At 42.7% G+C, this 144,179-nt stretch overlaps 6 protein-coding genes across 9 annotated transcripts; 1 reads left to right on the top strand and 5 right to left on the bottom strand.

The window, feature by feature from the left end:
• Positions 1–22,886: 22,886 nt before the first annotated feature.
• efnb1 (ephrin-B1) lies at positions 22,887–82,550 on the bottom strand. Its single transcript, XM_029442271.1, has 5 exons — positions 81,542–82,550; positions 57,676–57,953; positions 33,317–33,409; positions 27,434–27,550; positions 22,887–25,069 (listed from the first exon to the last, which is right to left on the bottom strand). The coding sequence occupies exons 1-5, from the start codon at positions 81,655–81,657 to the stop codon at positions 24,675–24,677; spliced, it is 999 nt and encodes a 332-aa protein (XP_029298131.1). The 5' UTR covers positions 81,658–82,550; the 3' UTR covers positions 22,887–24,674.
• Positions 82,551–94,686: 12,136 nt separating this feature from the next.
• Positions 94,687–117,947, bottom strand: stag2b (STAG2 cohesin complex component b). Of its 3 annotated transcripts, none has more exons than XM_029441288.1 (34): positions 117,855–117,947; positions 115,513–115,643; positions 115,340–115,421; positions 114,399–114,542; positions 114,149–114,245; positions 113,908–113,984; positions 113,523–113,727; positions 112,239–112,390; positions 110,858–110,931; positions 110,628–110,751; positions 110,015–110,113; positions 109,744–109,823; positions 109,491–109,598; positions 108,574–108,685; positions 108,363–108,480; positions 108,133–108,236; positions 107,080–107,172; positions 106,884–106,973; positions 106,552–106,755; positions 105,947–106,017; positions 105,714–105,801; positions 105,514–105,594; positions 105,318–105,410; positions 104,705–104,879; positions 104,407–104,546; positions 104,181–104,282; positions 103,936–104,084; positions 102,799–102,927; positions 102,370–102,596; positions 100,674–100,893; positions 99,677–99,784; positions 99,449–99,575; positions 97,795–97,872; positions 94,687–96,574 (listed from the first exon to the last, which is right to left on the bottom strand). In XM_029441288.1, the coding sequence occupies exons 2-34, from the start codon at positions 115,557–115,559 to the stop codon at positions 96,551–96,553; spliced, it is 3,822 nt and encodes a 1,273-aa protein (XP_029297148.1). In that variant the 5' UTR covers positions 115,560–115,643; positions 117,855–117,947; the 3' UTR covers positions 94,687–96,550. The 3 variants fall into 3 exon arrangements, with proteins under 3 accessions (XP_029297148.1, XP_029297147.1, XP_029297149.1); XM_029441287.1 differs by having other exon boundaries at positions 117,722–117,920; XM_029441289.1 differs by lacking the exon at positions 117,855–117,947 and adding an exon at positions 117,366–117,509.
• Positions 117,948–118,375: 428 nt separating this feature from the next.
• xiap (X-linked inhibitor of apoptosis) lies at positions 118,376–123,673 on the bottom strand. Its single transcript, XM_029440960.1, has 8 exons — positions 123,493–123,673; positions 121,729–122,013; positions 121,086–121,650; positions 120,895–120,994; positions 120,680–120,758; positions 119,667–119,706; positions 119,365–119,544; positions 118,376–119,227 (listed from the first exon to the last, which is right to left on the bottom strand). Exons 2-8 carry the CDS (start codon positions 121,966–121,968, stop codon positions 119,034–119,036), a joined length of 1,398 nt encoding a protein of 465 aa, XP_029296820.1. The 5' UTR covers positions 121,969–122,013; positions 123,493–123,673; the 3' UTR covers positions 118,376–119,033.
• Positions 123,674–126,727: 3,054 nt separating this feature from the next.
• psmd10 (proteasome 26S subunit, non-ATPase 10) lies at positions 126,728–130,682 on the bottom strand. Its single transcript, XM_029440958.1, has 5 exons — positions 130,473–130,682; positions 130,293–130,391; positions 129,699–129,845; positions 127,571–127,737; positions 126,728–127,237 (listed from the first exon to the last, which is right to left on the bottom strand). Exons 1-5 carry the CDS (start codon positions 130,584–130,586, stop codon positions 127,084–127,086), a joined length of 681 nt encoding a protein of 226 aa, XP_029296818.1. The 5' UTR covers positions 130,587–130,682; the 3' UTR covers positions 126,728–127,083.
• Positions 130,683–130,846: 164 nt separating this feature from the next.
• Positions 130,847–132,376, top strand: nxt2 (nuclear transport factor 2-like export factor 2). The gene is made up of 4 exons (XM_029440959.1): positions 130,847–131,084; positions 131,253–131,339; positions 131,742–131,886; positions 132,088–132,376. The coding sequence occupies exons 1-4, from the start codon at positions 131,067–131,069 to the stop codon at positions 132,270–132,272; spliced, it is 435 nt and encodes a 144-aa protein (XP_029296819.1). The 5' UTR covers positions 130,847–131,066; the 3' UTR covers positions 132,273–132,376.
• Positions 132,377–143,463, bottom strand: acsl4a (acyl-CoA synthetase long chain family member 4a). 2 transcript variants are annotated; one of them, XM_029440956.1, is made up of 15 exons: positions 143,332–143,463; positions 140,447–141,013; positions 140,159–140,336; positions 139,920–140,029; positions 139,091–139,229; positions 138,832–138,982; positions 137,651–137,774; positions 137,140–137,211; positions 136,820–136,959; positions 136,561–136,733; positions 136,400–136,474; positions 136,118–136,306; positions 135,824–135,938; positions 134,116–134,273; positions 132,377–133,673 (listed from the first exon to the last, which is right to left on the bottom strand). In XM_029440956.1, exons 2-15 carry the CDS (start codon positions 140,801–140,803, stop codon positions 133,516–133,518), a joined length of 2,139 nt encoding a protein of 712 aa, XP_029296816.1. In that variant the 5' UTR covers positions 140,804–141,013; positions 143,332–143,463; the 3' UTR covers positions 132,377–133,515. The 2 variants fall into 2 exon arrangements, with proteins under 2 accessions (XP_029296816.1, XP_029296817.1); XM_029440957.1 differs by lacking the exon at positions 143,332–143,463 and adding an exon at positions 141,629–142,172.
• Positions 143,464–144,179: the final 716 nt, after the last annotated feature.

The following is a 144,179-nucleotide window of genomic DNA, read 5'->3' as shown; positions in this document are numbered from 1 at the left end:
AAAAACAATTTTTAAAAATCCTTATAAGCAGGGCTGTAGCTGCCATTGAGGACAATGAGGTGCTGTTGATGTATTCTCTGCAAGTTTGGGAATCCTGGTGAAACTCTCTCTCTCTCTCTCTCTCTCTCTCTCTGTATGTATATATATATATATATATATATATATATATATATATATATATATATATATATATATATATCATATCATATTATTGGGCATTTAACTACACAAGCACAAGACATAGACATTTTAAAAGTTTAAAAGTTATTTTTGATATTTTGGTTTCCTTTTAATTTAATTTTCTTTTGTCTCAATAAGATTAAAATATATTTTTAGAGAGGCCAAGAAACATTCACAAGAACACCAAAACAGAAACAACACAACTACCCAACAACAAGAATCATAAAAAACATCAGATAATAAAGCTTTAAAATCTCCCAGCGGACTGCACCGCTTTAGTTCGCTGCCGTTTGCAGCTCATTGCATTTAAAAGGTACAAAGTAATTCCTGAAACCAGTTGTTCCAACATTAGTGCGTACCTGCGGGATATCTAAAGTTAAGTAGTAACTGGATCGTTTATTGTAGTTACTAGATTTAAATGTGAGAACAGATGTGAGGTAGAAATAAATAACATATGTTGTGCATGTGTTGAAGTTGTTGTGCTTATTGCCTGCATACATCATACACATTGACACACACAAGCACACACACACACACACACACACACACACACACACACACATATACAGCAGCTTAAAACAGATGTGACTGTTGAGATAATAGAGCACCACCGCCCCATACTGCTTTTCGGAACGAGACAAATGCTTATGAAAGCTGTCCCTGCGTGAAGCTATTGCATGACCACTGCTCTGGCAGTTTTGATTGAATCCCAATCTGACTGAGTTTGACTTGGTCCATCTGTGCGACTGTCCTTGGCCTCGGTTTAGGGTCTGGGGTAGAGGGGGCCGCCGAGTTATCACACAGAGAGGCTGTTAGGGTCATTACAACCCTCTGCTTCGATATTTCCACTTTTTTTGATGGGAGCCAAATGTTGTGCTGGAATCCCTGTGTCTGTCTGTCTTTGTTCCCGTCTCTCACCATCCTGTCCAGGCCTATGCCAGCACAGCTGTGAGCGGCAGCGTGTAATAAAAGTCTAATGCGAGCAGCTGCTGGGGGTTTAAACTGTAATGAGATGGTGTGTGAGATTACCACACTTCGCTAGTCGCTGAGAGAAAGCTTGGCACCCCTACAACACTGTCCCCGCTCCCCACCCCAATGGTACAATTACACTTTAGATATGGCTAATAGAATATCCACACAATGCCTGTAAGCAAGAAGCATAATGAGCTTTAGCTTAGCGTCTTCCTTTCTCTTTTCCTCTGTCTCTCCATCTCTCACATGCCCACAGCTGCACGGAGCGTCCACCCCAAGGAGTTGCTGTAAACGGCGAGGAGCTGATGTAGGAAACAGAGACAGTGTTTCTGAAATCAAAGGCATGCCTAGTCAGAAGATTCCCACAGAGGGGGACAGCTTCTTTTTCTTTTCTTTTTTCTGTTCGCTGGAAACACAGTTTGCCTGCTTACATCAACCCAACAAATAATTCAGGTCTCAAGTCATGAATAGTTGAAAGCCCTGTGTCAACTTCATTAGTCATCATGGAGGCGTTTGTGGTACAGGATGTATGCATACCCACATGGTGCACATACACTCAATGGTGGCGTTACAATGGAAAGAAGGCTTGCAATGGAGTTGCTTTAGGCCTGCTGTGGAGCTTTTGTAATGCGCTACTTTATCATGCAAAATCTTTCTTTTTTCTCTCCTCCCCTTTCCTATTGTCTTGCTTATTTCCCATTATCATCTCTTTTTGTGTTTGAGTTTCATTTGTTATATCACTTCTTCTACTTCTTTTCTTCCTCGCCTCTCTTTCTGTCTATTATCAGAGCTCTATCCCAGGCTTGATGGGATGGATGTAGGAACATAAAAGTCCTTGTTATGATTCTGGCTCCTCCACAGAGGTGCTCTGTAATGAAAGTTCAGGGTCTTCAGGGTTTGAAGCGTCTGTACCTGTCATAGCAGTGGTGGGATAATAGGCCCAAAGGTGCCACTGGCTCATCAGAGAGAGAGGGGGAGTTATTCTGAATGCGTACGGCTCTTCATTACCTCATGCAGAAGACTAAACTCTAGTTTCACAGCTCTGTGGAAGCAGGATATTGTGAATGTGACCCCAGGGAGCTAGGCAGTGGAATTTCAATACGCCACCCGGGTCAGTATTATTCCACACCTGAATGCAGAGCCTTCCAGACAATTAGTGGAGAATTATAGAAGGCGAGGCGTTTGGGTAATTTCCAGAGTCCTTCTCGCTTCAGCCCTAGCCTTGGCCTTGTCAGCCAGCAGGGATATTTCTCATTCTCACAGCAGGGGGGGTGTGATGCCGCTGGCATGAAGAAAAGAAAATGGGAGCAAACTCAATTTCTTCAGGTATTTAAGGACGATGACGAGTGAGGCAGCTCGGGCCATTCAATTTTTAAACGTTATTGCTGAGTGTCTTCGTGTCAGGCTGATGTCTGCCTCTGTGGCGGCTGTATTTGCAGTGCGTCTGTGTTTCGGTGCAGGTACAGCCGTGAGATTTTATGTTTAGCAAATGGCCTGTCACTGTTAGACAGTGTAACAGTTTTATCAACCCACCGCAGACAAGCCCCCATCCCATTATACATGCAGGGGATGATCAAGTCATTAAAGCAATATTTGAGTCTGGACTGAGCAGCTTTATCAGCGTGCTCCACCATCCTTTCATTAGCCCACCTCGTCTTGTTATCATCATCTGCAGCAGATATAGTCTGGTGCAGATAACAGTTGTCATTTAACTACACCACCACAGCCCTTGATTAAAGTGCTCTATTAAGAGACTCAGATCCACCGCTTCATCTGGACAGAAGTTTTCGTGATTATGAGATGACATAAAAGTTGAGCAGATTTTTTCGATCATGGATAGGAGTTAATAACATCAAATTACAAAACACCAAAACAAGTACTTCCGCTAATGCATCAGTCAGCTCGCTCCTTTTTCCCTGTCATCTGCTTGTCATGCGACGCCACGGCGCCGCAGCTAACTGCTCAACGTGGAATGCTTATTGCCACATGAGATCTTCGTCGTATCCCGGCTCTCTCCCTCAGAAACGTGTGTTCCAGCTGTTACCACTCTGTGGAGTTGTGAGGTTATAATGAGCATGGAAGCAGCTGCTTCCTCCTACAGTAGAGGGCCCCAGCCTCTCTAATCCTGATCATTAAGAAAGGGAAGGGTGTGGGGACAGACTTGTGGGCCTCAGCACCCCAGGACACGCTGCAGAGACTTGGGTTACCGGACCGTTTTATTAGTTGGACCAGTAGGTATAGAACCTTATTGATCTGCCTGAAGTGGTAAAAAAAAAGATTAACTTATGCAAGACAGCTGGAGCAGACTACAAAGAAGTGCAGCGGTTACCATTTTTAATCCCTCATTGTTCAAACTCTGGTCTGAGGTTGGACATTCAGCAAAAAATTTGCCGCCGATTTTCCTTTGCCATCAGAGTGTGATCTTGCTTAGCTAAGATAAAGACAGCAGCCTGATATTTCCATACTCTCACAGCCTAACCGTCACCGTGCATAAACTCAATCTTACACGGAAAATATCAGATTATTAAATATTTATGTTCTGACCTTTCGCAGTAATGATTTCATGATTTAATTTTCTCCAGCTTTACCTTAAAGTGCTGAACGAATACAAAGCAGATCCCAAGCACCATGAGTCACGAGGGGGGGGGGGGAAAGATGATCTATGAGAGGATGACATTTGCATTCAGCTTGTAAATATCAACAACACTCAGGCAGATTATTCATAGGTCTTGGCTTGCCCGTTCCACTACTGTCTCTCAAAAAGCCCTCAGACATTAGCAGAGACACCTCTCTTTCAATTTCACATTTTAATACTTTGAGCCGAAACATTTGAGTGAGTGAAGTTTAAAATGGACTGATATCCAATACAAAGAGTCGTAACTCACAGACCATGAACGCTGCGTCATTTAAACGGAATATATGCAAGCATATACCATGGAATGTTACCAGTGTAAAGTTAATAGCGTTACATTTAGAATAACAAGCCCGCTCAACCTTGTCACGGTTTAGTCGACGTGGAACTGCACCTAGAGCTGCGACTCTAACAAGACTATGTCTTTGAAGCAATTTTATGCAGATTAGTAATATGCTAATTTGAAGCATGACCTCGCTGTTTGCCAGAGAAAATCTGTCTCCTTTTTGATCTGCATATTAATGCCCAAAGAATAGATGGAAGTTGAGACATGAAAAGGTTTAATAAAATCAGCAGGTAAAAGGCAGCCTCATAATTAATCCGGCAAAGAGGAAGGCTTCCGCAGACAATGGCCACACCTCAAATTCATAATTGGGCCCTTTATTGATATTCCACAGCCTCTCCAGCGCATCTCCTGAAACAGTCATTAATCTTTTGCAGTAAAAAGAAAAAAGAAAAAAGAGAGAAGAAAAAAAGGTGAGAGGTGTTTAACTTCCTCCTGTACCTCTGGCACGACTCAGCCAATCCCAGCCCAGAGTTATCTCAGCCAGAATCATCACCCCAGGTGATAAATACACAAACTAGCTAAATTACTAAGCAAAACTCTTTTTTCAACAAGAAACACAAATGTAGGTGCAGTTCAGTGGACAGGCCGTGTCTTTATGTGTGATGGTCTGTCATTGCGTTTGCTCTACCTAACCTCTCCTGACACCTGGAGTCAGGGACCCCCCTCTAAATGTGTAATATTCAATCTTCCTGACAGCTCTGCTAATGACCAGGAGGAACCAAAACAGAGGTAATAGGTGAGCCTTAAAATTGCTTTCAAATTATCCCTGATAATGATTCCCTTCCAAGTAATAAAGTCTGTGGTGTGTGTGTGTGGTTTTGTGCGCGTGTGAGTGGCGGTGTGTTTACGTCGGGTGAATGTAGAATGGCAGGGCTAATTATCAGCACTATTAAAGGTAAGTACATCCAGCTGCATCCCGGACCAGTCCTAATGAAGGACAGCAGACAGGCTGGACTCTTTCATCTGTCGTCTGTTGTTGGTCAATATCCACACCTCGAGACGGCTGCTCTGGTTCTGCTCCGAACTGGCTTTGAGGAGAACGTGAAATATGTCACACATTATGTTATTATTCCTCATGCGGTGCGAGTAAACCCACCAAAACTTTCTATGCCCACCTTTTCATTTGTGGGAACAAACTTGCCTCAGGTTAATATGATGAACTTTCCCACTGGAAAAATGTTTTTTAGAATGATTAAATCGTTAAAAAAAACATCTTGTCCAAGATGAATAATCTTGTCAAGCACCATTTGCAGTGAATTATTAACATACTGTAACACAACCAGTCTTAATTTGTCTTAGTAAAGTATTCAATCTATTTTTTCAGCCAGAGCTGTCAGGAAACAAGTCTGAAAAAGTTTCTTTGCATGGTTGTCACACTCACGCCCCACACATTTGTTACTGTAAGAGAAAACTAGATGGCTTTGCCTCATTTAGTTTATATAATCCACATTTTCTCTCAGATATGTACCACCATTAATTATACTCCAGAGGCAGTCTTATGCAGGAATATGTCCCTTCTTTTGAAAAGAGTGATTTATATTCGGTCATTATTATAAACTCATAACATATGTAAACTTCCTGAAATTATAGAGCATACATTATCATACCACATTTCCATAATGTGTTTCATAACGTGAGTTTTTTTTTAGTATTGTTGGTGTGGATTTGTGTGGTGTTGACTTTTTAACTTGTCCTACAACCTCAATGGCCGAACCGTTCTTGATGGGTGTTTTCTGATTTTATTTTCCCCTCATCGACATTGTCAGTGCCTTTCAAAACCGTTACAAATGACTGTAACACAAATGGGTGTTTCCTGATTTGTCACCTTCACGGTGGAGATTTGTTTAGGTTTCGGCACAAAAACGATCAGGTTATGTCTGAGGGACCGTTTCAATTTTTAAAGGACACTGACATTGACTGCTGGTGTGACAAAGGAAATGGCATCTTCAAGCGAAACCTAAGATTCACGCCATTTTACACTTTTGCTTTTGGGAGAGAACAGTCATTATTCACATGCAGGAAGTCGCCTGTCAGGAAAAATATAAGCGTAGGTCTTTTTTTTTTGCATTTAAATAAATGACCAATGGGGGAGTTTTCTGACATTTTATTCAACAAATGGAAAATCCAAAAGGACGGCACCCTGCCATCTCTGAGGAGTGACCCCCAATGTCATGGTGCCGTACCAAAGGAAGGAAAAACAAGTCAGAAACTGATTGTGGGTCACTTTGTGTAATATTGTAAGTAGTTTCAGGAAACCTTACTAAGTCATTTATTTTGCATTGCTGCAGATTATTCCATGGCTTCTTTGTAGAAGGACATTTAGCAGCACATTCGATGGCCATTATGTCTATAATGCATTATAAACATACTTATAATCTGCTAATAGCACTGTATAATTATAGTTAAAAGCACTCCTAAATATTCATAATGCTTTATGAAAATAATATCATAGCACATTATAAATAATTTCAAAATGACTGTTAAGGTCAACTATCATATTACTTCATCATTTCTGGTCAATCACAGAAATTTCAGATTCAATCATTTTTTTTCTCTTTGCTGAAAGCAAACAATGACCTTATAGTGACTTATAACCATCTTATAATGTATTATATCATTACATCACTTAATAATAATAATAATAATAATAATAATAATAATAATAATAATACATTTAATTTATATAGTGCTTTTATAAATGCTCAAAGACAGTTAAAACACCCAATGACCACTTAGAATAATCATAATGCATTAATTATGCATTACGTTATAATGCATTATAACGTATTACAACGTTGGGAATTATAATACACTATGATCTCTGCTAAATAAATATGTCAATGATACTTTGAAAGTCATTAAGATTATTGTTATAAAGCATAATGAATATTTAAAGTGCTTATAACTATATTGTATTATAATTATGTTTATTATGCATTATAGACGTCACAGAGTGGTACCAGATAGTTTGTATAGGAAGTCAATATTTGACACATAATTGTAATGTACCTCCGCTGCAGATCCTTTTACTGGATCTTCTTATCCAGAATGTTTAATGCCAAAAACGGCAGAAAGTGCCTAAATTAATAGAGGCCACACTCCTGTATAACAGTTCAATGTATTTCAACACTTCAGTACTCTGTGCTGTATGCCAACGTGCAATATATCAGTCTCTATTTCTCCTCTAATGCATGTACCACAGCCATTTGTACATTTCTAATCAGTGCTGCTTAAATACATCACTGTCGCTGTGCAGAACACCACCAACTTCTTTCTTCTCTCAAATTACAACCATTATAAGTGCTCTTAATTTTCCAAAGCTGGTGAATTATGAATGATATAAAATATTTAAAAACCGGCATAGAGCAACAGTAGAGAGAGTTTCATAATCAGGCTAAGTACGTGGTGCTTCGTACTTAACTAAATGAGACCAGAGCTGTGCACTGCGAAACTGTTTGACCTCAACGCGGCACATTCATTTTTCAAACATATGTTGGCTATTTCAGCAGCTCTGGACTGTGAAACTGAGACAGGAGGAGAGGGGTCTGTCGAACATGTGAGCATGATCTAACTGGCTGTGAATACGGGGGAAGGACCAGCGGTTAGTGGTGGTGGAGGGGGGGGGAGTCAACAAACTGAATGACATGTTTGTGTGATCTGATGCAGATTTTTCTGAGGCGCTCTGAAGGAATGACCCGAGGCCTTCAGGCTATGAACTTCAAATAATTTCCAAACATGCATGAGCACACACACATAGACATACAGAACCATTGGCAATTATGCCACCAAACCCCACCAGCATAAACATTGGTAGGGTACAGCTGTTCCAGTGTGTCTGATATTAAGTGACAAGGTGACTTGGTGTCCTGTAGGCCACCTGAGAGGTAGACCTCCGCAAAGGGACACAGCAATCTATTCTCCTCAGTGCTGAGGGGAACTTATTCAAGCAGAGCCGCAGTTATTTCCCCACTCTGCTCTGCTCCATGCAGCCCCCAACTTCCCCCCCACCCTGTGTGCCTTCAAGTCTGCACCAGTTAGTAGTTCCTTGTGTGTCTGCGTGCGACTGTGAGTCTGCGAGACTGTACGGCAGGCTAATTTCCACCGCGATGCACTGCAGTGTGCTACGAGCGTTCTCCGGGATATTGATGTGCTGCGTATTAGGCAGCAGAGTGAATCAGCTCTGTGTGCTGTAAATATTCTATTGTCACTTTAATGCCTCTGTCAATGGCTTTGTCCAGGCCAGGGTAATTCAGTCCGCTGGTGTTTCTGTCCCCCGTAGCTTTCACTAGCGAAGCTTCTCACACACATGTGCACACACTTCATGAACACACATTCAGATACAGGGAGACTGAAACAGAGAAAATGAGAGGAGAGTGGAGAGAAAGACAGCGAGGACACACACACACGCACACATACACTTTGCCTCAGGTTTTTTTTTGCCGTCACAGACGATCAGGCCCAGTTTTGGCTTTAGCTCAGCTCTGACCAACCCCTGGTCCTGGAGCCAAACTGTTAAAAGACATTAAGTCAGCACAGAGACGCGCCACTGCCTCCTCTCTCTGCTAACCACAGGACACTATAAGTGTGTGTGTGCACGCATGCATGTGTGTGTGTGCGATGGAAACAGGGTGACTGTGGGTTAAGATCTGCACACATGTGTATCCTAATGAGTCTTTGCATGTACTGGCGCATGTGTAGCCTTCTCCTTGGTGAGGTCAGAGAGAGAGAGAGGGCAGAATATTTGGAGCAGCCTTCCGGCCTCTCTGGGCGCACCACATGCCTGTCGCAGCTCAGTGAGCAGACTGTGAAAAGCTTATGTAAATGACGAGCCGCTCAGATGTGAAATCAGCCCTGTATTAAATTGTTTTGTTCCACTTGTCAGAGCTGATTAGTCCAAAAGCTCTCCAAAAGCTGCACAGGTATTGTGTTGATTGTATTCATATAGAAAAAAAAAATTCCATAGATCACCTCGGGAAAGAGCATCTGTGTAGGTAGCGGGGTGCAATTGCTTTCTGAAGTGTTATCATTAGTCAGTTATCCCATGACAGATTAGTCTGGAGGTTTTTTGAAGATGCTGGATGGCTCTTCACAAATCCACACTGATTGCCATCCTCCCACATATATGTACCCAGAATCTCTCCACCTGTCTCTTCAAAGAGGCCGTTCTCTCTCCATTACAAAAACCAGATCCCAGGTCTTATTAGTTTAACCTTAGGACGAGTTCATACCAGCTTTGTTTAGTCCAATTGAACCGAACCCTGAATGTTTACCCCCTTGGTGCGGCTGTTTTCCCACCAGTTACGTGTCATTTCATTGGTTATAAAAACCCTTTCTATTCCTGTTTTGGTGACGAGTGAACTAGTAGCCCATTGCCCACACATACACCTCTGGGACGCAGCACAGGTGGCATGTTATCTCCACTTCTGTGCTGGGATAGTGGAGGAATTAGAATGGAGAAGAGAGGGATATGAAAGACAAGGGGAAGGGGGGGATGAAAAAGAGAAAGCAAGGATGCAAGTTTGTGTGGGCAGAGAGAAAGAGATAGAGAGAAAGAAGGAGAGAGAGAGAGAGAGAGAGAGAGAGAGAGAGAGAGAGAGAGAGAGAGAGAGAGAGAGAGAGAGAGGCAGTGAGGAGATTGCAGCACGACGGCTGGAGGGCTCCCAGCATAAAGCAGGTCTTTGAAAAGGGCAGACAAAGAGAAAAGGTCTCGGCCAAATACCTGAAAGAATGTTGAGAGGAAAGAGGAGCGCGGCCAGAGGGAGATAAGGCAGTTAGCCGCACACTGAGGCAGCTCCTGTGTCATTGGATCAGGTTACTTCTGCTTGCATGTGTGTGTGTGTGTGTGTGTGTGTGTGTGTGTGTGTGTGTGTGTGTTTGCATGTGCACATCTGCGCGCTAGTCCATTCGAGCGCCAAGGTCGATACCAGGCCTCTGCCGACATTCCGGAGTGGTCTGTCTGCGTTCATGGTCCAGTGAGGTCGCTGACAAAGCCGTGATGGGTGAGGCTGCGTGTGGCGCCACGAGGGTAAGTCCAGGTTGGTGTGACAAGACCTGAACTGCAGCATCAGGCTAGACTACAGCATAAAAGAGTTATAAAAAAGTCTCAATATTCCTGTTAGACTCAAGAGAATTCTGGTTCCCATACGTCGCTTTTTCAAGCTCTTCTTCTCGGCTTCAAAGCATCTTAAGAGGAGAGGCTTTGAAAGTGATTTTCAAGTCTTGGCTTTATCTGTGTGTGGGAAATCACCCTTGAGCTATTTTGTAAGCTTAGCTACCTTTGAATAGAGTAACAGAGCCTTAGGATAAAGGAGATCTACTGAGCTACCGTAGCAACAAACCAAAATGAGGTGCAAACCAGCTTCCCCCTGTGTTGGTGTGGAAACGACAACAACTCTGTCAGGATATTAGAAGTGGATAATGTGAGTATCGAAACAAATCTAAGCAGTTATTAGTTGTGATTGAAGGTCTGATAGCAATTAGTCCCGCTCCGGCTCACAGACTGACTCCTGTCTAATGATGTCATTGACCTTGTCACCCCCCAGGAGGTCAAAGTGTCCATGTTAAACCATGCGTAATGGTTCCGTGTTTAGACTACAAGGGCCTGTCCGGCTAAATGGTGATGGATCGCTTCTTTTTGCTGCTGCTGGTGTGTGTTGCATCAGATGATACGGGTCTCAACATGATACGCAGTTGATTAAATCAATACTCCAAGGAAATGTGCGGTGGTGGTCTCCATTTCAATCCAATAACACAGAGGCTTAAGTTGTGCGTGTGTGTGTGTGTGTGTGTGTGCACGTGCCCACACATGTATGAGCGTTGTACCCTTGAGGAGCAATTGCACGGCGCACAAAATCAAAGGACAAGGACATTGTGTTTGTTTGCAATATGCTTTTGAATCGAGGTCATCAACAGCAAACGTGCGCCTTTAAAGAGGCATCATGATCATCTGAAACATATGAAAGCAGAAATCTCTTCCCTATCAGCGATGACAAACTATATGATAGTGGTCATTTACTGCCCCAGGTTCCTAAATCATAAGGGAGGGATAGAAAATGACAGCCCAGCAGGCTCATGCAACAACTGAGGGACATCTTTTTCGATTTCCCCTGGCTTGCCTATTAGATTTATTCGTCAAGAAGACGCCAGCTGCTTCTAAGGCAGAACGCAGAATGCGGCTTGTGGAGAAACGATGGATCTGGATGCAGAATAGTGGATATGAAAGAATTACCAGCCATATGGCCACTGCTTTCCGAGTTATGTCAGGGATTGTTAGCAGGGCAGGTGCTGCCCCTAGGCTGTGCGCATTAACAAATGCATGCACGCTGTTCATCACACTGTTTGGCACGCTAACACAAACACAGCACAGCAACACAGAGCTCAGGACAAGGGATATCATTTGTGCTATTTTACTGCCTACCTGCTTTCCTTCCTTCGCCCTCTTTTTCTCCCTTTCTTTCTTTTTGTCTCACCCCAGCAATGACCCGTAGCAACCCCCAGTCTAATGACTGCCGCAGTTTGACACTCATTAAACGTGGACAATTAACCGGAGGGGCCCAGAGTCACTTTCATTAGGGGACTTGTAAAGGTCTATTTTAGTCTGGCTTTAAACAAAAGGGGGGGAAGACAGGACGGGTGGGTACCTGGTTGTAGTTGTAGGCACTGGGGGAGGTTTTAAAAACCTGCAAGAGGAAAAGAAAGAACCTCTGGAGAGTAATTTGTTTTGTTTGTTATTTGTTTTGTTGAACTGGATTCTGTTGGTGTTTTATGGAAACAAACTCTGATGGTGAAAAACAGTGAAATTGCTGAACAGAGTACAGAAAATTAGATCTCATGAGAGGAAAGATGAAAAACAGCCATCTGCTCTGAGGGCTGGCTCTCTAAAGACGATCTGGTCTCATTTCAATCCTTTGTATCACTCTTTTACAGTAAATCAAGGGAGGGATTTATTGTGTGCGTGTGTGTGTGTGTGTGTGTGTGTCTGTGTGTGTGTGTGTGTGTGTGTGTGTGTGTGTGTGTGTGTGTGTGTGTGTGTGGGTGTAGGTGTGTGTGTGTGTGTATACTTAAAGCTGCATGTCCATGTATGCAAATATAGTTGTGAGTGTACCGATGGGGAATGTTTTTCCCATTGTGCACGCTTCCTGCTGTAAGATATCTTAGTGTGTCTGTATCTGGTTTTAGGCACAAAGCGTCTCCCCGGTCCCAGGCCTCTGGAGTCATCAGCCTGTGAAGGTCAAGTCTGATTCAGAAAGAGACAAGGCAGATTGGCATGGAAATGGAATCTGCTGTCTCTGTGCCAAACGTCCAGACTGACTGACTGCCCTCAGCCTCTCATCACATCCAAGTCTATCCTCTCATCGCACCGTCCACTCCTCCTCCTCCTCCTCCTCCTCCTCCTCCTCCTCCTCCTCTCGTCGCCGCCGCCTCTGCATACCAATATCAGAATAACACAGTGGAGGAGCAGCACTGAAATGGGCCTGTTTAATAATCACGATGTCAAACTATGTCTGCATGAACGAGAAACACGAATCCAGCTGTTAGTTGCAGCTAGGAACCATCTGTTTAAAGCAGAGCTGTCTCTTCTCGTTGCTTCTTTTTTTGTTTGGCATATGGCAGATGTAGCCTTAAGACATTTCTAAGCAGTTATTTCATAATGAAACAAGAAATGCACTTATTGAGGGAGTGGATTCATAAGCAGCCGCTCCTAAGAGATACTGCTTAAATGTTTATTATATCTTTATGAGAGAGGTCGAGTCAGATGAGTTGTATGAGGCCTAGTGTGTGTATGCGTGTGTGAGTGTGTGTGTGTGTGTGTGTGTGTGTGTGTGTGTGTGTGTGTGTGTGTGTGTGTGTGTGTGTGTGTGTATGTATGTGTGTGTGTGTGTGTGTGTGTGTGTGTGTGTGTGTATGTTCTGCTGTTGTATGTAATGAGCATGCGCTTTTGATATGAATGAGTGCAGTGAGGCGTGAGATGAGTATGTGCCTGCTGGTATGGAACAAGTCCTTGCACTACTTGTGTGTATATGATTTTGTGACTGGACTGTGTGTGTGTGTGTGTGTGTGTGTGTGTGTGTGTGTGTGTGTGTGTGTGTGTGTGTGTGTGTGTGTGTGTGTGTGTGTGTAAGAGCGAGAGAGAGAGAGAGAGAGAGAGAGAGAGAGAGAGAGGAAGAGGGGGAAAGAGGGAGGGAGTGTTCATTGGGCTGAAATGGGTTCCCGCCCTTCATGAATATTCAGTTACCCCCCGAGTTCCACTGATGTCTCACTGATGTCAGCTTGCGTGTGGGAAAAGTAGTTGCCCCAGTAACAATACTCGCCAAAAGCTGTTCCAACTGCTGCGAAAAAACCAAAATGGGATTCGTACTGTAGTTCATCCCTAAATGCAAAGCAATCTTGTCTGGAGCCAGTAATAAAATACAGCTGAGTAAATCTTCTTGATCTCATGTGGCACCCTGAAAACTAGGGCAGCACTTAGGTCACATGTTTAGGTCAGTCACCCTTCACTGGGGTATTCTTTAATGCATCCTGTCAACCGCTGTGCCGCCACAGCATCGCAGAGAACACAAAGGCTTGTCTGCACCCTCTCATGATGCCTCCTGACTGCTCCTCTCAGTTTTAATTTCTCAGCTGGGTATTTGCTGTGAATTTGTCTGTTAAGCTGAAAAGCTTCGATATAAAAGATCTGTTTTGCTCTCTTCAAGGCGAGTGACATTGAGAGATCCTTCACTGCCGCACTGAATGAGAGATATTATTATTCTGACTATGTCATTGTCAAACAGACAGACCCACAGGCATGCGCACTCACTCACTTTCTCACACACACACACACACACACACACACACACACACACACACACACACACACACACACACACACACACTCTGTCCGTCAGCATCCACCATCTCTGCCCCCACAGATGTTGCCTTAGTATTTAGGTCAGTTAGTTTGCAGATGGGTGGTCAGCAACGCTTGTATTAGGTTGGGTTTCCAGGAATTGATACAATAGGCCAGTCAGCTCTCAGCGGCCACCCCAGAGAAGCCGGAAGTACAGCTCTTTGTAATCATAACGGACAGTGTTCGCTTACGGATACCAAACAGAATTAAAGTCCCACTAATGACTGTAGCTACAAGATTACAAGTGCTGTGAAAATCCATTGTACTGATGAATGCTGCTACTGTAGCCATGGAGATACGATTTCTCATATGACTATGTAGTACTTACTGTATGGTACTAGCACTACTGCCGCTGAAAACATTATCGTCAAACACTTTTCCCATTAAAGTAGCTGTGCACATAAAAATACACGCACTGGCCAATAAGTATTTCATCAATATTTAAAGGCTCTTTTTTAGGTTGATACTTTCTACTAGAACATGTTTACAGGCTTCAGAACACACATTGTTTTTCTCATACTGTGTGTCTGAATATACCTGTGTTCACCCTCTGACTGAAACGCTCCATATCAGCGTCTGTCTCTTTAAGCCCCCCCCTCCCGGGAAATAGCCCAGTCTGCTCTGATTGGATTGCGAGCAAAATTGCGAAGGTAGTTCTAAAGCCCTGGGTGGAGATACTCAGATGGGGGATGGTATATTCTAATGACCCTGCATGTGACATGGGAAGGGGAGCCAAATCTAAATGTCTTGTTGAATCCCATGTTTTCTGACCGAGGCAACTGACTGGGTTGTCTTATTTCACAGTTTATGGGTTGGTATGCACTCAAGATAAACACATGTATAAGTGCACAAGCAATACAAAATGTTTCATGATGTGTCCCCTTTAAGATTACAGAGTGCTGCTGCAGAGAAGTTAGCTTTGCACTGGTTCCCTCGACGAAAAGCAAAATTAGATTTGTTCATTGGATTTCAGTTTATTGCAGAAAAGAAGCTCTGTGGTAAAAGGAAGTTTGTAATACTTACATGTTTTGTTCAGCAAGTTGACAAATGAACACCACTTCATGATTTTTGAAAGGTAAATTTAATCACCAGAAGTAAAGAGCTAACGTTAGGCTTTAATTGATTATTGATGTATTTTATGCCGTCAAACCAAACATGCTTGTGTTTACCACAGACCTTTTTTCAGGCATCAAATCAGATGTTACAAAACTGACGAGTAAGACAACAGGCTCCTTTTTTTTTAGACCAGTCGAGTCGAGTCGGTCAAAAGGTCTGAAAAGGGCCAAGTTCAATATCAATACGTGGAGTATTTTTGTGGTTTATGTATGACTAGAGAACAAGTGGGTACTTTTACATTCCTTTGCTAGCTTGTGGCTGTTTTGTATTATACTGTATGTTGTTAGAATTTGGTTTTAAGTAGGTATAGTTAACTAAACTATATTTCTCCCTATGGGAGCTTTGCTGTAGTTCAACTTCTTCCAGTTTGAAGTAACTAGTAGCATGCAAAGCTATGCTTACAAAGTAGCTTCCTCAACACTGCCAACTAAACATTAAAAAACCCAGTGACTTGGAGGGAACCAGAAGTACAAAAATGCATTTCCTTTTTTAGGACTCATTCCTGTAGCGATCTATTGAATGTCAGCAGTAGGATATACTGCAGGCTAAATCTGTACATGGCAGAAAACAAAGATGGACCAGCATAATGTCCTCATCATATTTATATTTGTTATTCAAGGATGTCAAGTTTTTATTAAATGTTCTTAGATATTTTGTCAGGTTAAATGCGTCTAATGAAATAGTCTCAGTTTAAAAGAAATATATGTTACAATTGTAAGCCAATAATTTCATCTTTTCATTAAAAATGTCCTTGTTCTGATTCAATAGTCTTCGGTATTAATTTCACATTCTAAAGTTTTCATTCAATATTCTCGAAACTTTCATCCCAGGATTTTCTTCAATATTTTCTTTCCATTCAATACCCTCAGGTTTTCTTTATATCATTATAAAGTTTTCATTTTATATTTTCAGGTTTTCAGTCAATGCTCATAGTAAATGTTTTTATGTAAAACTTTTCAGATTTTCAGTGAGTGATGCTACAGCTCATTTAATTGAATTTTTAAAATTTTACGAATTATTTACTTCTTGGGCTTTACCTTGCGAGTTTCTCGTCCTTCACCCACCTGTCAGTCAACCGAGGCCAGGACACAAATCCTTGATGGTTATCTTAAAAACAGGTTGAAAATAAAGTTTCATAAACATCAATAATACATGAAGACAACAGAGGCCATTACTCTAATGTATAAATGTGTGTCAGTGTTTGTCGGGGTGACTCCTTTTGCAGTGCTAAACATCAAGAGCAGTTTGAGTGAAAGGGGGGAAATGAGAGAGACAGAAGGAACTAAAGCTTCAAGGCATAATACTGTAATTGGAAAATTGTGCAAATGCGTTTTGGAGTCATGTTATATAAATGGCCAGCAGAGATAATGCCTGAGATTCGAGGCATAGCCTAATTGAGAGTAGGAGATGGAGGAGGAGAGGGGTGGCCATGCTGAGGGGGCGAATGAAGTGTGGGTTTTAAATTGGGTGAAGGAAATGTGGATGGAAATGGGATGTTTTCAAAGATGTGGGAGGGAGGCAGGGAGGGTGAGCTGTTTCTCTTTAAAGGGGAGGAGGGAAAGAAAGAAAGGGAATAATTCCCACTTTCTTCCTTGGGCTCCACACCTGTGACCCAGCAGCCAGCCGCAACAGCTATTTCTCCCACGCGTGTGTGTCCGTTTTTCATGTGTGTAAGTCTCTTAGGTTCCCTCCTTCTCTGTATGATTGATGAGTCTCGGTCAGACCTGGATCCCAGCCATAGCCCGGGTCTGATCAGGCATGTTCTGGTCATAACAATGCCATCAATATGTGGCTGACGGCTGTGTGTGTGTGTGTGTGTGTGTGTGTGTGTGTGTGTGTGTGTGTGTGTGTAATGAAACGTAAAAATGAAGCATACCATAACCCAAGAAAACCAAGACCTTATTTCCTGCCCATCTGAGGGATTAAAGAGGAACTTTGTTTAGATATAGTTCCCTGCTATTGATTACAATTTGAATCACATTAATTAGCCCTTTGATCAGTGATCCTATGTAACTGTTTGACTAATGAACTCTCCTTTCATGGATTTTCTTCCCTCAATTTCCGCTTCTTTGTGTCGTCTCAGGTTTCGTCCGTAGTTCTAAGACTGACCAAAAATCTGCTTGATATTTGATGAGCAGCATTTGATGAAAGGCATTAGTGGGCCTGCATTATTTATGACTGGCGAGTGATGCATTAACTCATTAAATATGTATATGTGCATTACATGAGAAAGAACATGTCCCATAGCATGTCATATTGATTCTTTTGAGTCACGAGTCTCCTGCACGATCCATATGAACAAAAAAAACATTAAGAGATGGCTCACCAAATCACTAAAGAGCTACATAGACCCCCCCCCTCCCCTCCCCTCCCCTCCCCCCTCCCCAAAGCATTGTCACAGTTGAGAAGTTGCAGAGTTTGCTTCAACAGATCAAGGGTAGTGTCTGCACATACAGCAGATTTTGTGTGGGAGCGGTGTGTGTGAAATAACGTGAGGGGGAAACTGAGATGTGGTGCCAACTTACACCATTAAAGGAATCGTACCAGTGTTATTGAATTCTTTCCCTCATCTGGTTAGCTATCACTTTACATCTCCCGCTGACAACTTTATTTTCCATCCAAGGCTTCTTTACGAGCTCCACCGGCCACGTGGCCTCATCAGAATTGAAAGAGACTCGTCTTGCAGGCAGTGATGTAGTAGCAAACAAAATGATAAAAACTATGCTAATGCATGTTGGCGATCATCTGAGGCAAACAAAAAAAAACCCAGTGCATTCTAAAATGAATTACTCAGCTCAAAAGAGAATTAATCTATGCTTCCTCACCTTAAAAGGCCCTGTGCTCATTTAGTTGACATCAGTTTGATAGTAATTACTATGGTGCCCATACGCTATGAATTTATATTATGCCATTTTTTCTCCGCCTAAGAAGAATTTCACACATAATAAATGCAGGTTTGTTCTGCTTGTAGGTCTCAATGCCTCAAAGGTGACTCTATTTGAATCTCCAGTGATTTACTTCTTTTCCACATTACAAACTGTTAGAAAAACTGAACTTGGAAAAAAAGCTTCCTTGGAAGTTTTTTTTCCCCAATTAGTATTCATGGTCATGGATGAAAATGAGTGTAAGTTAAATTGTTCCCAAGCCACCTCAAACTGCTGGCAGCTGTTGATTTCCCAGGTTTCATCTATAAAGACATGGAGCCACCATGTTACACAATCAAAAAAAACAACAATGTGGGGAATTACAAATGCTCCCATCAAGTGAGAACTCACAAGGGTGTTTTAGCTACAGTTTAAAAATGCACTGGGGTTAAATATGCAAATGAAGTGGAGTCTAACTGCGTAAATGCTAAAACACTGACAGTTAAAGCAACATTATGTAACTATTTTACTTTTAAACAGCTCCGAAATCTCCACTGACTGGAGAATTGCGTCTCTGTCGGTACCACTCAGCGCCCTAAACGTCTGTTCTTGCACTATGTTACTTATGGTGCGGTAAAACTGGATCATATTATATGGAGAAAATGTTTTCTGGTTTTCCTTCTGATGTCCTCCGGCGGCTCTCAGTGATTTATTGAGTTTCCTGATACAGAAAGTACTGAAGGCTTTACTTTTTGCTAACTAACTAGTTAGCCGTTAGCTCAGTTAGCTGTGCGAGTGTTTGCACCACTAGCACAAGAGCTTTCGACCACTGGGAGGAAGTGGTTCTCAGGCCTGGGACAGGGGTGGTTGGATACTGGTGGGGAACGGTGCCGGTGTCGTGTCAGAACCGGAGCTGGGTGGGCGGGCACGTTAGTAATATCAGCTGGCTAGATGTTTAGTCCAGAATGCAGCAGCCCATCTGGTCTATAATCTACCCAAGTTCTCCCACACTACACCGCTCCTCCGCTCCCTTCACTGGCTTCCAGTGGCGGCCCAAATCTGCTTCAAGACTCTGGTGCTGGCCTACCGTGCTGTGAATGGATCAGCTCTTCCTACATCCAGGCCAAGGTCGAACCATACACCCCAGCACGTTCACTTCGCTCTGCATCGGCCAATCGGCTTGTTACTCCCTCACTGCGAGTGGGACTCAGATTCCCCTCTAACAAAACCCACCTGTTTGCTATCCTGTCTCCAAAATAGTGGAAGGACCTCCCCATTGATGTCAGGTCAGCAGACAGTCTTCACACCTTCCGTCGCAGACTGAAAACTCACCTGTTTCGACTGCACCTCGACGAATGAAGAAAATAAATAAATAAATTCTGTTGTATGTTGCACGTACATTTATTTGGTCTATTTGAAGCTATTGTTCTGCATTTAAAGGATTGTACCTATCTGAAGCTATTGTACTTGCAAGATTCTTGCTGTTCGGAGTTGTATCCTCATGATTGTTTGCACTTATTGTAAGTCGCTTTGGACAAAAGCGTCAGCTAAATGAACTGTAATGTAATGTTATGTAATTGTGTCAGAAAAGTTGTCGACTAGCTAGTTTTTGGTCATGAGTAATGCAATCACAACAAATACATGTGTAAAGCTGTCCGTACTTAAGACAGCGGTATAAGGGAATTGCTGATTACTACATGTTGCTTTAAAGAGACACCCTTTGAAAAACATTGTAAGCAATAAAATAAGATGTTGCAGCAATATGTATACAGTATTTAATGTCTAGAATTTAAAATACCCCTCAACTGTTGAATCCACAGGACAATTAAAAATAAAATAATGAGTAAAAATGCTGCAGTGCATGCTGTAACAGTAATATTTCCTTATTTTTGGGATGTTGACTCTGTTGTAGAACAACAGAAGAGCCCTTTGGCGAATGAAGAGACACAGAAACAGGCTCTCACACACACACACACACACACACACACACACACACACACACGCAGTCACACACAGTAGCTCAGTGGGGGGAAGGTTTTAATAAACCCACAGTAACGTGGATCTATGGGGGCGTCTCGGGACCGAGCCAGGAAACCAGATGAACGTACCTGCCCCGGGGCACAGGGAGAGAAACAGCGAGGATGGGGGTGTGAGTGAGGGAGGGGGGAGACAGTGAAGCCACGGGCACATTATGTCTCTCATTGCCCTGACTTTTTCTCTCTCCTGCCATCAGTCTCCTCACTCGCCCACTCCGTCTCCGCTCACATCATCAGCCACACGAAAGGCATACCCACAAACACTGATGTGTTTGTCAAGAGAAAATGCCCGATCACTTTAATAACATTTCATGCCATCTCTGCTTTCACCAAGGACTTGGAGTTTGTTTCTCAGTCGGCTAAATGCAGACTGTAATTTCAGACAAACGCAATGGAAATGCAGAGTGCAGCCAATCAGATTTAATCATGTATGAAGAAATGTAATTTTGGAGGACACCAGGGCAGAGCGGGTTGATATGGGTATTAGTTACTATGCAAAAAGGCGTGTCCACACTCCCCGAATATGAATTTATGAAGCCTGCTTGTGATTTCAATCTGACTAATGTATCAGAACAAACCCATCTGTGCAGCACTGACCCCTGAGGTGAGGGCTTGGGGGGGGGGGGGGGGGGGGGGGGGGCTGAGAGGGAAGTGCAGTGAGCGTGGGCGGCTGGTTTATGCTCCCACCATGAACCAAGGTGGTCAGTGAGATGCCAAATGAAATCTTTTACCCACATTTGTAATGCTTGAAGGAAAGAAACAAAGATGGAAGAAAGAAAAAACATCTCTCCAGAACAAGTTCCATGGGAAAAATTTTATTTATCAATATGCGGTAGTTTCCAAACTGGTGGAACATTATTTCCATTGTAGCTGGTGCCAATAGGTTACGCTGAGAAGCGGCGAAAGAAGTGAATGGCAAAAAAAATGAAATAACAAAACTTGACAGTTATGATTCAAACAAAGGGAAACAAATTCAACAGGTTTTGCTTACACATGCACATTGAAAAATAATACTGTGGCTTTGAACAATAGCAGAAATCAACCTACAGTGAGAGGCTCATACCATGAGCGACCAACTTCTTTGTACTAAATTAGGAAAGGAGGGAGAGAGCCACTTTAAAACAAAGGACCGCCTGGGAGATAATGAGTGGTGTAAACCGGATGATTTATGGTGAGCGCAGAACGGTCACACTCTCATACGTGGCCCCTTTTCTCCTTCCTCTCTCCCTCTCGCTCTACGTCTCTCTCCGTCTAGCCCGATAGACTTATTAAAACTGAGAAAAGATTAATCTTTGTGGACCAAAATGTTTTGTTACATCTAATAATGGAGTGGAAGGTGTAGGGAACTCAAAGGCAGTGGAATTACACAGTCTTCATATGCAGAGTTAAGTGCTGTCTCCAACCAACAGGGAAGGGGCCTTATCATTCATAGTTTCAATGACCTATCCATTTCAAAGCTGCTCGATGACAAAGCTTTAGTCCTGAACAGTTTCCCTACAGCAACTAGAATCCTGTTGAATGGGCATGTAATAACTCTGAACCCCAGTTTTTTTTTTTTCTTTAACACGTGTGGTAACAAATAATTCTTTTGACAATACTGGACGCTGCAAAAAAAAAAAAGACAGCTCATGTGTCCGTTGCAATATTCAGTTTAACTCTAAAATAAAATAAAAACATATTGCAAACAGAGACAAAAATGCAAGGATTCATACAAAACACACTTTAAAAAGACAGCTATTTACAAACATCCTCCATTACAAAAATCTAATCTTAAATTCTTCTTATGAGCAGTGTTCAGGTGAAATTACATCTTAAATTGGGCTCTATCCATATATTTACATTTCTCTGTTATGTCATTTTATTTTTATTTTTTCTCCCCAAAGAAAATTGAATAACATTAAGTGGTCACCAGGATGAATAAAAATGAGATATGGTGGTAATTTGGTAATGACTCCCTTGGCTGGTGTAGGTGAATAGATGCGCACCGATCCGAAACAAAAATATTTGATTTAAATGTGTTTCACAGAGGGCCTCTGAGGGCTGCATGCTGAGTTAAAACACAGGACCACAAAAGCACGAGCAGCTGTTTAAGTTGTTAACTCCGAGGTTAACGGCACGCAAAAGCCACTGGAGTCTTCCCGAGTCTTCAAGCTGGGCTGCCTTTTAACTCAGCAGTGTATATCCGTGGATGGCAACAGTATGTGGCAGCGGATGATTGGTGTCTCTGCCGGTGAATAAACATTCACCAGGCAGTCTGACCGTTTGACTGGAGATAAACTTGGACCTGTCATTCTCGGCGTGTCTGTGCGTGTGTTTGCACATTGTGCGTCAAACGTCAGCTGGTGTCTGCGTGCTGAGGAATAGCTGTCCTTATCTGCTCCCCTCTCCTCTCACACATCATTAACTGGGACTGCGGCGCTCCGTACTTTGGCAGCCACACTGTTTAGAGCACCTAGTTCCAGTCCCCAAAAACAAGTCTGCTCAGCTACTCAACCACGAAAGCATTCATACACACACATGCAGAAAAACTGCAAATATAAGCAGAAATAAGCACTCACACATAGAAAGCACCTACATGTGCACACAGACAGGTTCCACCGCCACCTAAAAGCGAGCTTTGGTGTGCACACATCCAGCTGCAGTAAATCCTGTCTCGGTGCCGCTGCCCTGGGCTGTGTGATAGCTGAGCTGCAGTGTCCTCGCTGGCTGAACACCTTGACTGAGGAATATTCTGCACAGCATTTTTATTCATAGCACAACTGGGGAGAGAATGGAAAGATTAATGCTAAAATACCTCCACCCAACCCCCCCACCACCTCACCTATCACCCCCCCCCCCCTCTCTCATCCCCATCTGCACTGCCATCTTCCTCTCAGGTTAAAGCCAAGTCACAGGAACATTTTCTCCTCCTCTACCCGCCGCTCTCGCTCTCCCCGGCTGGTGAGTGTGGGCACGGAGATGGCACATAGATTAGTCACACGCTGGCGACACCACTGACTGTGCACTCCACTGACTCATCTACAGATGGCAGCCAATTGGCATCGCACAGTACTGTATCCCAATGTTCAGCCGTAGCTCGCCATCCAACTTATATATAGGGCGTCCTACCTATGTAGGCCAGCCAATCAGTTGCGACCACACAACCTATGCCCACCTCGCCCAGGCAGCAGCAGCAGGCACCAAACTAATCGTTTGATGCTTACATCGGAGCACCAGAAGCCAGAACAAACAAATATCAACCTGCCTGCTGTCTTAAAAACCATCTCCCCAAAAGCTCATCAGAGACAATAAAACCTTAAATCAGCGCCAACTGGAGCACTGGCAAGGTTTTGTCTGTCTGTCGGCACGTCAGTCAGTCAGTCAGTCAGTGAGTCAGTCAGTCAGTCTTGTTTTTGAACGATACAGTAACTTAGTGTTCTACCCCTAAGCCAGTAAGTCTGCCCAGATACAAGACTGGTCCGGACATGCCCAGATACACACACACACACACACACACACACACACACAGACACACACACACACACAGACACAGACACAGACACACTCACACGCACAGACACAGACACACACACACAGACACAGACACACTCACACGCACAGGCACAGACACAGACACAGACACACAGACACTCACACACACGCACAGACACACGCACACAGAGAGGACACACCTTTAAATACACACAAGTAGGTCATAAATACCAGAGTAATGGTAAAGCTCATATCAGATCAGCGGAGAAGGGAGTTTTCCAGGAAACACACACACACACACATACACACCTCGACATCAACAGTCCAGGTCAAGGTGCTTTCTCGGGGAAAAAGAGCGAACGCGATGGATGACGTGGGTGGTGGTGAAGAGATGGAGTAATAACGATGATCTATTCAACTCTATACATTGTGCACTTGTAGGAAAAGTCTAACAAAATACAACTGCTTTGTGAACTGAATCAGGGTTTCAAGGAAATCCTCCATCAAAAATAGTAAGTAAGGCAAACATCAGAGGTACGAAGGGAGAGGAAACACATTATTTCACACACTGTGTCTGATACCTGAGCTATCTGGAGAGTTTTCTTGGCCCAGCACGGAGCCCTGACTAACACACACACGTTTTATGCTTGCATACAAACGGCAGGCTGAGTGGCGTCCGGGGCCTGTGTCTGCCTGTTCCTGGCTAGTGTGCTGCGATAGTGTGTTTAATTGGGTGTAGCAGAGACTGTACTTCAGGGAACTGAGATAAGTTATATCCTGCCCGTTAAAGGGGACAGCGAACCAGGAAGCTGGAGTTCCATCTGTTGGTTCGTTCCAGCCCCGCCCCCCCTCGTTGAAGCACAGTGGGGAGATATAGAAGGTAGGGAGGTGTGGGGGGGAGGAGGAGGAGGAGGAGGAGGAGGAGGAGGAGGGGCGGGTGGGGATTGTCAGACAACCCAAACAAACGGAATAAACCTTTCTCAGCAGTCAGCATACAACCCCGTGTCAGTGCGTGTCTCTCCAGATTTGTGCAGCAGGTGGTAGAAATAACAGGGGCTTGAAGATGCATCAAGTCCCCAAAATGCAAAGGAAAGTGTTCTTCCCAAGAACATAAATCAAGCGCTCCTCTCATTCTCTCTCCTGACTGTCGCTGGCTGTGCGGAGCGCGTCAGACTTTGTAGTAGATGTTGGCGGGGCTCTGCGGCGGCATCTCCTGGACAATGTAGACGGGGTGGCCATAGTCGCCGCTCACCTTCTCATAGTGAGGGCAGTAGTTGTTCTCTGTCCGCAGCGGAATGATGATGTCACTGGGCTCCGTGCCGGCCGTGCCCCCGGGCATCTTGGGATTGGACAGCGTGCTGAGTGACAGCGCCGAGGGGCGGGGCTGCGAGTGGGCGTTTTTCCTGGAGCGCTTGCGCATCTTGATGAGCAGGATGACGAGGAGGAGGATGAGCAGGAGGAAGATGATGCAGCCGACCCCAATGGTGGAGAACAAGGCCACTTTGGAGTTGAGGAAGCCGTCCGAGTTTGACGAGGAACCGGACTGGTCCTGATTCATGGTGTCTAGAGAGAGACATAAAAAGAGAGCGGGGGTCAGGAGAGGCGAAGGGTATTGTAATTTGATTTTTGCTGAAGGTTGGCTACCCTCTAACTTCTTTTGGGGAACAAAGGAAGGTTATTTTTCTTTCATCCCATATTTATGACCTCCACCAAGGAGGTTATATTTTCGGTTCTGTTTATTGGTTTGTTTGTTTGTAAGCAATGTTACAGAAAGACTACGGCCCCGATTTTCATAAAACATGGTGGACCGGTGTAGCATGGGCCAAGTAAGAACCCATTACATTTTGAAACAGATCCGTATCACGGGCTGGAGACGCACATTATTTTTCACTTATGGAAACAGCCTCGGTGGAAGTCTGCGATCTCTGAGTGCCCTTTATGTTATATTTGTAAGATTTATTATATATAAAAACAGACCAAATAGGCTCATCAAAAAGATGACTTCCATGTGAGCCATAAAGGTGCATTTGGACATATGCAGAGGCCATGGGGCGGGGGGGGGAAATATGGCAGTGCACAGGCCCCTCGGCACGGAGCTGATGCGTGTTTCTGGCTCATACATTGGGAGGCAATAAAAACTGTTTATTTAGCAGCTCATTATTCAAAAATACAGAGTGGCTGTGTTTTCACAATTTTGTTAAGTTTGCAATAAATATATTATTTTGAGATATTGCAGTTTCTTTCTAACAGAAGGAGGAGGGAATAAGAGTCAGCGCCCCTCCCCACCTAGTAGAGTAATATCATTTAGAGTAAGCCAGTTCTATCATTTGCAGATCTTACTGTTCTGTGCCTAAATCAACTGTGATCACATCCCTGCTATTTGCTCTACATGACATTGATGTAATCTAATTAAATTACGCGATTCAAAATAGACTCCTAATGAAATCTGTAGACATCGTTCAATATGACAAAGATCTCTGCTCTGATAAGATCAAGGCTTGGCAACTTGTATGACAGGCCACATTTGTATGGCAAAAGCCAAGTGAGATATGAGAAAAATTGAGAAGGGCATATCTTAACATCTGCTTTTATTTTATCCTTTTGTCTAAGGGGTTCAGGATGGGGGAGAGGGCGGGGAGAGGGCGGGCTGTGACCGGCTCCTCTAGTGACTGAAATCTGAGAAGAACCAAATCTGTTTTCCATGTATGCATGCAGCTGCTGCCAGGGAGCAGCACTCACCTCCCTCCCACCACCTCTTTACTGTCCATGACCCACAAAAGCCTCGTACTGTCCAGGCACACAAGCCTCATACCTCCAGAGACTGCCATCCCCACTAATGTCTCCGCACTTGGCTGACCACTCCGCACTTAACCATTTATTGAGGAGGGAATAACTGCGTCTTATCACTACTAAATGACATCACAGAGAGCTACCGATTTCACCCTTATCGGTGAAATCAGAGGCGCGAGGAATTTCGTACATTCTGGGCGCTGCACAGAGAGAGATGGAGCGAGGCTGTCAGACATTTCATTCCTGAAATATCAGCCCCTCAAACCGCACTGACACGTCCTTCATTCCACCCTCCACTTCTTTACTTGACATAATCCCTGATCTAACAATGGTAGACAGGTAAAAGTCCGGGTAAAGGGAAAAAAATGACATTAGGAAATCTTTTTATAGAGCAACTAATGTCAAATAAGCAATTATTAAATGAGGGCAGCTTATCACATCGGGACAGGCTGAACGGTGTGTACTTGGGGGAAGTTTGTGCCATGCAAAGTTGTGGAGTAAGTCAAAAAGTTAAGAAGTGGTCCCTTCTGTGGAAGGAAGTTATGAAAGGGGTCGGTGAAAACAGGAAACAAGGACGGCCCAGAGCCTCCGACGAGGCTCGAGTGACTCCTCCAATTATCTCTGCTTTTAATCTTCGTTTATCTGCAATTCTAATGAGGTTTAAGAAGATATACAATAAAGAGGTATGTCTTTGAGTCTCCTTGGGCGCAGCACGCGCTTTGTGTACAGTGTGAATAAGAAAGTGACTGCGGGTGAGCAGTATTTGCTTTGGGTGTGGTTTCTTATTGTTTCAATGCAAGCTGCATTTTGTCTGGTATTATTTCATTCTGTATTACATTGGTTTTACATCTTTTTTTTCATGTTGACCCCCAGATATCAAAGGAATGCCTACGGCATGAAAAAGCCTTATGAGAGAATGCTTACTTTGGGAGACTCAACTGTGATTTTTATTTTCTCTTTTCAGGCTAAATGTGATTAATTATTAGAAGAAGCCTTGAGGTTGTGAATATTCTCTTTTTTACACTTCAAAAACTTTATTTTGCTAAAATATTTGCACTCTGGAAACTAGAAAGCATTCTGCAAAAGAGTCTGAAGCTGCAGTTCGTGGGTTTAATGTTGGTCTGTCAATCTGCTCACCAGGGTTTCCTGGCATCTCGGGTCCAATACGATCCTGGTCCGGCGGACTGAGACTGGACTCTGGTATGGCGTTGTCTTCTGGAGCCTCCGGCGCCATGGGGTTCGCTGCGTTTGGGACTGTGGGAAACAAAAAAACACACAGAAACTCAGCCTTGGCGAGCTGCATGCTCAGAATTACAATGATTTGTCCCTCTGTATCGGCAAGGATTGTTTTTTATTTGTCTTTCGATATATCGCTCATACACAGAGAAGGCTGTTTTTGCATGTGTTGAAAGTGCCTCAGAAGTGAAGATGAAAGCAGAATAAGGAAGGACAAGTCAGCGAACGTCTGCAGAACACGGCAGTATCCCTGTCCTGTCGTAAAAATGAGCTCACATCTACATCAGCAGCTCCTTCAGCAAACACTCAGACAGGCATTTCCAACACTGACACATTCACGGCAGCGTAGAACACACGCACACGAGTGCGCACACATAAGCCCACACATATACTTACAATACACTTAGGCATGGCAGAATGAGGGTAAAGTAGTTATATATTAACTTTTTATTGTTTTACATTATTCATCACGTTAAAAGGCCATAATATGTCTTATTTATTGCTCTGGGTTTAACTCTGCCTAGAAGAAGCACACTTTCGAAAAGGAGGACGGGAAGAGTTAGTGGAGAGACCAGGAGAAGAGGAGAAGAGGGGGTTGTATAAGCTCTGAGGGAAATGCAAAGGAAACAGACAGTTTATCTGTCTGTCTGTTGTGATTTCAGCACACGCACTTTGAAGTCTTTGTGCGGTAAACACCGGTGGGTCCGCAGCGCGGCTTTTACGAGAGCAGGACCGACAGACAGGGGACAGTTATAAACTATGACTGAAGCCGGTTGGATGGATTCCACAGAACCCTGTCAGATGCTTCTCCTCTATCAGGCCTTATCTGCATCTGCCCGAAGGCCTGCTCGAAGGGGTGTGTGTGAGAAATAGAGAGGAGGGCGTGTGGGGAGGCAATTTACATTTAAGTCCCTCGTGGCAAGTTTGTGTGGCCGTGCATGAGTGTGTGTGAGAGAGAAAAGGGCCCGACAGTCTAGCAGTCTATTTTCACCTCAGTGTGGCTCGGGTAAGGAAATGATTCTGTGTGAGATGTCTGAAAGATATGAAAAAGGATATGGAAATAAGAAAGACAAAGAAGGACATACATTTAGGGGGAAATATCTTTCTTTTGGCGAACATAATCTCACTATTTACAAATTGACCTCCTCTCCTCCTCTATCTTCTCCATGTCAAGACCACCGCATTGCTCCATACCAATTGCAGCAGTGGTGAACCTAGCTGTGAGCTGTTGTGCTCCGTCAATAATTAATGAGAAGAGGCAGGAGTGAGAAGTGGGAACATTCACGTATGGCAGTGGATACACAGTGATCTGATTCCCTCATAGAGCCCCAACACCATGTGTCAAGCATCCACTGAGCATGTGCAGAAAGTGTTCTAATGTTCTGACCCATTTTTCTGTGTGTACTGCTGACATTTCCCTTAGCTATGCAGACAGCAACTACCTCAGAACTGCCAACCCGCCAGAAGGAGGGAGAATTCAGGGGGGAGGAGGGGGAGGAGTGAGAGTTAGAGCGAGGGAGACAATGATCGAGCAACAGTAGAGAGAGAGAGACACACAATTTCGGGAGTGAAAACGAGAGGGGGGGGGGATGCGTGCGAGGCGGTGAGTCAACATATTTCTAATGAGCCCGGTGACATGATGTGGTGGAGGAGAAAGAGAGTGCTGAACAGAGAGCGATGTATAAAATATGGGCTCCCCTGTATTTCCCCTGCAATCAATTTCACTTCCTTTTCAATTCACATTTTTTATAAAGACAAAAGACGGAACACGAGCCGCTTAAAGTACATCTAGATATCGATGTGTCAGGGCGCATCATTTCCCACAAACCGATGATTCAACGTGATTAAGCACGGGGAGTGTCGCCACAAGAAGATACAATAAAAAAAGAATGTGCACATATTGCACAATGGGATGAGTCACCAAAATATAATCCATAGAGCAGAGTGCAAAGGTGTACGAGCGGAGTCATCAGTAGGAGAAGATCTCTCTGATTTGGCTGCAGGAAGTGTTGGCATTCAGCTGCAGAGGCGGAGGAAATGTGGCTTAAACACAATAGCATCTGAGGTCAGGGGCAAACACAGCCCCATTTTCGTTTTGTTAAGTGAAACAACATCTAGCGTGGCTGCAGAAGTGTGTAGAGTCTCTAGGGCTGCAAATAATGATTGTTTCTTTATCTTCAAATTACCGGGTTAGTCTGACCAACAGTCCACAAGACAAATTGATTAAATAGTTTTGAATAAATGAAACAGAGAAAAGCAGCAGATCTCCACGTGTCAGATGCTCGATAAATTATTCAAACGTATAAAATATAGTCAAAGAATTGTGTTTATGGATTCTCTGTCAAACCTTTCGTCAGTTAATCAACAAATCCTTTCAGCAATAACAGAGTCAGTCAGAAAATATCACTTTGCAAAGACAGCCCATCGCTGAAAATGATTAGTTGGCTAATTATGAATTACATGTGATGGAAAACTGAATATTATTAAATGGTCGGATAGCACTGGAGGAAGTATCTAAATCCAATACTTAAGCAAAAGTAGCAATACTACACTGTAATAATACTTAATTACAAGTAAAAGACCTGAAAGTTAAAAAGTATAAAGTATATTACCAGCTAAATGTACTTAAAGTATCAAAAGTAAATGTAAGTAAATTTAGTAATAACTATAGCTGTAAGGAAATACTCAAGTGCTGTACAAGTACTTCAAAATGCTACTGAAGTACAGCACTTGAGTAAATGTACATTCCAGCTTTGTTGTATAACAAGCAGTTTAAATACGTCATCTTGGGCTCTGAGAAATGACATTGAGCATTTTTCAGTATTTTAAATCCATCGTTTAGTTAATAAAACAATCAGCAGGTTGATCAATAATTAAATGGATTGTTGGTTAAAGCCCTGATGGTGACTTGTTCCCTTTCTCGCCTAAAATTGTTCGCAGCAGCTAAATCAAAGTTCTTGTCGACGCTCTAATTTCTCACGGCCCTTCCTCTAATAGTTACTGGGCTGGATGTTCACATTAGGCAACGAAAATTCTGCTCTTAGAAATAGATTTAAAAGTAGTAGCAGCTGGGCCAACAGCTTCTTTTTCTAACAGGGTTTTTAGGACACATCAATTGTGAGTGACAGCTCGCTTCGGACCGTTTTGGGAAATGAGCGCATGGCTCTGGCCAAGTTGAGGAACAGCCGGCTGCCGCAGAAACACACTCGAGCCGAGAGGAACTTTCCTAGAACTTTCCTTGAATAAGACATTCCCTTTCAACTTTCATTAATGCGAGTTCAGGGATTTATTTTTCCCCCAGTTAATAGTTTAGTGCGAAAGCCGGTGTTGCCTGCATTCATGCAGGCGTGTTGTCATTTGGCGATGCTGTTGCAATCCGGGGCTGTCGGATGCTCAAATTGACCTACATGGAAAGATAATGCACTGCCTGTCTGTTTTCCAAGACGGTCGTGGATATTATTTTACTGTTTCTGCTGAATTTGTTCTGACTCAGACCTTGCTAGCATCAGCAGCTTGTTAGCTTCTCTTCTCCCACCGACTGCCAGGATGCACTGCTGTCATCCAACTAGCCAACATTCAAATATCTGCACACACATTTGCAGACACAAAGATTTCTCAGCAAGTCTTAGTTTATTTTTGTACATGTTGAGAACCGGCTTTTAATCTGGAATCAGATCATCGTGGCGGGCAGATGTTCCTCTCTGATGGCGGTTAGTGTCTGTTTCGGTCAAAACAACCACACTGAAGATGGGGGAAATGTTTAGAGAGTAACACATCTGTGTACTGTACCCTGTCAAATTCGGGATATAGACGTCCACATATTGAGTAAAACTGCGTCTAAAAGTGGAATGTATGATGCAAACCAAATGTTGTGTCCAAGGATATCTAAACAAAGCCTGCTTGTTTACTTCCAGCATTTTTAGACTTAGACTTACCCCGACCATGCACTTACATACCAATTTCAAACACATTGTCACTCTATGATTACTTTGAAACAATATGCTTGAATAACAGCTGAGTATCAGACGCTTTTTTACAATTTCAAGAGGAGTCATTTCTGACTTCGTTGCTATGTCTGTGTATAAAACTATTTACTCAGAACTACTGTACATGACAAATAGAGACGGGCAATATGGATACGATCATATGTAATGTTAAAGCATAATATATATACTGTATTATGATCTTTACTGGTCATAGACAAAGTAACCAGATGGCAGACTTATACTTAACCAAATACGCAAGTAATCAGGGAACTTCATCACATTGAAGCAAAAATCCTGTAAATCCGATACTGCAGTCCATCAAGCTGTCCTGCTTATTGATTTGCAGCATTGACTTCAATGTCCAAATATAAGCATGAGATATCTTAGGAATAGTTACCTCAGTGTAATATAGGGAAACATTTTGCATTGTCTTACGGTATATGTAATCATATCACTTATTAAGGACTAACTAAATAACTGCTGGTTTGAAAGAGATTTAAAACTGGAATATAATTTAATAATTCATTTTAGCCCCATGTTTAGCATTTATACACAGTATAATAACAATAATACATTATAATAATAATGTAAAGCACCTGTAGCTGGTGTTTAGACAACTAATGAATGACTAACAATATAATCATATCAAATGTCCTTATATTATATGATATTATATAATTGTGAAATATTAACTATTTGTTTATTATATTATTTGTATGATATAATGCATTTGGGTAAAAACATATATGTATTTTATTCATATATCTTCATGTCCATGAAAGCCTTGAGATGTAGGCATGTTTATAGGCCTGTAATCATATATAATTAAATATGATTGCAGATTCGTTATTCTGTGTTATCAATCATTCATCAACTATTCATGAACCAATTATGGATGGCGTGTAGGGGAGGTTATAATTGTTTTAAATCACTTGTAATGTCCTTAAATGTCCTTACAACTACATTCCAGTGTATTAAAAACTATTAAGTAAGTATTTTATGGTTATACCGCTTATTCATGCGTCATAGTAAAGTGTTGAGTAATACCATTTATTTAATAAAGAAGCAAAGTACAACATTATTTTTATTAGATGTATCTCTAGCGACCTGTAGTGTATGCACTATATTTTTTAAATGGTTGCTAATGGTAGGGAGGGTAATGTGACCAACAGTCAATCTTAACCAACAGAAATATGTTTTATTTCAATATATATATATATATATATATATATATATATATATATATATATATATATATATATATATATATATATATATATATATATAATATATATATTATATATATATATATATATATATATATTTATTATATATATATATATATATCAAATGCAATTGTACGAAAAATCCCATATTAAAACGATAAAACTGACATTAAATAAAATAAACTGTATTACATTGTTATGCGTTTCATCTAACAATTAAAAACAAATTAATTGAATTACATTTATCTTGGAATCGTTCATTTGGACACCTGAATCTGATGAGATCATCACGATGCGCCACGACAAAAAATAGTCATATTGAATTATAACCAAGCCCGAGGTAATGACACTAAAGAAATCATATAAAAAATGAAAACTTTAACACTGGTGGCCATTTCCTTTCATAACACAATGTTGCAGTTTTTGAGAGCAGATCGTGTCGGAGGCCGGTGGCAGACAAAGTCACGCTAGGCACACATAGCGATAAATGAAAATGTCACACCAAAGTGAAACATGGCTTTAAGGCAGCAGCGCTGTATTGTGTTCTACATGTGAGGTGAGCACACATTTACCTTGCCCGACTTTCATGATGACTTTCATGGCTCGGCTCTTGCACACGCCTCCCTCCCGGTTCTCCAGGCCATCTACTGTACCGTTGGAGGTTGCTGGAAAACAGAAAGCGATGAGGAGAAAGAAGAGGAAAAGGGAGTGAAGGCGACAAGGAGAGGGTGTGGGGGGGGGGGTGTGATGGAGGGTAAAAGAGAAGAAAAGCCGGAGAAGAAGGGGAGAAAGAGGAGAGAAGATGACACACTGGTTAATGAGCACGTCCATAACGTACAGAACTAATCAATATTTACGACAAGCACTGATTAGCTGTTCCAGTGATTAGCCGTTCTCACCCTCAATCAACCGCCCGCTCCTCTCACCGGTATCTCTCATTAACACAATAAAGTGAAGTCAAATGAATGGAACAACATTAGAGTCTACTGAGGGAGGGTGGGCGCTGAGGTGGGGAGGAGGAACATGGTCCGACCTGTGTGTGTGTGTGTGTGTGTGTGTGTGTGTGTGTGTGTGTGTGTGTGTGTTTTCTGTCTATGCATACTTTAGCAGTGAGACATGCCAGCAAGAGTTCCAGCTGCTTGCCAAGTTCTCCAGCAGCTTACTCCCTCTCAGCCACATGTGTCATTACTTGCTGGTAGTGCTGAGAGCTAAATGCCTCCCTTAATGTTTGTGCGCGCATGCGTGTGTGTCCATTTATATATTAGAGCGTGTGTGTGTGTGTCTTTTTCAGTGTGTGCACCTACATGTAGGTACCTGGAGAGATTACTAACCCACAAATAATGAAATAAAAAAACCCCAGTCAGTTTTCTGTGGGCTGCCTCGATCAGAGAACATGGGATTTGACGAGCCGTTCAGATTTGGCTCCCCTCCCTATGTCACGTGCAGGCTCGTTAGAATATACCGCTTCCCTTGCACCTCGGTTGCTCACCTGGTAGAGCGAGCACCCGTGTACTTAAATTATCTTTAAAAAACAATGAGGCAAAAAGCCAAAGAAATGTATCACAAGCCAATCAGAGCAGACTGGACTTTTTCCCAGGAGGGGGGCTTAAAGAGACAGAGGCTAAAACGGAGCGTATCAGACAGAGAGTGAATACAGGTATATTCAGACACACAGTATGAGAAAGATAAAGTGTTTTTTTTAATTAGCATTAAAGCATGTAAACATGTTCTAGCAGAAACCCAAAATACAACTATGAACCTGAAAATGAGCATGATGTGTCCCCTTTAAAGTTTGTGTTCTGCTCAGACTTGAGCAAGGAGCTCAGGGTTGAGGTTGTTTATTCAATGTCACATTCACTTCAGACACTGTGACACAATTGGCTGTCTATTTTAAGGCCCATGATAATGACCTAGGGAGACAGAGTGTGACTCTGACCTTAACACTGAGCAGCTAGCACAAAGCGAGTTGTATATAAACGTGTGTGTGTGTGTGTGTGTGTGTGTGTGTGAGTGTGTGTGTGTGTGTGTGAGAGTGTGTGTGAGTGTGTGTGTGTGTGTGTGTGTTTGTGGCCGTGCGTCTGTGTGGGCGTATGAGATGGCAGCTCTAATTTTGGAATTCCCCAAATGATCTCCATCTCCGCTTAGTCTGCTGTTGTAACTTACTCCCTTCCTCTGAAATGCTTTTGTTTCTCTTCCTCACATTATCCGTCTTGGTCTCTCTCCCTCTCTCTGTTTTTCTGCTCACTTCATTTAGTTTTTTATCTGCGCTATCTGACTCTACCCCTCCCCTTCCCTCCCTCTTAACTCAATGACCATCTCCCTGGGTGATTGCTTCAGATGGCACCCTCATTATGATGAGATAGTCTGGGAGAGGGTGCTTATCTGATGATGACACAACGAGAGGCAAACTCAGCTCTCGGGGTTACAATTGTCAACATACATACCCTCCCTGGCATGATTGTGTGATTGTTCCTACATGCATTTCTGCTATAAACTGTTGTTGTATCAAGCAGTGTTGAAATGTGGCTGTGGTGCTTTGGAAAAGCTCATCTGGTTGATTCATGCCTTGTCATTCCTAAGTATTATTAATGTTGACATTCTGTTGCCCTCTGGGATTTCAGCTTTGTGCTCCGGCGAAATTGAAGAAAACTAAATAATGAATTGCGCTAATATTATGTTACATTATCAGATCGTACTCGGGCTCTAAATTACAAGGAGAACCACAACATTTTGTTAGTGAGGCCGGAGTACGTGATAATTTGCGAGAATGATTGTGATAACATTGTGACAGGAGCTCTCTGGCAAATTCCCCCTGCTTGTAGACTCAACACGGCTCGAGTGAACCGGACACTGAAATATATACGAGGGGCCAAGCTGAGCCGAGCGCAGCGCAGCAACAAAAAGATTTAAAATTTACGTTGGACGTTAATGTGAATGAACACTCAGGGCTAAGTGAGTCTTATGATTTATGTAAAGTCTATGCAAGGAGCATGTCTCTTCTAAAGGGAACATTCAAAGACAGTGAGGTGAACAGGCCTGCTTCCAGTCTTAAAGGCGCAACATCTCGCAGCTCTGAATGGCCCAGACGCTGCCACAATTACTAACCTCATCCTGCCATTTTCTGCCCAATTTCTCCTCTTCTTTCAGTTTTTTAGATTTCCTGGGTAAGGTTATACAAAAATGAGCTCTTTGAAGATCGAGCTCAAAGCGCCTTGAATAATCTGACTAAGAGTGAGCGTCATGCTATGAATTTTATATCCACTCAGGGAGAGCAAATCTTCCGAGTGTTAACTTACTTCTGTCATCTAAATGAACTATTCTTTAAGGCCGTCTGAAGAGGCGGCATTACTGATGTGTCATGTCGAGGCTTCTGTTGAGACAAACAACTGAGAGAGCTGGATTTATAAAGAGATGATCACTTTATACGTTGTTTGTATTCAGGCCATTTAAAACAAATTCAAATAATTCAAGGCTTTTTACTGCACCGATGGAAATTCATAATCCGATTAACCATGTCCAATTTTAACCACATTTCCTTATGTGAATCCATCTTTTAAGCACTTTTCAAGATGGCGATCGACTCCAGAAACAACTGTTGAGTCCATTTAAAAAATGTGCGGTGAATCTTTAGGAAAAAAAAAAGAAAGAATCGTGCAGAGTGTTCAGCAGCACACACTCCTGTGTTTGTCCTTTTATCCCTTGTGTGATATCACTGTATTTACATTTATCGTGTCAGCGTTCACTCAAAAAAAAAAGATGACTGCCAGCCACGTTTCTCAAGCTCCCTAACCCTTCTCCACAACAAGGACACGCTGCCAGCTTTTTTATTTAATCTGAAAGCTTCTCACTCACTCTATCTCCTCTTTCTCTCACTCAATTCTCCCTCCCTCTCTCTCGCCTCATCCCTGCATACTGACGTTAATCCAAATCTGGATTTCTAGATATTAAAAGGCCGACGGTCATGCCGTGTTTTGGAAAGAGGAAACTGGGGAATTGGGTCTTCCTGTGTGTCTCGGCGGGGATCAAAACACAAGGGGATAAAGCATCGACAGGACAAAGAACAAAGAAACTCCCATTCTGCTGCTAATGATTTAGTGGAACAAACCGGTTCAACGTTAGAAGTCCAGAATACCGAAAGAACTGGTCATTGCATGAAGGAATGTTGCTTTTTTTTTTAATAAAGCGGTCAGGCTCCAAAGCTGTTTTTTTGTGATGATTTAAGGCGCTCTTTGTGGGTGTGGATCATTGGCCGCAGAGTGACTAGTGGGAGAACAAAAGATCTACAGCTGCTGAAGTCATAAGAGAAACCAGGTGCCAAATGTTGATGTTGGGAAATATCTACAGTACAAATGTATCAGCCAAGAGAAAGCCTCACGGGGGGAAAATCTGGCCTGCAACAAAGGCTCCTGTTCCAATACCTCACATATACCACTAACACATTAACATGCATATATGATTGCACATACTTGCATACATACAGATTTCACAAGGACATTGGGGGTAGAGTGGAAGGACTGCTCCCCAAGGTGCTCCGTGGAGAAGAGTGGGAGATGTGTGAGAGATGCAGAGCAGACTGGTCGAGACGACGCAAGCGGAGGCTAAAGTGCGACGCGGCGGTCTATATTTATTCTCAGGTCTGCTAAATGAGGTCACTCAGGTGGTCCTGCTGAATACATTCCCCATCTCCATCATGAATCATCTGCTGCTTATTATTCCTGTCCTGCCCGGGGGTGGTGGTGGTGGGGGGGTTGCTTTCATACAGCGCAACAGGCTGTGTGTGTGTGCATGTGAGCCCCGTGTCTATGCCCACGCGTGCATGCTCTCGTGCGCAACATCTGCCCAAAAGCGCCGAACGAGGGGGGATAGATACAGCCCATGTGACAGACAGAGAGCAGGTTGTTTAATGAGAAAGTGGATGAGAGGTGACATTCATTGGCTACCTTTCACACACACACCCCCCCACTCGTTCTCCACTGCATTCATACTTCCACTTAGACGAGCCGAGCAGGGACCGGGTAGTCACAGTAACCACCAGTAATAATGTCTACATTTACAAAAAAAACAAAAAATGCTAAATACATAAACAGACACAACCACGATATGATCACTCACACTTAGCATCAAGGAAAAAACACCAGCACACAGAGCGTATTTCATCCAAAGCATGGAGCCTGACACTGTCAGGCTTCTGTATCAAACAGTGTCACAACAGAAATGACTACTTCTCATATCTGTGATATTCCTATCTCGGTTTTTGTTTACATTAGCACACCCGAGTCGAAGTAGGGCGAAGGAAAGGAGAGCATATTTGCACAAAATATTTCACTCCTGAATGAGCACAGAGAGGGTTAGATTAGGTTTATAGGCCTGATTCCAGAGATAACCCTCCCCAGCAGATCTGGCATGCACGCAAGCATGCACATGCACATGCACGTGCACACACACACTCACAACAACGCAGAGAGTAAGGTTGGCAGACTGGAATAATACTGGGGGATCTAGATGTTTGCACTTTGAACCTTTCTAATCCTGAGTATTAGGCCATGGCTAAAGCCTGATTATGGCAGAATGAAATGGATCTAAATAGATGTCCAGGCCCATCAACCCTCCATTTCTTTGTCCTAGAAATAGTAATGTAAATCAGCAATCAACCCCCAACCCCTCACTCGCCGCCTCTCCCAAGTAGACCCCATGCGCAGGTTTAGCATCAGCAAAGAAAATTAATTCAGACATTTCATATCATCTCAGATGAATTAGACGTGCTCGGCTCTGCCAGCGGTTTCTTTTCAATAATAAAACCTGGCAGACAATATAAAATAGTCATATCTTTGACGTTAGTGCTGCACAATTCTCAAGCTATTTTGCAAATCCAATATTGAATTTAAGTTTAGAATAAATGTGGTTTTGGAGTAATGTGCGTGGACACAGCTGATTTTCTCATCTGCATATTCAACCACAGTGGCTTTTTTTTCCGTTTAGGTTTTGCAAATCATCGTCATGTAGCAGCTCTAACATCACCACCGCGTGCTGCCTGTTCCCCGGAGCCGCTTTGCTGCACGTACAGCAAGCAGGTAGTAGCATTAGTGTCAAGGTTTAAGGTGGTTAGTGGCCCAGTGCACACAACTGTTGCTCAGCTCACTGCTTCAGTATACAGCCAGAGGGGGAGCTCCTCTCCTGCGTCCTGATTAGACTGCACACACACACACACCCAAAAAAGCAAAAGCATGCACGGTTGCACACACACAAATGCAACCGCAGTTGAAATGGTTGCGAAAAAAAATATACAGACATGTAAGCACTTGGCCCCACGGAAGCGAAACACACTGAAGCACACACAGACATGTGCATATTCACACACTCACACACACACACACACACACACACACACTGGGTGCCTGTGTAGCCAGGAGATCAGGCAGGACTTAAGAGCTCCTCCGGCACCAAAATTATAGGGTACCTCTAAATCCTTCCAGCAGAGAGCACTATGGGATGGTTGCTGGTTGGGGGGGGAGCGAGGGGTGAGGAAGGGAGGTGAAGTGTGTATGTATGGGGGTGAGGTGTTTAGAGAGGGTATGGAAAGAGGAGAGCAGGGTGAGGAAGGGCAGGAGAGGAAGCGGGAGATTCCTTTTTTTTTTTGAACACGAGCGAGTGTGCGAGGCAGGGAGGAGTGAGACTTGATCTGTCTGAAGTGTGTTTGCATGGGAGTGTGTGTGTGTGTGTGTGTGTGTGTGTGTGTGTGTGTGTGTTGGTGGACAGGGGGTGTCTGTGCGTGCGTACATATGCCAGTGAGGGAAAATGGAAGGAGGTGATGAAGTGAGGAGTTGAGAGCTCAGTTTGGAAAGAAGAAGAAGTGGGAGGTGATCTCTCTCTATGAAGCAGAGGAAGGTGTGTGTGTGTGTGTGTGTGTGTGTGTGTGTGTGTGTGTGTGTGTGTGTGTGTGTGTGTGTGTGTGTGTGTGGAGGGGGGTGGGGGTGGGGGTAGGGGGGGGTTTGCTAGCCTGCTTCTCTCTTACTCACACTCACCATTTCTCATATGCTCTCCCCTGAGTCTCTCGTGTGTGTTTTGGCCTCTGTGCAATTGTGTGCAAACATATATGTACACTTATGTGTATATAAGTGTGTGTGAGTGCTTGGACAGATATGTGCATGAGTTTGAATTTAAGTAGACAAATGTTTGGGAATTCGCTTGGTGATTTTGGTGATTTCTTTATTGTGTGTTTGCGTGTGTGTGGTCCCTGTACATCAGTCAAGACAGTCCCAGATTACCAAGCCAAAGGTCGGGCATTATGGACTTCCATGGGGCAGCACCACTGGGCTAGTGCTTCAACACTACTCATGACAGCTTTTAACCTCTGCAGAGGACCTGTCAGCAACTCCCAAAGTGTCTGTTTGTGTGTGTGTGTGTGTGTGTGTGTGTGTGTGTGTGTGTGTGTGTGTGTGTGTGTGTGTGTGTGTGTGTCTGTACAAGTCTAACAGCCTGCAGACACAGAGAGCTTCTGCATCATTTAGCTCCGGGTGTCTGTGTGTCACCTCTCCGGTGAATGCAGCGGGGCAGAGCTTTTACGCCACTGCACTTTCCAATCTCCATTTCCCAACTCAGCATGATGCAAAACAACCCAGTGCGCCCGTACTCGGCACGAAACTTCCCCGCATATTCGCCGCACACAAAGACAGGGGATGACATTGTTCTGCGTGCACGAGCAGAAAAGGAAAAGGGCGCTCATGTGGAATTTTCCCGTACACGCACAAACAAACAGAGGTACGCACATGGTGCAGGCCGTCTGTCGGATCAGTAGGATATAAAGGACGCAGAATAACAGGAGGACCTTGGGGAGCAGAGCAAGTCATCTGTCTCAAACACAAACAGACTGTGCACACTCTAACATGACAGATGTAGACACACTCATCTTTGAGTAATCCTGAAACTCTTGCCTGCACTACTGCCCCCCCAATCTTCCCTTCACATACACAAAAAGAGGGAGGCCTGCTCAAAATGTGCACGCACGCTTCTAAACTGAAATAATCTGACAGGTGTGCACCGGGGGACTTCAGATCATACAATTTTGAATGCGGTCGATTGGCACAATAAAACAGTGTAACCTGAGGGAGGTGGACTTACAGCTTATAATACTATAAGCTGTTGCATAGAGTATTAAAGTTATGAGAAGCAACGACAGCAGCCGGAGCATCCAATAGTAATTTCATAACAATACTGACTGCAAAGTTCGAGCCTCTGCTGTTCCTAATATGGAACATTTTTAGATATTAGCTATTTCAGCTATAATGCATTCTGTTGTGTGGAGAAGTTGCCAGTAGCCCACACAACCCTCCCTAATGACAGAGTAACTAATTGGCCGTAATGGCTCTTTTCACCGATATCATCGAGCTGCAGCCGCGGAAAACCTCAGCAGTTTTACACAAATCATGTGCAGAGTAAAGAAAAAAGGGGGAAAAACAGCCTGGAGAAAAAGTGGCCAGCAGAAGCTCATTTCGCTTCGGATGACTAGCAGTTGTATACATCTAAAAACAGAGACTCGGCCATGAAAGGAAAAAATTTAATTTCAGGCGGTTGTGGGTTTTTTTTTCTTTGTTTGCAGTGAACGTCGCTCCCGATCAATTAGACGATTATTTTTAAAAACTGGCACAGCTCTCGTAGGCACACACACATTATCACCCCTGAATACACAACACTAGCAGGTGAACAAACAGGCCCTGAGAGCTACACACAAACACTCAGCCCACACACACACTTGCCTCTGAACTACAGTCTCAGACTCCGCATCATGTCACTAATAGCAGCTGAAATGTTGCGTGTTCAGAGAAATAAGCAGAGGGGAAACTGGGTCAGATAGAAAAAAACTGGCATTTCACCTTCCTATTGGTCAGAGCTAAAGGTTAGAAGAGATGCAACACACACTGATTCCCACGTACACGCACGCTCAAAAGCTAAAGGTTAATAATGTTCATGTGGGAGTGCCGAGTTACTGTTTATCTCTAACCAATGTGTTGGTGTGTGCACAAGGCTTGTGCGCTCGTGTGTGTAGCTAACAATGAGTACCCAGAGTTTATTCCTTGTTCAAGACAGAGGGAAGTTCCACATTAGTGTTTCATTAATCCTATCGTGGGCCCAGTGTTTCCCTTACCACAGATATTAGTGGGCTCTCTTCTCAACCAACTGCCCACATCAACAGTCGGTCCACATCACATCTCTTCATTTAATAGCGTATGAGCCGTCATCATGTTCTGGAGCTTCTGTTAAGCCGCCTTATCACTTCCTGCTGCTATTTCAAATTAAAAAGGTGCACACCAAAGCCATGTGCTTTTGGTCATGTCCTGGATTTAGAACATTACGGGAAGTTCTACATAAAGAAACGGAGCATATTATTCAATTGTCACTCGCTATTAAGGAGTGGAGTGCGAGAGAATGTCAAGAGAAATGGTGGACAAAAGAGACAAGCATGTTGACAAGCATGTTGACAACACTAAGAGAAACTGCTCGTGAATTATGCACAATTACGCTGCACAAAATATGTCCATACATATGGAAATGGAGAGAAATAATGAGTACAATTCACTGGATGGGATGGATAACATATACTTGAAGGGCACTCAGCGAGCACAGACCTCCGCCAGCGGCATGCCCTATCTTGTAATGAAAGTGAAAAATAATTTGTTTAACTGCCCCGTTATTCCGATCAGCTACACAGTTTAAAGGGCTCTTCCGTTGCCCATGCTACACCCCCTCCACCAAGTTTCATTAAAATCAAGACGGTAGTTTTTCCATCAACCTGCTGACAACAAACCGAATCAAAAAATAACCTGAGAGGCAAAGAAATGATTGAATTATCTCCAACTCTTCTTATCATCTAATGTTTCTTACATGTGTGTTAGGCCAGTAACAAAAATGTATGTGTTTGACTTGACGATAAGTATAATATAAATTATATCCAATTATCCCATTATTGTGTGCCCTTGAATTAATCGCATTGCCTATTATAACTCCCAGCAGGTATTTCCTCAAAACACCCAGTAACCTGTATATTAGTGGGTGGTAATGGTATTGCCAGGTTACATGTGTGTAATCAGCTGATCAGAAAAATTACAATAATCTGGAGTTATGAGTCTCCAAATTCTTCTAAAATTGACAGTACCGTTACCTTTTCAATTCAGTTTTATTTTTGTTGAGGTAAAAGTAACATTACAGCACACACACAAGGTCTTGTGAGCTTGTTCCTCAGCAGGAGGCTCATTGAAGTTTTCGTCTTGCTTCATTTAAACTGATAATCACACGAGGTGAACCACGGATCACTCGCTAAATCCCAACAGATGATAGAAGTGATCCTCTCCGGCTAGTCTCTGGCCTTTGTGGTCGTCTACAAAGGTGATGTGGGACTCTGGACTCCGGAGAGAAGTCGCCCTCCTCGATCTAAAGGGCCAAGAGTCACAAATCAGCCGCCTGCGCTGCCTGATAAAAGAAGCGCTGGGATGGATCGGAATGTGGTGGGTGATAGTAGTGGCATGTCAAAGGCCATGAGACTCCAAAAAAATCTAGACTGACTAAAGAGCTAATCTGTGAGCAAACTCCCCCCTGAGAGAAACCAGAGCTGGAACAAGTTAACGAACGCCAACGGACAGACGACCAAATCTCCTCGGAGAACTTGGCGCCTTGTGTTTCTGTGTGCATTTATGCAAATACACTTAGATGTCTAAGCGTGTGTACATGTAAGTAAGGCTGGTCTGTGTGTATGTGTGTGTGTGTGTGTGTGTGTGTGTGTGTGTGTGTGTGTGTGTGTGTGTGTGTGTGTGTGTGTGTGTGTGTGTGTGTGTGTGTGTGTGTGTGTGTGCGTGTGGAGCTCCTACACTGTGTCCATTCATCCTTTGTGGACTGAGAGAGGAGCTTCATTTTACTGACCTTTTCAATCTGGCCTCCAGAAGAGTTATGACAACTGAGCCAGCCCTGTGGTCCTCGGTACAATAACACTCATCAAAGATGGGACACAAACAAACAAACAAACAATAGCTCCTACCGCAGGCTCAGGCACTTCCAGTCACAAACAGGCAATGCAAAACAAACCCAATGAGGTATTCTAAGTAAGAGGGAATGGCACATTGATGCAATGTGCGAGGAGCAACGACAGTGCTATGGATCAGGTGAGAAAATTGGCCTCGGGGTAATAAGGCTGCCTGTAGATTATTTCTTCCAATTTGTGGATTCATTTTTTAGCCCGTAACAAGGAAGGAAGGAAAACCCCATTTCTGTTTTAAAATATATATACACAAATTATTATTTTTTGATAATGGACACTTGTTAAAATCAGCAGAATTAATGACGGAAATAAAAGCGCTGGAAGCGATAGCACCTTCTAAAAACCTCCACTGAAGGTCGGCAGTCCACATTTTGAGGGGAGGTTTATATAAAATCCTCCACTGTGGACCCGGTCCGCTTTCTCCACCAAGTCTGTTGCTCCACACAGTGGAGGGTCTTCTGCACAGGCCTTTTCTGTTGATGCCTTCAACACAGTTAGTATAGAACATTTTTTTGTCAGCTCTGTGCAGCGACAGTTTTTCTGGATTAATGACCTTGAGCAGGGGGCTGGTCAGTTCTCCCAGCCCTGGGTTCAGGAAGACTGTGGGAAAGGGGTCCGCTGGATCTGGATCAGCCTCTCCCTGGCTGTATTTGGTAAGGGAAGCTACTCTCTTCTACAGTGAGCCTCTGGCTCCAGAGCTGCAGGAACCTCTGATCCACCCGGACAGAGTTCCGACCCAGCAGAGAGCCCAGGGCCCTGGCATTATTCAGCGCCGGCCCCACTGCATCCACCAGCTGCTGCACGGACAGGGTCTTAACTAAAAGCCCTCCCTCCCCTCGATAAAATGCTCGATTTTACTCCAGTGAGACTGGAGTAAAATCATATACTTGTGCTCTTTTTAAAACTCTGGCTCCATTCACCTTTAAAACACCCACTCTAAAAGTATCCATAGCAAGATGATAAAAAACAAAAATAAAAACAAATAAATTAAATAAGATAGACATCATCAACGTTTGCTTGTTTTTTTACTTTTAGCACAAGTTTCTTTAATCTAAAAACCTCCTGGTCAGTGAGGCCAGACTCCTCTCTTTGGCTCATATGGAGTCTGGCTGAGGTATTAAAAATGGCCAAATCTGGAAAGTATTCCTCCACTTTTACCCCATGTCGATTTTTTGTTTGCTGGAGAAACGCTTTGAAACTTTTAGCCGTATAAAAAAAATGTCTTGGCTGCTACTTAAATTAAAACCAGGGATGTCACTGCTATCTGAAACACACCTATATTCACTCAGACTTTCATCCACCAGCCCCTGCTTTCTTAAAGTCTGCCCCTCATCCCCAACTTTGCATTTTTTTTTTCTCACTTGATGCATTATTTATTTTTCTTTTGCGTTTTATAGCAGGCTTTTGTTTTACCTCTAACGTTGTCACCTCCTCCTCCATCTCTACCTCCTCAACCTGTTCGCCCCATGTCATCTTTTCAACTGTATCCACTTTACTTTCACCTGCCTCACCCAAACCACTTTCCTCACTTTTCTGTACATTATTAATACACACACCCTGTGAAACATCACCACCTGCCTCATGCACCAGGTCAGACATAGCAGTGGCGCGGCGCGGCGAGGTTCGCGGAGCAGCCACCGGCTGTCTAGATGAATTTATCACATCCGCGTCAGTGGTCGCCCCCTGCGGTGAGATTCCCCCCTCAGCAGCAGCCACTCGCTGCTCGACTACAACCGGCGCAGCCGTGGACGGCTCCGCCTGCAGCAGCCGCCGCCCCTCCTGGACCAGACGGAGCTGGCTCCCCACGCCTCGGACAGGCTCTCAGGGTGTGTCCCTCCTCTCCGCAACCAAAACACTTCATAACTGATGAAGTCACAAAAATCATCATAGTCATAATCATCTACTTTAAACGTAGAAGCGGAGGTTGAGCTCCACATCTCGGTTATTAAGTATCATATATACCTGTCTACGGTGCGACACTACATGTTTCAGTAACTGAGACTTACAGCCAGACAGGATCTTTTTCACCGGGGAAACAACTTTCCCATGTCTGGATAGCTCTCTACTGAGGAATTCATCAGTTATGAACGGAGGGACGTTCGATATAACTACTCTGGTTGCGGGCATGGCCAGTGGCACCACCTGCACAAACAAATCGTTAACCACGATACCTGTCTCGATGACGCGGTTCACCTTCTCCAGCTGGTCCAGGAAAATGTCAACGGTGCTGTTCATCCGCGCCAGTGATTTTATATTGCCGTGTCCGACCTTTCCCCCACAGCTAAACCTACATCTTCTACACTACACGGAAAGCCGGCTGAGATTTTTATACCGTGCTTCCTCGTCAGCTTGGTGAATTCCCCATTTACCATGGCGTCAGACGCCGACCGGCGAGACACCGACAGGAGAAAACCCCACAAACACCCCAACCACCACACCCAAACTCACCAAAAGTAAAACTAAATCACACTACCACCAATAAATTGCATTAAATTAAATCCCATTACAAAACAAACATATCAAAAAGATTGAAAACGAAAATCCACACTCAGCATCTCACTCACACACAAACTCCCAGCATGCACTGCAGAGAGAGAGGGAGATGGAGAGAGTGAGAGAGATGTCAGAGACAGAGAGTGTACTTGTTGTTTAGCCGATTTCAGCCCATCTGTTGTCCGCAAAAACGAAATCTGCAAGAGGAAGAACAAAGACAAAGACAGAGATAGAGATAGAGATAGATAGAGAGAGAGAGAGAGAGAGAGAGAGAGAGAGAGGACAGTGCACGTGTGTGTGTGTGTGTGTGGGCATGCATGTGTCCCTGTGACCGTGCACACGTGTTGGTGTGAGTGTGAGCCTATAAACCCAAGGGGAATCATCCTGTACCTGCTAACATGGCAAAGCCTAAACTCCAACATGGGACCCCGAGTCAGAGCGGCTCTAATGCGCGCGCGCACGCACGCACACGCACGCACACAGCACACACACACACACAGATGCACCATGTGGGAGACAGACAGACAGATATATAATAGATAAAGGGTCTGATGTAGCTGATGTGTAAAGAGCCAGAGCCAGAGCCTCGAGCGCGGCTCCAAACCACAGCAAGGCTTCTCTGAGGCCAGGCTGCAACACAAGACGCAGGAAAAGAAACACACTTTTCCTCCCTTCCCTTGTTATTCGCCAAAACCCCAATCAGAGAGCACAGCAGACCACAGAGAAAAATGCTGCTGATTACATCCTAATACACACAAAGCCAGCAGCTGACACACATATACAAACACACACACACACACTGATTACATCCCCTCTGCTGCTCCTCTCTCCTCATCCCTGGTATCGGTTACACGGTAAAGCCACACTGATCGAGGATCAGTGTTTTTTGGTGCAGGGCGGTGAAGGAGTTCGGGAGCTTAACCTCTAGTCCGAGAGCGGGGAGAAGCTGGGGCTCCGGACTCCCGTGCCCCCAGCTCAAATAAACAGCTACAACACAAAAATGTCTGGCAGACTCGAAACAATTTCCTGAAGGATCTGTCACTGTGCAGGAGAGATGGGGAGAGGAGGAGGGGGGGGGGAGGGGGAGGGGGGTGTAAGATCTGAGGAGGAGAGAAAATAGGTGGAATGGCAAGGCGGAGGGAGAGACAGATTAAGTTGCAGAAGAAAAGAGTGAGAGAGGAACGGAAAGAGAAAAAGAAATTGAACCTGCAGGTTTGGAACGGGAGGTAAAATTGTTCCACCGCTGCGAAATCATCAACTCGCCGAACGCAAACACAACACGTATTTATTTGAAGACATGAAGCTTTCTTTTCAGCATCTCATCCATCCATCTTGGTTTCGCATGCACAAACTCTGACAACACACGCGTTTGGCACCCATGGGACAGCTGCCTGAAAATATCTTGTGCTCAGCCAAGCTAAATTCTCTTGAATGTGCATTAACAAACGCACAATGCATACAGCAGCTTCTATTACGCAAGCAAATCTGTGCAGAGAGAAGGACGTGTGAGAGCGCATTGTGCTTTTTGTGAGAGCATCCATTTGCATGCGTGTGCGAGTTTATGAGTATATATATATATATATATATATATATATATATATATATATATATATTTGAATTTGCTTATGTGGCTTTGTGCTTATTTATGCCGGTGTGTTTGTGCGCGCACACGCCTCTTGTGTGTTTGTCTGCTCCCGTTACTGTGCTTGTGTGCCTGTGGTCGCGCTGGAATGGAACATGGACATCTTGCCACCGAGCCGAATTCACAGAAACGGGCTTGGCCCCGGCCTGCAGAGCAGTATTTAGACTCTGTATTTATGCGTTGGACAACCACAGCAATCTCTATCACCGCCTTGTGATTCATGTTTGTTTGCTTTGCTCTGCGCTGATTCGATTCCATCAAGAAGCTCCCTTTCGGTTTTTCACTCTCTCGCTCCCCCCAAAACGCTTTCCCCTAGAAATGTTCACGCCATCGCCGCTCAGAGTTTCATCAGCCACCCCTCATCGTAGCTGACCAAGCATGCAGTGGTTTCCATAGCAAGGGTGCAACATTAAAACTAACAACCTCTATAATTATACATCCATATTTCTCCGATGAGTTTGTGTAAACAAGCCCGGGCTCCGGCGCGGGGAGGCGGACTTCTTGGCAGGCCCTGGCTGAGGGTGCCACTGAATGGCTGTCGGAAAACAAAGCCATTTCAGAGTGTGCCTTGGAAAAGAGAAACCACTGTTCTGTGGATGGTGGAGAGGTAGAGCGAGCTCCATCTGACAGACAGAGCTGTGATTTGAGCTTAGCTATTGGCCGGAGAAGAAAGACACTGAGAATATGTGTTGTTGGCAAAGCAGAGAGCAAACAACCTCAGACATCTCGTATGGAAAGGGAAATATGCAATCCCAGAGTGTTTTAGGTTATGGACTGTTGTTTTATCCTGCGCTTATGTTTTTATAAACAGCGATACACCATTGTCTGGTACAATTTGCCTGATGGACATCGATGCTCGTGTTCTCGTATCCTACATTCACTTTTCCTAATCAGCGTGGACTCCAAACATGCATCTTTCCAGCACTCTTAAAATGTCTCCTCTCCTTTTGCCCGAAGCTATTTTTGGGTTTGCAAAACCACATGATGGTTTCTGCATAGCAGACCGAATTAAAGACAACAAGGACGCTACTTTCAACAACTGTAACAGGCTCACGGAGAAAAGAGACGCTCTGCAAATGAGTTTGTGTTAGTCGAGACAAAAAAATAATCAACGGTGTTGTTGTTTGGCAGAGTTTGCTCTGTGGTCTCTTGTGGTCTGTGAGGAGATCTGAGCTATCAGTTAACAAAAATGACTTGAACACAGACTTCCCACAGCACCTACACACACACAGACAGACTAATGCAAGGAGGACAGGATGGAGCGAGAGGAGAGAGAGAGAGAGAGAGAGAGAGAGAGAGAGAGAGAGAGAGAGAGAGAGAGAGAGAGAGAGAGAGAGAGAGAGAGAGAGAGAGAGAGAGAGAGAGAACTTGCACGCAGGATAAAATATTCTAATAAGATAAGCACGGAGCACAGCCGAGGAGGGATGAGTGTCTGCATTTGAAGATGCACGGAGCGGACTAATTGAGATGAATACATGAATATATCAGCTTCATCTAGCAACGACGGGTTCAGGCGTAACCAATGGTTACCATTCACTTGTACAGCCACGTGAGCAGCCCTCCCTCTAAAAGAAAGTCCTCGTGTCCCCCCAGCCCACCATCCGCCTCTCAACACCCCCCCCCCCCCCTTCTCTCTAAACAAACTCCTGTGTAATAAACGAAAGGCAATAACCAGCGACAATAACGCTGCGCCTGCTAACCCTCTCTGAATGAAATATCCAAAGGAGAAGTAGCAGAGGCAGCCTGGATAGATTTGCAAAGCAAGCAGAAAGTCATATATTACACTGGCACTCTAATAAACACTGGGCTATATTCCCCCACATACGGGGGGTTAAATCTCCTTATCCCCGGCCATGCTGCTTCACCGGTGCTTACCTGACCTGTTAGCAGGGTTTACTTTGAAAATGAAAATCCGTTAAGGCTTTCTGATTAGCTACTTTAAACTCTAATCGCTAACATCAATGACAGTTACTCCAAGTCAATCCACAACTGCATCTCCAACTCGGAAAGCAGTTTGCTATTCATGCTAATGTAGTCATTGAAAAACATGACACATGCTGGAACAAAATGATTGGTAGCACAGCCTTTAAACTATTTAACGGTGACACATTTCTATAATAGTATTCTATTAAAGGATATAAAACTATTAAAGGGATTCTTTTCAACCACTCTTTGAGCTTGTATGTTTCCTTCTGACTGACAGAAATGTTTGCCAACAACACTTAACATTATTTAAGGTTCTTGGAGTGCTTTTTCTGCTAAATATGCAATAAAACAATGTGTCCTTTGTTCTACAATCGCTGCAAAATTAAAATCTTGCAGTGTCTCTCGCTTGTAATTAAAATCAGTGGGATTTTACTGAGGGAGGTTACCAGATGTTAACAGTTATCGCTCAACAAAAAAAATCATCATTTAATTGCGCGTTGGAAATGTGTGACTTATTTGCATCTCTATGACCTGACAATCACAATGCTTTTGTCTTTTTTCAAACGCACCGCTGACAAATGCAATTTTTTATTTGCCGAGATTTAATTATGGTAATTTTATGTGAACTCCAAAAGATGACATTTAACACTTTTTTTTTCTAATCAGATTACGGTTATTGCACTGCAACAAATCGAGTTATAAGCTTGTCAGTGATTATATTTATTTCTGCACAAGCCTTCATTTGTGTACGTGTTTGTGTGTGCATGTCCCAGAGCTCACTGGCATTAATGCTGAGAGCACCGAGAGGGAGCGCACATGTGCACATATGTTGCAGTGTTTACACCCTCGCAAAATCTAAGGCAGGGGAGGATCTTGTGATCTGCTGCAGCCGGGCCAGGGATTTCAACCTTGACCTGCAACTTTCCCAAGGGCAAATAAGAAGTCTTGAAGCTGACTTGTACTGTAAAGCAAAATAACATGCAAAGTGGCCAGTGGAGGTGGATGCCTTGGGGAGGTGATTGGAGGGGTGCATAAATGTGTAGGTTGTTGAGCAAAGAATAACAGCGATACAGAAGAGAGCCCACGCTGAAGAACCTGCATGCTGTAATATGTAACATGCATTCTAACCCTAATCTTGTGAGTTGTGAGCTCAGCAGTGTCAAATGCAGTTTGTCAGATATATTCTTAGGCATTGTTTTTCACTTGATCAGCACCGAGGTTAAAAAGAGTCAGGAAATAAAGCGCCATTACAAATGTATCCTCAAATAATAAAGTGCTTATTAGTCTCTCCGTGTTTCCAGAAGAAAAAAAAAGGAGGAGGAGGAAGTTGAATTTAACTGCAAAGTCAAAGAAGCGGAGCGACAAGAATGAAAAACAACTTTGCTGTTTGCTCCGAGCGGGCATTACGTATTTCACTGAGGCAATCTTCTAGAGGTGAGATAGCATGTGCCTCACTGCGGCAGTATTCTGGTGGGGAAGTCGGTGTGTGTCAGAGTCCACGATGGTACACTGAGATGGAGAGTGACAGCTGTCAGGAGCGATCAGGCTTACCTTGCCCGCTGCACTGGAAATCAAGGGAAAAGAGGAGCGCACGACGACAGGCTGCCTCTGTTTACTGCCTCGTGGTCTTAGCCTTATATAGAACAGACTCACCGGCCCAGCTAACCACTGAAAACACATCTCCGAGCAGTCATGGTACATTATTTCAATGAGGAGCGAATGGGAGAGAAAATAGAGGGACTTTTCTTTTGCTCCACTGAGAGACATATAAAGACTGTGTGTGTGTGTGTGTGTGTGTGTGTGTGTGTGTGTGTGTGTGTGTGTGTGTGTGTGTGTGTGCTCATTCCTTCTCTCTCTCTTCCCCATTCTGTTGCTCATTTTCTCCATTATACTTCCTTTTCCTTATAAGCCCCCTGTCTAAAATCTTTTCCAACCCTTAAACACAGTGTGTCCATTTTCCTCACAAACAGCTCATTCCATATCCTGTGTTTCGACAACGCGGTGAAATAAAACCAGTTTGTGCGCTTCATACACCAGGGGGAAGGGGGAAGAGGAGGAGGGGGGGTGGTATGTATATGTATGTGCGTGTGTGTGTACTTAAGGGGGTGGGGGTGCTGATGGACAGCACAGGCTGGTGCTGGTCTGGGGTTTAGATCAGTGCAGGGTTATCATTACTGGCCCCCCTGCTGTATTTCCGCGACCCCTTGTCCGTGAGTTTTGACCTTTCACCCAACCCCCCAACCCCCCCAACTCCTGTCAGAGCTAGATAGACAGCAGGATCGTAGTGGACGGGATCCCCTGCGGTGACAGCCAAGGCACGGGACCTACACAGAAAAATATATATACACAAACACACACCATTTGTTGCTTACTTTACCCCACATCTTTTGTTGCCCTTTCTACCCCATGGAAGGAGCAGACGTAGGAGCGGGGGTGGAGATGATCAAGGAAGAGACAAACGAAGCCGTGGAGACAGAGTGGAGACACCGGGGGTGGACAAGAAAAAGACTGTTGCGAGATTCAAAGGAATGTCCACTCCCTATGCATCTTCTTTTTGTCTGCCACGTTTGACCGTTAATCAGGCCAGATAAGCCGGGTCGTTATAGGCCGAGCAGATTTACACCGCTCTGCTGGCCGGCTGGACCGCATTCCCAGCAGAGACGGTGGGATAACACACTCACATCTTCTAGGTGGAGATAAGCTGGCCTAAAGGGGCCTCAACACACACACACACACACACACACACACACACACACACACACACACACACACACACACACACACACACACACACACACACACACAAATACACATATATCTACTGTACAGGAAAAGCAGGAAAAGTGTGTTGAGTACAGGTGCTGTCCCTCTGTTGCTCTTTCAAGAAAACACACACCCACACATTACACACACACATTACACCCATACAGTATCCAAACACGGCCATTGTCTGGGTGATAAATGAAGTGTGTCATGGTGTTTGCACAGGCTGCAGTGGAATAAATAAAGCAAGCTCTTCCTGTTACAAAGGACAACAACATTAACATAATACCAAGACAAATACTACCTCCGATTACTGCTGACGCGAGAACGTTACAGTATATGAGCATAATAATGATCCACCATCAGGCTGGATCGTGCATTGCCAGCTTCCCTTGTGAAGGATTTAAAAGGGGCTCTAGTTATACGAGTTCAAAGTCTGAAACACTATGGAGCGAATATTCTCAACACTTGCATAATACACACATCAGCAAGACTTCTGTTATACAGCAGAGACACAAGAGAGCGTTGTACAAAAGCAAATTCGACCTTAGGTAAAGTTAATGTTTTCTCTTTGATGCATACCCACGCACATGTCACTAATAGAGTTAGTTAAAATATTTATGATGTAATCAGGAGACAATATGTGGAGCAGCCGGGTAGGAAAACTTTGAGCAGACGGAGAAAAATGCCGAAGGTGTTTTCTAAAGACATGTGGGTGTAATAAAGCTCAAAGAAATATTTCTTAAAGTCCACATGACATGTTGCCACAGGAGCGGCCCCCAAAAATTGTCGCTCGATAACATCACAAGCTTCATGCTTCCCTTGCATTCTGGCTTCGAGGGAGAGTTCGCAGATATCGATTGAACTGCTCCGGATCAAAAGGGAAAACATGTGCGAGATTATTTTAGCTATAGAAAGAGGCTTTTCTTTTGAGAAGGAAGCATGAAGTCGTTGTTTTTATTTTCTTAACATGGTAGGAGTTAAACTTGATATCTTCTGAAGCATTTAAAAAAGATATAAAGTTAAATACTGAAAAGTTAGTTATGTTGCATATCATGAGAGTAGATGAGTGTGTTTATGGCCTGCAGAGCTTCTGTTGACTTCTCACTGTGCAGCTCTTTGGCAGAAGATAGCTTGTTGCATGTTAGTTTAGACATTGAAGCTCCAAAGTCACGAATATCTCTGATCATTTCAATGATTAAGTGAGGAATCAATTACAGATGTGGCAGAACCCCCGACCGACAGATCAACCCCCGACACATGTTATTATTTTAGAAAACTGTTCAAGTCGTTCCAGGAAATGTAGGAAATGACTAACTGAAGAAATAATTAGATAAAGCCTAAGTCACGTCTAGAATAACACTGTCTTTGCATTATGAACTGAGCCACAGCATGTTAGCTTCGGCAGCTACTGCGCTAACACGATGGAGCAACAACATCTAATCTGTCTGACGCCTTACGCCCCTCAGATAAAATACTAGCTTTGTACCTGCCCACTCGTGGTTTATAAATCCCATTAAAACACCAAAACTGACAATGTGTTAGTCTTTCTCTCAATACCCCTCGACTTGCCTGCACTGTGTATGGCAGCCCCGAGCCCTTTTGTTCCTGCTTAAGATGTAAATCTTTAAAAATTGGTCACGCAAGGAATGCAGAACTGATCCAAACTGCCATAATAGTGGGGAGACAGACTTTATTGAGGGGATGGAAAAAGACAAAAGGAGCTTTTTTTGGGAGGGGTTTATAAAACTTGGAAAGAAAGGCACCATATGAACAACTTTTCTATAGGAACATATGGGAATCTGCATGTTTACCGTTAATATTTAAAGTGCCTTAGGTATGCATTTTAATACAGAATTTTTGTTTCCCTATTTATCCTTTTTCTTGTAATCTATTATTATCATTATTTATTTATATTATAATAGTTATTCTTTTTCAGAAATGTACAGATCTGACTGTTAAAAACTTGAGAAAATGCAATAAACTTGAGAAGTGAATTTTAAAAATTCATTAAAAAACTTTTTTTTTTTTTAAACAGCTGGGTACTGTAGTTTTTTGTAATGTAGTTTTCTGTTCCTAAAACAGGAGAAATATTGCATTCTGTTGGGACTATTTTACAGCAACAGGACAGTTTACTGACTCAGAATAAGCTACAGAGCCCAGGTCCATGGTAATAAAAGGAACATGTCACCCGGTGCAACACTGTGGCTCATTTATGTGTTTTTAATAGTTTTTGGACAACAATGGAGCTCTATGGCACAGAGGTATCACCTATCAATATTAGGCTTTGGCTTCTGAGGCAGTGTGTGTTAGTGGGATAAACCCATTGTTGTTTTTTGGCCTTTTCATGGGATTTACTGACAATTACAAATCACCAGCCTTATCCTTAACAGCAAAATACAACAGAACATTTCACCGTGTAGCTAAATGTTGGTATATAATTAATGGCAACTCCTGTGAACATCACATGGGGTTGTGATGACCACGTTGTTCTGTATATTATTCATGCAACATTTCCCAGTAGTGTCCTGCGTGTGAGTGCAGACACTACAGATACAGGATACTTACAGAAAGCATTTCCTTGGTGACCAACCAGAACATGGATCAGTTCAGTTCTAGAACCCAGTTCTAGAATCTGGACCTTATAGAACTCCTTACACTGAACACACTCTGTCCACTTGTGCCAGAAAGATCAACCGTGCTCGACTACTCTCGAGTCTATCGTTACTGACGTGTATCGTGACATACATATCTGAGTGTTATGTATGTTAAACCTTTGAGAAAATGCAATAAACTTCATCATTTAATTTCAAAAAGACTTGTTACACAATATATTTCTTCATTAAAACTTTAAAAACAGCTGGGTACTGTAGTTTGTTTTGCAAACGTTACTCAAACAGGAGAAATATTGCATTTGTTGATCCTCAAGCAACAAAATAACAATTTTCATGAAGGAGGAATCTACAGACCTATCAGGGTATGTGAAAGAGTCTTTACTGGAGGTCGACTTTAAAAATGTTCAGATGTGTTTTAACAAAGTGACTAAAACTAAAAGTAATAGATCTTATTTTCTTTCCAAGGTGTTGTTTGATACACACATATACGAGCGGGTTCTGCAGCTCTGCTGGATTATACGAGGTTACAAGTCTCAGGTAAGCACACTAACACTCCTATAAAACACCAGGCACATGATGGTAATCTCTGCCTTGCCATGTTAAAAGATGACTTTTCTTCCTTGTGTTTTTTTTAGATTGCGCTGGTGAGGGAACTCCTAAGGCTTCAGCGGAAAAAACAGATCCCATCTCAGGTGACTGCTGATTCATTCACATTCATTCAACTTCCTTTTAGAGGAGAGCAAAAGTACTCTGAGAGAACGGTGAGTTACTGAAGCACATGCAGCCGGTCCACCACTACACCTTGAACTCAGCTCGTGTCACACTAATATTACTCTAATGATTTAGTGAGTAGAAGTAAAAAATAAATAAAGCTTTTTTTGAAGCCTTTGGGGGTTTTGAACTGGAGGATTTTGACGAGGAGGATGTCAAACCTCTGCTGAATAATTAGTAGTTTGCAAAGAATTGTTACATTTATCTTCCAAATATGTCAAAACTGCACGCGATGTATAATACCTTCTTTCAGGTGTGGGCAGTAAATGTCTGAAATAAAATGAGGGACGTTGAGTTTGAAGCCCAGATGTTCCTCAAATCCCCAGAGGGCCTGAGCGCCTACGTTTCAGTGAGTTATATTAGATACATATTTATTAACCGTTAAATTGCAGTAGTTTTAATATCTTAGAGAGCTTCTTAAGGGTTTTGAAATTAATTTCAATAACTGTAACCTACAGACATCCTAAAGTTCTCAACATGGCGAAAGACTACGCCAAGATCCTGAGAAGCAGAAGGAGGCTCCCAGCTCCAAACTACTCTGTCCAAACGAGGTGGCGTTCGAGGTTGTTCCCAGAGTCCTGCAGGGCTTCTGGGTGCTTCCTCCTCGGTCCCTCTTAAATATGGCTTTCCAGAAACTTAGAAAAATGTCTGTTGGGGTTACAAAGGTCGTTTTGGGCCGAGTCTCCAATGCGCTCACCACTGTGGAACGTCAGGCTACTTTCTCCCGCTCCATCAGGGATGACATGGTCCTGTCTATCAGAACAAAGATCAGACACACGCACCCACACGATGTGTCGGTGGACAGGATAGGGAGCTCAGTGCTGCTGAGTGAAGATGTTGCAGTGGGACAGATTTGTGGGATGTTTCAGCCCCGGAGCCCCAAAGTGACGGCTCATCTGACACCCGCTGCTGAACCTCCTGCCACCACTCCAGTGCAGGATGATTTAAACCTGGCTGTGCCTGAGGAGCCGCCAACAATTTTGTAGGAATTTTCCAGGTAGTGGCTATATAATTTGGTACTAATTAAAGGGCAAATTGGAATTTTCCTGACAGAAAAGCTACACTTAAAACCAAATTCATATTTTTTTGATTATCAATTTATCATTTAAGACTTTAGTCTCTGTATCTGTTGAACGTTTTGCATCTCCAGCTGACTGGCTGTGCCCTGACTCCCAGACACTCTGGGTTACACTGGCACTTAATTGTGAATTTATTGAATTGACGTAAAAACTATGTTTTCCAAATACAGAGTACCTAATTACATCGTTGTTTTCAAGAAGCTACTGGGACATTATTAGAAAATGATTCTCAAATTAAAGTCCTTTAAAACAAAGTGATAGATAATCTTATAATAATATGGAGTATTCCATTTGTAGAAGTAAAAGGGAAGACAAGTACTTCAAAATGTAATTTAAGTTAAATTAAGTAGTACTTAAGTAAATGTCAAGATTGTGGGTTTGTATCATGAACTCTAACTTTCTAAATGCCTAAACTGTACTACGAGCGAGGCACGTCACCTCCAGTTGTTGCTCTGGAGCTGCTGCACTGGCCATTAAAATACAGTTTTAGCAGAAACTCCCAGGTGTGACTGTGTGTAAGTGAGTGTGAAGCAGATTATTACTCTTCGCTTCTATGGTTAAATGAAGGTTAAAAAGCTAAATCTCAACAATAAATCATCTTTTAAGACAAACTTACAGGTGATGTAGTAGTTGAAGTTCTTCTTGAACTCCAGGCCCATGTAGTTGGGGCTGAACTCCTGGAACTTGATGGTGAACTTGATGTCCTTCTCGGGCTTGTTACAGTTGACCAGGACATTTGGATCGAGGACTGTGCTGCAGCTCTCCGCCTGCTCTCTCTTCACCAGGTACAGCTTGTAGAACTCGTACTCTCGGCCATCGTCTGCTTTGGGACAGATGATGTCCAGCTTGTCCCCGATGTCTGGGTGTATTATAAGGCCCTTACCGATCACAAACCTGAGGGACGAGAACAAAGAAGAATTGTTATTAGCACATAATAAAGCAAGTCTGGAAAAGCAGCCACATAATTCAACAACAGTTTATACAGTCTTAATACTTTGAGCTACAGGAGTTATGGCTTTATATGTGTCTGGCATGGGCTTTTAGGCAGAGCGTAGTTAATTTACCCCCACAAAAACACTACATGTAGCAGCTTGACATTGTTCAGCGTGAGTCGACAGAGCGTTTCACACAAATCCTCCCAAGTTTCTTCTCATACTTGGACCCGAATCAAAGCATACCAAAAGTTTACAAGGAGGAAAACAAGATGGCCAAACACAAAATGGCTGCCACAGAAATGGCTACAGTTAGGATTACACCCAAAGAATGCCACTAATTCTGTTTTCATATTGTTGGACTTCCATATAAGACCTGTGCTTCGACGCTGCTTCTACTTCAGAGGTCTGAGTATCTGAAGGAAAACAACGCGCGGGGGTCAACAGGAAGGTTAAGGCTTCCTGGTTCATCTTCCCTCTGCCATTATCATCTACTGGAAGATTAAGATAATCCATCTGGCCTTACTGTACTCTGCAGCTCGCTCCCTGCTGCCAACTCCATCAGATCAGCTCTAGTTCTTTTTTATTCACTAAAGGTGGGGACACAGGATGAGACCCTGTGTGTGTGTGTGTGTGTGTGTGTGTGTGTGTGTGTGTGTGTGTGTGTGTGTGTGTGTGTGTGTGTGTGTGTGTGTGTGTGTGTGTGTGTGTGTGTGTGTGTGTGTGCAGAGGGGGCTGGGGTACACTGAGTACTTCCAGTGTGTTTGGGCAGTGGTGTGTATGTTTATGCACGTCTGCATGTGTGTGTATGTGCGTGTCGGTCAGCAAAATGGGCTGAGGTTGCGGTCTGATGGGGGTGTGGGGGGGGGCAGATGGGCTGAATCATTGTTCTGGACATGTTTGAGGCTTAAAATGTCAACATGGTTCAGCTCTGCTGTCCCAGTTAGCCAAGCATTAACCCAGACAGCCGGACTGACCACGGGTGTGTTTGTGTACGTGTGTGTGTGTGCGTGCTTTGTGGTCGCAGACAGCGAGCACAGCAGCGGGGCTATCTGCTAGATCTGCCCATGCCAGCGGATTTAAGCAGGATTTAGCTGCGCGCAATGCATTTGTTGTTCTTCCTGATCCCTCACGTTTTAACAAGACATCAGGGGCTGGGCCTCTCTCTGTCTCTCCCTTCTTTTTCTCTCAGACTGTAATCTCACCTTATCTACAGCCCCTCATTTCATCATCACACACATCATTTCACCACTAAATAACTGACTCTTCAGACAGGCCCGGGGAAGGGAGGACTGTGATGCCTCCCGAAAGAGACTGATAGAAGAGTGTGTAAGTGTAAAGGGGGGCTTATGATCTCCATCCCTCCTTCTCTGATGTTAAACACTGGTAAACGGCCAGCCATTGGAAGAAACGATCATTTAAAAAAAGTCCCATTATCTGAAGAAAAACCCCCCATGAAAATGAACATGATTGGATTAAGGCCTTTTCAACATTCATAGTCTTTCTTCTTGGACAGAGGCATTACCAAATAAATGACTTCATTCACAAAAGAGTTAAATGCAACATGAAATTCCCAAACTGGTCAAAATCCTGTCCATCAACCCCCACTTTTTTTCGGCCGCATATGATGTCATGAAAGCATGCGCAGACAGGACCTTGTGAGACGTTATTTCCACGCTATTGTCTGATGCTCGTGAGGGCGAGGGGAGGAGAGGGGAGGGGTTGCACTAATTCAAGGGCCGATAAGAGAGAGAATGCAGGGTCTGCTTTGTCCTACCTCTCCTCACAACACTCTGCATGTGCTCATACGTGTGTGTGTGTGTGTGTGTGTGTGTGTGTGTGTGTGTGTGTGTGTGTGTGTGTGTGTGCATGCATATGTTTTCAGGCGTGTGTGCGCGCCATGCCTGTATACACGTGCGTGTGTCTATGAAGACACGGACACAATCAGCCTCTAATTGGATCTACAAGATGCATCAGTGAGGCATAAACAAGTTTCCATGGCAACATTAGGCTTTGTTGCTGACCACCCCCTCTCCTCCCACCATCTCTCTATTCCCTCTATCCCCCCCAATCTCAGCCCCCTCTATTTCTGCTCCCCAATCTCATTCCCTCTCGCTTTATCCTTCCCTCTCATTCACCTCCTCAACATTTCCCTCATTCGGTTTTCTCTCATCGCCCTCTCCATCCTCCCCCTCTCTCACTTACAAAAAACACCTACAGAAAAACAAGCGAGAACCCAGAGGGGGGGAAAAGAAAGAGCGGGCAAACATCACAATTACACCTAGATTTGATTCACTCAACAAGTAGGTGTTTTTCTATTTTCTGTTTTTTTGTAGGGGAATTGTTGGCAACTTTTTCCCCCCCCCCAAATGTTACATTTCAAGAGAATCAAAATGACTTAAAAGCCCAGCTCTCAAATGAAAACAATGAGCCTCACGCCCCACTACTCAGTTTTACAATCCATTTATTCCATTATCAAAGCGAGCCGTAACAATTTAGATGAATAATTAAGATTTCCAAAAAATCTTAATATCTTAATATCCCTGAAGGATTTAATCACAAGCCGGCCCCTGTCATTGATTCAATTTTCCGAGCAGGCCTCCTAGTTGGCGGTTAGATAGCTATCCTAAGTGAATTCTCCGCTTCTGTTTCCCAGCCTTTGTTAACTGTCTGCTATAATGAGGCTCTGGCTGCTGTGGAGGTCTGGAAGCGCCATCGCAGATGGGAAAGAAGCAACATAAAAGAAATAGGGCAGCAATTAGTGTTTAGCCCAGTTTAAAAGCCCTCCACTTGGCAAGCTGCGGCCCAGCTCCAGTCCAGGATGTGAAACTAAACTGGTGGGCTGGGACTTTGTCTCCCGTTTGTCTCTCTGTTGGCTTAATCAGCGCCACTCCGGTGCTACACACAGCCACACGCAATGGAGAGGAGGAGACGAGTGACTGAAGATTATTGTACTTTTAAGGAGGTCGAAAGGGAAAAAGAGGGGGAAAAGGAAGGTTGAATTGCATCTTTCATTCACGTTGTCTGGAGACTTTAGAAGACCTGTTGATGAAAGGGCTTTGAGTGCACAGAGGAAGAGCTCTGCAGATACAAACGATGTTTCTGGGAAATGACCCTGAACGTGAGAGAACCTTTATTCCCCTCATGTCAAATCTGCCTGAACCAAACACAATAAAGAGAATCATTTTCAAAACAATCAAATGAGGTTGGTTTTGTTTCATCTGGATGGCTCCACGGCATGCTCAATCCTGTAAAGAGCTTATACAAACAGGCCTACGCTGCAGCACAGCGGAGAGAGAACAGAAAACAACTAAGCAGAGGAAAAGAGAGGCGAGAGGAGAACCCCCTCCTCTCTCTTTTTTTACATTCCACTGGTGAATATGAGCACATGATCTCACATATGCTACAGACCACCACCACCACCTCCACACACACACACACACACACACACACACACACACACACACACACACACACACACACACACACACACACACACACACACACACACACACACACACACACACACACACACACACACACACACACACACACACACACACAAAAGCACTGTGGGGTGCATCCTGGACCTTCCAGGCCCAACTTCCCAGCCACCCCTATTCAAGCGCCATGCCCTCACCGACTTTCATATAAAACGCTGCCTACACTAAGGCCCACTCAAAGCCCCTTACAGAGCCTCAAACCAGCCCTTCCCCCAAGCTCTCCACCCCCGTCCAGTCAACTCGGGCCTCTGCCCCGAGCACAGCACTGGCAGGCAGCCTTGGCCGCTGAATGAAAGGACTCGAGACACAGGAACTGTGAGAGAAAGAGGCAGAAACGGCTCATATCAACAGAATGGTTTCAAATTGATTTGTTCCTCCTGAGCAGCAGCGTGAACATACCATACATATCAATTAAAATGTGTTATCCTCTACAACATACACAGGGCGATCCATCTCTACCAGGGGAACATGCCCACAGTCCAGATGCAGGCATCACCTCCTGTTCGTTCTGTCTCGTTTCTGCAGCCCAACACTCAATTGTTCTCTCTCTCCCTCTGGCCTTTAAAGCGCACAAGTGTGTCATGTAAAAAACAATAAATGCACACACTAACACAACAGGTACTCTATTCCCCGTGCTATCAGTGTGGTAATTAACACGCCAGGAAAAGTGCTCCCTCACCAATTATCATTTCTCTCTTATCTACAAAATCTGTATGTCTGCTTCCCCCCCCCCCCCTCCATTATTACAGATGACACTTCCCATACAGCCATATTTACGGTAATATTCCACAGGCTTGCAGTTCTGATATTTTATGGATTGTCATGAAAAATGACAGTAAATCATCCACATGACAGGGTTACACTTAAGTCCATGAAGAACACAAAGCCGTGTTATGCAAAGAGTATTGTTGAGCTCTTGTATAACACATATAGCGGAGGGGATTTAAAACGGATTCACATGCCTGAGGCAGTTTACGTTTTGTGTAATCATAGCATGTAAGCGCATCCGGTTCCCATCCGAGTCAATCAATATTAAATAATTGTCTGCTAGCAAGGACTGTGATTTAAACCGCTTTCAGATCCATCGAGATACAGAGTTGCGTGCTCGCCCGGCATCACAATGGAAACATTCAAACGGCAGCTTCTGAAATGGCTTCGCATTTGATATGTGGTTAAGATCCGCAGAGCGCTGTTGACACAATGTGATCATCTTACTTGGGAGAAAGGCACGTATCATCAAACTGTCAGTGTTTTTGCACGGCTCCAGGGAATTTCGCCAAATCTTAGAACGCTGTCAAGTCACGTGAACCGTCAGCTATATGTTACATTCAGATCTGAAATCGGGTTTGAATCGAGGCTACGCCACGGCAAGGTGAGCTGGTCATAGGTCTGCGCCCGTAGCCGCCGGCTCAACCCGAGTTGCTTGTATACATAGCTGGCTTCTGTCAGGCTGTCGCAGGGGCAGATGTTCTTAGGGAGGCCTGTCTATAAACACACACACATAAACACACGCCCCGCAGTGTACACACACCGATTTCCTCACATGTCAAACACGGTAAACAAGTCGCCTCAATGCTGGTGCAGGCCACACACACATAGAGAGACACACGAACAAACACAAGGATCCTGAAATTAAGCAAAACAAGACCCATCTGGCTCCAGAATTGTTTAGCAAAGCAGGAAAGATTTGACCCTTGTTATAAAAAAGCAGGACAAACCCGCCAACGGGTAGTGGTATTGGATAAACTGGAAACTCAAGTAAATTCCAGTGGGCCAGAATTGGCAACAGTGACTTGCTGAAAAGCAGAAAGATATGTATTTTCCCTCTGTGCTGTCCCCATTAGAGGGACATAAATGAAGATGTCAGTGGCAGAAAAGAGAGACAGAATATCCTGAATTCCACCCAGCAGAGAACTGCTTTTGTACGTGTGAACACAGACACCCTCGCTCTCTCACAGACAAACGCTCACTAGCTTCGGTTAGCTCAGTCAACAGGCTGGCATGCAGAGCAAATCAGATTTAGCGTGACTCATAACAGTTGCACACAGGCGTGTCGCAACACACACACACACACACACCCCTCATGTTCAAGAAACAAGCTCAGTATGCTTGCCCTCGATCGATGTCACATGAGGGGCTAGCATCACACCATCGGCGGCCGTAATGAGCTAACAAGATGACGCCCAGATGGCCTTGCAACAAAGAGGACAGAAGTGGACGTTGTTACCAGACAAACAGGCTGAAGAGGACTGTTGAGCGAGAGGAGAGTGTCAGAAGTCATTAGGGAGGAGAAAGAGCATAATCTGTTTCTTCTTATGGCCTCTGTGGTTTTTGTCAATGCAGAGCCCATCCCTCTCTAAGAGCAGGGGAGTTGGAGCTGGGCTATGAGCATGGGTGTATGCGGTCGTGATTGAACGTCATCCACAGTATCACTGACAGCGAGAGAAGGTTCAGACTGTTGCTCTCTGCTTCTCCACTTATTCATCCCCGGATCCCAGGGACTGAGCTCTTCCAGCTGGAGGGATGGGGCGGGTGAGGAGAAGAGGGATAAAGGGAGAAGAAAGAGGAGGGGAGAGGAGGGGAGAGGAGAGGAGAGGAGGGGAGAGGAGAGGAGAGGAGAGGAGAGGAGAGGAGAGGAGAGGAGAGGAGGGGAGAGGAGAGGATGGGAGATGAGAAGAGGAGAAGAGGAGAGGAGAGGAGAGGAGGGGAGAGGAGAGGAGATTTGGCTCGCTAAACGAGGGAGCTCCGGTCAGTTTCAGCCTGAGTTTAGCACTCATTCTGGGGGTGCTCTGTGACCCAAACACACACAAACCTCTTTCCTCCTTCCCTGGCCATGACACAACCCACTCAAACACACACTCACACAGCCAGCTGCCTCCCATCACTGAGGAGCAGCCACAGATGGGCTCTGCATGCTCCGTAAAGATCTCTCCACAGGCACAGTCTACAGTTGCTGCCAAACCCGCCTGGCCCGAACCCACTGTATGCGTGACTGTGTGTGCAGATTTACGTGTGCCCATACATGCCTGAGTAGGTGAGGGTGTGTGTGTGTGTGTGTGTGTGTGTGTGTGTGTGTGTGGTGGGTGGGCTGTAGAGAGAGGAATCCCCCAGGACTAAGAGCTGCAGAGCAGAGTCAAGAGCTGGACCAGGATGTGAGGTTGTAATCAGTGGCGAACAGAGCAGGAGGGGAGAAAGCAGGAGAACCTCCCAGACAAACAATAGCATCTCTCACACTCACCTGATTGTGTTCAACTCCCACTCGGGGGGGGGGAGCAAAGGGGAAACTAAAGAGAAACGTAATCATAACCATTATCAAACCCACGCAGCTTGCTCGGGTTGTTACCCAGCAGCCATTTTCTGATCCGTATCTCCAACCCCATCGATAAACCCTCCGGAAGCATTTTATCAGAAACAAACAACCTTTTAAATGTTGCAACTCAGACGGCACATCACATGTACTGATAAGCATACAAGCACACACGCACACGCACACGCACACACAGATATTATAAATTATTTAAATTATGTTAGGCTTGGATGGAGCCAGTCATGGTTAAATTCAATTTTCAACAATTGCCCTTCTATCTCAGCATGGTTAAAAATTACTCTGGGGATCACAGTTTTAGACTTTGTAATGAAGCAAGTGAAAAGCTCACTGAGGATGAGAGTCAGGCTACGGTTTGTAGCTAAAGTTAGCAAATTCTTCAACCTCGTGCTAGGAATGAGTCGGCTCTCTGGAGTTGCCCTGCTCAGCAGAAATTTGGCACAGAGACATCTGGGAATCAAATCAGCGAGAGATTGGCCACAAGACATCTCTCAAACAAACCCGACACCCATTACTAATGAGCTTTTTCTACTTCGACAGTTTGGGAAATATAGCCTACTTCTTTGCGTTCTTGCCTCGAGCTAGATGAGAAGATTTATGCCGCTGTCATATCTGTAGTGTAAATATGAAGCTGGAGCCAGCAGCCGGTTAGCTTAGCTGCCTAAAGACTAAAACAACAAGGGGAAGCTGCTTGCCTGGCTTTTCCGGAAGGTAACACAATCTGACCAGCACCACCACGTAGGCTAACATTGCTATAAGTCATTTTTACACTTTAGTTTTTATACAAAATAAACAAACGGGATAAAACATGTTAATTAGTAAGCTTTGGAAGTGCTGGTAGGCTGAATGTGTTACCTTTGTACAGAGCCAGGTTACCTTTCCTCCTAGTTTCACACTCTAAGCTAAGCTAAGCTAACTGACTGCTGGCTGTAGCTTTATATTTAGCGTACAGACATGAGAGTGGTATTTCATCTCCCAGCGAGAAAGCAAACATGCGTATTTCCCAAAATGTCAAACTATTTCTTCATAGAAATAATACGATATTGATCCTTGAAAGGAGATGTCTAAAGCATGGGTCCTGCCACAGAAATATGTTTGGTCTCTTTCAGAATATACAACGAACTGCTGGTAGTTTAAATTTTATCGCAACATTTTATGATCAAAGGGGAGCTGAATCGATACTTTACGAGTCTGTATGTTGTTAACAGGTGTTAATATGACACAGCTACAGAGAGTCTGGGATACTGGAGAGAAACCAAAGGCTTCCTAGAAGAACAAAGGCAAGACATGGCGCAGAGAAAGCAAATCAATCAATCTCTGCCAGAGCACGTCTGGCTTTGACAGCACGGTTCTGAACTCAGTAGTAAAAGATAGCATGCAGCAAAGTTCAAAATACTTTCATTGTTCATCTGTCAGTGTGAGAGACAATTGCGACAGAGAGGGAGGGAAAATACTAACACAATATTTATCTTGCGTCCCTTTCCCTCCTGACTCACGCTTTTTTTAATGTATTCCTGCTATTGTCAGGAGTGCTGGGAGATGGATGGGTAGAGGAGTACGGTAGGTGATATGTGTCTTCTACACGCACAGTGCAGTCACTCACGCATTTCCCCTGTCTCCAATCTCAGGCAACGGCAATAATTCACCAACAAACTGGGCCGGGGCTTTTTTTTGTGGCATTTCAATTGTGGTTGGTTGGTGGTTTTTCTTCTGCATTGTTCTTAGAAACTGCTTCCCTGGGAAACTGGGAAAGTCAAACAGCTGACGAGATGTCACCTCATGAACTCTCTCCTCAGTTTCACACACTCACAAACAGCCACGTCGACGATCTGACACACAACTCTCCCCTCTCAAGCATTCTCTTTTTTCTCCACACAACACACACGCACACACACCACACACACACACACACACACACACACACCCACACACACACACACACACACACACACACACACACGATTCTGAGGATCTCTCATCAACTGCTTGTCAAGCTCAACAGCACACAGCACTGTCTAAACAGGCTGTGCGAGCCGCAGCTTCTCACATGCAACTGACTGTTGCCTTTCAAGGCTGGTGACATTTGATCGTATCATGTCAGACATGTGAGCCCCAAGATGGCTTCTGGCCTTCCTTGCGTTTACACAAGTCATGGTGAAAACTTGCAGAAAATCTAAAGGATTTCCATCGAGTGTGAACACATTCCTCTTAACTTAGTTTCCCATTTAGCCTACAGCGGCGAGAGCTTGAGAGAACGTGTGTGGCGTAATAAAACTTAACTTTAACAGTAATTTCCCTGTAGCAATACCTGTTCACTGTGCATGTCCGTACCTGGGCCTCACACATGCCTGTTGTGACTGGTCATGCAGTGCTATAATGGGAAAGCGTGTATGACCTGAGGAATTATTCTGTGTTCCAACAGGGACATATGCATGCATGAGCGCACACACACATTCTCGCATGTACATTATATGCACGCACATTCTTTAAAAGCCAACAGTAGCGAAACAAGAGAAGATAGGCCTCTCTGTGTGCGGCTGACAGAGTGAATTATACGGTGAGCTAAAGCACTAGCTTCCCGTCTCACACAACGACGCTGGATGGCTTTCAGATGGATTTCGCCGAATCTTGTACAAACAGCGAGTCAATAATGGGGTAATGGCCGATCGTTGAGGAAGAACAATTCACAAGTGATTTGCGGCGAAAATGAGTGTTTAGAGCACTTTGCACCACAGTCTGTCACCCAGCCATAACAAGGGCGTTCTGCCAATAGGTTCCATTTGCACGGCTTGACAGGAGATGCAGATATGTGAATATTCCTGCACCCTGAATATGCGACTCCATATATACACCTCATCGCAGACAGGCTGTCTGAGAAAAAAGGAAAAAAGAAAGATGAAATTCCGCTGATGAAAAGCTGATAATTCTGTCTCTAACGATTCAGGAAGTCATGAAATCAATGACAAATTTGTGTTATGAGAAAACGTACAAGACGTTTTAATCCTTCAGCACTTTGCCTGATATTTATGCCTGTCGCCCGTGCTTTCATTATCATAAAGCGTGTTTAATATTTCTCAGCTGTGCGAGAGCACCGCCACACTACAGATGATTGAGTGCACAAGATTTAGTGGCTCTTTCTGTCTCCCCTTCTCTTTCTCCAGCTGTGTCCACGTACTTCAGGACCTACACGCACGACAGAGTCGACCAAGAGAGGGCAACAGGGAATAGAAGAGAGGGAGGGGTGTGTGTGTGTGTGTGTGTGTGTGGGGGGAGCACTGTGCAAGCACTAAGGACATGGTGCCAACCAGAGAGGCCCACCGTGCCTCAGTCCCATCTCTCCAGCTGAGGGCTTTGATTCGCCTGATTGTCTCCAATATTGAGACACACAATAAACACAACACTTGGCAGCCATTTGCAATTCTAATCAGCCCCTCTAAACTGGCCTGGACAACCCAGCTACAGCCCTCTGGGATATCACTCATCTGACTGCAAAATAATGACACAATCATCGCCATGGCTACGCTCCTACTGCATCCCATGAGCAGAAGCACGGAGAGGATGTTAATACACAGGAGTACTCCGACAACTAAATGAATTAGCCAGGAGATTAGCTAGAGACCAGGTTAATGAATGTGCCACGCAGGCAACTTCTCCCTTCAAGCATTTGGGGAGTGTTCCCACCCCCTTCCCCCCAAAAAAATTAATCACTAGGGGCAAGTAGGCGAGCTAGCAGGTCCACACCTGCTTCTGCAGGGCGTGCTGCAACAGGATTTCAATAAACCATCTTCTTTCAACAGGAAATTCTGACTATGTAAACTTGATGATTGCTTCTTGATAAGGTAGCAAGTTGCAAAATTCCCCTATCTCATTTTGACGTGCTGAAAAGTGACAAACAACCAGCAAGCAGGCTGTGATATTATCGTTATCCGCCACAAAATCTGTTTATGCTGGACTATGTGGAATTTTCCGGATGTTAAGAATCTTAAATCAGTGTAATTCAAGACGTTTAAGATAAGCTGAAAGATAAAAGAGGCTTTATCTTTAACAAACTGTCCCGAAACCGTACATCTGTGAATGATAAAAGCCCATCTGTTGGCTGTTCCGGTGTTCTTTTCATCGGCTTGACAACATGATGGTAATAGATGATTGCAGATAAATGAGAGCAAAGTGACATGCAATCATCTATGTTTTAGCGACCTTGATGTATTTGCTTTAACAGTCACCCGGAAGATGAGAAACTCAAATTTAAATAAAATGAAAATAACAGGCACATCTTATGAAACTGGCTATTTGACTTGCAAATCATTCAGATGATTCATAACGGCGATCGTGCTCTTCTGCCTTTGAGAGCACGCCTGCGTCCGAGTGCGTGTGCGTCGCCGCTCGCAGAGGCATGTGAATGACAGCCTGTCAAGTGAAAGAGATGTCATTATCTGGCTGACGTCTGTATGAGTTGTGACCGGGGGCAGGGTCACATCACTAGCGGGGAGCTGACACTCTGCGGACAGGAAACATTACTTTCCGATTTCCCTCTAGAGGGGAAACACTCTTGTCACAATCTGCAATGCTACTGTTCAACCTCATTTAGAGGTTATTGCAATATGCACGACAAAAAAAAAGTGCGCCAGTGCAGCACACTCATGATAATAGCATGAAAGATACTCATCTCAAAACCTTCTTCTTTTTTCAAAAACAACATAGTGGGGATTTTGTTCTTTGTTCAAAAGGCCTTGAAGAAAGGAGTTTTAGCAAACGTCTCCCCTCCCTGTCCTTAGCCTTTGACTTTTTCTGTGTAACAACAATACAGGGGTTTTAGTTCAGTGTCCTGCAGTCGATCTGTTAGGGCGCTGATAAGAGAAGCTGATGGATAGGTTTAATCAGCCAAGCCCAGGGATCAAGACCACGGGACAGATCAATCAAAGGCTGCGTGGTTTATAAAAGAAACAGCTTGTATCAGTGTCACACGGGTCTCTGCCGGCACTTTTCTTTCTTTTCTTGGAGGGAAGAAACAAACATTTAGCACAGAAAGTATCTTACAAGTGTTGAAAGCTGCTCTAACTAATGCGACTTAAAAATAAATGCAGTGGAAAAAAAGCGCAGTAAAAAAGTGAAAAAGGCACATCTGTAATCACTATACAGAGACTATTAAACTCCTAAGGCAACTCTCCGTGAAAAGCGTAAATCTAAATGTCCCTGGTCTCTAACATAGTAAACACCTCCTGACATAAACTGAAATAAAACGCCAACTAAACTCCTTCTGAAACGTAAAAAAAACATGACTGAAACTAAATCCGCACTCAAAAGAAAAAAGGAACACAACAGAAAGAAAAGGGGAAAAAAGCAGAAAACTATCGACACCAAACAAACAATAGATCTCAGTATGAGAGAGCGGCAGGCGCTAACTAGGACACGGTGGGTTTTTTATACACAGCTGCCTTCTGAGTCTTAAAAGCAGCTTCTTATCAGAGAATTTGAATGACTAGTCTATTCTCTGCTTACAATCTCGGCGCATGATTGTTAAAGACAGCTACACATGTCCCATCCAATCCGAGACAAATTAGTTGCTCTTTCTTTCCTCCCTTGGATGGGAGATCTTATCCAGGCGGACATGCTTAAGTTGTCAGTGGGGTTTTAAAACCCATATTGAACAGCATATTGACTGATGCAATCGCGGAGACACACATCATTAGGCTCATTAACAGTGAATGTAAAAGGGTAGGACGGCCTAACTGGTGTAGCGGGAGTCTGTGTCTCCTCTGATAACACTCGCCTTTAACAAGCAGAGCGGAGGCAAGACGGAGGCTGTCGGTATTAAAATGAAATGTGCGCGTGTGTGTGTGTGTGTGTGCTAATAAATAGCTTGTTGGACATGATGCCATTCTCATTCACACAGTTTGCTCTGTGATAACCGGGCGGATTGTGGCCTCGTAAAGACGCTCCATGTGTTGTTTTAGGAAGCCATTACAAACTGGGCCGTCTCCATTACAAGGGCTATCTGATCATTATTACCGCCATCTGTAAAGCACACTCAAACCGTAGTCTGCCAACCACAGCTGCACACACACACACACACATCCACTCTACCTTCCACTGTGATATACGTTTGCGTGTGTACACCCAAACGTGACAGAGCAGCGGCTGTTCCCTCGTCACATTGCGGCTTTGGGGTCAACACGTTTTAGCCCAGCCTAACTTGAGCGACACTGGGTGGAGGACCAAAATCCCGTTCAAGCAGTTGACTTGCAAGTCTTTGCAAAAGCGGAACCCAAACACCCGTGCAACGCAATGGCAATCTTTCCAGCCAGAACTGCCTGCACCCTTCAAAGGCTCATCACAGGACGCACATCTAATGCAGAGAGAAGGCCGGTTAAAGCCTCAGCCAGACACACTGCTTTGAAGCGACTGCTCCAGCCCCTCCAATAGGAGCCAAATCATTTCCCTTCCCTCTACCATTCCATTGTGTGAGAGGAGCACCAGGCGGCTCTATTTGGTGGCCGCATGTGGGGCGCCTTCAAGGATCACGCCACTCCATTCCAGAGCAGGGCAACTACAGGAAATGAGCCTCTCCCTCGGATGCACAGGGGCTTCTCGGGCAATAAATATATTCATGCATTCATGTATATTTCAAACAAGAATTTGACTCCGCTCGCATAATGCACATGCACGGTTCCCGACTTTCGGATTCTTGACATGCACGAGGTGCTACAATCAGAAGTGTATAAATAAATCAGAAAATGCAGCAAACAGAGCTACTAAAAGCGGCAACACAGGCCCGAGCCTAGAAAGGGCTCGCAAAGGTTTGTCTGCAGCTTTCATCTGGGAGACAGGAGAGGAGAAGAGAGGAGTGATGTGGTGGAGGTTCAGGGCTGTCATGTTTCACAGTGGGGGACTTGATGAACAGATGAGGAGAATAGCTAAAAGTAGTCAAAGTATTCAGTGCAGGGGGAAGATAGAAGATGAAACAGCAGAGCACGGAAAGAGCGCCACACATTAAGATTAGCGAGTTAAAATCACAGTGTGAAATATTATATTACTGAGCCTTAAGAGGAAAAACTACCACGGGCACTCATTAAATCGAGTCAACGCAACGCCTTCAGTCTTATTATCCGCATAGTTCATAAAGCAGGCGGGGAGAGGTTTAGGATATTGTGTTTGCTTAGGCAGACCTTCGCTCCTATTTCCAATATCGGAGAGATGAGAGGCTTCCATGGCCAAGCACATCATGGGGGAGAATCAACACACATCTGATGGGAAACATGTGTGTGGGAGATGAAACAGCCTCCCTCATATGAATGGGATGAAATATAGACCTGTGTCCTGCTGCGCTCCAATCAGGGCCGTAAGAACTCGGCGTGGAGAGGAAACGGCAGACCCCCGACAGACTCTCTCACTCAACACACACACACACACACAAGCTGCCAATATGGCCATTCTGAAGCAGATTCATGTGGAGGCCAGAGTCTGACAGTGACATCTCTATTCACTCTTGAATTCTTTTTCTCTTCCCAACATGCATGGACACACACACACACACACACACACACACACACACACACACACACACACACACACACACACACACACACACACACACACACACACACACACACACACACACACACACACACACACACACACACACACACACACACACACACACACACACACACACACACACACACACACAGAGCCAGAGGCCATGGGAGGAGGAGCAGCGCCGGGGCATAAAAAAGCCTTTCTCCCTGCCCTGGGTCTCTGTGGGGTTTAGCATGGCATTATGGGAAGATTAGACTTTAGAGTGCTCTACTATCTGATGTCATTGTTGGTTTTGCGTTGTCTGGATGGCTTGTGGAACTCGGACCTGATGGCAGGCACATTTTTCTCCAAACAAAAATGCTCGCTTGTGATTGATTGCAGGTTCCTATTGTATCTGTCTGGTATGGCTCTATTGGAAGAAGAATTAGTCGGACAAAAAGTCATGGAAAACGCTCCACATCTGACTCCATCAATCAAGTCAGCAATCAAAATAATTCAATTAAGAGACTTAAATCCCGCTGGCTTACGAGTCCCTGCTCCAATAGCCCAGAGACAAACTCAATTTACTGACAATCCATACATGATAACATTAACTCCACTTTAAGGCTCAAATCTTTTTCCATTACTTACATTTTCTAAATATCGAGGGAAATGCAAAGGAAATAGTGAAGTTATACTGTTTACTTAGGGAGAGGGCTACTCGGAAGAAATTAAATAAACGAGAGCAACTTTAAATACACAATAAAATTGCAGACAGGCTGGCCAGACAACTAAACTAATTTGCAAGTTGTTTAGAAAGACTCATTCGCAAAACACAGAAACTTTAGAAATGTTTTTTTATAGATGTGGTAAATGGCCCGTACATCAGAGATGCAGGATTGTGGAAAGACTGGGAGAGGGAGGTTGCTGAATATGTGTGTAATTGTCTTTTCCCCCCCGTTTCCGAGGTGTGAAAGGGAATGCAGGGTTGCACTGGAGTGTCCCAGGGAGAGGCGATTGAAGCGTCAGTCACAGCTGCCACACAGAGCCCCGGCGCGCAGCAAATCCCAGGACCGGCCCTCGTGGGCGGAGGGGCCGGGGCCGGGCCTGGGAGCAGCGGGAGTCCCACAGGCCTTTTCTTCCAACTCCTCTCACCAGCACAAGGGGGACCGGGATCATGCTGGGAGTTTGCTTAGAAAAGGCTGAGCCAAGACTTGGCAGAATGGGTTAACGGAGGCATGCATGCACACTCACACACACTCACACACACTCACAAACTCGAATGCTTTTTAGGGCAGTCTGTCTTGCCTGTGGGCATGGTGGGAAAAAGATGAAGCACGGGGGAAAAAAAGAGATAAATCAAACTTCCAGTTAACATCTGAAAGTTTGGAACACACATTTACAGACACACGCACAAACTGTATTAAAGAGACTTCTCAAATAAGATTACTGGAGAAATTAGTGGTTTTTGCTTGATGCCTGGGGAGCCTAATAGTGGTAAAGTCCTGAGGATTATACACTGTGCCATTTCCATGCTTGCCCTAATAGTCTCCATGTCCTGCCTCTGTATGCCATAGATGGATTATGATGCTTTTTAATTAACAAGGGGGAGGGGGGATGTTACAGACCGCCCATCTGCCACACTGACACACTTACAGGGGGTATCCCTTGGGAAAAGGGGGCCGCTACCACCACTACTCCATTACTTTATCATTCTATTATCCTACCATTCCATTCAATTACACTGTCACTCCATTAGTGTACTCATAACAGTGAACAAAGCGCTCAATGATGATCATTAATGATATGTTCAGAGCTGGTTGGGTATGGTCATGCCTCATCCAGACTTTACTTGTAAAACATTATCGATTACAAAAGTAAAGCTCACTTTAGTTCCACTTAAGGAGCCACGGGAAAGTGGTACCCAAGAGAAATTCAAATTATATATAATATTAAATTATATTATATTATATTTATCTTGAGTGACGTAAAATTATTTTTGAAACAGAAAATGAAATTCTTTGTAGAATGTAAAAGTTCATCCTTTGCCTTGGAACATTTTACTAACGTTTATTTATTTTTTTTTTTAAAAGGTCCACATGCTAGCTTTTTTCAGAACTTTCAACCGCATGTCATGGTCTTCCTCAGCAGATGGAGAAAGCTTCATGTGAAGGCCAAAAAAAAGCCAGTGAAATGACTAATAAAGCTACTAAATGAACCTTGAGAAAGGATTCTACTTTTTCACATTTTGTAGATGTGGTTGAAAGCTCAGGAAAAGCACTACTACTAGTAAGGCTAGTAAGTTAACCTTGTTTTATTGTTTTTGTTTTGGGGTCTACTATACGTTTTGTGATTTTGTACATTAAGGGTTGAGGGCTACTACTAAAACTAATATGATTTTATGTCTAATATTCTTTTTGTAGTTGTGTAGATACATTGAAAGCTTCAGAAAAAGCTAGTATAATTACTAGTAAAGCTAGTAAGTGTACCTTGAGTTAAGACTTTTAATCGAATAGATTTTTGTAATTTTGTAGATGCTGTTGAAAGCTCCAGCAAAAGCTTGTAAAATAGATAGTAAGTGGCCCTTGAGTTAACAGGTTTGGTCTAATAGACTTTTTTGAATGTTGAAAACTAAGAAAAAGGTCATAAAATTAATAGTAAAGGTAGTAAGAAGTCTTTGAGTATGTTTTTTGTCATTTTGTTGTCAGCACTAAACAAATGAAGGAAAATGTGTCTACACTTGCATCCAAATTTGATAACCTAAATGTATCCTCAAAACTATGACATTTTTACTTATTAATAAAGATGCATTCCTAGTCCTATCCCACCACATTGGTTGTTTGGATCCCTCATCCCCTTCCCCAAAGTCCTGGCACACTAAATTCAAACCTCCCCACAAAAGTCTTTGGAGTGCCACAAACTGGGGGAAAACAGATCCCTCGCTGCCTGTATGCCGGTGACAACTCGTGACGTCTTGAAGAACTTGTAGTGCAGCTGGCTGTTAAGTTTGCCTGCCCGCTGTTTGGGCCTGGCGTCTGATGAGGTCTGCCTCCACAGCACAGAGGGGTTCTCTGAGAAAGAGTTAAGTCTATGAGGTCAGTCCAGAGGAGGAGGTTACGAGTTCCCGAGTCGGAGCCGCAGGGGTAATGGTTTTAGAGATGGCTGTCACACAGATCCGTTCCACTGTCCAACACCGCCGCTGATCTCCACCAATCCAAGTCTGCTTGCTTTTCAATCGCTCAAACTTTGTCTCCCTGTCCCCCTTTCTTCTTTTCTCCCTCTCTTTCCCCCTCGCACTGACACATGGAAGTAATCTAGGAGCTCTACGCTGGACTGAAAGGATGTGCGGTTGAGCCCAGGGCTGCATTTCAACGCTCTACATTAGCTTCCTTTCCTCTCCTGTTTAATCCCCTTATTTTCAACTCTTCTTATGTAAAAGAACTAAGATGGCAAACAAAAGGCAGACTTTTCCCCGCTTTTGCTCAACTTCACCCACCCCCCCCCCCCCCCACTTCCTGTAACTCTGCATCCCTACATTTTTTACTCGATTCAGATGAAGCGCAGGCGAGGCGACGAGAATAAAATCTGAAAGCTTTCCAGCGCCTGTGCCTCTGCTTGGCAAAGCTGGAGCTGATGGGAACTTCCTGGTTGCTGCCAGCCAGGCCTCCGACTAATGAAGCCGGGTCGCTAACTGCCTGTAAGGCAGCCACTGTTCAGCCACTCCACACTCGTCCACCGCTCGGCCCTCAACACTTTCACAGGGGCACACTGGCACGCTTCTAACACTTCCTTAATGCTCCTCTGTGGCTGGACAAAGAACAATGGCTCACCGACATGCACTCGCAAGCACTCATTTACTTCCATAAGCTTATACTTGTCCTTTTCATACAAGATTTAGTGTCCTTTAATTGTAGTATAACGCAAAAAATGTAGTCAAAATAAACAAAACTCACGTTAAACTCATAATGATTTGGAAAATAATTTGCATTTGCAATTTGCTAAATAATTGGACTTGAAATTACCGCACCAAATAAAGCCCACATATCCATGACTGTGTTTATTTTGGATCACCTCAATTATTGTGGTTTATTACCAAAACAATTATGTTGAGCAGCACAAAGTTTCAACAAGTTTGTAATAGTTTTCTGTGACTCACAGCAGACAAACTAAGTCCACGTCTGTCTCGTCTGTGCGAGAGTCTCGCTGTACCAAACTCTGGTTCTCAACATTAACATACATCTAGAATAATAGTCTGTTTAAAGAAAATTCATTACCGATTTATTTCTCTATTACTTTATTGGTTAACTGATTAGTTATTTGATGTAAAAAAAAAAATTAAATGTCAATGACAATTTCTTGGAGCCAAAAAAAACTAAGTTATCAATTCAAAAGTGTATTAAAAATGAGATGTTATGTTATGTGGTATCGGTCTCTGGTTGTATTAACTGGTTTGTCAACGTGATTAAGGATCTTTTAATTCCCTTGATGAACGTGAAAAACCTTCAGACATTCCTCTCTGGTTAGTTCAGCCATAAACAGTTTCACAGCAGAGTTTCTTGAACTTATAATATATAACAATATATTGATAATCTCATAATGTGATACAGTAATACAATATTTGATCAATACTGCCCCCTCTGATTGATTGTCTGGTGATGTCTTTGATCACTTTGATTAACTCATGAATTATTGTTTCAGCTCTGTTTCCAACTGACTCATTGCATTCAGCTGTTGTCCCAGTTGTGAATCACTCCCTATAGTATGTCTTGAAAGAAAACCAACTGGAACTGTGGCTCATGAGGACCAGTTGGGATCTCGTACATGAACACGAGAAAAAAAAATGCAAATGCTCCCAAAGCCGGGGAACGAAACCGGATTTCATGTGCACGACTGGTCGAATATAAAGAAATGAACGCATCAATAACGCACAAAAAAGCTGAATGATCAGTTTTTAGTGATGTGGCAGCCAAACCACCAGTGGATAAAGTGAGTCCATCTGGAGTGAAACCATGATGGAAAAACTGCATTATTCCCCCCCCCCCCACCCCTGAAATAAGCGCTGCAACCCCTTTTTCTGTGCCCAGGTGCCTGCCATAAGATAACCAAAGGAAGAATCCGTCGTTACACACGGCTGAAACAACAGACGTATGGACACAGAAGTGCACGCACGTAAAAGCAAACGCAGCTGTCCTTAGAGTGAGACACAGGGTGCCTTTACAGCACCATGGGCCAGTTGCTTTCCAGAAGTATTTCTTATTGGTCAGCCCTCTCTCTTTCTCTCTGAGTGGGGCTCAGGCTCGGAGTCCTCTCTGTGTGTAATGAGATCTTTATCAGAGGGAAACACGATCAGAGTCTAAAGGGGGAGAGAGGGGGGGGGGACTCGGGGAAGCAGGGAGAGAGAAGGTGTATCGCGAGGGGTAAAAGGGGGATGCGGGGAAGAAACAAAAACAGGCCTCTGACCCTCTCAGCAGTGACCCACGCTACAGCGAGCGACAGAGTTTTCTGCAGGGAACCAAATCCTGTTTCTGTTCGAGTCCCGAAGTTTCGTCCGAATCCTGTTCAACAGGTTGCGGCAGTTTCAAGTTTTGCAGTAGAAGTTTTTAGTTGTTTTTTTTAAGCAGCTCCTACTGAAATCCTCATTATATTTAAATGTCAGCTCAGTGAAGCATTTCCGAACACCACTTTGTAGGAGTCAAAGGGTTTTCTGTGTTCCGGAACAAGCCTTTAAAATAAAATAATAAATAGCTTTGATAACATCTTGTTCTAAAAACAAAGATCTGGCAGACGTTTGTTTTTTCCTTAATTACCTCACAGGAAGAACTCATTTTTTTTCTTCCTCCCAATTATCTTATCGGAAAAAGATAATTATGAAAACAAAACTTGAACTTTAATTAGGCCTTCTGTGCACCTATTCTACTAAACAGCAGCCACGTACAATTATGTTGTTTTGAAAAATGGATTTAACAACTTGTCACCTCATCATTTCAAAGTTGTTGTTTTTACCTCTTAAGAAATGTTTTAATTTGGGGCGGAAAAATAAACATGTTTTATAAATATCACGGTGGTAATCAAATCCATCTTAATCGTTATCAAACGCTGTGAGCCTTCAAACCGTGCGAGCACATAATAAACCAAGGCGGCCGACTGGTAAACTGTGAGCCAGGCAGCTGAGGTCAACGGACAGCAGAATAAGATGAGTAAGTAAAGGCTTGCAGCAACAGAGACTTTAGCTGACTTTTATCAACAAACGCCTGACTCCCCGTTACGGTGTTTTGAGGGCTCCAAACCCGACACAGGCCAAAAGATGTCTGTTTCCAAAGCCTCGGCGAAATGCGAGGAGTTCAAAATCAGTGCAGCAGACTCCTGTTCGGCCCGTGGCTGTTTCCTTGCTGTGTATTTTCAGAGGTGGTTAAAGTGTTTTTTCCGCCACTCTTCCATCATTTTGTTTGTCTCCTGAGCTGCTTGCAAACTGGCTGTGGTAGCTACAGGTCATGAGGTAAATATTAGCTAAGGAGGGTTAGAGGACGTGCAGGAACCACTCATAGCAACCTTGTCAGATTATCATTAAATTGGCATCACTGCAGAATTCCTTAGCACACAGTGTGTGTGTGTGTGTGTGTGTGTGTGTGTGTGTGTGTGTGTGTGTGTGTGTGTGTGTAGCATGCCTGTTCATTGCTAGCTTCAGCCAAACCGGTGGGACGTGATCAGTCATAACAAAGTGACATTTTCGGGCGTAATCCCACTCAGCTAAATGAGAACTAATCCGATTTGCTCTGATCAAATGTTAGACGCTTTTTTTACCGGCCGAGGACGTTGACACATCCAGCCTTCTTCTGCACGGCTGCTCCTCCACCCTAACCCCCCAACATAACCCCCATTGCCATTTAACTCATCCGGCTTCAAATTAAATATAAAAAAAGGTCCTGTACATCCTGCAGCAAAACTAAAACTCAGGGATGTTTCTTCCTCTTCTTTGCAGACGGCACTACAGTGATGATGTATGTTGCCTGTTCAAGCACGCTGTGAGGAAATCAATTAGGCAAACCCCAGTTATTGATAATGCAGGCGCGGGAGTGATAGCATCCTCACATGGAAATCCATAATAACAGGAAGGCTCGAAGGGACCCGCACATAAGCCTGCACGCACATAACGAAAAAAAGCACACACACACACACACACGCCGTAGTGGCCCAAACCTGCTGGTTTCCTATACTTTGTCTCATAACTCATGGCCTGTGGGGAGGCACTGGTATTGTTATATTGTGTATGTGGTACAGTGTGCAAGCAGAGGGCCAGATTAATTTATTAGCTGAGGCAGCAGTGCTCCCCAAAGTGAGAACAGGAAGTAAGACATCGTAAATCTAGATAAGTCACCAGATAGTGTACTGTACATTTCTATACTCTCTTTCTCTTTGTGTTATCACTATGGAGTAATATAGGCCGAGACAGAGAGATGGTGTTTAAAGCAACAAACAGTGAAGACAGATGCTGATTGCTGTACAAGTATTCCTTTTTTTATTGCCTATCAGACGCTGCTGCTGACAGATACATTTCACAAGAAAAACAGGTTTGTCTTTTGTTATTGCGAAAGCCTGCACACAGCAAGATAATTGTCTTTTGTTTTCTAAGCGCAGAGCAGCGGGATAATTAGGTTGAGGGAACACTTTGCAGAGTGCATTATTGTTCCACTGTGAACTTTATGAAACATTCGGCCGGCGTGGGGATTTTTTTTATTTATTTTTTACAAGGAGCGGAGCAGAGTGGAGGAACAGATGGAGTAATGATCTTCCAATCCCCCCCAAAACCAGCGTGGTAACCTTCTAAGACATTCCCTGCAGGTGACATCAATCAATAAATGTCTCCCCAATTCTTTTTCATTCGTCTACCCATGAATGACATGAAATGTGGGTTTTTGTGCATGTGGAATGTGTGTGTGTGTCATATCTGTGTCTGATGAAGCTCATTGTTCCACTACATCTGCAGCCAGAGTCAAATAAAAGCTGATGGGCCATAGTCTCACCATTAGGACCAGGCCACACATATCTACACACACTCCAGTGAACCTGGCAGCAAAATTCATACCCACTGACTGCACAACTAGCTCCTATGACATCTGACATTTGGGGGATAAATCACAGATACACTTGAATGAGTAAGTTCTAGTTATAAGCTGGTCAAGCTACTCTCCATTTCCCCTCGATGCAGTGAGCTCAAATGAAGGTCAGCTCCTCAGCTACACACGTACAGAAATACTGAAGGAGTTTTTCTCTTCTTCCCCCTCCTCTTTTAGTTTATTTTCCCCTTATGTATGCTTTCCAACATCATGCAAATGTAGGAGTCAAGCCTAAGTGGGTGATAATTGTTACCAGAGCGTATTTTATTATCAGCAGTCTGGGCTCACTCTGCTTGTTTTGATGGGAATAATATGAATCTTGAGAAAAATGTCTGGCTTCAGCTGCTCGCTTTTGAGAAACTTGCCCTTGATTTATTTTTTTTTGGAGTTCAGAATTTAAGCTGGATCTGAGCCAGGACACTTAAGAAAAATTACATTCCTTTCAAGCATTTCTCCCTCTGATAACTGAAACCATTATCACACATTTTTGTGGGCAATCTGAATTCAAACTTGGAGAGTTTTGGACGCAGTGTGGCCCTCACAAGAAGACAAGGAGCCCATGGGTCAGAGCTCTGGAGACGGACTGTGAAGAGAAATATCCTCGATACTACACCTTGACACACTTGGCATGGTTTCCTTGACTTTATATTGTTCAAGTATTGGCCACTCAGCTAATAACACACATTACAAGAAATGCTCTGAGATCGTCGTATGTGAAGCGTCCAAGCAGACTTTGCCATCAGTTTTGTAATAAACAGTAGCATGTAATATTGCCATACATTGTTATAATTAACCATATTTTATTGTGTTGTAAATTAGGCCTACTGCATATTGTATAAGCCTGCACCTTCTGTGTTTCTTTGGTGTTTGGAAATCCCCCACTGAGAAATAAATCAACTGAAAACTGTGCGGCGCAGGAATGACAATTAAAACTAAAAGGCATTGTGTTCTTTTTTCAGATAATTGCCACATTTAAACAGTACATTTAACCCAGCTTGCACAAAATTGCAACTTTTCCCAGTAATCTTAGTCCTCCATTACGCACACACCCAGAGACTTTGGCATACTTGTACAAATGAAATAGGAGACTTACTTGGAATTCTGCGAGCTCCAAATTATAGTCTCCAGCGATTTTGCTGAAGGTAGCGCCGACCTGCACATTAAAATAAAGATCCAGAGGTAATACTTCCAACACCCGAGTCCCGCCATTCTGATCAATGTAGCTACAAGACAGTGAGCCGATAACTCGGAGCGTCGGACAGTGCGCGTTATCTGTGGGAAGGTGAGCTACGATCAGTCTGGAGCATGTGAGGTCGATATCAGATACATGTCCTTCTGTCCGACCTTTTAAAAAATCTGTTCCAGACCCCCGTGTCCTTGACTGAACTATCCACAGCCGCCGATTCTTGATCGGATCTGGGAGAAAAGCAACCCTGAGTGTCCTGGTTGACCTGTGGCTGAGACAAAAACCAGCCGACCTTCTAACTCAGTAGAGACAAGTCCACGGTGCGATCTTATGTGCGATGAAACCAATCGCACAGTTTGTTGGGAGACACGATTCGGACGATGCGGCTGCCGATGAAGCGCTGCGCCGTGTCTTTGTCAAAGCTCCCCTGATGGTGTCTGTACCTGTCGCTGGATATAGCCTACAGATGGCCACATTCATCCATCAGTCACAACTCCGCAGCACGCTGGGAATCCCGAGGTCCACTTCATTCCAGTGTTGTCTTTCACTCCTCCTCCCCTTTGCTATTCTTCTCCGCGAAGGAATTGAGTTTCTATTTTCTATTGTAAATATTCCTCCCGGCTCTCAGCGGCGTTCCGCGTGCGTGTTGCGCTCCAGCAGGGTCGCCTCTAGTCCGACTGGGGCATGCTGCGCGGCCGGTGCGTAAATAAACTGTACGACTCCCGTTTGTCTGTGCAACAAAAGTGCCGAGGGAAGGTCAGACCTGCTCGCCAGCCCACTCCGTTGCTCTAAATCCGCTCGCCAACATTTCTTTGCCGGTGTATTATTTTTTTAACCGTGTAAAACACTCTCCTCGCTCCGCTAAGTGCAGCAGCTCGAGCTCAACTGTAACCCGAGCCGAAGAGGAGCGCAGAGGGAACAGCCCACAGTGCGAGCCGCGGCCAATCACAGCGCTCTGTCCGTACTTGAAAGCAGGAAGCGAAGGCAGTTATGGGGACGTGGAGGGGAGGGAGGGAGGGAGAGGGGAGTCTGTTATTGGGTTGACCCCCACATCTCCAGCCCCCCCCCCCCCCCCCCCTCCACCACCATCTCGGCCCGGGCCATCGACCCAAATTGAAATGGTCTTTGGAGTTATTCGTCATACTGAAAGCTTTGGTGAGGAAAACGAGCGTGATAGGCTGTTGGAGCGTGCGTAAAAGTGTCGGCAGGAGAAAAAACTTTGGCCCCTTTAAAGCCAGGACCTGCTTGTCCCTGTGGATCCAGGATTAAACATTTATGCCATAACATTCCTATTATATAGGCCTATCAAAATCTCACTTTAGGGAATTGTAATTATGTCTGTGGTAGGTAGAATAAGTTCTCTCTATAACTAGGCTATCATTTCAGTGTACACCTTTCTAAATTTAGTTTAATTCTACGAGAATCTATAGAATTTACTGTAGAGCATTACAGTATCTGTTATTTCGCTCCGTTCTTTTCTCAACTTTGAAAGGAATGATGATTAATGGTCTCTTTGGATCTCTTTCTAGTTGTCCCCTTTTGGGATAATGAACTGCATGAGAACTTAGTCTCCAGTGTCAATAACAATAGACGGCCGGTAGCCTATAGTCATTGGGGCCATTCATTCATTGAGGAAGAAATGCTTGACACATAATTGATCATGTCCATGTCTGTGCCCCCTTTGTGTGTGTGTGTGTGTGTGTGTGTGTGTGTGTGTGTGTGTGTGTGTGTGTGTGTGTGTGTGTGTGTGTGTGTGTGTGAGACAGAGAGAGACAGAGAGAGACAGAGAGAGAGAGAAACAGAGACAGAGAGAGAGAGAGAGAGAGGGGGGGGGAGAGAGAGAGAGAGAGAGGGGGGGTCGAGGGGATAGAGTCAGATAGAGAGACTATAGAGACAGAGAGAGATAGCACTCGAGAGAGAGAGAGGGGATGAGATCTATTCTCTATCTTCGCTCTCTCTCTCGCTCTTTCATCGATAATTCTCCTTTCCACGCTCTCGCGCTCTCTTTCTCGCCTTCGCTCTCGCTCTACGCTCGCGCGCGCTACTAGCGAGCTTTCAGCTTGTCCCTCTTGGAGAGATGCCGAGATCGAGAGAGAGAGATCTAAGAGAGATATAGTCCTCGATGCAGATATGAGAGAAGATGTCAGAGATGTCGATAGAGTGAAGAGAGAGAGAGAGATATAGAGAATAGGAGAGAGTAGATGAGGCACTCTCTTCTCGCTCGCTCTGCTCCTCTCTCTCTCTCTCTCTCTTTCACCTCTCGTCCCTCTCTTCTCTCGCTCTCCTCTCTCTCCGCGCTCGAGAAGAGAGCGACGACTCTCTTATCTCCTCTCTCCGCCTCTCTGAGAGAGAGGATGAGAGAGAGAGAGAGAGATGGGAGAAGGAGAATTTCTCTTAATTTTTGTGCATTTATCCAATCAATGCCGCCCCCTAATGGTTGTGATGGAATCGATTCAGGGAATACAGGAGAGGGGACTTAAATATAATTGGAAAGGAGAGATAAGAGACATTTAAAGACATGGTTTATGGTTCCTGATATTATTTTTTATTACATCCCGTTGTGCCTTGACAGCCCATAAATCTTTAAGAAACAATGAGCTCAACATCAGCTTCAAACACAAATGATTATGCACTCTGAGAGTATTTATATTTCTGTGTGTGTGTGAGGCCGTGATACCATGGGTGTCACGGCTGCATCAGAGAAAGGATTTCTGGCTCACCTACTTCAAAGGTGCGTGGAGAAGGGAAAAGGTCTGCAGAAGTCATAAAGTTGTTCTTTATGCTACAAGTGTAGCTGCAGTTGTGCCATTACTGCATCCTCAGTAGTCTGGCTTAAGCCTGGCAGAGTGTTGTCATAGTAACAAAAAACAGAGGCCAGTTGCCACAGAGCTGGCATGTCTCGTCTGATGGCCGGGACATCTGGGATACCTGATACCTTAACGGCCAATCAGATGGTCCCAGTTAGATACCTGATCTGCTGCGAGCCAATGAGACGCCTCCTGTGTGCAACTTTGACGAGTGCCACAGCTGCGGGCCAAAGCTGAGTAGCCAATAGGAATATGGCTCCAGGACGATGATGGTGGACATACCGTGATGTTATTGTAAGAGTGTTATCAAACCACAGCCTGGAATCAGCAGAATTAAAAACGCATTATGAGCCAAGTACAATACAATACTCACATTTGCCTTGAGAAGCGATCAGAACTAATCTTTCACAAAGTACACGTGGCAGAAGAATTTATACAGCAGAGGATTATGGAGGGTATGTAACAGATATTGGACTGTCCATGTTATTCTATATAAACATATAAGCTTTAAGCAACGTGACACAAAGTGAAGTACATGAGAGGACAAAGGAGTGTATTTAGCAGAGCTTTTATATTCAGACACACTGAAGACAATTAGATTTTTCCCCCTCTGACAGCCACCTATAAAATAGTAGCATTTTCAAGAAATGAGGTCATCATGTTAATGTGTATAGGTGGCTGTGATTAGTGCTTCTATAAATAGCGTGAATGTACTTTGATACCAGAGAAGCTCATACACATTCGCTCTTCAGACCCTTCAAAATGGAGTTAAGCAGCAACTAAAGATAATGTTCGCTGTTGATAGTCACCAAAGTTATTACAGTTCATCCTGCGGGGGACATTAATGTGTGTACCAAATATTATAGAGATTCATCCAATAGTTGTTTAGACATGTCATGAAGTAATTTTAATTAACATTACTGCACTAGAGCAAAAGTCCCTATATTAAAAAGATATATCCTCTGGGAAACATGAAACATGAACACTTTGTGCCACTCTGTCTGCTGTAGAAGATGTTGAGATAATTCACAAATGTAGTGAAAACTTTGACCTGCCAGTGGCACACCAGGAGATGTGAGGGAATCACCAAAGTTGGCAGGATTCATCCTCTGGATATCATGAATATCTCTAGCAAATATCATGGCAATCCATCCAATAGTTGTCAAGATATCTCGCTTAAAAGCAAAAATGTCACCAAAGTCAGTAGGATTCGTCCTCTGGGGACCATGAATATGTCTAACAACTTTCAAGGCAATCCATGCAATAGTTGTCAAGATATTTCATTAAAAAGGAATAATGTTAACCTCATGGGGTGCTAGTGGAAACATTGAGGGGATCAATAGTTTGATTCAACATCTGGAAACCATGAATATTTTTACCAAATTTCATGGCAAATCCATCCAATAGTTGAGACATTTCAGTCTGGAGCCATGTGGCGGACCGACAGACCGACATGCCACTGGCATGGCTTAACATATAAAATGTATAAGGATATAAAGGAGAGAGACACAGGAAATCCCCTCATTTAGAGAGTATATCTTTCCTCTTTGCTTGATAAATGACTAAAAAGATTAATTAATTAGCTAAATGGTTTTAGATTAATATTCTTTTCAACCTCTACTGATTTGTTTCAGCTCTAACATGGAGAAGTCAGTAGTCTCTGTGGCTTTTGTTACCCTCTCTCTGAGACTCCAAGTTGAACCCTGCTGCCGAGGACATAGTTCCTTCCCAATCTGCTATTTACACTTTGCAAACACTGAAACCATGACATCATCATTCCGGGTTGAAGCCGCTGCGGTCCTGTAGTCAACCCAGCAACCTCACAGTGAAAATAAATCACACTTAAAGTGGCCTCCTCTTGCTTTTAATCTGCCCTTAATGAAGTCTGGCGTATTTCCCTCTGGTGTGGCTCCATGACGCGGCTGGTGATCTACGGGCCAAGCCAGAGACCGGAGGGCTGCGGCCTCTGTGGAGCTGTGGGACATGTGGCCTCGGCCGGGGCTATGGATCCAGGTATAAGCGGAGCCTCTTTGGCATGTACAGGGTCAAGTGGTTAACCCTCGTTATCTGGAGAAGACTAGGAACATGTGACTCGGACGTTCCAGCTGTAATCAATATGAAGCAGCCATTAACCAGTGAGACAACACATCTTCACAAAGATACACACACACACACACACACACACACACAATAGCACTTAGCAGTATGTTTCCTGTCCGTCTCACGCACAGTAAAGTGTTCACTAAAGGAAACACAAGGGCATTGACACAAACATCATGGATTTACTCCAAACACCGGGCTAGTTGAAACAGTGGGAAAACTTTGTTAATGTAAACGGACTATTTTCGGGAGTGTGACACTTGAAAAGTTGTCGTATGAGCTATTCATGCTGCTTTGTTTTAACTTTGGGAGCAGCGAGGCCGAAACACAACAGCTGGGGCATCTGCAGACTTGCATTTCCTGTTTGCGGTATGCTTGATTGCCGTCCAGACGTCTTCCTCCTCTCTCTTCTCGTTCTCTTGCTTTACTCCACCTCCTCTCCTTTATTCCTCTCAGCCATCGTGACTGACAGGAAAGCACTGATTACAGACGAATAACAATCTGCGCTAAACATGTCCTCCTCAATTTAACATCCCAGCAGGAGATGTAAGCAAAACTTCATCTCTTCTCCTCTCTTCTCTTCGCCTCTCATATCAATAATTAGGCCTGATAACAAGCCACGACAATAGATGTTTCGTGTAGCCATCTTTGTCTACATATAAACATCTGGGAATCTTGATAACAATCCTGATTAGTAGCTGGTTGTGATCCTCCTATCTTAACTCGCCACAGTTCCCTGCATAATACCTTTTTTACCCTCTCGGATGAGATTAGAATTTGAAAAGAGAAATTGTTCTTTGATGCTTAATATCAAAAGAACTCGGCGCTCAACAATTCCCCCATGAAAGAAACTGCTAGAAAGTTAGGACATGCAGGCATGCACACACACACACACTTTATTAACTCGCTGTGATTATTTGTTAGCGTAAACTGCATTTTGTAGGCCGGTGGCCCAGAGGGTTTAGAGAACAGCTAAATTGACGGAGAGAATATGCCAAATGCTGGCCTGAGGGGGATGTTCTGTCCATTCTAATAGAATTACAAGCCTCTGATAGATGAATCTTTTCTCCAAGGCTACTTGTCTGTCAAACATTAGGTCACACTCAGCTTCCAGACTGGAAGGGGGGGCAGGCAGCGAGAGAAGAAGGGGGGATAGAAGGGGGCTCAAGGCATAGAGAAGAAAACGTCTGGAGAGGTGCCTCACTCCCTGCCAAGAAAATGAGGGCAACAAAAGTGAAAAAGGGTTAGGGGAGAGAGGGAGGAATGAGAGAAAAGAGAGAGGGTGGGAGCCGGTGAAAGAGAGTGAAAATGAGTGAGGGTGGGGGTTAAAGAAAGAGGAGAGAGTGAGGAGGCTACAAAAGGGTGCATTCGAATCCACTCTAATTAAGGTCTGTGTGATGGACAGGACCTGCGGACGTGCCTTCTTTTCTTTTCGAGTGTGTATGAAGGGACGGTGTGATGCTGGGAGGGGCTGGGCCTCTAGTAGAGATGTCTACTGCCAGCAGTCTGAATGGGACAAAGACCTGAATAGAAACTTCAAAGCGACCTCTGTAAGCCCCCCCAACCCCCTCTCCCCACTTCTTCACAGTCCCTTGGCTGTATGATGGTCAACAAGCTCCTGTTCAAGTGGTGTGTGTGTGTGTGTGTGTGTGTGTGTGTGTGTGTGTGTGTGTGTGTGTGTGTGTGTTCTCACGGATTGTGTGATTCTGTTTTCCAGTCTGTTATGTTCTGACTGCTACATGCATTTCTTGGCAGCTATGCGTGCAGTGTGGATTTCAAACGGTGTCTATCTGCCTGTGCGTGTTTTTGTCTTGTGTGTGTGTGAGGATGTGTGTGTGTGTGTGTGTGTGTGTGTGTGTGTGTGTGTGTGTTTGCTTTAAAAGAGCAGACTGCAGGATGCAGATATAATTGGAGCAGAGGATCTGACTCATTGCTCTCCCCCTTTTGAACCGAGCGCTGGCGCTCTTCGGCGGGATTGGATCAGAAACAAGTAGCCCACAGAGCTGACGTGTTGAAGAAATTATTGTTGCTAAATTATACAGAGGGATTCAGCATCTAATTTCATCCCAATGTCCTCACAGATTTTGGCCTGTGCTATGATCTTGTGGCGTGCGTCATCTATTTCTATTTGGCTCCTGCTCAGGGGCTTCTAATGATCTTCCACTTATCACCCCTCTCTCTACAGTAGATACTCCTCAAAGTGGCTCTCCCGGCGGAGCAACAGCCTCACACGACTCCACTCAGTTGGAATTCTTTCTGGGCCCCTGAGAAAAACAGGAAGGCCCGGGGTGACGGCCAGGGCAGGCAGAGAGATAAGATTTGTGTGTGTATTGTGCGCTTTGGCATGTGTGTGATCGTGTGTGTGTGTTTGAGCCCCTCACAAAGGTATCTGTCCTGCCTGAGCCCACTTGCATCAGTCAAGAGTCAGGTCAGGCTCCAAAGCCCCCTGGGATCAACATGTCATTGTTGCTGCCTGGTGTCACTGACATGTCCTCGATGACATCATCACCCGGGGACACTGAACAGATGATTAATCTCTCTTCAATGCTTAACTGAAGAGTCATTTAGAGTCCACCTCTAATCAGAGTGCAGAATAAAGTAGCTCCCATAATCTCATCAGCGTTGCCTTTCTTTCCCCTGGCAGGTGCTGTGTAACTGCCGCTGCAGCTTTGATCATATATTTATATTTTAAGAGGTAGTACGTAAGGCCGTACCTCATAATGACTGTAGAGAAACATCCTCCTGAATGTGCCTTTATTTCTGTTCCTGTCACCTGTTTCCTTGGAAATTACGCTTATATGTGAATCACAGAAAATCACATTGAGATAACGTTATCTGCAGACTGAATGCTATCTGTCATCCTGATTATGTCATACGTTTTCAGCTGAGCGTGAGTCTGTGCAGCTATAAATAAAGAGGCCATAACAATCCTGGAGGAGGACCATAGTGTGTAATGCCCACACACATACACACATACACACACACACACACACACACACACACACACACACACACACACACACATACACACACACACACACACACACACACACACACACACACACACACACACACACACACACACACACACACGCACACACAATGCTGTAATTGCGACACGCCTTTAAAACAAAGACTCAAGAATAATCACAGCTAATGTACACACTAGTGCTCATGCGCACACAAATGAAAAAGGAAGCATTGCACCCCAGCACGCATGGTTGCACAAACACACCTTTGGCAACATAAGATATACACTAAAAAACAACACTTTATACCAGGGGAGAAAAAGTCCTAAATCTGAGGGTGTCCTTGTTAGTAAGAAGCCGAGGGTACACGAGTGCTCTCAGCCGCATCATCAAAGCCTCAGCAATTACTCCCATGCTCCCTCACTCTGGCATAAATCTGCTCTTATCTCGGCTCGCTGCAGGATCAGGGAATATCAGCTCCAGCATCTGCTCCATCTACAAACCCAGCCACTAAAAGCACAACAAAGTGGCTCTGCAGGCATAAATAAAGGCGGGAGGGGCACCGGAAGAAGCGATGGGAGCAGAGAGAAACACAGAATGAAAGATAGGTAGACAGAGGTATAGGGGTGTGTGTGTGTGTGTGTGTGTGTGTGTGTGTGTGTGTGTGTGTGTGTGTGTGTGTGTGTGTGTGTGTGTGTGTGTTCCGGCTTGTCTTATTTGCCTGGAGCATTAGGGCTCGCTCACCCTGCGATCTGTCAATCAGCCGGTCAAAAGAAAACTTTACTCAAAGTGATTTCCAAGGAGCTCTGCTCGGCTCAGGAGAAATTCTTCACGGGAAATTAAGACATATGGAGTGGAGGGAGGTCACCAGCTCGGGTTGGGGGTAAAAGGTCAGAGTTGAGGGTTTAGTGGTCAGGGGCTGATATGAAGTTAAGACTGGCATGTCATATTTATTGGAGGGGTTAAGATAATCATCGACTGTTTGTCAAAGGGACCTATGAACTCCTGAGAAGTCAGGATTAAGCCCCCCCCCCCTCCAGACACATTTTTTACATTATTAACCTAGTTTGGTGCAGAAAACTTAACAGCAAAGTTTGTCGCAGCTGGATGGAGCAGCCACGATGAAAGATGAACAGGTCTCCCGACTATTTTTAGGGGGATGTTTATTTTCCTCAATGCCAGACTGAAGCAACATCTTTCATCCTGACCTCTTTATCGCAGCTGTGACCCTGACCTCCCTCCTCCACCTCCCATTCTGTCTCCTGTACCTCCCTTGTGCATTTCCTCCTTCCTCTCTATGCCGTCCACTCCCTTTCGCCCCCGGTCAACCACTCCCTGCTCTACAAACTGCTTGTACCAGCCGGGAGAGCGGGCTGGTAAATGTTTTCTGCGATTTGCGCCACAGATACTACTCAAATTTACTACCGTTGCGAGGCTATACAGTTCAACGTGCAGCTGAAAGATCTCAGCGTGCCGGTCGTGAATCAGAGACAAAATGTTACAAGTAAATTTGTTATGAGGAAATACCTCGGCTCCAGGTGCTGGCTGAGGGGCCAGGGGTGAGAGGTGACGGGTCACACACCACCCCTCAGGGTTCCCTGACCTCACATGACTGATGAATAGCGTGCTAACGAGGAACAGCTCTCTGTTATCGAGTCTGCACTCTCTCTTCTTGTCTTTGACTAACTCATTTTTTTTGTTTCCTTTTTCACTCTCCTGATCTGGCAGCAGAAGAGTGGTGATACTTATACCTGCTGAACCTTTAAAGTACCCGACCATCTGTCGTCTCCCTTGGATTTATAATTATCATCATATCACATTCAAACTAGGCACTGTCGCACTCTTACATAACCTAACCCCTATCTACCAGCGCATGCAATACTTAAGAATAGATTGAATAAATTATTATTGGGTGAGGTGTTAAATCTTGGCCGGCAATGGAAGCGTTCTCGTTCTAATGAGGCAGCACTACCTCATCTCTGGCATCCAGGAGGGAAGTGAGAAAACTAATAATCGCAGGCACATGCATGGGCCGCCCGCCCACGCATACACATGCAGACACACCCAGCCAGTAAACCCCCCCCCCCCCCCACATATATGCACAAATGGACATTGGACACATTTATCGTGCACAGACGCACACACACCCTGGGCCATTTGCACAGTCATATCATAGAGCCAATTAAAGAGATGAGTCGTATTAGCAGAGGTGTCCCGGTCCTCGTTAATCACTAGGGTTTCCTGGCAGGGGCTGGTGACATGCAGAGCTCTCCGTCATCTTTATTAGACCTGTCTCATCACGCCCTTATAAGACACTCATCCAAACTTTACAGAAATTCATGATTTAGCAGAGCTGGCTTGGCCCAGAAATGTGTTCAGTCATCTGCCCGGGTCACCTTTGAATAAGCTTCAAGGGATTTGAAAATGGAGGATATGTGAGTGCTACCTCGCACACAGGCTTGCATGTTTTTCAGAGTTGAAAACCATCATTATCCCCTCTGGGACAAGTGAAAGTGGCTCCCCAACAATGATGTGAGGTGAGGAGAGAAGGTGTCGAGAATCAGATTCCAGGGTAACCCAGGTTAAATATCACCCCGCTCCCTGCTGAAAACTCGCCTTGTTTTCTCGCCTCACAGGGTCGAATGCACTGCTGGACCACCTGCAGCTCTGCTGATGACAGATTCCCTCCACACACTGGACCATCTCAGCCCTCAGTGTCAAAGGGGGACTAATCCTCCTGCTTCTGTCCTCCTAGTACAATAACCCTGTCACTCGTTCACTCATTCAGCATACCTTGAGCTGCTCTGCCTGTGTGTCAATACGAAGAGAACCTGACAAGAGGTTCCCACGGCACGCTATTCATAGCTTTCTACTGGAATCTCCGACCTGTTCTGGCCTGTATCATGAAACCTGCTCCTCATAATAAAGGGCATTGATCCTTTTTCTCATTTCATATTCACCTTGACATCTCTGTTACAGCCCACAGAGCGTCTTCTCTTAATCCAGGAGAGATTCTTTCCCCCTTTATTTGGTTATCAGACATTTTTATTGGATGCATCGTTGGAGATGGCACAGAAATGTCAAAGATGGGGTGTACTGCAGTGCACCATGAGGCACTACCAGAAGATGAGTCTGGACATTTGAGCGTCAGTGGCCTGGAAGTGTATCCGTGTGCGTGCGTGCGTGGGCCTAATCGGAGGCGGGTCCTGGTAAAAGATTTTCCAGGGTCAGCTGCTTTCCTCTGCCCCTACAAGATGAGAAGATTACGACCAATGCTGTCATTGATGATTAATCCATGGAATTAAAATTCTGTGTTTATGTTTTTGCTGAATACTGTGAAAAGAAGTCTCGCCCTTCATGTGCAACAGCTCTTCTGAGAGATGGAATCAATTATATGAAATGTGTTAAACATAGTTGCCATGAAATACTTTTCAGAACTTGTTACCCCAGTGATATGTGCACATGTGTGAATCATGATTCCCAGTCCCTCCTTGACCCTCTTTGAGGTCTCAACACCAGCTAAACTGATAGGGCCTGTGGAGACCTTTGGGTTATCAGGAGTAAATATAAGCCAGGAGCCCTGTGGCTCTGATTTAAACTGAGCAGCCCTGACCTCTAAAAACACAACTTAACCTAACTCAGAGCACGCAAACGCACTGCAGGCAGAACTAGGGGTGCACGATATCGGCACCTTATCAGCTGATGAAGGCTTTAAAACGAAATGTTGGCGTCAGCCCACAATGAACATTTCAGTTTGATATGAAAGGTCGATAAAATGAAGCTTTAATTATGCGCATGCGACACTGACTAAGTGGTTGCAACAATAGTTCTGCTGTGTGGAGGTTCATTTACGTACAGAAAACAATTATAGTCTATAGACCTCTCAGTCTCGTTCGTTTCACTTCATAAGAGGTCTTCGTTTTCACTAAAGATGTTGTGTTTTGTGCACTTAGGCGCTATGCAGTTTTTGTTTTTTGCATCACCTGGCTGTTACAGGGTCGTTTATAGCTCATAGAAAAGTGTAGAGCAGATTGAGCCTAGTTTGAAGTTGTTGTTTTATTACAATGTTAAGGATTATAAAGCCACATAATGGGCTCCTATTTTTAACAAATTCATTCAGTTGATATATTGTTGAGTTTAAGCAACAATCTGTAAAGCATATGTACTCATAAACAGGCATAATAATATGTTAATTTCTCTAAAAGGAGAGACCGCAGTTAGGTGGAAAAGAACATGTGCATATATCGGTGTTAGCCATCGACCATAATGAGTTGGAACATATTGGATATCGTGAAAAATCCACTATCGTGCATCCCTAGTGGGAACAAATGATAGAGACATAAATAGACGGAAAAGTAATCGTTTTGGCACAGAAGCGTGAGATGTGGACATAAAGCAGCGCCTCATAAAACTGGTTTGACATTATGACAACAGCTTTACACTAAATCAAACTTTTCTTTCTGGTCTCTTTCTTCCTGATCACTTCGAACAGAAAAAAAAAGAAAGGCGGACAGCTCAGAAGACAGTTAAGTGCTTCCCTGCACATTATTCTGATAGTGGACATGTGACGAGCAGACTGACGTGATAGATTGGCCTCTTCATGTATCACAGGCATGGACATGAATGGGGAAGCTCTCTTTCTAATAAGCCCGCATTGATCTGAGCTCCTCTTTATTAACCGTGCACTTTACGCAGAGGTCTCAGTTGCTTTCATCCTTTCTTCTGCGACCTAGTGTCACCACTTTTATCATTACAGCAACTATGGCGCCTTCTGTTTCATCAGAACAAGACAGATTTCTCTCGCTACAATGGGCCCCCATTTGACAGTTGACACACATGTAAAAAGCTGTCATACAGCGAGATGTGTGCATTGAAGATACCGAGTGCCTGAGAATAAATATTCATCACCTTCTCAGCAAAGAGAAAACGATACACTCATTTCAAAGAGTGACACCATGTACAGTAATAGATCTGCCATTGTGGGAGATCAGATGCCTGCCTTGGCCTGTACTGCCACCTTGTGCTAATAAAGTAAAGTGCCACCCCATCTGAACTTTAGTTTTCTAAACGTGCAAAGGAAAAACCAAGAGGATAGATGAACTGTGCCGCCTGGATCTGATTAACAACCAGTGTTAAAGTAGAAAGTTCATTGTGGTCAAAAGTAAAACGTACCAGATGAAATGTGTTGATTTTTATTCAAAAGTTACTGTCTCCAGACAAGTACAAATCAGAAAACAGAGTGACTGAAAGAGGATGGGATAATAGACAACAACTTAGAGTGTAGGCAAGAGTGCAGGAAAATAAAATAAAAAAAACACAGTAATGGCCAAAAAAAAGGAAAAAAAAAAATTAAATTTTGTATATATACACATGATCTAATAAGAATTTATACCAATGTAGTGGTAAGTAACAAACAATAAACAGTACTTTTTCCTTAAAAGAATTTTCTTTTTTACTTACATAAAATAATTAGGCAAAACACATATAGGCTGTTCATCTACTTTATCACATTACATCTGACCACCTCATGTTTCATGTTCTAAGAAGCCAATTATCCACCTTAAAACATGACCGATCCTCTGACATGGAAGATTACTGTGAGAGAAGGTGACCTTCACAAGCATGTTTAAGGCTTAAGCATGGAATGACTACAAAATAAAAACCTCAGTAGACAAAACATTTCATTAAAACTTGTGTGTGACAAATATATGCCAAAATCTAAGCTTTGTCTAGCTGCCACAGCGCTGCTGAATAACTTTCATCTTCAGTATTGTCTTAATGACTACCTTTCACTTTTAACATTTGAAATCTTAAGTATTTTTGTGACAGGACTTTTTAATGTTGAGAAAACCTTAAAGCTGAATTTCACAAGTCTTTTCATTAGTTTTATCCAAACTAATTTACATGTAGGAAAAAAGGTAGAAACCCGAAGACATTATCAAGACAAAAACAAAACAAAACATAAAAATACAAATTTAAAAATCTTCCTTGACGCATGGCTTCACATGCTTTTTTTCTCTTTTTTTTTTTTTTTTTTTAAGTTTTACTTACATTTCTCAAACTTTGTGACTGAAGGTTGAAAAGTTGAAAATAAGAAAAACCAAAAGCACATATATAAAATCAGCACCGATTCATATATAACTTTTATTTAAAATGTAGAGATACCCATTTCAACATTATGCTGCTGGATTTTAAGAGAAAAAAAGATGTGTAATTCTTTGACTGAGCTGCTATCTGCCAGAGCCCACACAGTGGCACTACTGGGAGAAAAATCTGCTCATTGTTGGGGGGTGGGGTCTCTAGTAGATGGAGGTTAAGGAGTGGTCCAAATCTTGGGGTAAGCTCTAGGACTTACTGCTTGACAGTGTGGAGCGTTCAGTGGACTCTGGGAATCTTCACAGCATAAAAAGGGACTGATTCTATGTGACACCTCACCATCTTAACCACCAGTGGTTATCAGGACCTCAAATCAGGCCCAACAACAGGGAAAAGAAACTTAAGTGATAGAGGGAGAAAAAAAAATGCACAGAAACAAAGACCTCCATCCACTTGGCTAACACAGTACAAGCAAGCTACTACAGTCTGTTTATAAATTACTACTTCACACCTGGTAACTTACTACAATTGTAAAAAGGGTTAGACATAAACAAAAAATTTATCTTAAGTTAAACACACCAATTCATCCCCGTTTAAAAAAAAAAAAAAAAAAAAAAAAAAAAAAAAAAAAAAAGCTATTATGGATTTTTCTTCAGACATCTCATTTCTAATAGGTTTGGAAGTGGCCTGTTACACTATTTCTGAACAGGAAGAGCTTACCCAAGATTATAAAAGTAAATATTTGAAACAATGTCCTCTCTGAGCAAGCAACACTGAATGTGGGTTGTCATTGGTCCACGTGGAGTACAAGCCAGAATTATTTTGCTTTTTTTTGTTTTTTGCTTTTTCTTACAGAAAACACTTCTGTTTTCGCATCTAAAATTCTCTTTAAATACAAAGCGCCTCTTCTGTTATCCCAGCGTCAAAATCATCTGAATATTAGCTTAAAACATGGACACCCCAAGGACCTAGAGGAAACAAAGAAACAAAGAAAGAAAAACATTAATAACCAGTTTTAAAAGTTAAACACATTTAGGAAATTGTAGGCATATGATGTGCAGGTATTAGAAAATAATAAAATGACTATGTATAGTACATTACTTGAATAATGATCCAAGTCTAATACAAACCAAAGTATTTGACAAGTTAATGAAATAAAAGTGTTGCAATGAGGTGTACCACTTTGGTTTCTGTGAGGAAGTTCTGAATTGCAACATAATCTCGACTCTTATGTATGTACGCATGTACGAGTAGCCACTCATCTGTTGCATTTTGGTGACACATTGCTAGAAGATGTTTATTAACAAATTCATTTAATTAGCTTACCATAAGCTAATGCACAGAGCCTAACTCACTAGCTTAATGTAACAGAGTGTGTGTGTGTGGTCTGCCAGCCTTTTCCATGCCCAGCAATTAACTGTGTTGCGTATCTTCCACTGCAGCCACATCATTATGTAGAAATGTAATTCAGAGCGGAAAAAAAGAATCTGAGGCAGACTTGTTGTGAGCAGGTTGTGTCAAATGCCAAAAGCTGAGCAGCTAAGTGTGCTGCATGTTGTTTCTTCGCTCCAAAAAAAAACAAAAAAACAGCTGAACAGAACAAAACGGTTCTGTGTTTAGTCAAGAGAAAACTGCTTTCTGGTGTGATATTCTTTCTGACAATGAAATTATTCCAAATTGACAGACATTTTTCAGCGCTCTGTACTAAGGCAGTGTCAGGGCTTGTTCTTACACTGAAATGCTCAAATGGTTTCTTAAAAGTGGGGACGCGTTGAAACAAGAATTTAAGGCCGGCAGTACATTCTGAAATAAATAAAACATTGGCGTGTTTACACAGGCAAAAATGATGGCTTTACAACCAATAGGAAATGTTGTATTTGGCTGCAGCGCATGCGGGCTGGTCAGCGGAACTTGTCTAAATGTTTTTGCACAGCCTCAATCAGCCCCCCAAACACAACAGACTTGTGAGCGTGTAATGGGAGTGCTTGTAAGCCATCCATTCTCCTTCCATAGAGTTATACTAATTTTAGTGCAACTCTGTTTACTTTGAGGAAATCACAAATTGTGTCAGCTTTCAGAGCCTCACAAGCTTCTCCAGCTGGTCGTTACACAAACGAGTGTGCTGTATTTGTCACACACACTCACACACACTCACACACACACTCACACACACACTCACACTCCTTACCGATTCATCCATGATAGAAGCAGGGTCAAAGTAGTCCGGCTTGAGCTCAGACCTTTCCCGACGGTTCTTTGAGGGTGGCTGGAAGAGAAAAACTGTGTTTAGAGCCGATACGGCCCAAATGTTTCCTGCTCCAGCTGCTTTGGCAGACAGCAAATAAATATTTGAACAATCTCTGTCTAAAAAGTTAGCCGTAAACGATACTGGGAAAAAAACAACAATGTGATGCTATGGATTATTGCAATATGCATCACAATATATAAATATAGAGGATATTTAATTCCTACAGACTAACACACACATGCAACAAATGGAGTGAATTTAGAAAAACTAGGGCAATTTTCTGGTTGATTCAACAGGACATTTGGATCCTTTGTGATAGAAAGCATCCAAAATAGACATTTGTATGGGATGAAATTTAGTTCTGGCTTCACACTCACTCGTCATACATGGTTATGCGCTGTTGGGTTAAATAGTCAAATAAATCAGTCATGTAGCCTCGTGTTGCGAGGTACTGTCGACAGTCTTTCGTCATCTTTTTTATCACATATATCCTTCCACAGCCAACATTCCCTTTGAGTGGTCTCTGGTCTTCTTCGCTCATGTTGATGTTACATGCAAAGATCAACACAAGCTGCTTGTTATGGGTTTTTGCATGCTAAACAATAGCATGGTCTCAGCCATCAACAAGCTAACTTCGTTAGTTGAGCTCTAATAAAAATCTAAGTAAATGGAAAAACTGTGACAAGGGCTGGAGCTGACATATTCTGGAAACTATTCGGCCATAAAACAAAAAGAAAGATTAACTTGCTTGGTGGTCTTTAAAGTCAACAGTCAAAAGGATAAACAAATCGATGTGAACAAAAATCATATGACATCAAATGTGTTTTCACCGCCCGATCTCCACCACACTGCTTTTTAAAGGCAGTTAAGGGTTTTGTGTGTCTCTACATGAGACTTTTGGCCGGCCAGTTCTCAGCTGGCGCCAGCCCTGGGATAGCACGCTATGAACTAACGAGTTTCTCAGAATCTCAGAATTAAAATCAGATTTCAAGCAACGGTTTCTTGTTGCATGACATTGTATACAGCATTGAGACTGTAAAATAATCAGACCATGATGAGACTCCAGAAGCAACATCTGGTCTTAACGTACTAAGACCAGATGTTACATTTGTACAAACAGCAACAAATGTTGCCTCCTAAAGGCCATTCTAAAAAAAGATGTAGAAATGCCTGTTTGCTATGCAATTTGAATTTCTGAACTCTGGTAGTTCAGTGAGGCGTGCAGGTGAGGGCAGGTCACTGAACGTGTTTAGGATGAAACAGGCAAGTTTGTAAAGAGTAACGAAATACAAGAAGATGTAATCAATCAATCACAGCGACTGCAACTTGGTAAGTTATCACAACTAGTGTAGAGAAATGTATAAAGAGTCATGAGGAGTTAAAGCTGACGGGTTTTACAGGGTTTGTTATCTGGGAGCAGAAAGCAAATCAGTTGCCGATCGTCTTGCCCCCAAAGTAAGTAAGACATCCCTACATTTTGCTTTTGCCTTATATGCATGATCAATAAAAAATAATCTAAACATTTAAAAGAATATTACATTTTTAATTAAGTTTGAATTAATAAACACTTGATTCAATTAAATGTGCATCTTACCAGATCAATGTCCATGGTGTCAAAGTCCATGCCTTCATTCAGGTCATCCAGACGACCCTCAGATGACATCATCACATCCTCCACAATTGGCTCTTCATCTTCCTCCATAAGCCCAGTGCCGCGACGACTGCAAAAACAAACCATCATATAATTATGGAAACATATCTTTAATGAGATTTCCACAGGCAACTCTATGTGCAGCTGTGTGTGTGTGTGTGCGTAACTTACATGGCATGCTGCAGATTGGTCCTGAGCTTGGCGTAGTTCATGGCTCTTTCCTGCTGCTGGCGTGCTTCTTCTTGCTGTCTCTGAGCCAACATCCACGTCACCTGGGAACTAAAATGCACAGAGGCGCGCTAATTAGCAACGTTTTTAATCTACGTGTTTGGAGATACCACAAGGATGTCAGAAACGACTATATAGATGGCCCACTGGCCTTGGGCCTATGAAAAGTCAGGTTGGATAAATGAAGTAATCAGTCACTGTGCCAGTAGAGCCAACACTTGGCAGGCTGTTAAGTAGAAGCATTTTGCAGCCGTTTACCCTCGAAAATTAATAGCGCGCAAATAGAACATTTTCCCGTCCTAATGTATTTTGGCTCATTTTCCACTCCTACTGATCCCATTCTCAGAGGATAATTGATGTGTAGCTACATTTATAAACTCTTGTGGTCGGAGATGTTAGGATGCAACAGGATATGAAGTTTCTGAAATGCCGGGGCAACACAGCAAAGGAGGAGAAAAGTTAACATCGGACTGTGAAATCTGTAAGAAGTGAAGCCCGGGCACAAACTTCAATGAGAAGTTTGATGGTGGCACCGTGGAGCTGAAAGATCGATTGAGATATTCATATGAATAAAGCCATCTAAAAAAGGAACTTACTTTTATATACATGAATTAAAAGCAAGCGTGAACACTCTGAACGGTTATAGGTCCAAACAACTTTCATGTCAAACATTCGTCTAAAGGTTTTAAAAAAAAAAATGTTGTGGTCTGAAGAACTAACGTGTTCTTTAATTTAATGTTTCACTAAAATGTATTTAAAAACTAGGAGAAACTTAACACAGGCTTTGCATGCAGGACTTAAATCTCATTCAGTGAAGTGGTTTCATTTGAACTTTGTTAAAAAATATCTTGCATCTATTGAACCGAGACCCCCCCCCCCCCCCCTTGTAACTGGGACTGCATCGTAATACCTCAGGAATGCAACAGCGAGGCACACTTACTTATAATCCATGGGCGTTTGGTGGTGCTGAGGCGTCTGTTGATGGTGCTGCGGGTGTTGGTGGGGCTGCTGCTGGTCGTGGGGGAGGGGGTAGACCCCCATGAAGCTGTCATCACGACCCCTCTTAGGGTCTCGCATGGCAGTGGAGGTGAGGTGGGGGGACGGCAACATGACTGGGGTCTGCATGCTCTGCTGCCACACCTCGCTGCTGCTGCTCTCCTCTGGAAAGGAAGGTCCAAAGTGTTCGACAATCTTGCAACCAACGTGCTCATGCTTGTTTTTAAAAAGGCACAAGATTACACCCAAGTTATCAAATATCCTCCCAAGTCCCTCAACTATAAGAGTCGAGAACAAAATTAGCTAATTATATGTTATATTGTGGTATTACACATCCTGATCGTGTGTCCCGTGGTTCAAGCAAACACTTTTTACAAGTAACATAATTATGATTTAAGAAAATGACAAGTGTTGCATGTACAGTCAGTGGGGTCCATCCTTGATATTAAATGTTCATCTGCAATTTTCTGTATTGGCCCCATTAATATTTGTTCTGAGAGCGTACTGAAGTAGCCCGTCACATGACATGGTTAGGCTGCGTTTGGGACCGAGAACATGACCACAAACACTGATTTACTAAATATCCTGTAAAACAATTTGATTCTGCTGGCAAAATATTATTATCACACATGTAGATCTGCTGCTTTTGAAGCATTGCAAAATAATTCATAGCATTTTAAGTTTTCCTCCCTCACACACTTTTATACTGACATCCTCTGTAGGAGCTAATTAGCGCTCCTGATATAAGTAGGAACCAATGTTTGTTGGCGGTGTTGGCAGAAGGAAAACTGTTTGACAACACACCCAGCCACACACACAGACGCACGCACACACACACACGTACGCCGAGGTAACGTTTTCTCCCGAAGCTAAGTTATTGTGTTTCTGAATGTCATGCTTGCCGATTGGAAAGTTTATTCAACTGAAATGGACAAATGGACTTCCATTTGCAACAGCGTTTATAAACGCCATCAAATGAGCGGGAAAAGGATTTTCTGTCTGCTTTGCTTTTACAAATCTACCAAAATTAGGATACAAGGAAATAACAGATAATTCATGAGATCAGCTACTTTATTTTGATCGTATTATAACATGAGCCTTACATGACCTGACTGCTAAACAGGAGTCAGAGCACTGCAGTTTGCCACCTAGTAAAGGAAATACATGTAATATTCCACAGACATCTTGGGTCATGAGCAGATCTTTAGCAGACAAACATCTAAGCGACCCTGTGTGATTGGTAAGGAGCAGTTTGACTCTTCTGACTCTCTCCCACCATCTGCCGTTTAATCTCCTCACCATCAGCTCGGCTGGCTGAGCCAGGCTGGTAGGAAGGCATTTGGGTTAATCTGGGCTCCAACTCTGCTTTTGTAACATCATTGCTGGGCCGGGCTATAATGTATATGGTTCTCATGAAGACCTATTTTCAGTGTGTTCGTGCGTTGGTAGGTGTCCATGATGTTTATAGTTAAAAAACAGAAATGCTGGTGTCCAGCTCTAAAGCTTTAAACAATGATGCAGCAGCCTGCACTAACTGAACTGCACTCAATGCCCATCTTTCTCTGAAGTGAAAAAAGCAAAGAAAATCCCTGTTAGTAACCCATTATTCATAACTTTGTTAGTTCCTTAGGGTGCAATACCTTCTGGCAGCTTCCTCTTGGCTGCTGAGGTTCCAGCTGTAGCAGCAGGAGGCTTAATCTTCTTGGAGCGGATGGAGGAGCCTCTGCTGGAGTAGCCACTCATCACCGACATGGTGTCGTCATCACCACCAGCCTGCAGAGAGTTCCTGTAGGAGATGAGGGGGAGCCAGCAGTCTTCTCGCTGCAGCGCCATCTGGAACGTCATGAAGCGCTCCAGGTACATGTGACTGAGGAGAAGCAGGTCACGTAGACAAGATTAATAAACTCACACATCTTTACACACAACCAGGTGCACATTCCAACTGGAGAGTAAAAAACTCAAATGTTTTAAAATCAACCGCACATCAGACACCAGTTGCACCAGCTGTCACAAACACCTGTTACACTGAAGCCCCCCCCCTCCTCACTTGTCAGCCAGAAACAACTTACACAGTCCTCTTGTCTTGTCTCATAAGCTTGGAGGAGAACTCGCTGAGGATGTCCAAGAAAGACAGGTTAAGAGGAGGGCCTCCCTCTCCTTGGGTACTAGGATCCTTAAATGCAAATTCGATACCATCCCTAAGAGATGCACAAGGACAGAGAGGAAGAAGAACACACTGTGAGCAGAGAAGAAGAAGTGGTTTTCATGGACATAAAACATGAAATAGTTGATTCAAACTGTGTAGCAAAAGTCCCGACTGATGTAACATTTGATTGTTGTTCACTTTCTAAACAAATCCTAGTGATGTTAAGCATTTTGCACTGACTTCTCTAGTTGTCACACTTATGGGCATATCACTGTCTGCTCTCTGTACACTCAGTACTCCAGTCACATTGTGCTACAATGCGTTGCTGTGCTGGATCACTTTGAATGTTTTTACATTTTAAATACACGATGGAATCCAAGCAAACTCTTTAGCCTGTCTTTCATTACCTCAACACCTGTCGCACATCTGGCATATCCCATTACATAGTGCGCCCATATGTTGCACAAGTGTGGGGGATACCAAAGATAGGCATAGCAAATGTGCATACATCGGATTTCCTGGGACCTGACAGATTAAAATATGATAATCCACACGAGAATAACAAATGTGATGGGAGTGGTGTGTTTACAAATGTGCAATCTCCATTGCTGCTGAAAAGAAACATGCATCATTTTTTTTTTTTTTAAAAGGTCAAGCTTGTCTATGCACGAGGTAATGTTTACACGCGCTGGTGGGAAATACACGAAGTAGCAACAGAAATTAGGATTGTTACAAATTTAGCTTCATAAGAGCAGCACACGGAACACCTTGTGCAGCTCTCGATTAAGTCCGTGCGTTTATTACATGCAACCGAGCAGTTGTGTTTATCACACTGTTGATCTTCTCTGTGTTCGATGTCTTTATACTTAGACAAACATGTAAGTGCATGGGAAAAGGCAAAAGCGCATTTTATCACTTAATGTTCCAAAATCCAAAATTGAAAAAACAACATGGCAAGCACAGTAATCAAGGAGTTATTTGTGTAACGTGACAGTTCCCAGACGCAACGCCAAAAAATGTGAGAGCAATGCAATGTAACAAGAGGAGAACGAAGCCTTACTTGTGCAGCATCGCGATAGCATCCCTGGTTTTGACTTGGTCGAGACCGAAGGTTAGAGAAAAGCGACGGGCCAACTCTTTGATTCCACAGAATAAAGAGGAGGAGCGATCGAACCCATGACCCAGTTCTGAAAGCATTTCATGGAACAGCTAGCAGGAAGAGACACGAGAAACATTAGATCAACAATCTCTTACAAACGGGACAAAACAACAAAATAGGTCAAAGTTATTGTTGTGTACACTGACCTGCTGCAGACTGAGGATGAGCGTCTTGGCACATTGAATCTTGTCGATTTGCCGAGTTTTACTCATGGTCTCCTTGATGATGTCACCATAATCATTGTAATACTGTACAGAAAAGAAAACATTGAGACATGAAGACTCAGCTCAGACAGAATAACTGTTGCTCATGTACAGTCCTCCTTATTAAAAGATGCTCACTCAATTGCACTTTAAAATGATATGCACTTACCCTCATGTACTGTTTAAAGATGTCGGCTCCAGTCTTCATGTCCACCACACAGAAGATGATCAGTTTACAGTAGGCAGCAAGGAGGTTTCTCCTCTTGTGCAGAGCTTCAATCTTTACTGCCTCGTCGTCCTGTTGCCCATCTGAGAGGATTAGAGAGAGAAAAAGAATAGAAGAAGCAGTTCAACGAGCTGCACATTGGCCGATTTGAATAAAAGCTTTTCTTTCACTTGCTCTCCTGAACTGCTGGAGCAGAGCAGAAAGTAAATGAGCTGCTCGAACGGAACATTTGCATTTGTACCTGTGCTATTTGTGTCATCGTCCTGGTCTATGAAGACATGGTTCAGGATGAAGGAGAGCAGTTCAACTTGCAGCGAGTCCTCTGGGGAATAGACCAGAGGCTCCAGGTGTTCCCTGCCTCCGGACACCATCTGGTGGCTGAAGATGAGTAGGAGATCACACAGGATGGTGAATGCCTGTAGGAGGAAAGGGAGAGACCAAAAGGACAAAAGGTTCAAACTCTGTGTGCATGAGATCAATACAAAAGGACTTGATGCAAATGAGGTTTTTAACAAGGTCTCCGAGTATAATTATACACGGCATCGATTTATGAAAATCTGACTTCTTACATCAGTTGTGAGGCACAGATGACTTTGGTATGAAAATGTATCAACGCCCTTTTCATCACATATGAACAAGGCACATAGAGGGTATGCATTGAAGTCAGTTGTTGAGGCAACGCCACCCGTCTTACCAGCACTTTGTGGCACCACCTCTGAAGAGTTGAAAGATTTTATCACCTTGTCCAATTGTTGATAATCCCCATTTTATGCTATAAATTATTGTCTTTCTTTAAAGCAGATTTTACTACGACTGCTGCTCCACGTGGAGATTTGTGTGTGTGTGTGTGTCACCTGTTCTTTCACGGCTGTGTTGACATTAGTGAGGTAGCGCTGGCACATCATACAGAACGCTCTCATCTGCTTCCTCAGGGTCACCATGTCATCCTGATTAAAAGAGAAAAAAGGAGAGATTTGTTCTTAACATCACACTTACACTGATCCAATTCTCTTCTAAACAGTGCCGATGACGTTGGCTTTTAGACCTCACCTTCCTAGAGCTGCCCTCCGATGTCTTGGCCAGGTGCCACAGGATCACATAGTGGGTACACTGCAGAGAGTGGATGACTATCTGCTCAGCAGCAGAAGAAGAAGAAATCCCAGACGGGTTAATATTCATTACTTTTCACAAAGAATTGGGAATTTCTTGAGTCATACAAGTTCACTTTGTGCGTGTGTATAGTTATTAACCTGCTCAGGCATGTCTCCGTTCTCTATGCCCGTGTTGAGCAGCTTGAAGTTGCTGGCAAACAGGTCCCACCCCGACAGGTCATGTGCACTGCAACACATATGAGAAAGACTCAAGTCAGTTTCAGACACATGTACATAGAATCAGTGACTGTTCCGTCTGTAGAGGGCACAGGGGACGTGAACGGGGGAAGTGTATGAGGAAAAAGGTACTCGAGAAAGAATACAGTTCATACTTGTGAAAAGCTGTGATCCTCTTTAGAGTTGACAAAACCTGATAAGCATCGTCTTCATCGACATCTTCTCCCTGGAAAGAGACATTTTGCAACCGTGTTAGATTTTATGGAGCGAGACTTTTACTCATCTGATAAAGTAGGGAACAGGAACAGGAACAGATACAAATGCAAGTTTTCAGATTCTTCAGATAAAATTGAAATATATCCGATGAGTTTCTTCACAGACCATTTGGTAAGGTCTTCTCTAATCGTTTCAAATTTGCAGCTTGTCATCCCTTGAGGTTATGTTCTGATTATTCAAAGAAATATAGCCAAACACTAAATACACACTGCATCCCAGCTTTCAAAATCAATTCATCAGTTTGAGACTGGAAGTCTTATTTGCAGGTGAATCAAAGTTTTCATGTTCCAGTGCCAGTTTGAGTGCTTACGTAAGGAGGCAGCCACAGTCTAGGCAACAATACGTAACAAAAGGCAAACATGGCGGTGATAATAATAATAAATGGTAGAGTTGTTGGGTGTAACAGGATCAGGCCCACTTTACCAAAAGAGAGAGGAGTAAAAACATGCATGACGTGCTGACGTGTGCATCCTGTCACTCCTACCTCTTGTAGAAAATCCTCCAGTAACCTGTTGAACTTGTCCACCTGCTCATCCAGCATCTGGGAGCGGGCAATGTCTACCCTGTTAAAGATGGTGAACTCCTCATTGCAGAGGGCGTGGTAAGTCTTGGAGCAGACCTCCAAAACTTCAGTGTCTGTGTGCTTCTCCACAATTTCCCTGACCTGACGCAGTAGGGATTCCAGGTGCTGGATTAAGAGAAAGAGAGAGCGAGTGAGAGAGTGACACGTCATGTGTTTAACAGTCAATGAAGATAAACTATTATGTTAAATAAACTTTTCTTAATTTGACTTGTGTTGTTGGATGATTGTCTTACCTTCTCTAGACGTCCTGTGGTATAAATTTCCAGGTCAAAGAACTGAGGCAGCTGCAACAAGTTCGTCACCTTCTCTGAATCCACAGCGTACTGAAAAACAAACAGTCAACATTATATTTTCTGATTGGGGAAAACACACCTGACGCGAACAGCCCTTCAGAAGAGTGCTGGTTGAGAACAGAGTGATGTAACAAACCTTGGCCAGTAGAGGGGGCAAAGCCACAGCAAACAGCTCTGTCATTCTGGTTCTGTCGTCCAGCTGAGTCTTCTTCTCTTTAGCCGTCATCACCTGATCATAGATGCAGCAGGTTAGATACTTGTACTCACAACTAGTTTCATTTGTGTACACAGAAGGTTTACTCTTTGAACTGGCTATTTGTTGCTCATTTTAAGTTGATGCCAGGTGTAAATGTTTATGATATTTGTGTAGACGTATGTAGCTCCAGTTCAACAGGTACAGGTTCCCCAGTGGTTGTTTTTTGGGAAAGCTTTACTGTGTAAAACAGAGATCCAGGTCTTTTAACATTATTCAAACCTATCCTGTTATGTCAATAAACCTGACAGAACATCTTTCTCTCACTCGCTCCAACAGTTCAATCTAATAAGAATTTTATAAAAGTGTCTGTCAGCACGATAATATCTACAGTGCAAAGTCTATCAGGTTGTATTTTTTTTTTTTTAAATAAAATCCAGATTGATGTTAGCGTTTAGTTGTCAGGCCAGATTTGGTAAATATAACAGTCCTAAGGGAAAACGCTACACACGAACCATCTACAGGTAATAACAAGCAGAATATCTGAAATGTGCAGGCTCTGTAATCTCAAACCTGACATCACAAATGTGTTAACACAAGCACAAAGCATTGCAGTGCATTCACCACCATCAACCCATTCCAAAAATCTTACTTATTTATCTAAAACACTCCCACAAATACCACCACTCAACCATGCGTAGAAAGACATCCTTTTATCTTTGCCTTAAAAACATAGCTGTCAGACAAAGCAAAGAAGAAAGCAAGAAAGGTTGAAAAACAATCAAATGCACTACTCACATTTGGATCACAGTTATTAAAAAAGACATTAACTGTGCAAGTGCAATGTCTTTGGGTTCAGTCTGCACCGACCCAGCTCTGAAGATAAGTAAGTGATCGACGTTCAACGCAATTGTCGTCATGACAGTCAAGCCCGTGTTAGAAATAAACCTGAATGATGCTTTAACAAATCTTTTAAAGCGTGTTAGTCACTCTTACCCTCTTCCCTGTGCCTCTCCCAACAGGTGGGTGGCATTCAGCAGCCTGGCGTACAGTGCACAGCATGATTTCAATCAAGGCCGTCTCTTGTTTGTCTGTAAGAGCTGCAAAAAAAAAAAAACACACACACACACACACACACACAAAACAATCAGCATCATCTGTATCCCGTTTGTGCTCTGAAACAAAATAGGAGCGACGTAGGTTTGCAATAGAAACCAGTGCCATACCTTCTTCTCCTGGTAATGGGTCATCTAGCAGTAAGCTGATCATACACTCCCAGTCCTTCAGAAGCTCTGGACCACATTCCCAGAGAGAGTCCACTAGGTAGGCCGCATGCTCATGGAGCTGAGGAGAGAAACGTTCACACAGATGAAGATCAATAAAGACAGAAAATGTAGCCTATGTGTGACAGTAAACGAAAATAACCTGATAACATACCTCACTCTCCAGGAAGAAGAAGACAGTGGTCTTAATGAGGTTGGCGTTGGCGCTTTGTCTGCCTCTCCTCTTGGGGGCACCTTCCTCCTCTGGTTCTCGGTGGCTGAACAATCTTTGGGAACATTAATCATTAGTTGGCGATCACAGAAAAGCAACTCCCACATAATCCTACAACTGCATTTCATAGAAGCGCAAAATAAAAAAAACCTCAAACTAAGCTGAGGACGGACTGACTTGTAAAATGAAACCAGAGCAACTTAATCATTAGTATCAAAAGGAAGTCGTCAGTGTGAACATGAGGAAAATTAAGCGATGCAAAAGCTAGTTTACATGTGTATGCGCTCAGACATACTGAATGTGGGTTTTTAATTGTCAACAATTTGTCATCTCATTAGAGGTGGGAATGTTTACTGGCCTCACGATACAATACATCTGAACCTTTTTATTTAGTACGCGCTTTCAAGTGCTGTCAGCTGCATCTTTTCAATATCAAGCCGTGTGTCCCACCTCAGTACATAAACAAAACCTAAATCCTTCTGCAGAACATTACAATTATGATGTAATCTACTAAATTAAGGTTTTCATATAGCAGATCAAAGACAGGGCACCTCTTGAATGCTTATGGCATTTTACACTGCATGTATTAGCATAGTGGCTAGTGGACATTTCCTTACTCTTCGCTTTTCTACTCCTTATTTTGTTTTTAAGATGCTTTTCTTTTTTGCCTTTACTCAGACAGGACATATTTTTATTTAAATTCCCACTAAGTGGTAGTAAATCCGCATGCTCGTTCTCCTCCTTCCCTATTCCCCTGCCTCTACATTCATTTTCCAGAACTCTTTCTATGCTTCTCTGTTCAACAATAAACAACGATTTGACTCCTGTTCGGTGATAACTTTGATTCAAGTCTGACATACTTCTTAAAGAGGAATTCTCCAGCTGCAATGGCGACTGGCCTGTGTGCCGAGTAGACCAAGTGATAGACACTCTCGCAGTCCTCGGGGGTCAACACTTCATCCGTACTACTGCAGAGACAAAATAGACAAACATTAGTTCCAACGTAGTTGTCAGGAGCAACGGATGGAATTCTTGAAAAGTGTGTACAAGGGCTCGTCCTACACGTAGACTAAAACAGTCCTACCAAACACCATCAAGAACACAGCCACTTACTTCAAGACTAGAGTGAGTAGCTTAATTGCTTGTACTGCAACATCGTACTCTTTGTCAAGAGTCATGGAGACAATGCGGTCCTATGCAAAGAGAGAGATGACAGAATTAAAAGAGTTGCTGGGCGAAGATAAGTCTTTTGCTTAGTGAGCGAAATTCTGTCCATTCAATCACAAATCCATAGAACATGAGCACAGCGCGTGTTGCTGTATAAGAGTGTGAAACAATAAAGTTGGAGCTGTTGTGTTGAAATTGTCCAGCAGGTGGTGCTGACCTTGAAGCGACTGGTGAAGAGCTCCAGTCTAGCATTGAGTTCCCTGTTGTAGTAGAGACCCTGCAGAGCCGTCAGACACTTCAGACGTACCTCGCCTTGCTGCAGAGGAGAACAAGAAAACAGTCATTTATCCTGTTTGTAGACCACTTTCTCCTCCTGCGTTTACAAAACTAACTGAAATATACGTTAAACACTGGAAAACATTAAGAACCAAGACTCACTCGTTTCTCTTTTTGATTGCCTATTAGACGATTAGTAAATCAATGCCGGAGAAACAGCAGGCGTTAATGGTGTGTTCTGAGGCCACACTTAGTATACAATTGGGTTATTGATTGTGCCTTTAACAGCCTTGCACACCAACACAGGTGTTTCCACTTATTCTGGCTGATAGACATCTGTTCAGGCTGATGTTGTGCACAGCTGAACTGGGAATTACGTGGCGTCACAAAAGTCCATGTAATTATAAAAGTTATTCTGCACTAACAGGTGTAACGAGAGTGGAGGGGACGGAAACCAATTAGTGCGTTACAGTCCGGAGAAGAGGTCTGAGCAGGAAAATAAAGCAATCTTTTTCAAAGAATCTTTGAGGTTAAGAAATCTTCCTGTGACCCACCTTATCATGCATCGTCCACCCCACATACTTCAGATAGCTGTCGTTGAGGAAGGCATCGCTATAGAGTTTCATCCACACTCCAATCTCTTCTATACAGATTGCCCTGATTTCTGCTATCGCATCACTGTTGAAACATTTAGTTAAATGTGTTAAAAACAAGACATTTTCAGCATAAACAAAATCAAAATCACAATTATTTCACAACAGATGAGCATTATTTAAAGCCATACCGATAGCGGTGAACAAACACGCCTTTGAATATCGCATTCATCATGTTTTCAATCTCATCCTGATTTTCTTGGAGCTGAAATGAAGAGCAAAACAAAACCTGTGAGCAAACTTATTTGGTCAAACATAAGGTCTAGCTGCCTAGAATGCTACATTAAGAGGAGACCAGGGGGGCATTGTAAACATAACAAGACGCGTGGGCCTGCCAACTACGCCACCATGCTGTTGTGTGGCTGCACGGTGAACTAACAGATGGCTGCCCGGTGGGACCTCCTGTTATATAACTGAATACACGGACAATCCTAGCTGAATTACACTCAGCACTAACACAGTCACTGCCGATCCGCCACTTACGGAGATGTTGTGGTTCTAAAAATGAAACCGATTTATGGTCACAATTATTAACCCTTTCATGTATTACTGTGACCCGTTAGCCTGGTTGCACGGTGACTGTGTGCAGGGCCTTTGCTGATTTGTCTGGTAAAATGTTGTGCAGGAAAATGTAAACTGCAGATTGTGCCATGTTTACATTTTGTTTTTGTCTCTTCTGATATCAATAATAGTTGTTTTTGAATTCCAGCTCAAATATTTGTCATGAATAATAGAGTACAAAAAGAAAAGCTGCCATTGGGCCGAGTGGTGTTTTGATTTCTATCTTCCTATAAACAGCCACTTTCCCTGACTGCAAAAACATAGTGAGACACTAACGTGACAAGATAAACTGATGCAGTGGGTGTTGAGGCCACCTTATTTAATGTTTACTGGGGGTGGGAACAAAACTGGCAGTTAAGCCAACTGGTATTAATTTAACTCACTGTCTGGGAAAAAACCTAACTGCAGAAAGAATATGAAGAGTGGTTTAAAAAAAGAGACGGTAATTGCGTTAAATTTGGAAGCAGTCTTCTGCCTACATGAGAATCATAAAAATTAAAGCGCAATTTCCTGACAGACATCACTTTCTTAATATCTTTTGAAAAACAGAAGTTGGTCTATGTATTCTGGAGTGAGGGGGTGAAGCGGAGGCCTCTGCTGTGTTGTTACTAATGCTCTGTATCCAGCTGCAGATCCACTCTCTCTGCTTCAACGCTTGTACCAGTGAAACACAGTTTTCCACAACTCTGTACAAGGCGGGCGTTTATTTGACATAAATAAAGAGCTGTGCGTACACATCACAGTGAGCATAAAAGGGTCTGTTGTTGCGACCTTCTGTCAAAGTTACCACTACATCACTGATCAAAATCACCCACACCTGGTCGGAAAGTGCTGATTCCCTTAGAATTTGAATCATCCAATGTGTATGTGTGTTGAACAGCAAGAGGAATGTGCTCAGGTAAAAAGGAACGTAAAACAAAAGGCAGCGAGTTGCCATGTGGCCACCCTTACCTCTTTGCGTTTCTGCAGAAGCAGCTCCAGCCTGTCATTAGCTCGTTTGGCCACTATCTTATTCCTCTCTGCCTCGTACTGGCGCTGAGTGTTGTCCATGTTGATGCTCAGGTTTAGAGCTACATTCACCAGGGCTGTCATCAGCTTCATGGCTGCCAAAAACACAAGTAACATCAAGAAACAAAAGAAATTGACAAATAACAACACTAACTCTTCAATGTAGTTATTAATAATTGGCTTACAACACCAAGTGTGAGTTTACCCGACTAGACACTTTGTGTTCGTCTGTAGTGTCCTGGATTTGCAACATAAACTAACCCCTGGGTAAATGTAAGTACCCGAGGTGCCCTAACTTTAAAGGCAAATTAAATATGGGAAATTAGAAACGATCATCATTTCAACTGTTTAACCATTTTATTTAACTCAGATGATGGTGATCCACGGGCCGAAAAGCCTCTTGCATTTTATATGCATATTTAAAAAGCATTCTTACCTCACAACAATTAAACAACAAATTATTATAATTTGTTTTTATTCATTTAAAAATACAATTCCGAAAAAACATCTGGCAGCCCACATCTGACCTCATGTCGGGCCAACTTTGGGCAGCTCTCTAATAAAACATTGGAAGGGACCTACGTTGGAAATTAGAAGAGGTAAAGAAACTCCATAGACTAAGAATACAAATCGGTCCACTTTTGGCTGCATCCAGTGAACACTTGAACCTCGCCTCGACATAGTAAGAAATCATTTCCACACAGGGAACCATCTAAAATAGGTCTGCAGCAACTGACCAACGTGGCAGCCAAGACCGGTGCCAACATCAAAACAAACGCAACAAAAGCATGTTACAGTTATACATTAACATGTAGAGACAAAGATGGAGAGCTAGACAGAACATTACGTGAATATTTTGTGGTCGCATCAGCCACCTGCTCAATTACAACTATTGTTTAAAAAATGTATAATGCGGCTGCATAAATGATATTGGCTGCGTGTTCTGCATGTCTCTGGTTATTGTAGAGCACATGATCTCCCCCCACCGGAGCCCTTTGGCACTTTATTTTAGCAGGTAATTCCACCTACGCTGCCTGTTATTTGTATACAAGCACAGCTAATGATCAAAGGTGTAAGTTATGACGCTCTCACAAGGGCAACAAAAAACAAACAATTTCAGAAGTATGTTTAGCCAAAAGTATAGTAGCATGCTTATGGAACATCCCAATTACTGCAATTCAGCATTGACATTCAAAAGGTACCACTCACACTCACACTCACACTCACCTGCCAGTGTTGAGGTGTGTCTGAAGGCTCGGACTTGGGAGTCTGATAGTCCGGTGAGAAGGGAGATGACTGTGTCCATCATGTACTCATCATAGATGATACTGTATTGACACTGGCGCACGAGCACCGAAATGAATTCACAAAAGCTTGATTTGAACTTTTTCCACTGTGGTCCTGCTATGGTTAGAGGGTAGTCACCGCTGTCCTACAGAAGACACAAGTGGAAGAACGTCAGTAAATGCAATGACAAAACATGACTACAATTTATTTTAGTCAAAAGTTCTATTGTCTTTGGCAAATAAAATAACTCTAAATTTGACATTTAATCTGAAATGACACCGTTTGCTGAATATGGTAATGATTATTCTGAACAAAGTAATGTTACCTCATCAAATTCTTCTGTCATTCGTCGGATGATCTCAGAGTTCTGCATGTTTCGAAACATTTCTCCACTGACCACACCTGACAAACACAGAAGGGTTAGACAGAAGACATTTTACTAAACAGTCAAATAGAGTAACTGAGGAAGAAGAGGGTACTAAATATGTGAGTGGTTCTGTAGGACACACAGATTCAAATGTTTTCACATCACATCAATGGAATAGGACAACTTGATACACACATACCTTTACATCCTGAGCACTGGATGAAGAAATTGATGAGATCTAGTAGCGCAACATCTCTGTCGTGTTTGTAAGACTCTATCCAGTCATCAACGACAGACTGCAGGAAAAGAGGGATGCACAAATAAAAAAATATAAATATTTTCATCAGGAAACAAACCATTAGTTTGTTAAGCAGACCCTTAGTTTTTTCATCTCACTGAAGAAACAGAATTTTACAATGTGGCGATCTCAAATAGCTTGTTATTCATACCTGCATTGCACTCCTGCCCAGCCTCACCACCTCAAACAGCATCATGTTTTCCATGCCATTCTCCTGGTGGTGGCCATTTAACCGGCCAGCTCCCTTCCCTCCTTTGCCTTTCTCCCCTGCTGCTTTCTTCCCCTTCTTTCCACCCTAGAACAGAACAGAAAATCATAAGGAATTATTAAGGCTTAACAATAACAATTGCCCAGGGCAAGTAATATGCCTTTTTAGACTACTACATTTAGCAACTCACTTTCACGGTCGGGTACAGGGTAAAACTGTTTTTTTAACTAGGGATTCCCGATTGATCGGCCACGGATCAATATTGGCCGATATTCAGTAAGAATATGCAATTGGGAGATCGGCATTAGTGTCTTCTTACCAATCCTTGATAATGCCACTTGTGAACAACAAATCTGTCTTTAAATCCACAGGTGGTGAGCTCTTAAACGTTAGCGGTTAGCAGCCGGCAACACAATCCTGTTTGGCTAAATAACGGAGCTAACGTTATCAGAGGTTGCATTGAGTTACATTGTGATGCCTTCAAGCTCTAGTCAGTAAAAATGTGTATTGGCGAAGGTAAATTATAACACTATCATGATGTGTTCAACTGTAATCTTGTAAAATTGTGTTTGTCGATAAACTTGAATAAATACAGTTGTGTGAAGAAGAAGTTTTCACAGCAAGTGGATATTAGAGGGAATTATGACCCGTTAACCTAGATAACAATAGCTCTAAGCAGCTTGTAATAAATAACTGAAACTATAAATGCCATGATTTTAATCAAAGCAAGTATTTAAAACAAAGATACAATCATTTATTAAAAAATCATTTGAAATGTGTTTTTATGCAAATAACCACAAGAGACAACAATAAACAAGTGAAAGGATATTATCTGTAACGAATAGATGAAACACTGTTATTTGAGCCATGTGTGCTTTACATACCTTTCCTTTGGCTGGGGTTGCACTCCTTCCATCAAGATCCTCAGAGAAGTCTGTGTCTGAAGAGAATCGGGTATCTGTATCCCTGGTGGACACATGGAAATATTAGATTTGAAATTCATAAAAATCAAAAATTAATTAATAATAGCAAACTAAAAGTGAAAGCAAAAACTTACTGGTGAGTATAGGTGAACTCTGATGGTATTTCTGGTGCTGCTATCATTTCTGTAACATCTTCTGGATAACTTCAACTTATGACTGGCTTGATATCCTCAGAAAATACAAGACAGGAGAGGTTGCATGTGACCTAGAAAATGAAACAGTAATTTAGAGAGCGACACATGCAAACTTATCCCTCATAACACAGCAGAAACAATAAATGCTACAAATGCAAACATCAAATGTGTATTTGTTCTCTGAAATCACATGCTCCATAGTTTGCAAATGTTTCTTTGATGCCTTTTAGAAAAAGAAAAAAAACGGTTTCACATGGTAACAGTGGGTGGACACTAATGCTGCTGTCACGCTCAGCTGTCCAGCCATTGGCTCCCTCTTTTTCTCTGCTCCCTTGGTTTACAGACAACGTCACGCAAGGAACATTGGAGTGCATCCTCAATGGCCAAATATGGCACTGCCCTCTCCGCCCCATACATATCTTAACCAATCAAAAGGCAGTATCAACATCAACAAGATACTGCAGGCCACAGAACAACTATTGCATGGTTGTGATGTGTAAATTAGTGGCACATACATTAAAAGGAGAGAGCAGAGGTAACTTTTGAAATTAGGATTCCGACGTCGTCCGTAATTAAGAAACAAATGTAAATGCTCTTCAGGAGTCAGGGAAGACAATAATCGCACTCCAGGGACAACTGTTCAGTCCTGAAAAGGGAACTTTTAACTCCACCCATCATATACCCGCTCTGTGTGCAGTAGGTGCGTCTTTCGGTTCTAGTACACGCAGTTATAACATACAAGCGTGTCATTCCTTTTCTTAAATTATAAAATTATTTTTGAGAAGAGAGTTGACTTCCGAAACATATTGCCAGATAGAAATACAACGTAGCGTTCGTCATGGCATTTTTCCCTCACAATATCCGAAACATGATGGCCCAAATATGACAAATTAGGGATTTTACCAAGATCTCTTTTTTTTTATGAATATACAATGATCCACGTAAAATTCCCCACACCTTCAAAACACAAGTCAACATAGACCCATGCAACATGATCAATATGTATGAGGTATTTACGACTTTGCGAGTTTTAACCTAACTGGGATATTTATTGATTTAAGAATCTGTTGCGGTGCATATTTCCTTGAAAGTGAGAGGATACTGCATGACAAGACGACGAGATTCTATGGGTGTAGACTGAAAAAGTGGCGCCAAATCGGTCAGTGTAACTCATAAACTTGTTACTGCGAAGCGAGACTAGACGATCTTACAAACAACAAAATTGTTAAACACAATAGTGTAGACTCATGCAAGTCAACTATGCCACAAACTACCGGCTCAGTTCCCTCCAACAACGCCGACACGGCTGCGCTCTTAGTCGGCTCCTGTCAAAATTGACACCGGTGCTCTGCTAGTGCTAGCGCCACTAGCTAAGCAACCGAGGATTTCAGCGTCTTTTCCTCCACCGTTAGTCAGTTGAAATTTGAACAAGTAAGCAAGCACCGTATAGTGTGAGCAAACCGTGATTTGCCGAACAGAAAGAGCGACAGACATGCACTGTGCAGTTCCATTAGATATCGAGAACGTCAGCGTTTTCTAGTGCTATCGTACTTGGACCATAATAACAAAACAACGCAAGCCCTACTGTACTAGCGCATGCTAATATTGGCTAGTACACAATCACGCTAGTCACCAATGTTTCCGAGGACAATAAACTGCTTTCCGTCTACACACCAGTCTTGTTCAGTGCTTGTCCGACGATAAAGCAAACAATCCTAACAGACATGCTGCTATTAAGGAGCTGATAATAACTACCACTAGTTAGCTATGCTAACCGCTACCGCTAACGTTACCTAAAAAAACATCACGTCCTTGCGTCCTCCATCTTGCCTCGGGAGTTCCAGTACCGTATTGCATAAGCAACAAATACTTTGTTTACAAATATATAAAGTGCAACTAAGTTGCTTGAAACAATAAAACGATTATTCTGGCTACAAACTAAATATTTTGCGTTACTGTGCCCAAAATCCAGTTCGTTAGCTTGCTAACAACCGAAGTAGCCATGCACCGCGAGCTAGCGAAGCGACTTGGTTCAGGCAGGCATCCGCGCTCAGGGCTCATCTAGAGCTATCCTGGCTAGCGAGACGGCTAGCAAAATACAAATCAACTAACTTCCAGATAGCTCTCCGCCATTTTACAGCTAACTTACCTTGTTGTGAAATGTAGTCCCGGCAGAATCGTAACTTTTACTATTCTTATATAGCCTCCGTCTGAATCCCACTACAATTCTGTAAAAAGAGTTTAAAAGTCGCGGTCAGAGGCGGTTTCGGACGTTCTCTCACCCCGCTTGCTCCGTAGTTCGGTTTGTTGTTTCGACGACCTGGGAGGAGGAAATCCTGGTGCAGAGCTACCACCTAGCGGCCACAGTGCCCGCATTAGATACACCGTTGATGAGCTGACATCTAGCGGTCATAGATAATTACTACATCTTGACTGGCGCTTCTGTACTGTGTGCTTTGTCTTCTCTTACAAGCTACGAAGCTACAAGCTGCTGTGAGTTAGCCAGGGGTAACTCAATTAAGCCAAAAAGTAGTCCGTTAAAATGCTGACTTAAATCTTTCTCACTCCATTAACACTGAACAAAGAAGGAACATATCATTTCTATACAGGTCATTATACCACGGTTCAGTATTTGAGATATAACCCATCACTAAAATTAGCTAATTGAAACTCCATGTGTGAGATAGGGTGGTTTTACAAAGTTATACAAACCCTATTGTGGGTGAGAAGGTTAATTTGGTGACCTCTTCACAACCAGTTGTAGTTAGACAATGTTAAGTGTAATAGTAATCAGAGAAAGACATTTTTCCAAGTCCAAACATTAAAATTTATTCAATCTTGACACGACAGATTGCATGATGGAATGGTAATGTCATTTCAAACCACACTGATCAACTGCAGCCTTAAATTAGAGTCGATTCTGTCAGTTATAAAGTGAAGTGGATTTACTGATCTACCTTTATAGATTTCAACACAAAGCAGCACACATTGAGAAAATTGAGTCCAAAAGTATGACAGACAAAATAGATGATTGTGACATAAGTGTATAACACAGACTTCCCATCTCCTGTTCAATTGCGCTGTCCAAAATTAAACCACAAAAAAATACACAAGTACATAAAGCAAGAGAAAGGCACCTCTGGCTGGCAAGAAAAAAATGTGTTGCAAAATGTTAAGAATTATCCTTTAGTTTGTATTTACAAATGTTAGCACTCTACTATTAAAAAGGCCTATAAAATCAACATCAGCTATCTATAATATCATCCCATCTCAATATTAACAGCTATTTATTCACTGATTGTCAAACTATTGCAACATTTAATTATTCTTTCCTCCTTACAATCATACAAACAACATGGTCCTTATATATATTACTTCCGATCTACATTTAATATTAAAATACAATATTATAAAGATAGTGCGAAAGCAGCATTAACATTTGGCAAGAGTCCGTGATTCCCTTAGGCGATGTATGTCTTGATCTTCTGCATTATGGCTCCACAGCAGATTGGACACTTGATGAGTGTTTTTGAACACTCTCTACAAGTGACCAGATGACCACATGGAATGAAGACAATACAAATATCTCTGTCCATACATATTTTGCACTGTTTCTCCCTCTGCAGCTTCCGTAGTTTCTCCAGTGGGTCCTCATCTGGAAGAAAGAGGGACAGGGGGTCAAAATGTGTTTGCTCATATTTTAAAATCACTGCTGCAGACTTTGTTTTGGGTAATCAACAACAGTATTTGTTTATACCATGAACCTGGTTCAGAATACATGGGGTACATTACCTTGATCCTGTGACATGGCAGAATCACTCATGGGTGTGTTAAGACAATCCTCCATAAGTGCTTCCGAGGTGGAGTAGCCGGAACCTGTACTTCTGATTTTTTCCAAGATGGTCTTTTCCACAACGCTGGGCTCCAAACCCATCCCTATGGCCCTCTGAGCCATCGCAGACTGCAGTACATCTGAAAGCAAAGAGGAAACATCAGTGTGCACAACTACTCGCTTCATTCAGTGACGTTATTTTTAATTAGTTGCGTCAGGAGATGTTTTAAATTATTCTTAAAGCCTCAAAAAAGATGTTTACCATTCCCATGTCCTGAAAATCCATTCTGTTGACTTGAAGTCTGGAAACAAACAGTCAAAGTTATTTTTTATAATAAAGCAAGTCAAACAAAAGCCTGAGTGACATCACTACAGGTACAAACATCTTTGATCATTAATGTTTCCACATAGTCAAATAATGTATGCATTTGTCCAGAGAACAATAAACATTACAGTATTATTTAAATATCGTAAGCATGTATTTTTTTTTAAATGCATTTAACCCAAAACTAAATTCCCATATTTGCCACAGCACTGTGTGCATCACTGCACTTATAGGCTAGGTTCACTTTTTCCATGTGTGTCTTAAAACAGCATTTACATGATGTACAGATGTACATGGTGTTATTTGTTGCTGTAACTATTCCTCCTCTGATCTACTCTTACAACAATTTAAATGTAAGAGATATGGTAACAAATCTGTCCTCGGTGTAAAACTGCATTCAAAAATTAAACTGAAGCCAACTCGTCTCTTTTTTTAGTACAACACACTCTCCTCTATGCTTCAATGGCAGAGGGATAGTAACATTGATGAAGTCTCACATTAGTGTAAGTTGAACTTCATTCATTTAAACACCAAACAAACTTTCCAATAATGCTTTACAGTACAGACGAGCATGTGAGCATTGCTTTAGGAAAGAGTTGTATTCTTTTATTTATTTCAGTTTTAGCCATATTTTGGATTTAAATATTTTTTGGACACAAGGTAGCGCCACTATGAGCAGGAATATCTCCTTTAATCCTAACACACTGCTGTTACAGCCTTGTTTTAGCTGTCCAGGGTTTTTATCATGCACATGTGCCAAACGCATGGGTAGAAACTGTTTAAGCACATCATCGGCCAGAAAATCAGGTTTTTCACAAAGTTTCTCGAAGCCCTTATCCTGATTAAGGAAATCCAGTTTCTTGTTTACACAAGGTTTACAAAATAAATTACTTTGCAAAGTCAACCACAACCCGGTCACTTAAGTGAATGTAAAACCACTTAACACGTACGGCTCTATTTCGTCGAGGGTCTTGTAGCTGGATGCTGTTGACATATTCTGGTCCCTTTTCTGCTAACAGGAAGCTGCATCTGATTTAAAAACAAAAAACTATTGTATTAAAACAAAATCAAATGCCACTAAAAAAAGAAAAACAAAATGTGCAAATGTGCGTGTTTGTGTTTGTGTGTGTTAAGAAGGGGGACCATCCATCATGGTTGTTCTTACCCTGGGTAGTGTTTGGCATGTTCTTCCCAAGGGTCTTCCTCAGGCTGCCAGCTTTTCACACCTCCACCACAGCGGAAACACAACACCTTGTCTCCTGTACCTGCGAGGACACACACAATGTATTCCTGCTTGCACTCATAGCTATGATAAAATACCTAGACTTAATCACTGGTCAGGCATCTGTGCTCTACCTGCGCTGTAGAAGCCAGCTCTGGCAAGCCTCTCATGGTCAATAGGGTGCTGGACTCCTGCAAAACTACCAAGCCTGTCCTCCAAACTCCCCATAGAGACATGAGTGTTTGCGTGTGGTCTACTGCCGCACTCCTCCTCTGCACCACCTAGGAATGGGATGTTGCCCACATCGTGGCCGAGGATAAAGAAGCAATAGGGGAAATGTTTGGCATGTTCTCTCCAGGCGGTGTCCCCTGCTTCCCAGCCACCCAGCATGCCCCCACAGCAGAAACATTGCACCCGATCGCCCTCCCCTAAGTAGTAGAGTCCGGCTTGGGCCAGATCTCGGGGTCTCACTGGAGCAGTAGAGGGCCAGGAAGAGAGGGTCTGAAGCCTGGCCTCCTCACTCCTCATGTGAGGGGCCATTGGGTAGGTGGACTCATCAACCACCTCTCCTGTTCTCAAACGGTATTCCATGTCTTCTGCTTCTTCATTGTAGGTGGAACCGTTAGTCAGCCTGGTATCACAACTCAGGTTAAAATTGGTGCGGTGAGTGCAGCTGAGAAACCTGCATGATGGGGAAACCTGTAATAATGTGGAATGTATGATTTAGCTACTTAGAACAGGATGAAAACAGGATGTTTGTTTTTCTTTACTGATTACCTCTTTATGCCTCTCGACAGGTGTGTCTCCCGTGCACCAGTTTTCCACAGTCTTCTGGCAGCTGAAACAGCGGACACGATCGGCATGGCCAGTGAAGTAGAAGCCAGCCCGGGCCAATCTTTCTGCCGATACATGCTTGGACCAGTCGGAGCCACGGAATGAGTCCAGGCGACTGTTCATCAGGGAAAAATCAGCCATGTGATCCGACTCCAAATTGCTGGCTGGTCTGAGATCACACATGATGGAACCAGGCAGGAATCTGCTGCAACTTGGTGGACAAAATGTCTACAGATAAAACAGAAAATAAAAATATATGGTATTAGGAGTATGTTTGGAAGTTAAGCAAAGGTCCAAAAGAGGGTCAAATAATATCAGAGAAATCCTTTCTTGCAACACTTATGAGCGTTAACATAGGAAAAAGTAAAAGCAGATAACAGCCTTCAATATACTTATAAATGTATTTCACAGGGTCGAAAAGTAGACAAAACTCAAACAATTCAGTGGTTGAATTAGGGCTGCCCCCACTTAGTCGACCAAGATTTTTATGCTTTTTTTCATACTGAATTACACCAGAGACTCAGGATTGGCTATACACTCGTCTTGAAAAGGTTGTATCCCTTTGCAGCCATCAACACACACCATGCCAAAGGACCACAATAACAACTCCTTCTTAAGATGGTATAGAAGAGTCAGGTATACCCTGATAATCAAATAGGTCTAATAAAATATGTTGGACATAAAACTGAAAAGAGGCGTGGAAGCATATTTTAGTAAGCAGAAGGTACATGGTGTGCATTAGTCACAAGAGACATTATGTCGTAACACATCATGGGAAGCATGATACCACACCTGAATTTATACATATTTCTACAGAGGGTGGAACTCATTTTATCACCATTGCATTTCTGTCACATAGACTAAAGATGTTCTTCTTTTTTTTTTCATAGTAACATGTCACATTCTCAACTGTATATTGTACTGAATCGATGCAGACTGAAGGCGGGCATAGGTACAGAAAATAACCTTATGTTGTGCAAAATATGTATTTGTCTTACAAGCAGCTATGTATTGGAAGCTTAAATCCCACTACAGAAAGCAATATCAGATCTTGATATAGGATTTACCTTGTAACCACAGTAGGCCTATATCAGTATTGAATAAGCCACTATTGATCTACTGCTATCTTTAAGATTGTACCATATTGAGGAGAGCAGCTTCTGATCTTTGAACTTTGTAACGTGTCCGCTTTCTTTCAAGAAAGAAAACACAGAAAGCAACACCTGATGTATTCGTGAAGATACTAGCTAGATCTGAATTCGCAAATAACCACGTACTATCTTGACTTATATTAATAGTTAGACCATAATGACTGGCCCCGAACACTCCAGAAAGGTCTCGCAGCTTTACGTACAATAGCACAACAGCAACACAACAGCCGCATAGTTTATGCTAGGTAAACACTGAAAAAAGCTAACTCCTGCTTGCATCTGACAGCTGACATCAACTAGACACACGCTGCATTAGCTAAGGGGTTAGACAAATAAAGCAATATAATGCGCTAAAAGTAAGTTAAGGTGTAGAAGAAGTCAGTTCGGACTTTGGCCAGTGCCCTCGAGCTGTAACGTTTGGTTAATAAACGGGAAGATATAATCTAACCTACTGCTAGCTACAAACGTTAGCTAGCTACGTTTGCTCGACTCATCTACATAACGTGAGGTCAAAAAGTTACTTGATAAACTATCACTGCAAAACTTAAATAATTACCTTATCACTTTACAGTCAGTCCTTGTCTCTAATTTCAGTCAGTCTTTGGTGTGAACACCGCCTACAGGAGAATGCAATGATTAAAGAGAAGTTTATTTGATGTGACCTCGCTACCAGGAAGTGAAAGCAACGAACGCGCACCTCGTCCTACGCACACCAGCTGACCACATTCTGACGTCTAGAAAGTTAGGAATTACGGGGTATCATTTATTAAATGGGGGCTTCCCAACGAACGTTAACAAGAAACACTTTCTTTTTATTGTATTATTTATCATTAGCACAGCCTGTTGCAGGATATGTATGCGTTACACAATATGTTCACATCTGTTGTCAGTGCAAATAAACTATTTACTCAAACACGCACTTTTTTAAAAACACTTTACACTACTACTCGATCAACTACGGGTAGCTGCCTGGAGAAATGTTGTACTATTTATTAAACTACACATGTATCTGATCGCTAAATTGGATATAATATATATTGGAGATAAAGAATGAAAGAAACCTATAATAAACTGTTATTATGAGGCTATGTTATGCAGTAATACAATCAACAAATATAAAATAAAATGGCTTAAATCACTTCCACCTAAATAATAAAACACAACAAATGTTAACGTGTGTGTAATAAGCCAATAGTATACAATAATATAATTCCGGTAGACACTATTTTTCTTGCATGGTGGTAACTTTTAATTTTATAATTAGATGCAATTGTGCTGATAATACTTAACCCTTGTATTATGTTAAGGGTCAATTTGACCCATTTCAGTTTTTGAGTTGACCAAAGTACTGGTTAACTTGTAATTTTCTTCCTGAAATGTTGTGACTTTAACTCATTTATGGTCATGAACTGGGGTGTAATATCTGAACACTTAGATGTGTAGTGGAATGTCTGTGCAGAGTTTGTATACAAAGATGATGTTGCGGGTCATTTGATGTGTGTAGGTAGCTGTTCAGACCAAAAGAAAACATGTCTCTTTGATGCACTTTATTTTGATTGCATTTGTTTATTGACTGGCTGTGAACACCCATTTAGAACCAGGTGTGTGTGTGTGTGTGTGTGTGTGTGTGTGTGTGTGTGTGTGTGTGTGTGTGTGTGTGTGTGTGTGTGTGTGTGTGTGTGAATTAGGAGGAGTTAGCTTTCTCACGCTTGTCCTTGTCAGTGTTGTAATGTCATCTCTCTGAGACACACAATACAAAATGAGCTCCAAAAGATTTACAACTGAAGAAGCTTTATCACAGATTCTGGACTGTGATAGTGATGTAGAGGAAGAGGTTTCAGAGACAGAGGATCCTTCAGAGACCGAGCACAATACTATTGACGATCCGGATTATGAATTTTCCTAAAATGAAGATGATTCAGAGGACGATCCTGCCATAGTCTCTCCATCAGATGAAAACCAAGGAATGCAGCAATCCTCGACAGAAGTGACATGTGCTTCTAAAGATGGTAACATAAAATGGTCAACATCACCACACCAAAGCCGAGGCAGACTGTCATCTTCCAATGTCATCAAAATGACTGCAAACCCTACAAGATTTGCTGCCACAGGAGTTGCTATTCAATCAGCATTTCAGCTCTTCATATCCCCACCAATAGAGAGGATCCTACTGGACATGACCAGCTTGGAGGGGAGGCGTGTATTTCAAGAGACATGGAAGCCACTGGATCAGATTGGCTTGCATGTATACTTTGGAATCCTGGTATTAGCCGGAGTGTGCATGTCAAGGGGAGCAGCAACTTCCAGTCTATGGGATGAAGAGAATGGAAGGCCAATCTTTCGAGCAACAATATCTCTGGAGGCATTTCACCTGATAACTCGTGTGATCCGATTTGACAACCGTGACACCAGAGCTGGTCGACGTGAAAGAGACAAACTAGCTGCGATCAGAGAAGTATGGGATATATGGGTCGAAATTATTCATTTGTTGTACAATCCTTGTTAATATGTTACTGTAGACGAGCGCCTTGTTCCATTCAGTAAAACAAGAACCTCTTGTGTGAAATGCAAGAATTACATCTGCAGAAAGCACAGAGTCACATTCTGCCCATCACGTGGAGAGCAGTGACAATGTGAGGAGAATATTTTGAGAAAAAAGTTAAATGATAAAAAAAAAAAAAAAAGTGTAAGGAGGGAAAAATGTTATGTAAAGAATTGTTAAATATAGTGTTGGATGTTGAAAACATTTTTTATTTTATGTCTCTTTTCTACATGTTCATATGAAATTGAAGTTCTTATTGGTTTTACCTGGTTATTTGACTGTTTTGAGTGTATTTACACAGTAAGGGTGATTAACGTATTTTTTGTTCAACATAATACAAGGGTTAAGTACTTTTACCTAAGGACTTTTTTACATGCAAGTATCTTTACATTGTGGGATTTGTACTTTTAATTAAGTAAATGAGAGTAATAGTTTTACCACTGCTTATAGTGTTAGCATGTTTTAAAATGAACATTTGTTTAATAAAAGGCACATTATTTAAATTATAGGCTAAAGAAGGTCTACAGCACTCTGAGACATGCTTTAAAAGTTACCAACATCTTACAAATCATCATCAATAATTACCAAAAACAAAAAAGGAAATAATGTGCTATTATCATTTTGGTTCAGTCAGAAGCATGGGTGCTGCTTCCTGTAAGTAATTGTGGACAGGAGTAATGCAAGAGCATGGATTTCTAGTAATATACACAAGAAAAGGTCAGTGTGTGGATGACATGATGATGTATATATTTACATGTAAGAAGTAGATAACAAATTATCTAATCTAAGACTTTAAGTGATTTGAAACAGGACTCACCTTGTTTACCATTGTATCAAACTAGGTTACCGTCTATGTAACAGAGACTACTAAAGATTAAAGTGGGTATAGCTGATTTTTTAGAATAACAATGTATGAAATGATATCAATGTGAGTAGAAGGGGCCCCTCGTGTGAGAATTATCACCCTTATCTGCAGCTCTCCTCGGTTTTGGTTTACCCTCACATTGTTTTTAGCCGTACAAGGCAGCTGTTTTCATCAATAAAAGCTCTAAAGACCCACTGTACACAAACTGCTCAGCACCAGGCAGCAGACAGACACAGTAAGAGACTAGGTGGAGCATTCAGCAGCTAAAGAGACAGATATTTTCCTCAGGAGTTGGCCAGAAACACGACTTGAAATTAATGATTTGCTGGATCCAATGGTTGCATGTACAGCAGATAAATACATCCTAACAATAACAGGCTGAAGACTTTATTATGCCTTTATTGATATAGATTTTATTTGGTAAATGTCAACAACAATTCAACCGTAAAAAGAAATAGATCATAAGAAAATAGGCTGCCGTATTGGGAAGTGCATGAGAGAGTGTTTTTGATCAGACATCTAAAGTCTGAGCAGTTTCACTGCCCCCATCTGATGAGCTGATAACGATGCACTGCAGTCCAACTTTTCCCCCTGACACCATCTCATCTTCCACCTGTTACACATCTGACTGTGTCACACCAGGCCGCTCGGGGAGGACTGACCGGGAGGAGAATTCTCATTATGCAACTTGGGATGGTGGGGATTGAAGCTGGAGCATGACCTGTGGGTCAGTAAATGAATCATCCCTCAACTATCTTACGAAGTACGCTGCCCAGACCGCCCTTGGCTAACTGGAGGGGGGTCTTCTCCTCCTTGTTCTCAATGTAGATGCTGGCCCCATGTTCCACCAGCACCTTGGCTGCTTCCACGCGCTCCTCATCACACGCCAGGTGGCTGGTTAAAAAAAGAAATATAAAATGCATGCAGTATTGTAAATACAAATATACATTTCGTTTTTGAAAATGTTAAATGTTGTAAGTACCACATACTACATTGTATTCACCTCTGTTATAGTAGGGCAGAGGTACAAATCTATGAGACTGATACCTCAAATTTAAGCAATTAAAATCTATCTGGATGATTGGAGATAAGTAAGAAAACATGTTTTAAGTAAAGGTGAACTGACTCGTTTGTGTTTTTACATTTCAGCCTGCAGTACGCTTCCACTGTATGTTGTAATGCGAGCAGCCACAAAGTCGTATAAGACAAATACGTATTTGCACATACAGTGGTGTGTTGCCCTGTGAGTCCTGGATGTTGGTTGAGGCACTGTGTTTGAGAAGCAGCTGGATGAGGCGGTGGTTGCCCTTGGCAGACGCTCTGTGAAGGGGAGTGGACTCATACTTGTCGCTGACATTGGGGTCTGCTCCGTTTTCCAACAACAGCAGGGCAATCTATAAAGAGGGAAAGCTGTGTTAGTCACAAGTCATTGAAAAGTATCCTATTATTAAATTCAGTGACTTCACATTTATGTGAAATACACATTTTCAGATCCTGTTCTGTAGATTTCAGAAAGGCATGCCACAGGCCATATGGGAAATCCAAAATTCTCATTTCCCCCAATAAATACATTTGCATTTTAGGTGTCTAGTGTTTATGTGACGTTCTGCATTTTGTCATAGAGGTGATAATTCAGTTATACGTTTAGCATTGAGGTCATAGTTAGTGGTGGTGTTGTACTGGACTGCAATATATTGAGAGGTTTTTCTAATATTCTGCCCCCCCTCATGTATATAAATAGGACGGACAACTAATTAGAAACATCTCTCAATATGATGTAGTAGGGTGCTGCAAACTACAACTTGAATAATAAACATAATTAAATGTACACACTCCCGACAATGTCAACAAAAACTGAACATTATAAACTTTGTCAAGGTACATTAGAATGTTTTGGCAGAGCTCTTGCGTTCAATTGCATTAGATTGAACATTTCCTGTTAAAGTGTTTTCAAGGATTTGAAAATGTTTGAAAACGCAGACCTGCTGGTCATTTTAGTACATAACATATTTGATAGTAACGAGGGAAATGGCTCAGCTTTCATCCAGTCTGTATAAATAGCTTGCATGTAAATCTAGAAACCAGCAAACACTGTTACATTTTTCCACTTGCCAAATATCTTACTGTTGTGATCAATTTAATTTGCGGCGTTACAGCGTTGAGTGGGAGATGCGAGTGTGTCTCTAAAGAGATCGACCACAATCTCATCTGGAGCGTTTCATTAACTCACTGCCATTCAGCAGTTGGAGAACATTTCTCCTCCATACAGTATCTCCTTAAACCTCTTAAAAGTCCTCCTCCCTACTATCAAACAGAGCTCTCTTAAGGGCTAAGATACTTTGTGAATAGCTTTCAGCTTTATCAGGATCTAGTCTTAACTATAAGGGGAAATTCTTAGAAAACATCATAATTCTAAGATTTCTCTTTGTATCTTTATGAATCCTGCCCCAGATCTACAAGCCAACAGGAAGAGCATACGTTAACAGTCTTATAGCAAAAGGCAAGTTCCAGAGGTTAGCTAAATATTGTATTTGTTGTGTGTGGTCGGCATGAAAGAAATTCACTGTTAAGCAGCAACATAAATACAAGGCTAAAGTGGTTGGTTTTGGAAAAGGTCATATCAATGCCAGTCCAAGGGTATAAAATCATGTCACAATGTCACACATTATATTATCATCTGGAATAACTGAAAACAGAAATCTCTCTGGACGCTCTTCATATATGCCTGAACACATACTCCCTGACAACTGATGCCTAATATATCAAATACAAACATTTGAGAAAAGAAAAACATCTTAACTTTCATGGTCTATTTAACTTCTTTTACCTCAGAATAAGAAAGTAATTATACTCTAACGTTAGTGTGGTGATCAGTTACTCTATTGTATAGCGCACTAATGCATAGTTATGGACAAATATCTTCATCAAAGACTTTGACAAAGACTTGCTAATGCTGCTACTCTTACTATTTTAAGGTAGTGCTGTTGTTCTCAAATATAAATGCATTGTCCTACTAAACAATTAAAAAAGGTACCTATTTCAAAATATTGCAGACCATGATAGCAATGTTATCCTGCAGCACATGTATTATCCAAGTAACAATTCTACCTGCAACAGCAAAGTAAAATAAAAAATTAAAGCTGCAATCAACGATTATTTACAAAGATAATTTTTTGGATTAATTGTTTGGCCGATATAGCATCGTGAAACACTTACACATGCAGTTTCTAGAGCCTAAGGTGATGTCTTCTTGTGATTTGTCTGATTGACGTGAAAGAAACCCAATACAAATGTAATTTTACAGGCAAGTAGTAGTCGTATGTAGATCAAACTATCACCCAAAGTTCAACCTTACCTCATATATGTCTTTAGAGGAGGCATAGTGCAGAGGGGTGCATCCATTTTGATTAACTGAATTCAGCTGCGCTCCTTTGGATATTAGAGATTTCACTATGTCTTCTCTGCCTGCGGATGCTGCAATGTGAAGAGGGGTCCACAAAGCCTGGGAAGTAACACATCACATGAAGTCAATTCAAAGTTACTCAATATTGTGTCTGTTCACATTCTAGATCATGGCATTTTGATTTAAATATTTTTTTCCCCCAATTTGTTTGACATCATCATAACACTGAAATTAAATTAAATCTCAGTACAAATGGCAAGTCAACATTTAAAAAGATAAATAATAATAATAATAATAATAATAATAATAATAATAATAATAATAATAATAATATAAACTCTCTTTATTTGGATATTGTAATATACAAAGTTCCTGGGTGAACGAGACAGATTCATAAAAAGGTATTAATGATACTCTTTTCCACAAGTTGGGTTCGTGCTGTAGTACTATATTGTAAGGTGTACCTATCTACTACTAACTGTCATCCCTCCTCCAGCACCAGGACAACAATACTGCATAAAAACATTTAACAAAATGTAGGCTTACATCATCTTCTTCATTCACTTCAACTCCCAGCTCGAGCAGAAACTCCACAATGTTGGTGTGTCCAGCAGAACAAGCCCAGTGCAGGGCGGTTCTGCGGTCCTGAAATAACAGGACGACATGGGTGAAAACGAGAAAAACTTCACTTTGTATTTGTCATTATTTCAAAACATTCATTCTTACCTGGTCCGTTTTGCAGGCAAGCGTTTTATCTGAAAGAATGGCCTCTTTGAATTTCTCAAACTGTCCCGTGTAAGCAAAATTACAGACCTCCACATTTGATACCGTACCCTCCATTGTTAAATACACTTTAAAAGACAAGTGGGGATGCCCAGGAGCTGTTTCGTTTCAGGTTGTTTGAACCAGGGGAACAATGACTCAGGAAATTATGAATTCTCCTTCCGCACTTAGTTTTCCTCTTCAAAGTAAAATAATATCACAGGCGTCACCTGATATTGAGACTGAATGGCCATGTTTCTGTTGTTATTATTCCATTTAATTCATGTAACAACTAGAATATGTGGAAAGTTATTCAGAGTATCTGAGCAACGCTATCAGAAGCCCTTATTGCATTTGAACGAACATACAAACATTTTACTTTGGTAGGTATAGTTGGTGACCGGAGGAAGTAATACATGCGGTAAAATGGCTGCGTTGGAAGCTAAATGAACATGAATAAGAAAAGCCACCTACATTGATGCTTGAAATATTTTCCACTATACTATCTGATAGTAAAACAATATATTCAGTATTGTTCTGATCCATATACCTGCAATTATGTCAAACACACCGCTGGTAAGTTTGAAACGACATTTTATGCTGAACGTTGTTTTGCTAGCTTGTAGCTAACGTCAGTTTCTAATGTGCGTTTTTTAAGTAACATTGAGCAGTCATATATCCCTTGTTCACGTGTTGATTTTGATGAATCGAAATCAGCATTTAATAATTGATTTGTCATATTAGGATTTCAGGACCCATGCCGACCAGTCATGCAGATATTCAGAAGAATTTGTCAACATATATTACGACTGCATGGATAAGAAAAGAAGGGTGAGTCTGGTTTTGTTCTCTGAAGTGGTAAACCGTAATTATTTGAAATAATGTGTCTTTAACTTGACCGGCATGGCATGTATATCACAGAGATATCGGTATTGTCTAATATATCAGATACGGAATTGCGATCTCATATTGGCAAAGACATGTTTGAGGCAACAAAGTGTTTCCAATACATAGTTTGGACACCAGAGAGCAGTGCCAACTTTACTTTTCAACTGTAAAATGTCCACTCAGTTAGGGGTTCGTTATCCAAAGAAATCAGAATATGAATTATCTTATTATATATTTCAATAGATCAATATCTGTATTGACCTTAAAAATCCATAATTGGTGCACTATTTTCTGCTTTTGGTTGATGTTATTGTTAACAATCATTTACTGGCTCCTATGTCTCAGAACTTGACCCGGCTCTACCTGGACAAGGCGACCTTGGTGTGGAATGGGAATGCAGTGTCTGGACACGATGCTCTGGGCGAGTTTTTTGAGACGTTGCCTTCGAGCGAGTTCCAGGTTCAAACACTGGATTGTCAGCCAGTTCACGGTTAGTGGCCAACTCACAAAAACAAAAACAAAATTAAGTGCTATTGGTGATTGCCTTATGTTCTACAGAAGAAAACTGTGCAAATGTGAAGCAGAGCATTAAAAAATGTCATGGTCGTTATAACTAGGCAGTAACTTAAACATGTGATGTTCTTCGAGTGAAGGTGCACTAATCCAGCATCAATCTACCCTTTCTTCATAGAGCAAGCAACCCAAGGCCAGACAACACTGCTCGTGGTGACTGGTGGGACAGTCAAATTTGAGGGGAACAAGCAACGTTTCTTCAACCAGAACTTTCTTTTGACAGCTCAGGCTACACCCAACAATGATCAGCCTGTTTGGAAGATTGCTAGTGACTGTTTCCGATTTCAAGACTGGAACAGCTGAGGTTCTCTTCATGCTCGCTCTCACCTTTTAACACTCAACAGTGATAATGAAGATACTTTGTTTCTTTCCATTTTTGTAATAAAATAAAAAACTCATACACCACATAATGCAAAAGTGTTTATTCTCAAAATGTTGGACAAGGCATGTGATCATAAAGATGGAGTAATAAATACAAGTAGGATCACCAAACAACCAACTGTGAAGTGACGGTCAATGTCTGCGTCCTTAAACGTTTTAATGATCCACCAACACAACACTTGAAAAATACATAGAAAACACTCCTATTTTAAAATGACCAGACTCTACTTCAGATAACCTTGATACCAAATTGTACATTAACTGAGGTAAAATACACACAGTATTACAGACACTTCCTGACTAGCTAATAAGCATGTTAGCAGTTGGTGAGTAGCCAAGCATGCCTGCTCTTAAATAAATAATATGCCCACAAGAAGTTTGACAAAAGGGATTTCTATACAAGTTACCCACTATTTGACAGTTCCATATATTAAAACATTTGCTTATCTTCCTGAGTCATTTATGTTCATACATTTAGGTCTTTCAAAATAAACTGACACAAATAAAAGGCATAAATAAAACATTGGTCAGAAAAAAGAGGTGGATAAGCAGACACGATCACAAGTATGTTTTACTCTATATGATCCATGTCAGTATCTCTGAGTGGGGATATTCTTCTTCAAGTAAATATAACATGGCAGTTCAGCCATTTTTTGTATCAAAAGCATAAACCTATTTGTTTTTAATCTAGATGCCACTTCTGCTTGACTACACAAGTAGTGCAGACTGAAGGCACAGTAACATAAGTACTCCAACTTTGCAAAAGAAGCCTCCGTGATGATTACAGCTCATATTTTAAATTGAAGTAATAAAGCATCAGCAACATATGGAGGACAGTGGTAAATCTGCTACAAACTGAGTGGCAGCAGATTTAAGTGGATGGCAGTTGAGTGCTGTAATGGTCTCAGACCCGTTTCATGGAATATGAGTTGCCACTTGAGTGCATTTCTTTTGACAATCAAAACTCATACACACAAGAACAAAAGCAGCACACGTGGATCAACAGGTACGACTATCTAGAGCTTCAGCTTTTCTGCTCAAGACATTTCTATGTTGACGCCTGTAGTACACAAACAGCATTAAAAATCAAATTGGGTACCGGGAACATTATTTACAGTGGTTATGGTTACAATGGCGACTCTGACAATGGTGAAATTGAGCAAAGTTATTTGCCACCATACATTCTCTCTATGTGATGGAGATAGTGGTTCTTCAGCTCTTTCCTCTTCAGCTTGAACGCATCTGTGACCAGACCCGTCTCGGGGGTCCACGGCTCTGGACTCAGGTGTACTTTCACTGGAATCTCAAATCGCTGGAGTTTAACTATATGGATGAAAGGTGAAGAGGAAGAGTACAGTGATGCTCACACAAATGTGTCACAGTATAGTACAATAAATAATTCTACACTACTATAATATTGGTACATGGGATACAGAACATGTACAGGCAGATATAAATACAGAAATGGGAGTTAAGGTTATCTGATATTTATAGTATGTCTCTTATGTATACATACATTACATTTTTTTTAAATTATGTCTTATTTTGAAAGTTTTTCCCTATTTTATATCTGAATGTACATGAATATAATTTTATAATTTGTTCATATAATTGGAAAAGAGCATTGACTCATTGAATAATAATAATAATAATAATAATAATAATACTATATGTATAAAAAGATTAGGACAGAACTAAGGAGTGTGCATAAAAGTACAGATAATTAGTACAAATCACAATATTATGAAAACAGGTCATCGCTTACTGTTAGCAGCAACCTCCTTGATCTCCCTCAGAACCTCTCTTTCCATGTCGGGGTGAGTGCAGATCTCCTCCCATGGCCCCACTATGCCTCTCTGTTTGGCCAGTGCTGTCATCCTCTTCTGGTCAGGAACCACAAAGCTGATCACGTAGTTCTGCTCACTGAAAGGAAGAACAATAGAAACAAGGTGGATAAGAAGGCTACAGAGAAGAATGTATGCTGTTGAGAATGTGAAGTTTGAAATAAACAGTTGAAGTTTCATTCGCAATACAAAACTGAAAGTTGTAATAGTGAAGGAGGAGCTGAAAGAAGCTAGAAGTGTCAGCGCAGAATGAACGATGAAGTGTTGATTTAATTGTAAGCGCTGACTTGACGTAAGTTGAACTGAAAGTGCTCAAAAAGTAGTTGTAGATTCAGTTCAAGCACTGAAAGGAGCTGAAACGTCAGCGGAGGAGTAGATGGTACAGTTGAAGTGGAAGTCCTCAACAAATGTAATGACTGTTCAAGAGTATGAACTGAAAGAGGTCAGTTGACCTGCAGGCCGTTCGTGACACACTGTTGGCAAAAGAAACCACTCTGATTGGATGTTCAGTTTAATGAACGAATCAGTGCACGAGAAGAGAAACGGACGTGAGGAAAACAAACAAACGACTGAAGTCAAGAGGAGAAGCGTCATTTGAAGTATTAGCATAGGACAATATCAGCTGAAGAGAAAGACAAGTTGAAATGTTGGAATAGCCAAAGTTAAAACAATGAAAGAAGTGGGAATGTGATTTAAAGGTCATTGTCTGAAGTGGGGAAGTTGAGAAACATACAACTACATTTATCTAGAAGGCCAGGTAAGGACAGGTGCGATTATACAATATTAAATATCGTGATGATGAAGTTATGATGCTGCGATAACCACATTTGTTGCCCAGATCAATGACACAAGGCACACACAAATATAAATGTCTAACTAAACCTAAGGACTGCATGATGAGGATATATTACATATCACAGTATGTTTTTAGGTATGAAAGAAAAAATCCCATGTTTTGTAGTTGATATTGGGCTTGGACTGGAACAACTTTCTCCAACTTTCTATAGTGTTTATGGATTCACAAAATTAACTCCCAACAGTGTGATCACAAATATTGATATTTCTCGGGGGATTTGCACACAAGAATGGAGAGAGACAACTATTTGTACAAATGAACAAATATTATCATGTCCAACATTATTTATATCTATGTGAAGGAGCAGTTTCAGCTGACTGACAGTTATTACACAGAAAATAATTTATGAAGTTAGTCTTTGGAGAAGTGTCACCTGTGAACAACTTGAATAAGTCTCAGGCTTTCTTTCCATAAGTCACTTGCTATGTTACCATCAAAATTCCTCTTCTCGAGCTTTCTTTATATCTGTAGAAGGTATTGTGAAAGTGAAAAATGCGATTGTTTGACTTCATACCCAACCTGAGACACTGATTAAGTTTCAACTTTGGCAAAACCCAGGAGGAAGGATTTCACATGATTCCTAAACTGCTCATTGATTTTATTTGAATCCCTTTGAACCGTCAACACCGCCCTGGCATCTGGATGTTAGTGTAAAAATAAATAAACCGTGACTTTTAGTAGTCATTTGATGTATTCCTACATATAGATATGGAAGAAATGCAAATCACATTTCCTGTAAAAATTTCCCAAACAGATAAAGGCAAATTACTCACCTGTTTGCATAAGCGCAGATGTTGTCTATGATGGAGCAGGTTTTCAGAGCAGACTCGACTTTACCAAGAGACACATACTCCCCGGCCTGCAGTTTAACCAAGTCCTTCTTGCGGTCTAAATGAGAAAAACAAAAACAGTTCACAACAGTGCTCTGTTTATTAAGCACAAACAGTTTGCCTGTCAGAAGTTATACAACCACATTGGCGTGAAATTAATTATGTTGCCTGTTACATATGTCATCAGTTGACAGCCTTTGGCCCGAGTATAACAAGGTAGAGAACAAATATACGCACCCACTATTTGTAGACAGCCATCTGGGTAAACCTCTCCTATGTCGCCGGTGCAGAACCATCTCTGACCTTTTTCATCCGCAAAAAAGTCCTGATCGTTGCTTTCATTCCTGTAGTAACCCATGGTTACATTGGGGCCGCCAATCAGGATCTCGCCTCTTGGGTTTGGCTTGTCTTTGCTGGTGTAGCCACCTGAGACAAAATGTCAAAATGTAATTACCCGGAAAACACTTTTCAGTCCGCACTGTAAGTACAGCATGCACCAACAGGTTCTTCAACACATACCTTCAGCCCAGTCCCGGAGTCTGATCTCACAGCAAATTACAGGAGCTCCAACGCGACCGGTGCTGATGTCCACAACTGTATACAAGAAGGCACAATGACCTTTAATGACCTATATATTCATTCTCATCTTCACACTCTGTTCCTGCTCATCCTCGTCTTACCCTCAGTGATGGTGCCCGCTCCACAGGTTTCAGTGAGGCCATAGCCCTGACCCACTGGACAACAGAAACATATATTCATGAATCTCTGCGTGGCCGAGGACAGGGGGGCTCCTCCCGACAGCATCATCCTCACCCGTCCTCCAAGAAGTTTCTTCACTTTCCGGAACAACAGTCTGCAAAGACAAAAGTGCTGTGTGTTTGGAGTTTAACAACCACATTACTAAAAGGGCACTAGAAAGGAGACATGGTGGTTTCTTACGCATTGCAGAGTGGTGCGTCATGGCCCCTCTTGATCTGCTCTAGTTTATATTTGTAGCCCAGTGTAAACAGCGTCTTCTGGATGAAACTCATTTCCTGCACTTTGCTCATCACATTCTTGTTGATGCGATCCATAATTTCCTTTAAAAAAAAAAAATAAAAAAAACGGGGGGGGAATCATTTTACATTTGATGATGAATAGGTAAAAAAATAAAATAAATATTATTTGTGGAAAAACTGAGCGAACAGAGAGGTGGAAAACTAGAGGGAGAACAGAGCCGTGAGTGATATAAAGCAGAAATAAATAAAGCAGATTCTTACTGGCACAGCCGCCATCAGGGTGGGCCGGAGCACAGAGCTGTCTCCTTTACTTCCTTTCTTTATCTTAGTGGACTAAAGGGAACAGAAGGCACAGATTACATGAGACAGCAACAATGATTAAGCTAATGGCAACCATGTAGACAAGTGTTAGTTACCACACCTTGGTATGTTCTAAGGAAATACTTTATTCTGATTGGTCAATTACACCATTCTACACTCTGTCCTTTCTTCATAGCAAACTGCTGCTATGACGAAAGGACTAAATAACAGACCCTTGCTATGGACGCAGTTACGGAGAGTTATTTGATTTCTTTAGTACGTATCTGTGTAATACGTGGGATGATGTACAGTGAGCGTGTCATTATTGCGAAATAAACTCCTTCAGGGTGATTGAAGACCCCTGCTCACCCTGTCGGGGTTAATTTCGCGATGATGACCAGCTCGCTGTCCATTATCCCTTACAAATAGCGTGACAAATACGACATAACATGGCGTTGGTGCTGGGTATTACCTGGTCGGACAGTGTCTGGGGGGACGAGTAGCCGATCCGACAGCCGTATGTGACACAGGAGATTTCAGCTGTCATTTCCAGAACATGAGCCAGGGGCAGATAGGCAATGTAAGTGTCATTAGGCCTGCCGCAACACAAGGAGAGAAAGGGAAGGTTAGTGCCAGCAGCTACAACAGGTTTTCTCTTTCCAACTATCACACGAAGCCTCTTTGAGTGTGGGTTCTTCGGTTCACAGATTTAGAACATAGATAGCACTGTCTCACAAAAGGTACCATCCATCTCCGTACATCTCTAGGTCGCTGGAGAGTGGTGGTTACTCTGCTCCTGGAAGCCTCTCTCAGCACAAATTTATATGGAACATAATATATGTATTTTGTCTTTTTTTTTAAGCCGATGTTGTTTCAGTTGGAATGGGCAAAAGAACACTGGAGAGATTTGCCATTCGGAAAACCTGCTGTGCAGACAGTATTATACTACAGGGTTCTTACAGCCTTTTAAGAGTAACATTCAAGCACTTTTCCAGAATCGCTCCCCTCTAAGTCGATTAGTCGACTAAAATTTCTTTAGTCGAGTAATTTTTCTAAGCTTTGTTTATGCTAAATGACTCGAGCACAAACCGACGGGCACATCTCTGCTAAACCCAGGTTTCAAAGTGCTGGTTTTGGTTAGACACTGAGTTTTAAAGATCTGTCGCATAAATAATCAAACCGATTATTTGACAAGATCGTATGAGCGTTAGACGATTAAGAATTTCTCTAGCCGAGGACAGCCCTATCTCTATTATCATCACATTTAAAATTGTAACTATAAAGACAATTGCTCAAAAACAAGCATACAGAATTCCTTTATACCTACAGCAATCAATGTGTATTGCCACTTTGTTTATCTCACCAGCTGTTCATTTTAACTTTGATTATATGTTTTGATAATGATTATTTAACACTTGGCTAGCTCCGTCCGCTTTGCTTCTGGTTTGCGACGCCAGGAGATCGTTTCTTTTAGAGCATCAAAAGATTTTTGGTTTACATGATTGTGTAGATAAAACATCAGATCATGTTGAAAATCAAGCATTGCTCAAGTAATATATTCCAATTCAAGCATAAGCCTAACGTTGAAAATACAATCATTTTCCACAGACTTTATATGAACCCTGAAACATGCGCACTAATGCTGAAACTCACCCGAGTCCAGGGATGCGTTCACACTGGCCTGTCATTCCTGCAATTAGGTTACTGTGGATGATCATGACTCCTTTGGGTCTGCCTGTGGAGCCACTGGTGTACATCACCACAGCCAGATCAGAGGGCTGGGGCTTCACAATTTCCCTCCCCACTGCAAGACAGACAAACCGTTATTGTGTTATACAGTATGCGTGAGGCTTTTTCACACCTCAAATTTGACAAAGAAGTACAAGCAAGGTGAGTTGGGACAAACACGCACTATTCTCAGGCAGCGCGCCCAGCTCTCGTATGGCCTGCATGCTGTGGGTGGACAGTCCTGCTGGGAAGCCTTCTGGGCTCACTTTGCTCTGGTCCACGTAGATCACATGCTTCAGTTTTGGGATCTGAGAAAGCACATTCTGTACAGAAAGAGAGGACGACGCAGCCATTACAACAGGATGCCTAATCACATGATTCCCTTTTATAAATAGGAATGTTTTCAAACTCCTTAGTCGCTGACGTAATCTTTATAATGGGCAGAAACTTGACCTACAAAATATACAAAAAATCTACCACTGGAACTAACAAGTATTTTATAATGGAAGCAGGAATCTAAGAAGACGGCTTGAGATCTTATCATATTCATAAAAATTGTTTTACTACACTTATTCTTTCATTCATTTCCTTGAATGTGGATTCTGTGGATGTGAAAAGGTTAATGCAGCTCTATACACCGAGTTCATGTTCTCTAAGTTCTGTTTTCTCACACTCATCGGTCCTGACACAATCCACATTTTGTTGTACTTAATTTAAACAATGGCTTCTATAGAGAATTAGATCCCTCTTTATATAGAAAGCTACACCAGCTTCAGAATGAAACTATGCCGTAAAGGATCAATTCAGAAAACTACTAGGAAGAGACTTCAAAGTTTTCTCCTTAAATACAGGATCCACAGATTCTGTGTTCATTCGTTCATCCATGTGGCTGCAGACAATATGAGTTCCTCATACCAGCTTTGATGTTAATGAAATGAGTGCGTGTCATCTGAAGAGGATTATTGGAGCTGCTATCATTGCTTCTCTTCTCGTGCTGTAAGGGATTTACTCACTTTCAGTTTGGTCTCGAGCAGTTCCACACTGGTGACTAGATGTGTAACTCCAGTCTCGTTCAGTCCAAATGCGATTGCCTCCTCTCCCAGTGTGGCATAGAATGTCACCACTGTTGTGAATACAGAAGACTCCGTGAGTGAAAACAAGACACACCTTTTAAAAAACAGCAGTGATTGTATCATTCACACTTTGCGACAGAACATCTTGCACTATACTGTACATTCTGTATTATACCTACATGGGAAGTTGCGCCTGAAGCACGCCTGGGCCGTGATCATCCACTCTGCTCTTGTTTCACAAAAGATTGCAATGCTGCTTTTGGGCTGCTGCCCCAGAGCTGCCAGTCCACTGCCAAACTGACTGACTACAGAGTCCACTTCATTGTAGGAGAGCCATCTATAGTCCCCAAGGATCAGCTAGTAAGGGAAAGAGTGAGATGCAATTTTAGACGTCTTAGTCCTCAGAGAGCCTCCCTCACCAATAAATAAAAATTAAAAATATAAAATATAGTAATGGGAATCCTTACCTTTTTAAAAACTTTACCGCTGGGTTGAATCTCATTCTCTTTATTCAGTATGTCTCTGGTGCCGAGACAATGTGCTTCTCCAAAGCGCTGCACGGCATGATCAAACAGCTTGTCTAGTGTGTCTTTTCCCGGTAAGTCCTCCCTGGCCAAGGAATCGAATTGATCCACAGAGCGGTACGGTCCCTCCGCACGGCCTGAAGTGGAACGGGCCTTTACCCGGTTGGAACGAGCTTTTCTTTCCCCGGCACCAGTGATGTAGTACCAGGGAAGGAAGGACAGGGTGGAGTACAGCCATACCAGAAGGTGGATTGGGAAAAGGAGAATAGTTTGGAGGGCAGAGTCTGACTGGAGACCCATACTGTTCACTGAGAGAGTACGTGTGGAAGGGGACTATGCAGCAGCAGCCGTGGTCAGGCTAGTTTTGAATGGTGTGCTGGTCCCACAGATGATTAAGGCGTGTCAGACGGAAAGCCTCAGAAAGAGAAACGTCTGCCGGGTAGGCAATTTTAAAGAATCCCACAAATGTAGTATGAAAATATTTGCTCCACTGTCGCCTCAATTTTGCACCTAAAGTTTAAATACAACAGAAAATACCATCAGAAAAAGTGTATTCATCAAGCAGATCTGAAATAACTACCATTAAAAGGGTTCCTACATATTTTCCAAAGTCAAATTCAAGCACTTTTCAAGCTTTTCCAGCACCTAAGAGCTGTAGTACATATTTATATACAGTACCGAGTATATACTGTATACTGATTATTTTACTTCTTTATCGCATTTAACCACATGTAATGTACTATACATACAATAACAAAAAACAATTGTGACAGCAATCAACGGAAGAATGATAGTTACAATTTCAAGCATTTCATTCAAAATCTAAGCACTTATCAAACCTTGAAAACCGCACATTAAAATCCAAGTGTCTTCAAGGATCTCCAGCACAGGTGCGAACCCTGCATTTATCATAACATTTTACAAGTCAGGAATGATTTTCGACCCAAATATCCGCAATGTGACAACAGCTGTCTGCAAGAGGAAGTTGGTTAAATAAGTAAGTCTGAAGGGGGAGAAAACAGAACTATAGTTTGCGAATTAAAGAAGTCAGCTACTCACTAAAGTTTGTCTACCATCTGAAAGCCATTTAAAATCAATCTCCTAATAACCTTCTCTTATACTCACCCAGGAAGATGTTGGATAAGAGCTACACCTCCTTCAGCCTCTGCATGTCTGTCAGCTCCCAACGCTCAATTATATTAATAATTATATGCAATACCACATAGCAGGGTGTGCGTCAACCATTCAAGTTCCCTCCCTAGTTGTGTTCAAACAGTCTGCCTCATACTAACAAAGGGTAGGTTATCGGAGAAGTCATGAAAGGGAGAAGCAGCAGTGTAGAGAGAGACTGGCCACTGTCCAATGACCACAATCCTGCGAGTAATGCCGAAGAGCATTGAGCTGCGAACAACCAATGACAATACTCTTGAAGCTCACCCCACGCAGTGGCCAGTGAAAGGCCACTTTAGGTCAAGCTCAGCTCTCTAATAACCTCACAGTGCAGTGGCGATGGAGCGAAAGCTGACACAACTACTGTAGATATTCCACTTTTAACTAGTTTTCAACATCCGAGACATGAAGGAGATAAAACTGATTAAAACTAAATGTTGCACTTGAAACTAGTTTTCAATGTCAGAGTAAATAACACACTGAAACAGCTGAGAACAAAAAAAGTAATGAAACCGCACACTGTGTAATAAAATAGGACCAAATAGATAGTGAAAGATATGACTTCCACAACATTATACAGAGACATGACCATGTATCTACTCAGCTACATTTTCTAATCTGATTTATTTCAAGACACTAATGTACTGATGCAATCCTTCCCCACGTATCATGGATGCCTCACACATCGCGTGATTCACGTTTTAGTGAATCATAGCTCTAATCTACGTGACACATGTCTGTATATCTAAAGAAAAGTAAATCGGGCTGCACTCCAGAAGATAAATATTGTGTGGTGCTACGTTCGAATGCTGGAACGCTTACGTGAGCCTTTACGGCGTGGTGGATTCCATCTCACAGCAGTAACACAACGTAGTAAAGCGGAACACATTCTACTGTAATCAACAGCATATACTCCCTCTCAAATAATACAGCTCCTGTGCAACATATTCAGTTACTCGTCTTTTTCAGTTTGTGTTTGTCTATGGGACTTAAATTCAAATGATTTTATTTGCAAAAACACTGTTTTGCATGGAGCACTCTTGATGGCTCTCTTGATGAAGATGGAATGGTGTGTTAAACCCAACCTGTGTAACCGGACTCTATACAATGAGTCAACATTTCCAGTCATACAATCATTACATAGGAATTAGTTATTTCCATGACAACGTAGCCATTTTGGATGGCTATTGCTAATGTAACTCATATACATTACGATGTATACAAGGAAATGCCCAAATTCAGTGTGGGCAGAGTTGTTTACCAAACGTCAAGTTAAAAAACGTCTTGAATTAATACAAAGCAATATTTTAATTACACCCATGAAATAATAATTTAATCAGAAATGGCTGTATTCAAAATAAGATGACCCGTGAGGCGAATAGAAGCTCCTTATTCATACGTTTCTTAGCGCCTTATTTGACAATGGGTGAGGAGCGCGAGGTCAGACGAGATGATGACAAAAGCCGCTATACGCTGTTAGTACATCTCGCAAATTGATTTACGTTAGCTACTGAGGATGTAGCTAAAACCAATTCAACATTGCTCACACAAATTAACCCTAACATAAACCTACACGCGGATAAATGGCAGTAATGAGATTAGAGCGGCCAGCTAGAGAGTGATACCCTGCTTATCTGGCAGGCTTGAGGCATTCTTACCTTCACTGGCGAAAAAAACCGGGTCAGTTGTGTCTCTACCCAGAAATGACCGAGAGTTACCTTTTCTGAAGCGCTAGAAACCCGGAACTACTACGTCATCTGATTCCATATTTCTGGACCAATGAGCAGCCGCTGTGGATTTGCCCGGATAAGTGCCTCCTGACCGTGAAATATACTTGTCTCAATGAAGTCATGAAAATGATATTTACACGGCCCTGTTTTTTTTGTTTTTGATTCAAATCTTACAACACATCTTACACACAGAGAACTATATATTTCAGTTGTTCATATCGAAAAATTATCATTTTAACACCTTATATTTATAGCCTACATGAAACAACTTAATCAAACGTAAATTAAGAAGAAAACCTAAAATAAAAAGCAATACAAACAACATCAGTGTACGAGGGAGAGGATCAACTCAAACATATATTATACAACTTATTTATTTTTATAACAGTATTTTCTGATTATTTAAGAAATCTTATTAGTTTTCTTCTTCCTTGCTATCTTGGAAACATATTCAAAGACATATTGTAGTTCAACACATAACAAACGGATATTATATGATCTGAAGCCCTCGAGCCTTATGGATATGTTATTGGCCGACAAGACAGATAAGCTTGAGAGCATTGTTTGAAGATTGGGAGCCTGTATTACTGTACAATTCAGAAACAAGAACATGTGTTTTCATATGGTTTTTCTACAAATAAATAAATAAATACAATTACTCCATTTAAATTACTTTAAAGTACATTCACTCCTTCCCCTTCATATAAAGTAATCCAGAATCTAAGTGTTTTTCGTATCAAACGATTATCTGCTGGACAAAAACACGTCTTCTGCTT

The sequence above is a fragment of the Cottoperca gobio genome, chromosome 10 (assembly GCF_900634415.1).
Source record: "Cottoperca gobio chromosome 10, fCotGob3.1, whole genome shotgun sequence".
In the NCBI taxonomy this organism is placed as follows: Eukaryota; Metazoa; Chordata; class Actinopteri; order Perciformes; family Bovichtidae; genus Cottoperca; species Cottoperca gobio.
This window is presented reverse-complemented; position numbering and strand designations above follow the sequence as displayed.

Coding starts and splice junctions, on each gene's coding strand:
- acsl4a (XM_029440956.1), bottom strand. CDS start 140,803: ATGGGTCTCCAGTCAGACTCTGCCCTCCAAACTATTCTCCTTTTCCCA. Junction 140,337..140,446: donor GCGGTAAAGTTTTTAAAAAG/GTAAGGATTCCC, acceptor TTCCCTTACTAG/CTGATCCTTGGGGACTATAG. Junction 135,939..136,117: donor TGGCTGTCTACAAATAGTGG/GTGCGTATATTT, acceptor TTTCTCATTTAG/ACCGCAAGAAGGACTTGGTT.
- xiap (XM_029440960.1), bottom strand. CDS start 121,968: ATGTGTGATCTCAGACCAGCCAGCAATTTGGAGTCGGATCACATGGCT. Junction 119,707..120,679: donor ACCCTCGACGAAATAGAGCC/GTACGTGTTAAG, acceptor GTTTGTTTCCAG/ACTTCAAGTCAACAGAATGG. Junction 119,228..119,364: donor TGCCATGTCACAGGATCAAG/GTAATGTACCCC, acceptor TCTTTCTTCCAG/ATGAGGACCCACTGGAGAAA.
- stag2b (XM_029441288.1), bottom strand. CDS start 115,559: ATGATAGCAGCACCAGAAATACCATCAGAGTTCACCTATACTCACCA. Junction 104,547..104,704: donor CGATGACACAAATAGCACAG/GTACAAATGCAA, acceptor TAATCCTCTCAG/ATGGGCAACAGGACGACGAG. Junction 100,894..102,369: donor CAAGAGGAAGCTGCCAGAAG/GTATTGCACCCT, acceptor CTTCCTTTCCAG/AGGAGAGCAGCAGCAGCGAG.
- psmd10 (XM_029440958.1), bottom strand. CDS start 130,586: ATGGAGGGTACGGTATCAAATGTGGAGGTCTGTAATTTTGCTTACACG. Junction 130,392..130,472: donor TTGCCTGCAAAACGGACCAG/GTAAGAATGAAT, acceptor CTGTTATTTCAG/GACCGCAGAACCGCCCTGCA. Junction 127,238..127,570: donor TCACAGGGCAACACACCACT/GTATGTGCAAAT, acceptor TTTTTTAACCAG/CCACCTGGCGTGTGATGAGG.
- nxt2 (XM_029440959.1), top strand. Junction 131,340..131,741: donor GCATGGATAAGAAAAGAAGG/GTGAGTCTGGTT, acceptor CCTATGTCTCAG/AACTTGACCCGGCTCTACCT. Junction 131,887..132,087: donor GGATTGTCAGCCAGTTCACG/GTTAGTGGCCAA, acceptor CTTTCTTCATAG/AGCAAGCAACCCAAGGCCAG.
- efnb1 (XM_029442271.1), bottom strand. CDS start 81,657: ATGGCGGGACTCGGGTGTTGGAAGTATTACCTCTGGATCTTTATTTTA. Junction 33,410..57,675: donor CTTCAACTACTACATCACCT/GTAAGTTTGTCT, acceptor TCTGTTTTCCAG/CAACCTCCAACGGTACAGTA. Junction 27,551..33,316: donor CATCATGAAAGTCGGGCAAG/GTAAATGTGTGC, acceptor TGTTTCCCACAG/TCCCAAACGCAGCGAACCCC.